The sequence below is a fragment of the Calidris pugnax genome, unplaced genomic scaffold (assembly GCF_001431845.1).
Source record: "Calidris pugnax isolate Ruff unplaced genomic scaffold, ASM143184v1 scaffold1, whole genome shotgun sequence".
In the NCBI taxonomy this organism is placed as follows: Eukaryota; Metazoa; Chordata; class Aves; order Charadriiformes; family Scolopacidae; genus Calidris; species Calidris pugnax.
The window spans coordinates 10274094-10418272 of NW_015090800.1; the positions used below are offsets into that span (position 1 = coordinate 10274094).

A 144179-nucleotide genomic window follows, 5' to 3' on the forward strand; every position below is an offset into this window, starting at 1 on the left:
ACAGTGCCCTTCACTCTCAAGAGATAAAGACCTAAATTGCAAAAATCTACATTTTCTCCCTCTGCCACTATGTGTGGTAAAGTCATGTCTTCTATCTGTAAATCTGCCAGATGCACGTTTTGGGGACAGCGTGAACTAACCACCACTCACGTTGCGCCAGCCCCAAAGCCCTCCATCTCTCTGCCTCTCCAGGGGTCCCCACCACAACCTGGTTTGCCACTGGAGGGAACCAGAAGAGCCTGCAGCAACTGATAACCTAATCTAGACAAAGATGCCACAGAGACTTTTCGCATGCTGTCGCAAGGGCAAGGCGGGATCAAAGCCCATCTAGTCCAGTTCTGTCTCCAGCAGCAAGGATTTGGGGAAGAAGACAAAAGCACGCTGCACACAGTGATGCCCCCTCCCCTGCCCAGCTCACAGCTGAAATGCAGCACCCTTCTGATACAGAACTGGGCTCTCCTGCAGTGTCTCTTTCCCCCAGCAGTTTGAAATTAATCCTTTAAGGACTGTAGTTTCATGCAATAATACCATTCTATTACTTTTTCAATTTTTCCCTTGTGATTACAATCACCCTGGTTTCCCCCCACCCTTCTCTCTCCCATTGATTTTTTTCCATAAACTTCACAAATTCACTGCTGAGTTTGTGCATACACAGCGTCACCCTTCAACTGTTTCGTATGAGTGGCTTTATTTTTTAAAACAAGCAAGTAGAAGACATTTCTCTAATTGCTGAGTTCTAGTTAAACTTTTTGCTGCCTCTGTGCTCTTTGGTGACCGTATCTTCTAAACTATTTATATATTTCAGCTTTACCTTTATTATTCACTATTTACTCAATACATGAGGTTTCTTCTCTTCATTCCATGCCCGCAGCTGTGCCCAATGTTGGTTGCAACAACCCAAAAGACCTGCCTTGTCTTTTCCTTCTCTTCCTTTTCTAGCAGGGAACTGGAAATCACATCATCCCCAACTCATGATATTTCTGTAAGGTCGGTCTCTTTTCTGATGACTTCTCTTCACTAACTTCTTTTTATTAATACCTTTTCTATCAGTGGCTTTTCCAATTTCTTTGATTTATCTTAAAGACAAAAGAAATGATATCAACATAGAGAGCTGCGGTTGGTGAGTCACTGGGAGAACCAGAGCCATAATTTCTAGCTTGTAGATTCCAGATCACACGATTAAACATGCAGCCAATTTAATTTTTCAGTGTGACATTCTGGAGCAAAAGTTACGGCACTTTTTCAGCTCTGCCTGCTTTGTCTCTGTTAGCCTGTTTCCCCTTTGTGGCATTTCAACATACCATATATTTAAAACACATCAGTCCAACAACATTCAATTCTAATGTGGCAACCTCCTGGGCTCAAATATATGAAGAAATCACCATTCTTTAACTCAGCCACACTGACATCTCGTACAGCCATTGTGTGATAATGTTAGTTAAGAGACTAACAACGTTAAATAAAGTTCATCCTTAAATAAAGAGGACTAAATAATGCTTACTGGCAGTAGTGTCGAGTGCTTTTTAAGTGCAAAGCACTTAAACAGTGCTCTTTGCTCCCAGGCAGAAGTGAAATTATTCTAAGCAATATTGCATCAGTGATGCTGTCTGCTGGAAGGGACAAACAGCTTCCCTTAACTTTTTTGCAGTTCTACTCTGCACAAGCAAGAGTGTGGTTTCCAGCGTCCTACCAACCTTTCTTTCACAAGGCAGTGAAGTACAGGAGGAGGCAATTGTAATGTAAAAGTGAGAATCCTCACCTTTAATCTTGATTTTTTGAAGTGTTCTTGCTTAAAGCCGCCCTCATTGAGCCCGTAGACAGAAACTATCATAAGGATCAAACTCATCCATGGAAACGCTAGACAGGAAGCATTCCATGGAAAATGCAAGGGGACTTACCTGAACCCATTTTATCCAGGATTGCAGGGACTAACAAATCTGGTAATCAGTTCATGAATTTGTGGATGCCCAGATCACCTGAATTGCATCCAATTTGAACAACTTCCTATTTAGCAATTATGCCGAGTACTACTGATAATGGCTAATCCACACTTCTTTCTCCTGTTTAAGTCCACGGATAAAAGCTTCCTGATTTTTCCTTACTGCAGTACTTTTAAAATTCCTATTTCTTCAGTCAAATTTCTTTCAGATCTGCATTCCAGGACCCAAACAGCGCAGTGCACTGCCAAATATAACACTGCATTAATTTTCCTTGAATGCAAAGAAGTTTTTCCTGAAATACAAACAATATCCAGCTACTGCTTTTAAATCATGCACAGCACTAAAACGTTCAAATAGCCTGGATGAGAAAACCAAGTTCTGAGAAGCCTTGGGAAGGAAATCTTAGAGAAGTTTTCATGGGAACATGACAGAGCTCTTAAGAAGTGTGTGCATTAGAATGTATTTGGAAATACAAACCAGTAATTTTCATCTTTCAGTCTCTTTTCTACTCTCTTAACTCTCATTTCACTCTGCCTGCTCCACACATGGCAGTAAGAGGATTACTGTAAGTGAACCTGAAAACCCACCATTTCAGGGATCCACAGAGGTTTAGCATCCATTTCAAAAACTCTTCAGAGCATTTGTTCAAATGTGCCAACATTTTATTCCGATTAAGGCAAGATGTAACAGCCTAAACATAAACTTCCACTTATGGAGTAAGAACTACTCAAAACTAAACAGGAGTGGCCATTACAAACGAAAGCACATACTTTAAATGTAAAGAGTAACAAGAAAAAGTAACACAAAATCAAGACAAAACATTCCAGCTCTACAAGCTATCAAGTGCAAAAAAACGTGTATTTTTCTAGTACTAATGTAACTTTTTTTCGTCTGTCAGTCTTCAGTGGGATTCACAGGACTGCAGCTCTGCTCTGGAAAAGTCTCTTTAAAAAGGCAGTGCAACTCCACAGGATTTTGGCTTCTCAAGTTTCTTACTCTTGGGGTGAGCAAACTCACCCTGGGACTTGTACATCGAAGCCAGACACATCCTGCCAAGTGCATCCCAAACTGTCCTAAGGAATTTGTAGAATAAATTCTCCTTCCAAAGCATCCAAAGCAAACCAAATGTTTTCAGTGGAAGTCATGCAGGTGCAACCAGGGATAACGCACAGACCAACATTTGGATCTGAACTCCCAATTCTACTGCTATAGGCTGTCACAAGCTGAGCTTGTTCTGCCCTCATTGAATTAGTGTCAGAGATGCAGAAGATAATTTTTACAGTCCTCCTTCTGACATAAGCTGCATTTCAAGGGACACTCAAGACAGTAAGTCTTAGTAAGACACTCAAGACACTGTAAGACAAAACACCAGAGTTTTCAAACAATCAGGTGTACTCACACCAAAATACTGCAAAACTTCCATAAACCTTCATCAGCATTGCCAAAAACTTCCGTTCTCAATTCCTGCTTCCTCAGTATTTAGGACCTAGAGATACTGGAATACATGAATGACAGCGGACTGGCAACAGTAGAATACATCCCCAGGGTTCCTCCGTATCTTTAAATAAAATATAACAGAAAGAGAGAAGAGATGCATGCCCCCCACAAAAGGAAACCAGATTTTTATTTCCACATTTAAGCACTTCAAAGCTGCTACTTTTCTCTGGGTACATCTAAACAGCCCTGGAGAAGCTCTACAGCCATGGTGAACTGCTTTTGGGAGTCTCAGTGAGGAGGGATGTTCCTCATACACACAGACTGGTTTTGCAGGTGGCAAGGGGCTGCACAGAAGTGGGGTTGTGTTGTGGAATCAGCTTGTGTGGAGAGAGAGGGAGTCTCCAAGATTTCACCTTTCTCTCTTTTCAGTGCCCTGTCACAGGTGGTCCTGGAGACCTGGTTGCTGTTCTTTGCCCTTCTGACAATCAGATGTCATCCTTTTTCTTTTAATCCTTTTTCAGCTTTATGTTTATATTCAGAAAACACCGAACAGGTGTTATTTAAAAAAAAAACAAAACAAAACATTTATTTCTTTGTGGCTGCAAAAATATGGCCCACGTGTTCCCACCTCAAAGTCACAAATGTTCTTCAACCTGCCACTTCAAAGCTCTTGGGCCAAGATATATATTTTTTCAAGGACTGGCACCTGTTAACAAATAACTGCTACGTAAGGCACGGAACAGTAAATACACATTTCTTCCTTTTGCTGAAAAATTGTTGAAGCTGCAAAAACAGAGAAGGTAGTGAGGGTAGGAGTTAAACAATGAGTTCAACTGCCTACTGCCATCCACATCATACAACTGGTGACTTCACTTGGGCTCAAATACATATTAACTTGTGTAATCCATCTACTGCGTTTTCAAAGCTGTGAATTAACACATAACAGTGTCAGCTGTTTTGGTTCTTGGGAAGTTATGATGCCTGTAAACAGCCTCCTTCTAAGATAACTCTGTAACCCTGTTTTCAGTGGTCTAATTTACAAGCACGGGCTTCAGCACTTGGTAGGAACATGCACTTTGGGCTAATCAATTTGTTTATGCATTTACGTGTGTGTATAAAGGTGCATGATATTGGGGTAGTCAACATCTTGCCCACCACTCCTTTGGGTGCAAAGGTGATATATATAGTTGTCGTCTGGTGCTCCTGCTCTCCAACCACTATATATGAAACCTGCAAGTAAAGTACAGTGCAAAAAGTCAGTGAAATTCCATGTACTGCTCCAAAGCACACGTATTTCACAGTATGAGTCCAGCACCTATGCAACTCACCCCTCCTAAAAGCAAGGTTTTCTTTCCCGAGTCCCATGCCCACAGTCACTGACAGCCAATGTGTTACATCCTGGTAGAGAATATTTTATTGTACTGAATTGTGCCCCACCTTTCAAATTAAGTGTATGAAATATAATTGCAAAATTTCACTTAGCTCCAAAGATAATCAAGAAGCAGGCTAGGGGTCAACATTTTGGCCATGGAAAGGAAAAGCAAATCAACTAAGCTAAATTACGAAGCTTTCATCTTGCCAAGTTCTTCCATATGCCAAACTAAACACAGACTAAACACAAATGTCAAGGAAAATTGTGAAGAAAGAGAAAAGCCTGAGGATTCCATGAACCAGATGGTTTAGTCATGGAAATCAATGTAACTGTTGGTAACAGCTTTCTGTGCCTGTACCAACTTCTCATCTGATCACTGTTTTCAGAAACTGGTAGATTTATTAACAGATACTTAAATTCAGTGTACTTTTAAGTTTCAAAAAAAAAAAAAAGTTTGGTATTTTTTACCCTCCTTTTAATATGGCAATAAAAAAAATTGGCAAGCAGAAACTTACAGATTCTTTTCCCTGAATTCCCAAGTGGAAACAGAGATTTTGGCACATGCATTCCACGAAGTCCTTCTGTAGCACATGAAAAACCCAGCTTTCCCTGTAGATGTAGAAACTGTCTCCCTTGTTAGGACCATCCTTAGAACTGGTGCCTTATGTGTTGTTTTCTTACTATATGAAGATACAGACTATGCCATACCATTTTTTGGTGAAGCGTGGGTCAGGTCTCCAGCCAGTTTGAGAATATAACTTCCAACAACAGCTTTCTGACTTCTTATATTTTACTCTCCTGTGAACTTGTAAGGTTTTAAAGAGGGATTTTTGCACCAGAAAGCTTCTTTTATTTACCATTACATATTTGTCCTGTACATGTTCTTCATAAGATTTGGGAATGAAAAGAAAAAGGATATTCTTCCAAACTTAAAAAGATGGAATATCATAATGGCATCATCATCAATAGCAAAACTGAGTTTCATATTCCTTCTTTAATAGCTGTAACAGGCAGCCAGACAATGAACTTACTTTCTAGAATCCCACCTTTTCTGAAGTCATAGTAACACGCTAACACTATGAGCACTGGCCTCTGATCTCACCTCCAGTGAGGTCAGAGGACAGTACTGGAGAAGGATGTGGGCTATAAAAGAGATGGATTTAACGGGAACACTTAGGAACAGTCAGTCTTCAGCACTGTCAAAAAGACCAAATAAACATTGCCCGACACTCTCTTCATTCTGCAAAACCTGACATTTTGCAGAGGTATTGGCAACATTCATGTTTACAAACTTCGTGTAAAAATGTTTTTTATTCTAGAAGTGATTATCACACAATAAGTTTAAAAAATTAAAAATATAATAACCTGTTGATACTGCTGTTGACAACCATGATGGTGTTCTGACTCCATTCAAACCTCAACCAGCTCCTGAGCTCTGAGGGCTTTAAGTACTGGCCAGGGAACTGGAAGTTAATTGAGACTGCTTCACTACAGTAAGTCCCTCAAAACAATTTCATGATGATCATGGGTAAACAGAAAAATAACTGATTTTCCTAATAAAGAGGGGAAAAGTACCACCTTTTTTTCCACATCAGTGAGCAGCCAGTTGCTTCCTAGTTTTGGCTTTGGCAATGAATATTATGTACTTATTTCACGAACAAGGTACACAGGGTTTTTCCATAGTGTCCTCCTACTTGTTTTCATTTCAGTCTGAGTTAGTCCCGTCACAGTTATTGACCTGTGCACTGGAACCAGGAACAGATCTGGTAGCCAAAGCCCACCATACCATGCCACACCAGTGTTACACACCTGTATTTCATCAATGCCATTTCTACCCCAGTGAGTGAGGCAAACCCTGATCAACTGCCCAAAGACCTCTTTGGCAGACTACTCTTCCTTAGACCTTTTATGATTTCGATCTGCTAGCATTTGAAATACCCTCATTGTACCACCAAAGAGTTGTGCTTTTCACTTTTCTTGGGCAAGGCTCCCAAGCCTCCTCACAAACACTGAGCTTACCCTGTACCCATGGGTACCTTACCTTACCCTGTACCCCTGTCTCTCAGCTTTAGTTCAGTTTGATCAGAAAATAAAAACACTCCAACAAATCATAACTTAAGTAAAATTTCCGCATGTATTATGTCAGTTACAGTTATGCAATGGCCAAATATTAGTAAATTCGTAGCTAATATTAAATTAAAACTCTGGAAAAAACAGCGACAAACAGTTCCATGGCACGTACCATTCTTACCATGGGGATAATGCTTACCCTTTGTCCAAAGGGACAGTGGAAACAAGTATAAATATAGAAACTGTCTCAAAACCGCAAATCTAAGCCTATGTTAATGCTCTAAACTGTCACTGACTTTCACTAAAATTATTCAGATCCAAACATAAGCAATGATTTAGGACATCAATTTATAACGTAATGCTGGTGACCCTGTACCAGTCAGGCTGGATTGGTTTCTGTCCACAAAGCAAACTACAGAGTGGCAATATTTTATCGCTGGTCTTGCAAGAGCATATAGTATGTAAATACATTTTTTTAAAGATATACATACACATTTCCCCAAATTCAACTGTGGCTGAGTATTCCTTTCCTAGTTTTCAATAATTTTTAAACAAAAATAAATACCAAGCCCTTTCTGTTTGGATGCTTTGCTTTGCTTTTCCAGCCTGAATGAGTCTACAGATAATTTCTTAGTTATACAAGGCCAATGTTTCACTTTGCAAACATTGAAGATGAAGGAACACTTGAAGCTTCAGCACCAGAAGGAAAACAAGGAAGAGTGCAGAGGGTAGCTCCATTCGGAAGCACAGAGCTATAACAATTATTGTTCCAGTTTGATACAAGTAGCTCACAAAGACTTTTATTCTAAGAAGTCCCATTGTTCCTGACAACCAAAGTGATTCTTATGTGGGATGACACCTTCAACACCCATGAGCTGATACAGTTTGTAATCTTGCAGAACAGCAACACAAATCAGTTCTCCATAAGCACTGGAGAGATCAGAATACTTGTAATCTCTTGCAAAACGTCATCTCAGTTTATTCAAACCTTCGTCTACGTCCTTAGAAAAAGGAGTCTATCATACTGGAGTTTGTTCCCGTGATTTTTTTGTTGTTGCTGGAGTGTTGACTTCTTGACCTATTTGTTAGGTTGAATGATGGTAGGGAGAGAAGAGGAGCACCGTAATATTAGCAGATTAATTAATATTACTTGTGATGACACTGATGATTTTCCCTGTTTGTCCCCCATCTCTCCTTACTATCCTCATTTTGCTGCCTTTTTCATTTTTTCCAGAGTGTTGTCAACAGAGCTGTCTGTGAAAGTTCATTCTTTTCAGAGAACAACATTGCTGATTTCCTTTAAGTCTTTGCTTCCATAGGAAGCAGATACCTGGCAGATTTGCAAAGGAATGCTAAATCAACTGTGGAAGTTCTGCACTGTTGCCTGTTTCTGAGAAAGTCGTAGAAGTTCTTCTCTAATTGCTTTGATAAGAGAGGCTGAAGAGTGACCTGGCTGGAGGTCCTCAGTGGAACTGGTGGTGTAGCAATGGCCCTGGCCCTGAAGGCTGTTGTGTGGAAGCTGAGCAGGGGGTGCCGAAGGCTGCCTGGCTGAAGTCCTCGGCATCTGGAATACTGGTGAGGAGGAATATTCTTGGTGTCCATGCATATGCGTCTGGAAAAAGGTAGAAAGCATTATTGTACTTTCTGAGCAAACATGATAATCCCAGAAAAGACAAGAAAGCAAAAAGGCAAAGAACAGAGGGAAAGCAGCATGGAGATGCTTCTATCTGCTGCCACTGTTCTTCTGTTGTATGAATGAATGATTCCTCTTATGGAGCACAACACAAGAAGTGTACACAAAATTGCTGGACTGCCTCAAAATATCAGGGATTTTCAAAATATCTTTGAGCATCCACTAAAAAGTCTGATCCCCTTTCTAATCCATGATATGGTTAGAAACTGAAATGGAAGGAGGTGGGAAGAAAAACCACAGAACTGGAAGTCAACAGAATTGGCTTCTCTGCCCTTGCCTTTCCATCAACTTCCTAAAAGACAACAGGCAAACCACTCTCTTCCCAGCTGTCATTTCTCCATACTATCTATAAATAAAGATACTGCTACTTTAACCTTCTCCTTTCTCTGCCTGGCTTTCCTGTTCAGACTGTACACTTTTGTGAGGACCCTGTGACTGACCAGTGCCCAGGAAAACACGGTCAACAGAAGAAGCAGCAGGAGTATATTATTTAAATTGGAAAGATTAGATATTTCTATACTCAACAGCTGTTTTACATATCTGAGAAACACCATCCCAGTTGATTGATTCAGGGTAGAAAGGGGTTAATTCCACATTTGTTCAGTAACATATCTTCTAACAAAACAAGAGAGAAACAAAACAGAAAGCTGAGTTTATGGGCTTGTCTATCTGGAAAAAAATCTGCTTACACCGAAACAATGCGTGAATTTACAGCACACTAGGCGACTGCACTGACTCCCAGTATGGACACAAACGAGGTACATTTTGAAGATTTACATTCCAGCTGACATCCCTAAAGCAAGCGTTTCCTCTCGGGTCGCATTGCTGCAGGCTGAGACCCAGCCAACAGAAAACACTGGACACAAAGGACTCGAACACGAGCTGTTGAAGGCACAACTGGGAGCAAAGCAGCATCATCCCCTTCCAAGGGGTCTGCACGGGGGACACGGAGCAGACCCCAGTTACCACCATTTAGTGAGCACCATCTTTCTCTGTGGATAAGCCTTAAGCAGTAGCAGAGAGAACAACCTGATGAGGGAGGAAAAGGACAGCAAGGTCAGCTCGAAGAGGATTTGGGGGCGAGGAGGAGGAGAATGAAGGGATTACGAAGGCAGGATATGGGAAGGATGCAGGGGACCTAGAGCGACTGTGGCAGCAGTGTGCGGGGAACACAAAAATGCACGAGAGCTCCTTAACATCTCTCATAATATAAATGAATAAGATCTAAGCTATTTTGTATAAAGTAGAACTAATCATAGATTCTGACTCTCTTGCACAGCTCATGTACAGCACTGATCATTTACACAGTTAATTTGGGAAGAGAGATTAAGAGGAAAAGAAGCTTTAAGAGAAGAATGATAGGTAAAGAAGGTTTTCCAAGTAACATCCTGTCTTACTTCTTATAATAGGGAGGCGATTTTAGTATCAGAAAGGAATGAATGGGTCTCTTGATTGTTCAGAATTATTCATTTGGCAGTGAAACCCGAAACTAATTCATACGTGCAGCCTAGAGTTGGCAAACCTGACAAGTACTCTGTGGGTTTATAGAAAAAGAAAAAGATATAAAAATATTAAAAGCAAACATTCCTTGACACATGAGTCTTAACAGCAACCTAAATTATGTTCAGGTTGCTTTCCCATTAAAATGCATTATGTGACTGCTCATACTGCACTGAATTAGCACCTTAAGAACGGTTTCTAAAGGGAGGTTAGGAAGAACATCTGATGACTGCAGTGGCTGTTTCTTAACATTAGGGCTATCAAAATTCCCTAAAGTATCTCAGAAAACAAGAAGTATGTATTTCTGTGAACTCATATACAACATCAGAATTAAACAGGTCTGGGAACTTTCAGAAGCACATTGGTTTAGAAACCCAACCTATACTAAACTACAACAGCCACAGAGAGTAAAAAGGTTGCAAGATTTTTTCTGTTTTCTTTTTTTTTTAACTTTTAAATGTCTTACTAGCAGAAATATACATTGATATATTATATAATGTTACATATGTAACAATACAGTTTTATATAGCATTTATAAATTATATATTTTGTACAGAAACTTCTGTACAATTAACAGTAGTAGAAAATAATTGACAAAAACACCTTTATAGAATCTTCCTTCTTGAGAAAGGAAGGTTCATGAGATCACATTGTTAATCTGTTGATCTCCATTTAATAACTGTTGAACTCTGTGACCAATTTTAACTGAATTAGATGTATAAATATAAACACACATGCATGTATATATGTATGAACAGATATATTTTATAAAACTAACAAAAAATAGGTAGCTAATTAGACATAACCAGATTTGTGCTATCATTGAATCTGCTTCTGAGTGGCAGAAAAGCCAGGTTAGGCTGCACTCAGCTGAACCTGTCAGCCAGCATGTATCTCACAGGGGACAGCTAGGGGACATGAGAGACAACTTCAAGTACAGCGAGATGGTTAAGAGACACTACTGAGGGCTGTCAGAGTATAAAAACAGAGTAAAAGGATAAGGGTGTCTTGGTGCAAACGTTGGAAACCTGGAGAAAACTTGGGAGAACAGTGGAGAACTACCAGGGATTGTAGATGGGTAGGAAGTAATGTCAGGTGGTGGTAGGGAGGTAGAGATACATAAGACAATACAGAGATCTGTAAGAAACCAGGCTTCATTTGTTCTGCTGCTCAAGTGATCACCTGCTTAGCATCATCTAAGGAAATGCTGTAATTATCCTGGTTGCCAAGGCGTTCTGGAAGGAGATTTAAGGTGAATTGATGGTAACCTGCACACTGGCTTTGGATCAGGAGAATCAAGTGAGAGGTCATATTTGAGCGGAATATCTGGTGTTGACCGCAGGAAAAATAGGTGAGGATACTGTGAGGAAAAGGGCCATTGTAGGAACAAAAATGCAGATCCCTCTCAAGTTGGCGAGTGAGAAGAACACTCTAGATCTAATCTTCCTAAACGCAGAGTTTAATTTTAGAAATTTGCTCAGAATGAGGGAACAGTAAGACTGTTTGCAAAGGATCAGTTGAATACTGCACCACAAGGAACACGAATGCCATTAGGCAAATCCTCCTTTCCAAAGAGAGGAAAGAAAAATTTAAAGCTCTGTCCTGGTGAAGGTAACTCTGAAGGTAATTACTTAACTACAGGAAACCACAAGACTAGGGCTCATCTAATAATGCTTTTTTTTTTTTTTTAATGGGGATAATCCTTTGCAAAAAAAGGAAGAATTCCTCATAGGAAAAGGAAAGCGCAGGCACTAGGTGAGCTCCTACAACTAAATGACACTATACTCCGACAGTTTTAGTCCATGATCTCCTCCTTTTGACTTTTTTTTTAAAAAAGCAAACTGAAAAAAAAAATAATCACACTGCAGTAACATATGAATGCAGCAACCAGTGAGCAAAAAGTTCCATCAAGATCAAGGAATGTTTTAACTCGTTAATTTAAAGAAAATCAACTTGGATTGAGGCGGCATGTACCCGTCTGAAATTGTAACTGAAAGTGCCATGAACTGTATCAGGCTGTGAATCTTTGAAAGCTGTGCAGGTAACTGATGACAAAACCAACTATTTGCACAGCACCTCAGATAAAGGGTCTGTAACTGACTTTTCAGTAGCACGTTAGCAATTCAAGTAGTAAAATATTAAGAAAGTAATGGCTGAACATCCACTTGGGAGGCAGAAGGGAAAGGCCCACAGATCTAGAAAAGTCATTTTCAGAAAAGACACACAAATGATGAGAAGAGGCAATGAATGGCAACCGAGATGCCTCTGAAAATGGAACAGGAGAGACACTAAAATCTCTCATGCAAGTGCTCTTCGAGATGTAAATTGAAACGATGATGTTCTTGCACTCAAATAACACAGTTCCAAGCACAGATTGCAAGTTAAATTAGGCAAATACATCTTTCAGCTTCAACAGTTAAAGTTTTTGAACAGTATCAGCAGTTTGTCTCCAGTGTGCCCAGTCCTCAAAAGCTTTACGCTGCTCAAGTTCATCTGGAGAGCTGGCAGTTTCACCAAAATCTAAAGATGAGGCCCATTCTGTTGCATTTCCTTTCTGCAAAGCCATTTCAAGATCATGCAATATTGCAAAGCAACTTCAAATAGTGTGAACACACATTGCCCTAAGTATGCAAAAGGAGGAGACCTTTCCTTCCTCACTCAAGGAAGAAACCAGAAAAATGATAGCTTACGCGAAGGAACAAAAGAAGGAGCATAAAGTTGTTGCTCTCAAGAGTACTACAATAAAGCTGTCACAGGTCAGTCTGCTTCAGGATGCAAGTACATCAAACGCAGACAGGTAGCAGGCAACTGGATCTTTCCTGGAAAGGCCATACACTATATTCAACCTCACACATCTGGTTGAATCAAAAATATCAACCTCTAGAAGCACCACTGCCAAGAACATGAAATAACGATGGCTGCCTAGGCAACACTGGTAAACAAATACATATTAATTTATCACATCCTGCTGAGTGAGACTAGGAAAATAACTGGTTTAGAAACACCCAAGTGCAAGTATGTACCTTATTCCGTTGCCCTGACTCCTGCTGTTGCGCACTGACACAGAAGACAAAAGAACTATACCAATACAAAGTAGGACGGTAGTCTGGGACAATTTAATTCAACGTTTTCTACTTACAATGATCTCAAAATACAGAGGCATATTTCAAAGAAGAAAATGGAAAGCAGTATCCACCTCTGCTGGAGCTCAGAAGCAGAACTGGGTGAACTGCAATTAATGGGTGAAGCCCTCAAGTGAGAAAAAAAAAAAAAGGTTAGGGTAAAGTGAGAGAAAGCAGTTAGAGAGAAGCAAAGATGAAAGAACAGCAAGCAAAAGTTAGAATAGCTAACGAGGGTTTGAAGAGCAAAGCAAAGAATGTCAGAGAAGCAACTGAAAGTATTCCAAGGAGGGGGGAAAAGTTCCAAACAGTAATGCAGGAAAAAAAATACCCGAACATATCACTACTTCGGAAACTATGCAAATGTGTAACACAGTACTCACTGCATCTCGCCTAGCATATTCATCCTCTCCACGGTACTGGGGCCACCCTGGCCCCCCCGGCTGGCCATGCCCTGCTCTGCCTGAGGGGATCTCCACTTGTTGACCTCCGATCCTGCTAGCAATTCCCACCTGAGTGAGGTGCTGTATCTGAGAACCTTAAAAGCAAATATTGTTTTTTCATCTTTATACACAGTCAAGTTTGTAGGGCAGACAAATGACAACATAAAACTTTGTTGGAAGCAGGAGACAAGAAGGAAGTGGAGCTCTGTTTCTGTGCAATTAATAAAAAAAAAAATCAGCAGAAAGAAGGCTGTCAGTGTAGAATAAAGAAGGAAAAGTTATGTGCATTTTGTGCAGTTCATTTGAGTGTGATGCTTTTCATTGCCACTGCACTAAAAGAAGAGGTTGAGATACATGCGTCTCAGACATGGACTACACTTCATTCCAAAAATATGCCAGCCCTTTCCAAACAGCATTTACTGAAAGCCCTGGCAATGCTTTCATGTAAATTACTTAGCAGCAAAGAGAAGACATTTACTCCTGTGGTACACCTTATTTGCATCACACTGGCAAGACCCTAACTCTCCAGACTGCTTTCTATTCCATCTCTCAGAAGAATAAAACGCTTGACTATATAAAAGTATGGTTCTTTCAGCTTTACTTTGCAGTTAAATATTAAACGATGCTGTCGTTGACTAACGAGAAGGTCAGAACACACTGTATCTCCTTTCAGCCTGAAAGCTAACCTCCTTTTCTTTCCCTTCCCTCCCCTCCCTCCCTCTGCTTTCAAACACATGCAAGGGTAACCACCGCCATTAATTGCAAGAGACATGTAACTACATGCCAGCTTTCCTTTTTCCTGAATTTCCTCCCACAGAGAAACAAAATTTATTTTATTATTATATTTTATTCTTCATTAGAAAGGAAACACATTTAATAAACCCACAAATACATAAGAGAAAACTGTGTCTCTGTGTATGTAACAAAACGGGAGGAAAAGACAAAAACAACAGTGTGATTTACATGACGGACAGTTAGGTCACTTTCATATTTTCCTCTCAAAAAACCCACAGCATTTGAGAAGTTTGATATTTGCATGTAATTATCCTGAAGGACAGGAACTAATCATCTGAATTGCCTCCAAACTTTAAAGCAGAGTATACACGAACATTTGGAAAATAGCATGAATCAGGCAATAAAATAATCATCATTCAACTGTAATGGTCACTACATCCCTGTCATTCTCATTCATTTAAAATTTACAGGGAGAGGATCGCAGCTATCAAAACTAGGACTCTGACATAAGTATGTGATAATATTTCCAGTCTTTTTCAACTCCCCAGGAAGAAAACACTTATCTGGGAGAAAATTAACTGTGGCATTTGCATAAGAATATTCTTAAAATCAGTGTTTGCTGCTTAATTGCCATGTGATGCTAGCACCTTATTCATGATAGCATTGATGAGTGCTATGGCAACTACCTCACAACCAAATCAGGGAAGATGATTTCATATGGGACAGCAGCAATAGATAGTATCATCAGAAGCTAAAAGACCCTGCTTTTATGCATACATTTCTAGGAAAAGAAAAAAGCAATACAGATGCAGAAAAGTATTAAAAAACCTGTTATTTAGGAGGCTGATCTGGGATGCATCAGTTAGCTCATTTAGCACAAAAGAAATAGTCGGCAGTGGAAAGTTAGCATACACTGTATGCCCTAAAACAATTAAGTGATTTTCCATTCTTAGAGAATGCTTTTTTTTGAAAATACATTGTGTGATAACCAATGCTTGTAAGATACTAAAAAGCTGGCAAAGCATTGCCTTTTTTCTGCAAGACCCTATGGAGGTAAAGTTAACCTCTCTTTGTGATCGCTTTTTTTTGGCAGTGAAGACAAGGACCACGTTTCATGTGTATTAGCTGAAGGAGAATGACCTCTTTACGGTGACCTCAGTATAAAAGTAGATACGGAAAAGGATCATTATTCAGTGCATATTCAACTTAAGTGAAGTGTACCTGCGGTGCTTCCAACTGGCCGTGGCCGTGCCACTGATGGCATTTCGTCTGAGTATATCCCTCTGGAGGAATACTGAACCTCAGGCGGCTGCTGGTCTGGGTGCATTAACTCTGCAGGTTGAAGAAAACCTGGCCCAAAGTTCTGCCTGTGGAAAAGTAAGGACTCGAGATTACAAGAAGTGACTTGCCTACTTGGAAACAGTAATGCAGGTGTACCTCATACAACTACTCTTTATGATGCCTTTTAATGTATATTTTAAGCTTAAATGTTAAAGAAAATAATAACATCTGAGGAATATATTCCTCCTTCATGACCTGCACTGCATAGGAATAGGAGTTAGAAACTCTAACAAAATTTCACACGAGTGTTTTTCACATGTTGCAGTCTCCTCAATGCAGAGGAAAAAGGCCACAGATCTCATTTTCCTCTGGGGAAAAAAGCATCTTCAATGGGAAAAAAATAGAAAAGTAATACTTCAGTAGTAATGTAGTTGCTTACCTTAGCACCAAACCTGACTCTTACTCAAGAGTTTCTGGGCATACAGTTTTGGTCTAAATCAAACCATACAAACTGCATTACATGTGTATTTCATGAACAATTATTATTTCATCAAGCATTCTTATAATTTTTCAGGAAATTTTCAACACTTCGCTCTTTAAGATTTTTCAAATTACTCAAAGCTGTCATTAGCACATATGAAGAGATACAATGTATACTAAAATTACTGTTTCCTATAATTCAGGTTAGTGCTGGTAGTCATTGATGTTATGTATGTACTGAAAAGAGCTAACAAGAGAAATTGTCACCAATCTAACTTCATTGAATGTGCCAAGGTAATGGGACTTGTAAAAGAAACCCTGTAACTCATTCACAGAACAGGAGTAGAGGAGGAGATGAAAAAGCTGCTTTTCCTATGCTTCCTATCAGCATATCTTAACCCTGGCGTGGAGAGGTTATATTCTAAAAGACTGATGGCAGCTGAGATTTCAAGGATTATTGATTCCTGTCAATATGGTGGAGGTGTGGATGCCCAAACTTCAGGTGCTTAGGTTACTAGACTAATCTCTCTTAGACTGCAGGTATGATCAATGAGAAGAATCACACTCCTCAAGGGGCATTCAAAGCAAAAGATTAGGTCCACTAAACCATCTTCTGCAGGAGCCTCCCACAGGTGAGCATAAGGGAAGCAAAGTGAGACAAACATCCTAAGTCAGGCACAGGCAATTACACGGTGAGGACTAGAGATGACTTTTGTGTGCCTTCTGCCACAATGGCATCTAAGCCCTTCTCAACTATGGACTGCAACCTATCCATTCCTCAACACCTAAGATTTACACTTTTTTGTTTCACAAGAAAATTCCATGACAGCATCTCACTCAAACTATTCTTCATTTGTGCTTTATCTGGAAAACTAGCCACCTTTGTATGACAGCCAAATAGCAAAGAAAGCTGATATCATAATAAATAGCCTAACAAAGCCAAATAAGAGTCTAATAAAGCACAAAAGAGTAATTGTAAATTAAAGCACTAGCTACTTGGCATACAGTACTAAATGTAGGAGGTATAAGGGGTTGAAGCTGCAACAATCCCATTGAAGACATGCCAGAATTTCCCCAGCTCCCTTGCATACAATCCCACCTGTCCACTCAGCAGATCCAGAGGAAACCATCTCCAATCAGACTTAACAGCTAACTAAATTAAATGCCTGAATGGGTAGGTAATGATTAACACTGTCACTTCTGTTATGTTATCACCGTAACCAGTAAAGGATGTGATCATCTGGCCCTTTATGCCTGCAATGCTGAGCTGAAATCTTGTTGCTGATAAATTACTGTAACTTTTTGATGTTGTCTAAAGAAAATATTTTCTCAACATTGCTGCAATTGTACTATTTTTGTGCCAATTTTTCAGAGGACAGGAAGTATATTCTTTATTGCTGATGGGTTTGTGCTTGAAAAGTGCACATTTAATAACCCATCACCCTCTGTTCTCAATCTTTTTTATAACAGGTAGACATAGCTACTCTTTTAAATCAGAGATCAATAGATGAGTATAAAAATGGGATACAGCTCTGAATCTACAACATACATGCTTTGTAGTGCTCCCTCCTATTTCCAGACTGAGACCCAGACTTCAATTTATCTTTCAACATTCAAAAAAATTATTAATCTTCAGTTATTTAATTAAGTGGAGAGATACCGCCCTAAAAATCAATTTTACACCACTAATCCACTATGGCTAAGTATCTCTATCTCTGTTACATGATGCAATATTAATTTCCTGGTAAAAGCTGTTCATTGTGCCTTTATGCTTGCCTTGCTGTTATGTGACCTAGGTCTTTTACATTTAATTTTTTTTTTTACCCAGGTTGGTTCCACCCCATTAAAGATGCTGACTGCACTTGTACTGAGAAAGGAACAGTACGGTCACCCAACAATTATTCCATGCATTGGATATTTAAGCCAATGGACTATAACATCAACACATGGCACCTAATCGTACTGACCTCAGGTTATTTTCCCTTCCTCTAATCTGTGCACTGTTTCTATCAATTTGTTTATCATTTTCTTCTGAATTTGAGCATAAGTCCCACTCCACAACCATGACGACTCTTTTCTTGTTTTCTATTGACCAAGCTTTAGGAAACCTTCTATTTTAATGAAAATTTAAAGGAATTTGTCCTGTTAAGGTCAATGACCTTGCAGATCATTAACTTCATCTGCTGGCACAGCCACAGCCAGCACTTGGAACTATTAATAATGACGCCATTAATTTGTAACTTAGAGAAATCCAGACTGCCTATGCCAAAGGTTGATAAACTTTTCTACAAAAAATATGTTGCAAAGATACTATCTTGCTCAGGTGTTATAACATGGGTTACAGCACCTTCATGATTAATTTATCACATTTTCCCTGAACGCGTACCAGGTCAACATAGAAAAAAATCCTCAATAACAAAACAATTGGTTATGCTTTGTGTTGGCAGTCTCAAAGTTCATAATCCTCAAGGTAACCTAAGCTACAAAAAATACACTGCATTGTCATACCATGTGCCATTTCATGTATACTCCAGGCACACTGAAATTGTCACCTTTAGTCAAGACCTAAGTAAGAAAACGTGCTTAGAGACTCCTCCTTTTACAGTTGTTTCTTTCAAAATTGGGTTGACTAATAATGATTAGAAGAAAGTTCTTCATATCCATTTTACCATCAAGTTTCCAAGGCAGTGAAGACTTGAACTGAAATGTAACGATTTCATCTTATATGGTGAGCTGTAAGAAGGTAATGACACAGCAGCTCAAGGCCACCGTTTTACCACTTTGGCTGCAGCAGCTTGGAGAAGGTGAAACAAGTCTGGCCACAGTGGGCACCACGACTTAAAAGTATAACTTCATGTGTTGAACAGAGACACCAAATGTGGAAATAACAGTCACCTGGGTAACTGTTTTCTTCTCTTTACATGATTCTCCCACAGCAAGGCCAGGAGAAGATGGAAAATTTGTTCTTCCCCCTTGATTTTACAATAATAGGCCTGAAAGGCAGGCCGTCTCTGTGAGGGTCACCATGCTCTGTAATTTGTTCTCAACTTGGGTAAAAATAGAACGAATCTGTTAGTTGTCTTTTGTGAGTGAGTGTTGCCCTGAGGCTACAGAACCAAGATGAGAGAGTACTGGGAGAATTACATGCATATGAGTAACTGTTTCAGACTCTCCATGGGAGATGGGAGAATTTCATGCATATGAGTAACTGTTTCAGACTCTCCAAAAGCTGAAATTCAGTGGTTTACACAATATTTGGAAGGATATCTCTACAGCCAAGGGGCTAGAAAGACATTTCTTTTAAATGGAGGACTGGATTCCATACAGCATGCATATGTCATTTAGGCTATATAAATAAATTAGACAGGCTGGATCTGGACTCCTGTTACTTCTCATTTATACAGTACTTTACATAATAATATAGCGGTGCCAGTCAGATCTCCGGAGGAATTGCAAGGAAAATAGTAAATAATAATTCTATCAGTGAAAAGCTACCTTGGTAGGAGACCTGATGCTGTTGGCGGAGTCATTCCAAATTCCACATATCTCTGTCAGAAGAAAAAAAAAAAAACAAATTAAAATTAAAAAGCATACCCTGGGAAGTCCACTGTCAGCCTTTTAAGCAATGAACAAAAAAACCAAATTAAAATCAAAAGGCATACCCTGTGAAGTCCACTGTCAGCCTTTTAAGCAATGAACCAAAAGCTGAAATTCAGTGGTTTACACAATATTTGGAAGGATATCTCTACAGCCAAGGGGCTAGAAAGACATTTCTTTTAAATGGAGGACTGGATTCCATACAGCATGCATATGTCATTTAGGCTATATAAATAAATTAGACAGGCTGGATCTGGACTCCTGTTACTTCTCATTTATACAGTACTTTACATAATAATATAGCGGTGCCAGTCAGATCTCCGGAGGAATTGCAAGGAAAATAGTAAATAATAATTCTATCAGTGAAAAGCTACCTTGGTAGGAGACCTGATGCTGTTGGCGGAGTCATTCCAAATTCCACATATCTCTGTCAGAAGAACAAAAAAACCAAATTAAAATCAAAAGGCATACCCTGTGAAGTCCACTGTCAGCCTTTTAAGCAATGAATGGCAGAGATCACTGGGCCCGTATGTGTGACGTGATTGCAGCCATAAGAGCTTTACAAACCCTATAAATAAATTAGACAGGCTGGATCTGGACTCCTGTTACTTACATAAATTAAGACAGGCTGGATCTGGACTCCTGTTACTTCTCATTTATACAGTACTTTACATAATAATATAGCGGTGCCAGTCAGATCTCCGGAGGAATTGCAAGGAAAATAGTAAATAATAATTCTATCAGTGAAAAGCTACCTTGGTAGGAGACCTGATGCTGTTGGCGGAGTCATTCCAAATTCCACATATCTCTGTCAGAAGAACAAAAAAACCAAATTAAAATCAAAAGGCATACCCTGTGAAGTCCACTGTCAGCCTTTTAAGCAATGAATGGCAGAGATCACTGGGCCCGTATGTGTGACGTGATTGCAGCCATAAGAGCTTTACAAACCCAGAAGCACAAGAAGATCTGGGAATCACTGCTACAGTGATCTTCTGCCTGATCATCTCATTTATACAGTACTTTACATAATAATATAGCGGTGCCAGTCAGATCTCCGGAGGAATTGCAAGGAAAATAGTAAATAATAATTCTATCAGTGAAAAGCTACCTTGGTAGGAGACCTGATGCTGTTGGCGGAGTCATTCCAAATTCCACATATCTCTGTCAGAAGAACAAAAAAACCAAATTAAAATCAAAAGGCATACCCTGTGAAGTCCACTGTCAGCCTTTTAAGCAATGAATGGCAGAGATCACTGGGCCCGTATGTGTGACGTGATTGCAGCCATAAGAGCTTTACAAACCCAGAAGCACAAGAAGATCTGGGAATCACTGCTACAGTGATCTTCTGCCTGATCAGAGTCTTGAAAACGAGAGTCTTAACTTGAAAACCTTTCAGAAATACTTTCTCTCATTTGCAGAACATCAAGGGCTGATCCAACATCTACTTAGCTTAAAACTTCCAGCAAATTAAGCTCTGTATGTGGAAATCTCCTTATACCTCAACCAGCATCAGACCGCAGCAGAAAGAACACAGGGCTTGGACTTAACAGTCCAGTGGTTTTATGAAACTTCTACTGAATAGTTGTGGAACTCAAGATGGCCTAAAAGATTACCCATGTGTCTCAGTGCTCCATAAAATGCAAAAAGTCATACACAGAAATACTGCTTCCCCATCCCTCACCTCCTGAAAGCATTTGGATACCGTGCTGAAAAATATGACCTAAGCCAAATAATTTTTTTTTTTCATTGACAAAATATGAACAAGCATTCAGATTTAAAAAAAAAAAAGTTTTACTCTTGGAGATAACAAGACTGATCTGTAAAAGATCATAACTGATAAGAACAGAAGAGTTATGCTAAAGGAGAAGAACCTTTTATTTCCTTTTGTGGTTGGGATGGGAAAAAGGAAAATAATCCAAATGGTTTAAAAAAGCAAGTTTACCATCTTGCGATGTTAATTTCTGAAGTTTCCTGGTTCTAGGAACTGTTCCATATTTATGATAAGTCCTGATAGCAAGGGCACAATAACAGTAACCGTGACTCAACTGGTGCTAACTACCTGCTCAGAAAAGCCTCTTAAATGGCATCACTCACATTAAATGGGTTGTTTACTGCCTGAGTTGGACCATAAGGTGATCCCCACTGGGTACATGTGGTTCCCCTCCCCGCTGGAGCAGGAGTGTTGTTTACCGGCTGTCCTGCGGAGACCCCAGGTGGTGTGATGGCTGTGGAATTGACTGCTTGGCTGCTGGGAGCCACCAGTGCAAAAGCATCATCCAGCAACGAGTGCATGGTTTGCCGAGCCTCTTCAATGGATGGCTGTGGTGGGACGTACTGGGACACTGGGTGGGAAGGCAAGCCGGGGAACTTCCCCACATCAGCTGAAGATGATGTCTGAGGTTCAGGAGGCAAGTCTGGATCGGACTGGAAGAAATGGAAAGAAGGTGAAGGGCAGCCAGAGAGATGATCTAACCAGACAGCTTCCAAGCCCCTGTGGGCCTTAAGTCCAAGCAAGATTTTCTTTGCCAGAACCACAAGTGCCAGTGCTGCACAAAACCTGCCCCTTGCTGTCCCCAATTCCACCTGCAAGTTCAAATCTCAACATGAGGAGGAACTTCTTTAGTTTTACAGTAACAGAGCACTGGAACAGGCTGCCCAGAGAGGTGGTGGAGTCTCTGTCTCTGGAGACATTCAAAACCCGCCTGGACCTTTTGCTGCGCAACCTGCTCTGGGTGGACCTGCTCTGGCAGGGGGTTGGACTAGATGATCTCCAGAGGTCCCTTCCAGCCCCTATCATTCTGTGATTCAGTGTAATCTGAAAGACTCTGATCTCGGGCAAGGCAGGAGAGCTTTGTGGAGGAGTTACTCAGCTGTAACAGAAATCTTGTGATTTACAAGCACATAATGAAGTCATGCAGAGTGTTTACTCCACCCAGAAAATTAACAATCAGCTCTGTCTACATCTTTGACTTCTCTGCAGATTTTGCAGTTCCAAGAAATTAATTCAGTCTTTAGCTTATCACTGACCACACCAGCAGTAATATTAAGCAATCATTACCTCTTCCAAAAACATATAAAGGGAGGTGTTAAGCAACTAAGTGGTTACCTGCACGGAACTTGAACTTGAATGAAACACCTGAATAGGATTCATGTAAGTGCTTCATAGCAGCGATACCCGGGACATGCATCAGAAGTACTACCTGCAATCTTACCACATGGGCTCATTGTTCATCAGCAACAGGAACTTAAGCTTTGCAGCAGCTGACTTATTATCAGAGCTCATTCTTACCACTGCACGCAGACTGCAAAACCAGTCGTTAAGATGCAAAAACCTCTACTTCATCAGGAACTTATCATTCTGAGTACTGTCTCGCTACAGATGCCAAAGGGGCTGAACTTGCTGTGTGACACATCTTAATTAAACAGCTTCAGATGATAATTCATTCTGCTGCAGCACGACATTAAAATCATCACACTCTTGTTTGAAAGCAGAGGGAAACCACAGAAATTGACATTGTAGTCACTTGACTGCATATGCAGCTCATGGTGAAATTCTTAAAAATTATTAAACCAAGGTGCTAACTGTCCAGGGGTTTCCAATAATAGCATTAGGCTTACTGAAGCCTGCTTAGAAAAGGTTAAAGATGCCTAAATACAGTTTGTGACATGGATACTCTTGAGCAGAAGCACTGTCCAGTGTCTTTGCCTTTTTTAGACAGGAAAAAAAATAAATTTTCAAAACACTGCACTACAATTGTTTCAAGTTACTGCAGTATACAAAGACATGTTTCTCTTTCATTAATAATTAATTCCCACATTTTAAAGATGAGAAAATTTCTCACGAAAGGCACTGAGTTTTCCACTCTGTGAGAGCAAAGGACGAAATTTTCTGAAATATATGAATATATAACATCCAGCAAACACAACTATGTGCAAGATACTGTAGAACACACCAAGCATGCTTTCACGTGCATAATACAGTGGCAATAATGAAAACAAGGTTTTGGTTCTTGGCCTCGGTAACATCAAGGAATACTTGGAACAGCTTTACTGCTTAATACTGACAGACTGCCAGCGAAATCCTTGTTTCACTTTAGTTTACATGCTAACTACATGTGACTGAAAAAAGCCATACAGACAGTAGTCAGAAGGCCAAAAACCTCCCCATGTCAAAACTGTCATTACAATTATCAGAACACTCCTGTCATTCAAGAGACATACATACAATATATGCAGAATTATTGACTCCTGGAGGCCTTTTGTATGTTCCATCACTGTCAGTTGTGATTAACCTGTCCTTTTCTGCATCAATCGGGCTACCATTTATCTGATGTCGTCGGCGCTGCTTGGGAGAACGTTTCGCACGAGAACTTAACAGGAAGAAAATAAAAAGCAGAGAGAGAGAAAAAAGAAACAAGAGAAAGGTAATCGCATTTCTTTTTGCAATTTTTCTTCTCACCCCACTTAAGCTTGAACTATGCCCATTCCCTCCAAATCAACCTTGCTCAGCCCTGTTTCTCTTCCTCTTCCCAATTTTTCAAGCCAGTCCCATTAGTTAGCCTTAAATATCTCTCCTCAAGTTTCTCCTAATAACGCTTTCACTGACAGTTCTCCAGACTGTCCCTTTCCTCCCTTAAGCTTTCTCCACTGTCACCTCCCTTCTGCATTCATCTTTCTAAGTTGTCTCTGCTCCAGACAGAACCCAGTGCCTCTCCAGACCTCCCAGACCAGTATCTGATGCATTTGCAGCAGCAGAACATAGCCCAGTGCCAACAAGCCTTTGTGCTTGGCACGTTGGGTTTAACCCTACCAAGCAATCCAGGGGAGGAACCCATGTAGCTGGGGAAAAGCTACTTTCAATCAGCATGGAACCAGTGCTCCAAGAACAAAGTACCAGTATTCATAAGCCCTAAACAGAGCCCAGGGAAGACCTTCTCTGAATATACAATGCCAAGAAGGCAGACCCATGAGGCTGACAAATGCGCCTCGCTACCCAGAGGGAATATATAAAAAAAAAAAAATTATCTCGTTGATTTGTGAATTTGCCTTTAAAATTCAGAATCTTCAGGATTTTTATGATGTTCAAGGTTTTCCTTATTTTGCACCTTTTCCCCCTTAATAAAAATATTATTTCTTGCAGTTTATATTTTCTGTGCATTTTTTTTAGTGCTTATATGGCAATTTTGATCCCTCTACGCCACACAAGAATAATTCAAACAAACAGCAGAGCAAATGCTAAATTGTTTTAAGACAGTTTTCATATATTTCAGTTTATTTATTGAGAATTCACCCCTGAGAACTTGTAAAAGAAAAATTTCAAAACAAAACACACTGGCATATACTGGAATAAATAAAAAATTTTAGAACAATCCAAACCTTTTCACACTCATAGGTCAAATTCAACTAGTCATCAAAATGATTTTAAGCTCCGGAAGTTCAGAAGTATGGGGTTGATGTACTTTGGACGCTGATTCTAAAGGAAAATTGTTCTTCCCATCTTTGAAATCCTTACCTCTTCCTGGGCTCTATGAAGACAGTAGGCACACTGCCTCCAGGATCCAAGATCTTGTCAATCTGCATCTGTGCCTTGCGATATATTCTGTGCTGTTCTTTGGAGTCAACCACCACCACATCATCCACCACAGGAAATTCATAGTGCCCTTTGCGCTTGGCGCGAAGACGAATCTTATTGCGGTGATGCTCAATCTCAGATTTATGCCTCAGGGCTGTTTGTATCTTAAAGAAGGAAGGGGAAAAAAAAAAATCATCTGCGTTTTTCATTTGTAGTTTTTGCAAATGGAACTTTTTGCTGCTCTTCTGTAAAACTCTCCTCCTCACCTCTCTGCTTGCCCCTTCCTCCCTCTTCCCCTCTCTCCCACGAATCTCTGAAGGATTAAAGTCATGCCACAAAATTTGTAAACACACTTTCTTTCTTGGATATTTTGCAGTATCACCATTGTCTCCCCCCAGGTAGATGTACTATTACACACGATATGATTGCCAGCACAGCAGGTGCAATTAGAGAGAGGTGGCAGTTTGTTAACAAAAGACAGAAGGAACACAAAAAAACTCCTGCTGTCTGCCAGAAGTGACACTGCTCCGAAAAATAAGACTAACCAGTACAGGCTATATCTACCTTTGCTTGCCAAACAGAGATACATTTGATCAATAGCACTGAAGTCTGTCACCCTTTCCCTTTAATGACCTTCATCATGTAAGAAGCAAGAGCTTCAAGAGCTAATTGAGGTCATAACTCAGTGCTTCTGCTGAGCATGAGAGGACACCACAAGCTATGCAGAAATGTAGCAGCAATACAAGGGCTCAGGTCCATAGATGAACATGGCACTACCAGCTGTACATCTTCTTGCAGGCTGAGATTTCATACCACTCTCCCTCCTTTTTTTCAAATTCCCTGGAGTGCACCTCATCATCTGGGGAAAGCTGTTGTAACACCACACTTAAGTCCTGGCCCAGGACTCACTGAAAACATTCTTATCAACGGAAAAGCCTTGGGCACCAGGAGCAGTTTGCAACAACTGCTCTGCCAGTGCTGAACTAGTTCTGGAATACATCTGCAGCAGAGAACTAAAAGCCAAAAAAAAATTTATTTTTGTGTATTCTATGATGAAAATCCCCAAAAAGCATAAAAGGGACACAATCCAGACTTACTCTTTATGTTTATAGTTAGAATTGTATGTCTTCTGCTTATGTGATGAAATTTCTGTTTTGCAGCCCCTCTTGCCTATGTTTGCTAGATATATCTATTTACCTCTCTTCCATAAGGTACCAAGAAACACAGTATCTTAACCCAGTGAAGTTAAAGGTTTCAGTAATCTTCCATTCTGAATGATGAGAAGAGGCCATCTCACACCCAGCCCAAAACTAGGATGCAGGTACATGTGGTTTTACAGTGCATTTACCTTCTCTCCTAACGCCCCAGGCATGCCCATATTCGGCTTACAGTAATGTGAGCCCCAGAGAAAGCAGGAAGCTTCTGTATGTTTACTGTCTGATAAACACAGCAATGAACGTGCTGCAAATTCACACCCTAGAATGTCTTGAGATAACCTGTTTGTATAACCCACACCCTGAGCTGCTGAAAAGTCAGATGAATGATGTAGAATGAAAACCAAGGTGGGGCAGACATTCCAATTCTCACATGTTAATTAACACAACTCTTATATGTCCTGTCCTAGAAAAAAGATGGTAACATGAGGTATTCCTGACCATCAAATTTGCTCCTCTCAGTGTTTTAAGTTTTAGTTTAGATACCTTTAAAACAGGTCAGATAATCCCTCTGGGTGGAAACAGGATTATCCCCGTAACTTATCAAAATTCAACGCCTCAGGAACCAACACACAACTCCTGATAATGAGAAACTGGATACTTTTCACTTCCCTCTTGGCTGGGCATACAGTCCTCCACAAGCACTCAAAGCACTTTAAAAATACCTCTTTATTAATTTTGTTGGTCTCTGCCACTCGATCAGAAAGCACTGAGTTCTGCACTGGAGGTGCTGCCATTGGTTGCATAGCAATCAGCTGGATCTTGCTTGGGACACGTCTGCTGGCATCTGAGGAACGTGACATCCTATCCACGTGTTCAAAGATAGAAGCCGAGGAGTGCTGCTCGTTTCCACTGCCGGTCTGAGGAGGTCCTAAATCAGCAGAACAAATACAGAGTAAAGTAGTGCTGCTAGCATTATGTCAGTCAAATATTAAGCTCTATGGATGCTATCCTACAAGACTATGTCATGTTTTCCATCTGTGGTTAATTTGCTCTGTAGGCCTTCCAGCTGATTCACATTTAGTGTACAACAAGTTTACCCAGTGGTTTGCAATTTATAAACATTTTTCCACTATATTTCCAGAAAGTGAGCTGTCATTCTTTATTTCTGTAAATCAAGCTCTTGGCTGTTCCAACCCCCCCAAAATCTCAATCTACTGTACTCCATAAAAAGCTGTTCAAATAAGTCCTGCTAATGGCTCCTCTTATCAGTACTTAAGGAAATGCAAATTCCTCAAATGGAGGTTCAAAGAGCAATAAAGGATGCCTCACTGCAAAGTGCAGTTCTTAAGTGATAGAAGGAGCGATATACGAACAAAAACCTCTTAGAAACACACACAAAATGCAAAGTGTTTTACAGACATTTTACTGATTAAAGCTTTTAAAGCACGTTTTTCTTCTATGTAACAGAATAAACAGTTCACACAGTAATAAGCAAGCTACGCAAATATTGCCATTTTGTAATTTGTTGAAGAGGTTGAATCAACTCAAATACGATCAGCAAAAGATGCTATGGAAACCAATACATGTGAAAGTTCTGGCCCTGGTTCTGCCAGTTAATCACTTCAACAGAAATGGGTCATCTCCCTCAAAAGACATGAAATCTGTAGGATCACCCCAGTGGTTTGCAGCTAAGCACATATTGAAGTATTTTTTTGCTGGAGCTAGGCATACAACAGGAACCGCTATGTGGCTTGCAAAAGCTATTCAAGACTTGCAAAATAATCTTTTGTCTTGTCCACATGGTAACACCACAAATTCTCAAACCACTTTTCACCATGAAATATAAGCTGGAAAGTAATCTGTCCGTAAGCTAAGCAAAACTCCTTATTTTTCATTTCTTATAGTCGATCAATGCATTGTCAAATCTATAAATTTATGAATGGTATGCATCACTTGTAAATGTGACTTTCCTATATAAAGTGTAATTAAAAAGGAGGTAAACAGTTCCACTGAAGATATCTGTGTCCCAAATGTTTTGCAAGAAAGAAAACCTATTTATCTCTTCTGTAACTATTTATATGAGCTCTACCATTCGTCATCTTCAGAGCTGCTTCGTGCATTTCTTAGAAACATGCAAACGCTGCCTCTCAGAGAGAGGCACAAGATACATCTAATTAGTTAGTATGAAACTCTCAGCGCGATCCTGTAGCACAATGGAAATCTGAACTTCTCCACTGATCTCTCCCATTCTCCCCATACCCCAGTCATTTTTTCCAGCCTTTCCAGTCTCACATAATTTCTCAAAGCTCACTGACCTCTAACATAAAATTTTAAGGTTTTTTTATGTTACTTGGTTAGCAATTACTTCAGAGCATTCACTCCTAACCTTTATAATTTCATCCATAACCTTTCCTTTTGTACCCATAAACAAGTGCTTGGCTGAGGCCTCTCGGCTGAAAAGGTTCTTAAAATCATTCTGTAAAACTGTCTGAAAGTTCCACTGTCAAATTTCGGTAAGGCTGTACATTAACATCATATGTTACTCTCTCTTGCAGAAAAGAGGCACACGTACAAAAAACCACCAACCCATAAGCTGCATCTTATCTTTAAATCCTCCCTGTGTGCATATACTGAATGTACCTGTGAATACAAACCCAGATGGAAGTATAGTAAAGAAGGTAAGAAAGCCAGGAACTGCACAGTGCTCAACACATATAGCAAAAGGAGAAACAATTTCTAACTCAACACATGAATCCGCTTCCTTAGAAGTTTTGACAGATTGAATAAGAATGGTTTATCATTTCAGAGTTCTTATATTACACTATTGTCCATGGCTGGAAAATCTGCCTTATAAAGCTATCAGATGGCACTATATGAATGAAATTTTGATCTCAGACTAGACAGCTGAGGCTGAAACATAATGGCAAGGAATTAATACCAAAATACTGGACAGAACACATTTAAATAACCAGTCCATATAGGTCACATCAGGATCTATGTTCATCACTGTCCCCTGGGTTGAAACTACTAATTGAACTGAAATGTCAGGAAAATTAATTGCTTAGCAGGAAGCTATGATTTAATATGAAAACCAATACAGTTGGAGACAGAGGAAGGCTATTGCTTCCCACACCCTCTTGAAAACAAGAGACACAGCAACCAATGTGCATGAAGCCTAATCCAAAATCACGTAAAGTCTTCCACTGACCCACTGGTATTTGAATCATTCCAGAGTATGCAGTTTCAGATAAATTTCACAGTGTCTTTGTATTCCAGCTGATTATGTCCCCAGGATGGAGCTGATGACTCTTGTTAGTTACTTGTACAAACACAACAACAGAAAGCATCACAGCCAGACTGATATTCATCCTTCTCCACTATTAGAAGATGGAAACTGCTATCAAAGGACACAGTCCTTGATTTATCACTACACATGGTATGCATCAAAGACAGCGTCAGCTTTCTCCTGTCCCATTTTTGCTATGTCTCAGTCCTGACCAGAAAACCACTAGTTCATGAGAAAATATTTGTGCTTCTTTGCAGGTAGCCTGCAAAGTCTCGGGCTTCCAGTAGAGACATTAACAATATCTGTAACTTCTTTAGACAAAGCTTGTTGTCCTTGTTTCAGGACCAACAGCTGCCTCAGTTTTGCTTCTTTCACAGTAATGTTTTCCTTAATAATTTGAAAAAAAATTGGGAGGAAATTAGAAAAATGTGTCTAAATTGGATGACTATAATTTGTGTTACTGAGAATTTTTTATACTTCAATAGCTCAAGAGCAATTTTGGTTTTTTAGACTCAGAAGACAAATCCTTCCATCCTTAAGATAATTTCAGCTGCCCCAGCATCTTTATTCATATTTGTACTCAACTACCAGCTCTGGTTACTTACCCACTCTGTTTGCTCCTGACAACATAAAGGAAAAAGAAGAGACAACACAGTAATTATTACAACTAATTCAGCTGGAATGGCAACTGGAAAAAACACAGCACTAAGATGATTGCATTTACTTTTGAATGAAATGCATGAACTTGGATCAAACTGCCAAGCCTCAGCTGCACAAAAAGGGAGCTGAATCTGCCATTTTAGACAGAGAGCTCTCTGCAGACAGCGCCTCCAATTCTGAATGCTAAAAATAGTCCCTATGATTACCAAACTGGAGGGCACCAAATGGGGAAAAAGTATATTTGACCAGTAAGAGCAAGATAGGTAAAAAGGACACATCTTACACTATATCCTTTGCTGCCTTTGCCAGATAATTCAGATGCAGCAATACCTAACACTTCTACACCAAAAGGGCATGTTAAACTTCACATAAAATGAAGACACAAAAATGGAGTTCCCAGGGAATAGGAAGTGGGATGGCAGTAAATCTGGGCGACAGAACTGAAGTCAGACAGGTTGGAGCAACTCATAAACCATCCTGAGACAAGCTCTCTCATTGCATAATTGCTTTCCTATACATGTACCTGGGCTTGAGTTTTGGTCCTTAGAACAAATCTAAGGAACTAAAACCATACATATATATATATATATACACACCATCAATACAGTATCTTCTTTTTGTAAATTGTGTAAAGTACATACAGCATACACTGCCTGCTGAATTATTACTTTATTATTAGTTATTATTATATATATCATACATATTTTATCTATATAACAATAACTAATAATAATGATGTATAATAATTTCTAGTGACATTAGCAGATCCTGTGCTTTCTTTTCTTACATGTTCGTTGGAGAGGAAAGCCTGCTCCATCACCCTTAGTCTTCCAGAAGTAGTCCACATGATGAAAGTTTAAGAATCATGCACTATTTTAACTTGCTATTTAGCCACCCAAGAGCTAGCAGTTTATGATAAACTATCTTACATACTCTTCAATCTTATTTCTTCAATATAAGCAAAATCTGAAGACTGTCTCCTCTAACCTGAATTTCACTGGCACTGCATTCCTCAGTAGTCATCTTCATCTCGGTTGGTATTTCATAGAGTACTTGGAAAAACATTCAATATACTGAAGAAACTGCTCATAATGTGGTCAATATTTTCTTCTTCTCAGTTTCTGCTGCCACCAAGGCCATGTGTATTAAGAACAGATGGGATACCACATGTTCCTTTACCACATATTCAGTATCGCATTTTCTCTAGGAAGACTATGGTGATTTAAAGTAAGGACCTGGTAACTAAAACCTCAAGCAAGGAGCAAGCCATCTAAACACAGAAGGCTCACAGAAAAAGCTCTTAGTGTTTGTGTAGTCACAGTTACCCACACGCTTTTAAACAAGAAAAGAATTTAAAAGAATGTTTTCTTTAAAAAATTTAAGTGGGCTTGCAGCACTTTATCAACTTTTCAATGAGGAAACAAATACATCTTAGGCTACCTCCAAGACAAATGATGGCACTTTAACTGGAAGATAGTTCTTTAAAAAAAAATAAATCACTGTTACTAACATTTTAGCACTGGATTTTCATCTTTCTAAAGCACAATCACGAAGGCTCTTTGGTCTCTTTTTCTTAATCTCACTTTTTTGAAGTTACAGTTAGAGACATACACCCATGCTGTATCCAGTCATGCTGTGACCTCTACTGCCCATGTAACTGTCTGCACGATTGCTACCACGAGAACCACAATTAGGCCTAAGTGGAAAGAGGTTTGCCAGGGGTGCGTGGGAGAGAAAAGAGAGGGCATTCATTCCTGCCAAGCCATTAGTTTCAAAAGCTTACTGGAATGAAAGGAATGTGTAGATCTAAGTTTTAACAGAAGAAACTAAACCCAAAAAAGAGAGAAAGAAAATTTTCTGTGACACAAACCAGAAAAATTAACAGCCAAAGATGACTTTAGGCAAGTTACAGGACTAGAGTGATTCTTCAACCTTAGCAAAGCACTGCCAGTGCACACAATAAAAGTAACAAACCCTTCTTCACTGATCTGCGTGGTTTGCCCTCGTTTGCAACAGTTGATGGTCTTGCAGTTTCTTCCCCCGTCTCCCTCCCGCTGGATTGTTCACTTGCTGTGGATTCAGCATCTGATGGTGAAACTCTGCCACAAACATTAAAAAACAAACAAACCAACATATAACGTAAGTTTGCAAAGGGGCATAGTTCTCACATGCAAAGAATCCCGTGCTAAAGTATCTTGTGAAGACTGCCAATATTTCCCTCTGTTTATACGTAAATTTATAATAAATTTTCATAGTTATATATTCATTGCCACGATGTTGTTGCGTGCGAAAACTGACTGCAACAGGATTCACATGTGACAAGATTATTAACTAATCTTTCCTTTAAAACACACTTCAAGAAAAAACTCTGCCTTCATAAGCAGCAGTTTACTCTTCAGACACAAAAGAATTATATTAGAAATGAGAAAGCGATACAGGTTATTAGTCTAATATTCAGACTTCAGAATTCAGAATATTCAACACTACAAGTCCACGTGAACATTTTCCTGACTAGTTAAAAGCAGGGCCATTCAGAAATGCTACTTTTATGTACTTATCCTATTCAGTCATGAGATTCTTAAAAACATTTGTTACCTAGAAATTACAATTTCAATGTTCATAATTTTAGCGGGGGATTACAGAAAAATATAAAGAAATACTATGGTTTTCCCCAACAGTAAAGTTAAAAAAATTAAATAATAACATATAAAATAAATATATATAAAAATATAAAACAAATGTAAAATTATTCCATAGTATAAAAATAGCAAAAATATAGGGCACACATTGCTGCCCAGGTGACACAAAAGCCTGTCTTTTCACATAGGATTAGCCTTTATGATAGTGTCTCTAGTGACCATTTTGTCTTGTGAACATTCATATCCTATTCCTGCAGGGAGTTAATCACTGAAAGAGTGCACTTGCCTGTGCATTAACCTTGTTAAGTGCAAGATTCGCTTGGGCTAGATGGATATCTCAACTAGTTACTGAGGCTCTTGGCTAAATATCAACCTGCCTAGAGCCCACAGACTAAGATAACTACACCCAGTTCATTGAAAGTTAAACCTACTCCTTGCGGCAGGCGATGCTCTGAATTCAACCCCCCTTTTTCTTCTCCCTGAACAATGCCTGATAATCACACTCTTTCATTCTTTCTGCAGGACTGTAATACTAATAAGTGATATCCCAATAATAGTAAAAAAAAAAAAAAGCAGGGAAAAAGAAGAAATGGTTCTCAGTGAGCTTACAGATCGGCACCATTGCATCTTTTCCTCTTTTCTAAGGTGGAGAGGGTGGGCAGACTCATCGTCTCTGTCACTTTTGTCTTGATTCATCAGAGTGTAAAGCTGACGTTCTATTTCCAGATCTATTACTGTCTTTCTGTTTCACTCCATTGTGCTTTGTTTTCCTTTATATTCTTTTCTCAGTCTATCTAAATTATCATTAAGTACATTAGAGGAACATAAATAGTGCCAAGTCAACATCAGTTGTTCTTTATAAGCACTGAGGAACATGCAGTTGTATCCTCTCAAGCCAAAATAAGAGGCCCAAGTCTCAGCTGGAGCCTAGAGACACTGTGCTGTCAGAACCTGGCTGGTTTTCTTGTTTGTTGTTTTTTTACAGGTACAGAACGTGTACCCACATCACCACTACATTTCCTGGCACACAACATACAGTCCTGAATCGCATTGTGATGATCAGAGTTCTGTATTTCCTCACAACACAGAAAACAGCTAAAACCAACATAACACACTATGCTATCATTGCACATTTCAACTTCTGCCTCAGGGAATAAATGTTTTAAATCTCAAGCTGACATGGGCATGTCAGCACGTAAGGGAGATGATGGTAATATCTCCATAGTTAAGCCTAAAGGGAGATTTGCTCTTAAGGGAGGATGAGAGAGAGGAGCGAAATTCTCTTTTGAAAACATTTTGAAGTGTTTGAATCTGGATGTTATTTTAAAAAAAGAAGTATCTTTGTTCCAAATTCGATCAATGATTCATCATTGTCTTCAGGGGAAGCATTAAAATGATGGCTTCGGAAAAATTTTCCTGCTTTATTTTCTGAATTATTCCAGATGAAATACAGGAACAGTCTCAATTTAAAATTTCTTTCTTATATATATGTGCATGTGAATATAGATGCCTTCCCCTAAGTACTATCTCTCTCTTAGGCCACTTTTGAACTTTGAACACTTGAAAGGAACACAGAAACACTTGTACTGATTTATATTAATTTGTTTTAATTTATTTAAGCTACATCAAAATCAGGTAGCTAATTTTTCTTCTTCTTTTTCTTCCGCTATTTTCCAATTTTGCCCACCTTCTACTGTACCACTAGTAGACTACTACTTACAAGGCCTGTAAGGGAGTTAGGAAGACAAGGTCACCATATGGGAAGGTGGAACCTGAGCTATACAAAGCCCACATGGGGAAGATGAAGCAAGGACCTTAGGACAACTGAGGCTTTAGAGGATGCACATAAAGTTGAGCAGAGCAGCACGCTATGTCACAGAGACCTGCAGCTCAGGAAGAACCACTGCTAGGTTCCTTAAAGCTCATTCAAACCTGCCATTAGCTGTTGGGTTTAACTCCCACCATGTAAAAGCACATGGGATGCAGAGATGTACACAAAGGAGTGCAAAAAATATGAGAGGGAGGGAGAGGAAGAAGAATTGCTGGCAAGTGGAGCACAGAGGAGCTCCGCAGTGAGAACCTGTTTGTGACTCATCATAGCACTCCTCTCCTCAGGGCTCCATTTTTATTCCCACCTATTACCTTCATACTTACCATACCCCCCTCACCTCCCCCTTTTTTTTTTTTTTTAAACACACAGATCCTTTTTTCCTGCATAGGTCTGTTACAGTGCCTATACTACAAATATAATACTTTCCAGCAAGAGGCATTCATATCATTTAATTATGGGAAAAGGTTAGGAAATTACTGCTGAAGGCTGGCACACACTTTTCCACTGGCACAGCTGGAAATTATCACCTCTTTTCCTGACCAAAGCTGGTTTGCTATGACAGCAAACAGATAACCACAAATAAAAACATGCATGCATCTTCACTGAATTTTGGATTTACTGCTTACTTCTCGAAATTCTAACTTACCATATATGCATTCATCACTATTAATATTATTGAAACACATTGCTATTGGTCAATGGTTTTCATTTGTTTTAACCGCCTGTTGCCTTAGAAGCTAGAGAGCACTATGAAGAGAACGCATCAGAAAACATACACTTGGTGTTTCCACTAAACATGCAATGACTTGACTCCAGGCACCCTAATAGTGTCTTAAATACCTCTCTTAACTGGGCACGTTGCCTTTAAGAGAAAAATGGACACTAAATTCTCACAATCTTGTAATAAGGAGTAGCAAGTTATAACTGATGGCCCACTAGGAAACCCAAGTCCCAGAAATCTGGAACAGTTCTTTCCACTGAAATTGCCCTAAAAATACAGTCATCAACAGCCATTAATTCACTATCATCTACTGCAATTTGTTTTTCCTCTGTGAACTGACCTCCCTCTGTGTCGAACAGTCTTTGAAGGCTTTGAGGAAATCTTGGATTTGGGGCTGGGCACATCTCCATTTTCAGATGGGGTAGTATCCTTAATGGGTCCTGGTAAAGGAGCTGGCTCATGGATAATGAGGACATCATCTTTATTGTGCTGGCCCAGATGCTGCTTAGCAAAATCAAAGCCTTTCACACTGGGGGCTTGTAGCTGTGAGAGAAGAACAAAGACAAAAAACAGGAACCATGAGTGACAATGCTTACAAAAGCTTTGGTTAAGATCTGCTAACAATGGTCACTAGAAGGATGGTCAGGATATGATAGTCTCAGGAATGAACAGGAGAGCTGCAGGGTGAAGAAAAATAAAACCCTCATGACTCTATCCTCTTAATTCAGTGTATGCTACACAGTTTAGAACTCCAAATCAGCAAATCCAGTTAAAAAAATAGCCTTCTGTTGCTGCTACATCTTTTTCCAGCTATTTCTTCACATTTAATCATTATGTGAGGAGCTTTTTGTTTACTTGTGGATGCAAGGCCACAGACACCTGTGTACTGACTGAAATGGCTACTGCTGCCAGGTCATCCTTCCATTTCTTCCAGTCAAAATGAGTGAAGAGAATTTAAATAATATAAATAATGTCACTGCTGATCTTCCTAATTTTGAGCTCCCCAAATCTGTAGGAGTCTGGGAGTGCTTGTACAAACATCTAGTTCATCTGATGAAAGATAAACATTCTGCAGATCTGAGTTACACGGCAGCCTGGCAATGACTTTTCAGCCAGCATGGACGCCTCCAGAAAAGAACTGAAAATCTAGCTTCTGTGGAATTCCATACTGAATAGACAGAAAAATGTATAAAAGACTTTGGAGTTTAGAGAAATTAGATGCCTATCCTAGAGATCTTATTAAGGGATTATGGATTCAATTGGCGTTTTGCTTGAGAATGAAACAGAACTGGGCCTTTCATTTTCATAACTCTATTTATTAAAAAAGCTAATCTCACCTTGTCAATTACTTGATTCAGACTTAATTTAATCAAGTCTCCAAGTTTCAAGCTCTCCTGCTGATTCTTGTGGGCTTTGGTGTAATTAGAAATTTTGAAGAACCACTTAAAGATTTTTTTTTTTTTCAAGTCTCGCTCAATTTTATGTAGTTTGGAAGTTGAAAGTAGAAAGAAATGTTGACAACTCCAGTTTTCAAAGCCCATGCGCACATACCCACTGCACAGCACACGTACAAAACCCTCTGTGTGTTCCTAGAGCTGATTTCCTGCAAAGTGAAGCATGTGTTGGAGTCCGTCTACGGGTGCGTCAGGTTCCAGATGTTTAAATGAACCCCCTTTCATAAAAGCTTGGCATGCCAGCATAGTTAACTACAAACAGACTCCTCTGATATCATGCCAAAGATAAGCTTGCCTAAGGAATATTCTGAAACAATCTCTTCAAAATATTTTCTCAGTAAGCAAACATTTTCCAAATGGTTGTTAGAAAGGACGTTTTAGCACAGCAAACTGCCCACATAGACCAGTAGATGGCAATAAAAGCTCTCCTGTAAAATTCAACGACTATCTGAACAGTTGAGGTTTTGGAGTTCATTTCTTACAAAATGAGTAAGCTTATTATTTGAACAGATCTGGATGTCTTCCACTATACCCCATTTTTCTTGGGCTTTACAACAGTCCCTTCAATTCAGCATTATGGGTGATTCATTTATTGGATTTCTGTAAATGACTGCAACCACCGATTCAAAAAGGCACTATTGAACTAGATCAGGTGAAGGTGTAACTGTTTCTCCGTTTCTTGAGTCAGAGCCACTTAGGGAACCCTTCCTGAAACTTCACCCTCTTTAGAATTGAAACATTGTCTTCAGAGTCTTGCTCACTTAAAAAAAACACCCCAAACCTCCTTTTCTTTTTTTTCTTTTTTCCAAAATACTTCTGAGGAGGAACTTTTCCCTTCCACTGACAGAATTCTCATGCCAGCTAGCAGCACTTTGATTTCTGAAAGTCCTCTTAATTACCCCACCTCCACCTCTATCTGACATTACGTCTATTCTCTTTGAAGATATTCCTGTATGTGACACTCTTCCTTTGAACCTCTTCAGTGGTTTCCCTTCTTCTAACCCTTTTCATACTCCACCCTCATGCCTATACAGCCCTGCTGCTGATCCCTTTCTTTTATTTCACTATATTCCCCTCCCTTGTCTCCAACCCCACTTTGCTACAAAGATGACAAGAGTCTTCACCATGTGCTGGATACAACTATTTAACAAAAAAATTTGGTGGTGCTCTACCTTTTCCTAAGCACCCTTGACTTGACCTGCAAAGTTACTACTCATTTTTGAATAGTATAACGGGTGGGGTGGACAAAGACAACTAGAAAGACAAAGATTCTAGTAATATTGGAATTACTACTGCGGTTTTATTAAGATTGCTGCATTTCAACATACCTTCGAGTTAATCCTCTGCGTAGTAAAGCAACATGCAAAAATACAATTTTTTATTTTTTTCACTTTGAATAATCTTATTCCTAGCTGCAGTCTAACATAACCTCTAGTCTAAGCACAGTTACGGAAACAGATATATTTCTGTGTACGTGTACATATACCACAGCATATGTATGCACAAATGTTTATCTACAGACAGATCACACAGAAGCTGAATGAAGAGACTGTCAGGATTGCAAAAGACAAGCACTCAGACTGTAAGAAATGGCACAGTTAAGATTGTCTGAACGACCACAACTGGATCCTCTCACGCACAGGTGTTGCAATAGAGTCTTGAGCTACAAAATCATTAATTCATTTCTTCCGTGAGAACCCTCTTGCTCTCTCCCACCCTGCTGGATCCTTGGCTGGGCATTCTGCTATTAGTCAAAGTTGGGCAGAACGTAAGAGTGTTATTTTATCCCATTTCATGCAGAAGTTGGCAAACACGTAGTAAAAGGAGGGGATTTAAGAAGAGAAAGGATGTATTCTTCTACACACATCTGCAGCTAGGGTGACTGAGATTTTGCCAATGTATTTCACGGATGCTTGCTGGCAACAGAGGACTGCCAAGTCTCAGGTATCACCATCCCAGGCCTCAAGAAGCGCTCACTCTGGGCACCACAGAACCTGTGCTCCCTTTTCCTAAAGCTGCAGCCAGGTAAATTCCTTATCTAGTCTTACTCTTTCTTGCCAGGCAGAACCAGTCCCCCCATCCCACCTTCTCACCCCTTTCTCCCTCTGCCAGCCAGCTACTAGTTCCAGTTTATACTATCCAAGAGCCTGAGGCTCACTGTTCCATATTCCTTTTAACTGGCCTCAAAACAACCTCCACATACAGAAACAGAGAAAAAAACCTCTCAACTTTTTAAGCTCTAGGGAGCTTATATGTGCTGAATAGGTGTAGTTCTATGAGAATGTAACTGGTAAACCTCTAACAAGTCTCTGACAATCACATGCAAACATTTTCCCAAATGGGGGAAATGGTTTGGTCAGAAATGGGCAATTCCCCACAAAATCAGCAAAAGCGTTTCCCTTGCACAAAACAACCTTCTGGTCCTGTTTCCTTTCCTTCCCTTCCCCACTCTGCACCCTCAAAGGCTGAGAATATGCACTAGAGCGTCTCTGAAAAAGATTTTTAAGATTTGGACAGAGCATTGTATTTCCTTTTAACCTTGCTCTTTGAAAGAGCAAGCTCTTCTCATCATCTTATCATCATATCACCATTCTTATCTTCAGGGGGGTGAAACCGTGGAACAGGTTGCCCAGAGAGGTGGTAGATGCCCCTACCGTTGAGTCACTGAGACTCAATGGAATGAACAAACTGCTTTGTACCAGATTGAAGAGATTCACCACATTTTCTTATAAATTTCTGCATGCCATATTCTTCCTTTTCTTTGCATCAAGTTATATAAAGTAACAGACTGGATGACCTCTGCTCACTTTAGGACAGGTAGTCAGAACGCCACGTGTGGATCAGTCACCTACTGCTCATAAATTAACCATCGCCAAGGAAAGAACACAATCTCTTTTTAAGTGCACTTTTGCACTGACACCACTCCCTGTTCAGGTGCTGAAACTGAGCCTCTCTTTATCAGCTTCAAACGGCTTTACCTAAGACTGCACAAACCTAGTATTAGCAAAGATTTCTTGTTTTAAATGCAAATTGTTAGAGGAGGTTTTAATTTGTTTTATATCTTTATATATTTGTGAAAGGTAAAAGGTAAACTACTGAAGCTTACCACCAAAATGAACGCATCTAAAGGAATGAATTCATAAGGCATTATAGTATTATACAAATGCAGAACCTGATGAAATTGAAGGGGAAAATGATTTCAAATTGGTGAGTCAAGACAGTGCCTTAATTCTTTTGTTACATACCGAATGAAAAACAAGTATTTGAAGCTCAATTCATAGAAAAATCAAATAATTTCTGCAGAAGCCTACAAAGTCTGTCCACCTCAGTCAAGACTTACTCCATGAAAGCAGATAATAGTTTCAATACTGTTCAAGTCACAGAAGCATAACATGGTTGCCAATATATTGTTTTGCTAGATGCAGAGACACACCAGGAATGTCAACAATCTGTCTTCTCGAGAAAGCAAATACTGCACACAGAGGTCAGTGAATAATTTCAGCAGAAAGCAGAAAAGAAGAAATATGCTTACTTAGTATTCTTCCTGTAGTTCCTACAAGCAGCATTTGAATTTGGACATAATATGAAGAATAATGCATTAAGGCAATTTTGTATTGATTTTATACCAGTCTTGCCTTGTTCTTTGCAGTGACAGAAGCACTGAACAGTGGCAGTTAAAACACATTTCTAAGGAAAAAAATAAGGAGCTAAGCATGTTTTCAAAAATAATACTTTAGAGCTGGTACATAATCTATGAATAGGACAGGATTCTCTGCAAAGAAGTCCTGCTGACTTATGACCTTACTAACATGCTAGCACATGGATGCTACAAAAATGTCAGGATAAAGAAACTTTACAGAAGGAAAACCCACAAATGTTCTCAAGTCTATTCGTTTAAATGCAGGAAGGCAACGAGAACCAGTGTTCTTAAAATTAACGCATGTTAAAGATGTAAGTCAGTCTGATTTAGGAAGGCTTAAAGCTATTAAACTTTGCAAACTGCCCTCCGCAATCTGAGAGTCACCCCCAACAAGTCCTTCTCTGTAGGGCACCATAAGGTAGTGTGAATTCACTGCATTACTCTCATGATGCACAAGTAAGGACAACTATTTGCAGCTGCTAAGGTGCTTGCTAGAGTCTTCTTAATTTTAACCAGGCTTAATTTTCACCAGGCTTCATCTTCCCACCAGGATTATTCATCCATGTTATTTGCAGTGAACCGTTCCATAAGATATTTAAAATACCTACCAATCACCAATCTACCAATAAATAAGAACTTAGAAGTACCGAAGCATGCTCACCTTTCTCAGTTTCATTTTACTATTCAGCTCATTCTCGTAATATCATTCCTACCCCTTACGCACATAAGTATACCCTCTGTACTGTATTTTGTTTACATCAGTCTCCTTCAACGTAACACCGTTTCGGATCATAGCCTGGGACTGGTTGGAAAGTATGCTTACAAATTATACAAGCGATTTAATAACAATTATTCATACCTGAGTTAAGACACAAGAAACCTTTGTTCATAAAACAAAACATGTTAGAAGATCATAGAAGCAGATAGAAGAGCATAGAAGGCCATAGAAGCAGAGTTCCACCTTCATAGCCTCCCTCAAAATACTGAAAAAAGACCCAGTTGTATTTCTGAAGGTCTTTTTGTGCCATTAACACCAGTTCCCTATGAAATGGGATATGATGCAATCAATTGTGCCATAAGCACAAACTCTTTCCTGGTCTACTTCAAAAACAATACTAAGCACCATTGAGAAATGGGCAGAGGGATCCTTCTCTGATGCTAATTTCGGAAACGTTTTTAAGTACCAAAACAAAAAAGCTCGCTAGTTTGATTTACACACCTTCACTTGATAACTATGTATTTATGTAAAAAGAAGTATGTGTGCAATGGCAGTTCACTATATTGCCCCTTAGGTGGAATGACAACTAAGCTGGGCTTAGGCGGCATCCCAATACAATGTATTACAGCCTATACCCTCTATGACCAGCGACATCTCTAAAAGAAGCAAGATTTTGAGATCTGAAGGCCAAAAAAGGGGTTAAATATACAAAATGCTGCCCATTTCCTCATCTCAGACCTAGTGCCTCTTCAAACAAATTATGTCTCACATTTGTCATCACAACAGCCCTTCTGTCAACTACCACTGTTACCGGGAATAGAAAAAATTTATTTTCCTTGTGGAAAAGAAACACACATATAGTTACACTGGTTTCTACCATCAAATCAGGGAAAAGTAGCACATGGTATAGCCAGTGCCAGCATGGCAGACCAGAACAAGCCAGTGTACAGCCTCTGGTTCTCCATCTCTCCTCTGAAAAGTCAAAACTGGTTTACTGCTTACCACCACACAAACGGAAAGTAAAGCAGGAGTCCCACAAAAAAATACCAGGTCAGGAATTTTGCTCCTGGAGCAGGATTAAAAACAAATAAAGAAACCCCCCAAACTTACAAAACTTTATGAAGCCTGAATTTCTCAAGACAGCTGTTCTGAAATATTTTCTTAAGACAGATTTTTCTCGCAGATTTTCATCATCCCTCTTCTCCTTTGTGCATTCCTTCCTGCCACACTAATATTTCCATGACAGCTCAGTAAATTTCACAAAATAGAAGAGGGATCATGTTGTTGAAAGCCCCTAACTCTGAGTACATCTATGCCCACAGGCTGCTGGGATAACTGCTCTAACAGGCAGAATTTTGTATCTGAATCACATAGAGTTTTAGCCTTCCTTCTCAGTATCCACCCTGCGGCATTTCTGTCTATCTTAATCACAGTTTGGTGAGGTTCCTTTGCACGCTGGTTGGAAGAAAGTGTGACTTAGAAAAAGACCACCAACTTTATAAGATAGACAGGTCACTGCTGTGTCTCAGTTCCACCAGTCTCTTGTCTGTAAGTTATGTCAAACAATTATTCCTCCAGGGCCATGTACACAACACCGACATCAACTGCAACCTCTATGAGAGGTAGCACAACACATCCAAAAAATTATAAATCAAGGAAACTGTTTTCTCAAGTTGTGAAACAAAAGATCACATTCATAACATGGCTCTCACTGTCTGGGCAGAGCACACGCACAATACAGTCCAGAAACACTTCTTCCCCTCAAATGATGAGAAAAGTGCCAACAGACTTTCATGGTAGAGCATAAATCAGCAATTTTCATTTATTTTTATCCTGGTATTTTGTTGCAGACAGTGACTCAAACACATTTATATATCTAAAAAGGGTTTAATGCACACAGAAAGAAAGTGCATTCTTATATACTGCAGAAATAATCTGCTTGCTGCAATGAAGCTACAAGGGAGTAGCAACATTAAAACCTTAGGCAACAATGATTTCATACTGGCCCATTTCCTTGTTCCCAAAACGGATAAATTCTACAGTAAACTCTTTATCACCTTTTGTTAGGAAAGGCAGAATTTATTTCCCCGGTATTAATCTAGTTTCAGTGGCCTATTATGTTTAGGATGATATAAAGTTTATCTGTATTTTGAAAATGGATTCTTTTTAACTCCTTTTCAAAAGTAGCCACTACATAAATGTCACTCTATAAATCCACAGGTCACCCACACTTTGAATAGCATAGTTCTAGTCTCCCCCTCTCAAAAAGGATGGAAAAGAATTGAAAAATGTTTTAGCCTTTTCAAAAGCTAGCAGTTGGTTCAAAAGCCAGTTCAGAAGAATGGATAAGAAAACTGGGATTTCTCTGTCTGAAAAAAGAGATGATGGAGATGGGAATGTGATAAGAGATCTGTAAAGTCAGGACTGACAAGGAGGATGTGCCTAGGAATCAGCTGTTCAATGTCCCCACCAATACAAGGCCTAGGGAGCACCACAGAAAGCAAGGAAATGGCAGGATAAAAGCAAGATGAAACAAGATTATGTGGTTATAACATATAACATTCTGTGGGAATCCCTGTCGGCAGCTCAGATGGGTTTAGGAGGTTTACAAGTTCATGGAAGAGAAACGTGTTGAGGGCTGCTAAATATCACCACTTCTAGAGAACGTCCTCAGCCACAAATAACTGGAGGCTGAAGAGTTAATAAAGGCAAAGCATCACTCCCCTTGTTCTCCCCTTCTATAGGCTTTTGCTTTTGGCACCTGGGCTAGCTGGCCTTTCGGTCCCACATTAAGACAGCTACTCAAATGTTTGTTAAAGAGCAGATGGAGACATTTTACTTTTTGTATCTATTGGTATAAGCAGTATATAAATGGGGTATTTTATTTCTACAATTTGTGAATAGTTAATCCTCTTTACAGAAGAAGAGTTCCCACAAAAGAGCTCTTGCAGAGGAACTGCCATCAGAGAAATGTACTGTTGAGAAGTAATTAGGATGTTGAATACCCTACTCCTTGTTAGAATCCAGCTATTGACTCTGAAGCAGCAGAACCTATATGCCAATTCCAAAAAGACAACATTTTGGATAGTTAGTTAAGGTTGCTATTAGAAATGAATGATATTTGTTATGCAAACAGTAGGCATAGACATGAATCTCTTGCAGAAACTCATGTCAGTTTTCAAGTAGTTTTTATAAGATTGGTGTCAGCTGCCTTTCTTAACATGAGTCTCTTTTGACTGGAATTATTCTGCAATGCAGAGCTGTTGCCTCGACATTATACAGATGAACAAAAGCATTACAGGATGTCAAAACATCACAAGAATTCTCTATATCAGGAGCAGAAGCCTAGTATTTAGCCTCCAGCAGGGCTGGCCTCTTTGATCCTGGAAACATCCAAGAGGTAGCCTACCGAATACACAATAATAAGCAAAACTCTCAATTCAGAGGTATAAAGTTACACCTGACACATGAGGTTCGGGTATCAGATGTCCCTGCTTGGGGGAAAAAAATAAAAATCCACACAAGGCCTTCTCAGACATCTTGCAGAGCGCGTGACTCGTTACCTGTACCCGTGATTGACACAGGGAGGGCTGGCTGGCTGTCAGAGGCAGCGCAGATTAGAGCAGCCACGCCAGGGCTGGTAGCGGTCCCCAGGTGATCACACACGAGCTGAGGTTTGTTGGCACAGGATGCACATTGGCAGCCCTCCAGCTCTGACACTCTCTGCGCTGCTGCTCGAGGAGAAGTTAGGCGACTGTATGCTTTGTCCTAGGCTTTGTGGGGACTGAGCCACCCCACCTCTCCCACACGTGGACACACAGCGAGGGGCACTGAGCTGGAGAGTTGTGTTCAGCCTTTAAGAACCACAGTGGCATGCACTGGGCCCCACAGAGAAGCCACTCCTGGCTGGAGAAGTACACTTCTTCCCCCTAGACTTTTAGGATATGGCCTTGGAAAAACTAGGAGCTGAGTAAGCAACTCAGTCCAAGTTCGTACTGCAAAGGTAATGATCTCAGCATGCCCAGCATTCACAAGAGATCATCCACGACCTAAATAAACCATCAATGGTTTTAACCATCTTTTCATTAAGGCAGGGAGCCTTCCCATGAATAACTACCTAGAGCTGAAGCAACCTCTGAAAAGCCCTAGCAAAGGATTTGACTTTTTTTCTCCAGATGCTTATACACAGCAAGGAAAGTGAAATCCCTGGTGAACTAGGTTCTATTCTAATTTTTGGATGTCCATAGGCAAAAAAAACAATATTGTCAACTCTGTTTGCATTAGATATAATATGTAGAATTTTTATTTCTTTTTTTTTTCTTTTCTCTGTGAAGAAGAGGAAAGAGGTTGACAGTGTTTCCACACAAAAACGTCAGTAGTCCAGTAGAGAGCAGAATGATGGTTTGGGCATTAAAGATATTTATCCTTTTTTTCCATGAAGAAGAAAAATAACCTATGGTAAAAATTCTATTGCCCCCAAGAGGGACAGCCTCTTTGCAAGAAAAAAACTCAAGTTGGGACAGCATTGTGGTGGGTATAGGCAATGGCATCCTGTAATTTAAAAATGCCACTTATGCATCTTTTTACTTCCAAAGGCAAAGACATCTTTATCCACCAGATCACTTCAAGCTGAATTTCCAGTAGGATGCTACGGCTTACAGAACAAGTCATGAATACTTGATGTGCCCTTTAAATATATTAGTTCCATCTCTTGAAAAGAATTATCCTTGCACAGACCAATGAATCTTACTTCGAAATGCACTGCTCTGACCTGCTTCCTTAGCTTCCAGTTTAAAAAGAGTCCAAATAACTTTGACCTAAGCATGCTTTCCCATCTAATTTCCAGCATGAAAAAGTTAACCTAATATTTTTCAGGTATTGCTAATCCTGCTATAAGGCAGAGGGATAGATTAGCTAATCAGAGTCTCTTCAATATCTCTTTTAATTTTTACTACTTCATCTTCAAACCTGGTTTTGCCAGTATCATTTGCCACAAAAGTTTTCTTCCCTATGTATTTAAGTTTATATTCAGTGGAGTAGTAGAGTTCTGAGACTATCCAGAAGTAAAACATCCATTAGTATTGATGCGTTCAGGCTCTCTATGCTTCCTTTTGCAGAAGGTAACATGAGCCTTTTTAAGACAGACCTTTATGCCATTCTGTCTGTAAGACACTCATCCCGTCATGAAACAAGAAGGCCAGATGGAGAGAACAGGAACTGGTAGAGGGACATGGTACACCCAATTTGTAGAACAGGCCTTTGCTGAATACAGTCTACCCTGCCCAGGTCATCACCTTAGAAGAAACATTAGCTTTGCTATTATCTATATTATCTTTGAGAGTGACCTGGCTTTGAGGGTGGGAACAAGCAGCAAATCTGGACTCAAGCCCAGCTTCAGCGCTGCTACGGCACATAAATGCAGAAGCAATCTTGGGTATTTCTGTGGGTTTGTCACTGCAGGATATGAATATTTTTCGACAGAGCCATGCCCAATGGAGTGGGAAATATGCTATTATTGACAGTCACAAATGAGGGACTGTGACCCAAAAATCCTAAAGGGATGTCCACAGAGCAGATAAGGGACCAAAGCAGGTTAGCTCTGCTGGCATGATACTCTGGCCACTATGACTGAATTGTGGTGTAACACAACTCCCTGGCAATCTTTACTGCAATCTTTACTTCACTGAGGTATACCTAGGCAGCCATACCCTTGAGGGCACATCCAAAAGGCACACAGGGTCTTATTCACAACAGGTAATAGTACTGGTTTGCTTCACCAGAACATAGACCGTGAGGGTACGCAGGTTATAACTTACTTTTAATGGTGGTCATAGGAACACAGAAATCATACCTACTCTGTAAAAGTAAACCTTTACATCTAGAAGATTAAAATTAAAAATCAAATAATTATATTGTCGGAGTACATATAAAAATATTTCAGGAAAAAGCACGAGTTTAAAACCAGAATTAAGTAGTTAAGTGAAAGGAAGAAACAAAAGATGGTACTAGAATGACACATCGGGCTATAGAATCCAGGAAAATTAGTAGTGTCTTTAAAGCATCTCTCTGAAGAGAAGTGCGCAGATTTGTAAAAACTACTCTAACTTGAGAATAAAAAGCTCCTGCAAAACTTATGTCTTACTTATGTAATCTGCATTACTGTACATTTACAGAAGTTCTCTCTCTTGATGCTTCAAGGAACCAGCCTCTTAATGGCAAAGTCTCTCCCAGCAGCATGAAACAAACAGGCTTTCCCTTCACCCCACTCCCAACCTCGTTCTGGGCTTTTAAGTCACAGGTGACATAATTTGCTATCAGCTGCTACTGTGAGTTCTAACAGATTATTATGCTGCCTACTGATCTGCTATGTTAAAGCGGTTAATTAAACACACTGAGAAAAAGACTACTGATACCTCTGGAGATCCACCAGTGCAGTATGATATCCTATTTCATCTCAACAAGGAAAGGGTGTCTCAGTTTCTTATCTTGCAACCAACACACATTTTTAAGCGCGAAACATATTGTAGACTTACTGCATGGTTGAAAAGAATTCTCTTCTATTTCCAGTATGGATACGCCATGCATGTGTTAATGAAATACTGTGACATTTATACAGTCCATTTCTATATTTACACTAAAAGGAACTTTTTTAAAGATTAATGGAAGCGTGAAGAGCTAGCACTACAAATGCATCTTTATGGTTTTTACCAATGAAATATTGATTTCAAGAGGAAAACCCCAGATCTTTAGTCTAAATATGATTCCATTTACAGATGCAGTGCAGGCCTTCGCTTCCCTTTGGTACCAATGACAAGTTCTGCAAAAAGGGAATGGAAATAATTGTGGGCGCGGTGTGGAAGGGGGAGTCAGAGTCCATTTTCAAATTGAATTTATTTACAGACCTAAATCCCTGACCACATGATTTCACTCTCTTGGCCATTTCTTTGCACTTACTGCAATAAAACATATAAAAAACCCAAACAATTTTAAAGGGCTGGACCAGAGCAGATGCCCCTATTAATTTGTATCCTCTTGTTACTGTCTGGGGGTCTTCAGCATTTGTTAAATATGCCCTATTCTGACCTGGCATTCCAACCCACTGTTTGAAGACAAAGAAATCCCAAAGACAGCCTGCTACTAAGGAAGCCAGAGTCCTACTTTTGTTCTGGGTCTTGGGCAAAGGAGCAAAATGGTTTTCAAAGTAGATCCTGCCAGATGTTTGATGTGGTAAGTGATAAAAATTTAAGACACTTTTTATTGCCTTACCTCATTCAGTATTAAAGTATGAGCCATCCACAGGCACAAGGATTGGACTAGATGTCCTTACTGGTTCTTTCTAGTTTGCTTATAGCGACTACCCTAAAGAAGGCAAAGTGACAGGCTCCCTAGGCGAACTAAAATGAGACTTGCATACAAACAAGTTCAAGGCTTCTGACTCATGAATGATTAAGATGAAGAATACTGTGGAAGCAGTGGAGAAAAACAACTGAGCCATTTTTTCAAAAGAAAGTAAAACTGTAAAAAGACGTTTCTGTCCTTACAGTCAACCCAACCCAACTGCTTTCTTACAAAAAGCTTGCAACAGCAGAGAGGTACCGAAAAAGTATGTGATGAAATAGCGTACCGAGGGTAATGATCCCCTCTCGCCTTTTTTGTATGACCCTTCTCAAATTAGCTGAAACTACCGTGGGGAACTTCTTCGATCAAAATCTGTGTTTCGTATTACCACAGCACAGGTGAAACAAGGTACCAGGGGGTGAAGTTCATCTGCTTGTTGCCGACCTTGACTCTGACACTCAATCTGCAGTGGCAAGACAAGTGGAAGTTACTATTGATTTGTTCTGACTGCTTTGGAAGTACAACTGCTTTCTGCTTCTCTCATCTTTCACATCATTAATTATCTTGAAAGAGAGCATGGTGTACAGACAAGACTTGTTACAGAGAAAACTGTATGACTGAACATGAGGTGACAGCACAAGAACATGACTACAGTACCACAGGATTAGCAGAGACAGATTATTTTGCCTTTAATAATGCCTCTGAAGGTATAGTCAGTAATAAGCATCTCTGACGCACAGACCGGTTCTCTTCAGTTGTAAAAAAGAACAGTAGGATTTGCAACCCTTTAGTCACTTTTCCACTCTTTTTACTGAATACATCCTTTGTGAAAATCCTGGATGACATATTTTTTAATTTATAGTCTTGGGCAGGAAAAAGACAAGGCTACTGGATTTCTCTCCATCCTAACCCAGCCCTCCAACACTCTGTCCAACACACTCACCCACGCAGTCTTACACAAATCCGCTAATTAGAGGTTCTAGTCCTGCAACAGGCTCTCACAACGGAGACACAAGAGCCATGGCAGAACATGGAGCAGCAAGGATAGGCTCTAGCAAATTCTAGTTTCACCACGAGGTATAACGGATAGTGCAGTTTAGCTGTCAAATTAGTTTAGCAGAAGCTCTCCCAAGAAAAATTCAGCTCTCCGCAGAAAACAAGGTCAGTGATTCAACACTCAGTACATTTCCTCTTATTCGGTCCTATCTGAAAGCCTTGAAATGAAGTGATAAAGAAAGGTTCCTTTCAGCCTCACTGCCCACATTTCAGAAGGATGTATCTATCTAATGCAGTATCGCATACCTAGGCGAACAAATAAAACACTACTGGGGATTTCTTGAGTTCAACTATCATTTGACTTTTTTTCTTTTTCTTTTTTAAACCGGAAGGCTCTGAAGCTGTGTTTCCACATGCTGTTTAAGGATTCGAGTTGTTCCCTAGACTCTCACATTTGTTTATGCTCAGAATAGTGAAGCTCCTCTCAGCCCAGCTTCCCCTTTTACCTTCTGTCGCTGCTGAATGTTGCTTATCGTGTCTGGCTGAAACTCCAGTTTATCTGTTCGACAAAGTTTCCAGTATAAAATAATAACGATCAGGAGCACCACAGCAACTGGGACAGCCACTCCAACAATAATCCATAGGTTGCTATTCTGTGACTCTGCAGTGGATTCCTTCAGCTTCTCCACAGCTGTGAAGTTAAAAGGAAGACAGCATTTTATGTGGTTATATATTTTTAAGTGAGGACAGTTCAAGGTTATGCATTTTTCTGTTCTTGTAAATGCTAGTTAAGGGATTTATCAGAAAGCAGACACACATCACAGGAAATGTCACACCACTTATACGTTAATGTATGTCATGATCAGGAAGCATGGGGAAGGTGATCGATTGTCCTGGCCTACCTTCTGAATACCTCTGCTTAAACAACTAATGAATACACACTTCTGCCACATCATTTTGTAGCCCAAAACTGAGCTGACATAGTGAAATAAGTCTAGAAAAATTATTTACCACTAACAGAGGTGAGAAGGACCTTCCAAGATTATTGCCTGTCTCCTGCTTTAAGCAGTATTATCAGCTGCCTCTTCTCTTTAGTTATACATCATGTATTTTGTTACCTCCTCCATTAATAATTACACTCTATTTGAAATCTGTAGGACTCTCCTCCCCAAGATGTACATTTCCATATTATTTATTATTTTTTTTCCTTTCTCTGTTTCATTGTCAGTGTGTGGGATCCTTTAGCCCCAAACAGCAGACAGAACTACTGGAAATTGCAATCAAACCAGTCATCCTTGTAAAAAGTGAACTGGGAGAATCAACAAAACTTTCATTTGCTCTATTCTGCATAGTGGTTTTATGTGGGACTGAAAACCACAGCAGCAATACATTTCTAGTTAAACTGATGCACTTTCTTAAAATTATATTTTCAAGTTAAAAAGAATATTTTTATGCAATCTTAGTTTTATGTATTATTTTATTAATGGACATTCTAATGATGAAGTTAAGAGATTAAAAGGAACATATAATAATTCTTGCATTTTATACATCTGACAGCTCATTTATGAAATGATATTTTCTGTTATAAAAATAATCTCTTTTAATCTATTTTATTCCAATAAGAAACATTTCAAAAATTTCTATGATTCTATGCCTCTTAAAAGAACTTTCTAATGACGTGCCAAAGATAAAAGGTTCAACATGCAGAATAAGCTATAAACATTTCATGAAGTTCCTTCAACACCTACCATCTTTGTAAAGGGAATTTATTCTTGCAACTTTTTGCATTTCTCCCTAACCAATATTAAAGTCCATTAACAGATATTAAGCAGATGTATATGAGCTACTGACCTATCTTTAAACCACTGTTCTAATGAGGGACAAAATTTAGAAACGCATCCAGATGGTCCAATTATTACTGTTTTCTTTCTTTTCTTTCTGCAGAGAATTTTAAAAATCAGACACATGCTTGTTCTGTTGGCAAAATACCCTGTGGTAAAATGTAACTCCTGCCTCCATATTGCACAGAGAAGAGAAAAAGTAATTAAGCATTCATATCAATGAGGTATTTTGTAGATCCTATACAGGTTCTGTTACTGTTTTAAAATACTTTGAAGTTTCTTTCCTGATCATAACATAGAATTTTGATTAGGTCTGCTGTCTCACTCCTTACTGCAAATTATTTATAACAAGCTTCCTGAATAGTTATATGACTTGTTATGACCTGTCATTTATTCTGATGTGTGTCTAGTAAAAGATCACATTACTTTTATATTATCTTTATTAAAATATCACATTACTTATATATTACCGATGGACAAACAAATAAAAATAGAGGCAATCATATTCAATGGAAGAAATAAACTTTCTTTTTGTTTATACCCTCCAAAACGCCCCAACTGGCATTAGCCTACATCTTTCACTCACAGAAACTGTAACTAGACATACAAAAATAGGGACTTATGTTAAAATTCACTGCTATTACTCAGTTAAATGAAACACCTATTTCACACTGACACCCTCCCGTCCCACAATCATGGGTTTTGTGCAAGCTCCCGGGAAAGATAAATTGTAAAGAATACTGAACCAGCAGAAAAAGATTCAAATGGCAAGAAGGTATCTAGTTAGTGGAGTCATTTTTCCAGCACAAGCACCAAAGCAAATGCAGCCAGGCTTGCATTTAAAGACTCTGTTGCAATTCCAAGCTCAGCAGAGCCTTCAAGAAGCAAAGCAACACCACGTAGCTCACTGCAAGACTGCTAGAATTTATTTCCTCAGGAGTGTCAAAACTGCAGCACCCCAAGAACAAAGCAGTGCTACAGTGGGCACTGTGCAGAGCCATGATCTCCAAAGCTAATGTCACCCTTCCTGTTTGTCTCTGCTGGCATCAGTGTGGTTTGGATAGGGCTTACGCTGTGCAACAGTGCCTTCAATGCGGTATCCAAGGATGATTGCAGCCCGCTGGATATCAACCCTGTTCATCAGGTCTGAGCACTTCAGGGCGCTGAGTCTCTCCCCGTCCTGGTCCTCCACAAAATAGATCAGCTCCACAGGGTTATCAACACCAACTAACCGTGACACGTTCACAATCTGAAAAGAAATTGGAAAGCTTTTACATTTTAAGTTGTATTTATTTGGGGCTCCCATATACTTAGTCTTTCAGCCCTTACCCTCTCTCCCCCTTCCCTTCACAGGGCTTGGACCTTAAGGACACTTATCTAAAAAGAAACATTCGGAACAGCTTTACAAAGATGGCAGCAGCACCTGATTTAATTGTCACTGTGTGCAATCCCTAGTGCATAAAAAAGATTCCACTTTGCATTTTGATGTAGAAATACAATTTCTCTTAAAGCAAATCCCTCTATCTGTGACACTAAGAAATGTGATATTATACTAACCATGTAACTGCTGTGAACTGGTAACGTTTGGCAATTGTCAATATCCAGAGAAGTCTGATGGGAAAACACGCCATGTGTAGTGCTCCAAAATACTGTATGCAGCAAAAGCAACACAGACGTAGGCTTGTTCTTTCATCTGGGAAGAGCTTAAGTCAACACTGGACAAGTGTAGATACACAGAGCTAATATTCAGTAATAGTAATTTGCTTCCAAACTAAAATTCAGGATATTTTCAGCTAATACTTATGTAAAAGATTCTGAGTGGAAGTCTTCCGGGGGACGACAACATTGCTGGAATAATATTGTCTAATGTCTTGTCTAACTACACAAGCACTTCTCAAATGTTCCAGGACCCTGGGAAATTTAGAAAGATCCATTTCATATCTGAAAGGAAAAATTCCAGGGAAGCTATACATTGTATTACACATTTTTATGGCAAACCTGAAGTGACCATTTCTTTTTTCCTATTTCTTTCATGACAACGTACAGATCCAGTATTGCACTCTAAAGATGCCAACACCATACACCCTGGAAGCCTCCATTGCCTTTAGCATTTGTCAGTTAGTAGGAGTTACTGAAGACATTATTGTGATTGCACTGTTCCTTCCCTAAACACCTACTTTGACTTTGCTTTGTTATGAGTAACACACACTTCTTTGTTCCAGTTTTTCCAAATGTCAAGCAGTTACACAGGCAAATATTCTGTTAGCTTCAAATAGAATTGTTTGCTCTTCCTCAGCAAAAGCACCTGCACAGTCACGTTCAACTTCCAAACAGCCTCCCCCCTGGCATCCACCTTTCTTCAAGATGGAATGTATTTGATGCTGTGGGAAGCAACTGTTCCTTCCTACTTCTAAAGACATTAATAATCAAAAGAATGCATGCTATGAGGAAGCCCTGTAGATACTCTCTAACCACCAAATATCTACATTGCATATGAGAATCACATAACAGTTCTGAATTCCTGTAAAATTAAGTCCTATAAGTAATAACCCTCCTCTGTTTAACCATTCATATGTAATGGTGACCTCAACCTAGAGTTAGGCCAAACAAATAGTAGGAGGTATTCTGTCATGAAAAACAGAGCTTGAAGAGCTCTGGAAGGAGTTGCCACAAATAGAGCAATATGTTTAGTTTACTTTGGAATTATCCTTTACTGAAGGAAGTACGTATTTAATAAATTAGAATCTCAAACACTGCCCATAGGCTAAAGTAAAGCAAACACACAAACCCTTGTATGTCTGAGGCTTACAAAAGAAAAGCTTTATATTTTTTTCTTTCCTAGCTTCCAACAAAGCAATCATGTTGAAGGTAAGCAGTGCAATGTTCTAGCTCAACAGGGATGATGTTCTGGTCTTTGGGGACATCAACTCAACATGTCCTAAAAAAGCATTTCCCAGGAGTGGTAGCAGTGAGGTATATAATAAAAAAAGAAAGGAGAAAAAAAAGAGGAATCACAATTGTCAAGAAAATCTTTGAGGCCAAATCAACTGAAAGCAGAGAATAATGTTCAGCCTCAGTCACATTTGATGTGAGAAACAAAAAACCTACAAATAGAGCAGAAAAAAGTGCATATTTCTGAAACACAGTACGACATGCTAACAGGACCCATTAACCAACACCACTTCTCATCCTGAATGCTATTCACTCTTCTACCAGCCAAGGGGCAACCAATCCCTGACTAAAGGTAACGTAAGAGTATCGATAAATAAGGTTTCAACACGCATCTTCATTCACCAGCAGTAAGGCTGAATTTGGTTTCACAGAACCCTGATGTATCATTAGTTAATAAATGTCCACAGCTTTGTATTTCTGCTTCAAGCTGGGTTGCCTTCACTACAGCCTGGTCTCAGCGCACACAGCAGAAAGGTGTATGGACTGGTATCTGCTTTCAGCATGGATGAACCCTTCTGAAGTAGCACTTACCTCACCTGGAGACCGAGGGAGTTGAAAGGCTACATGGGACTGGAAGTCAATGGGTTCTTCATTTAGTTTTATGCAACCTCTCTGTGTGTAGCAAAGCTACAGAATGAGAGAAATTTAGATGATTCTTAAATTGAATCTTCCTACATTTTATGGTGTCGTGGAGTATCCAAGAAGCATTGTAATTACATGTGTGTTATACACACAGGGTAGCAGTCAGAAGCTGGCTGAATGGGTTAAAACAGGAACTTCTCCACAGCTGCCTTTAGAAAGGGCAGAGGGAAAAGAGAACAGATTCCTGTGCAAGTTGACACAACTGCAACAATATAATTTTTAACACAGATTTAAAAACAACAGTATACGGCTTCCTATGCTGAGGAACAGGGATGGGTGAGAACAGTCAGAAGAGATAGAAAGAAGTAGCTGGAACTATTTCGGCACATTATAGAGAACATGGGAATGAGCATGAAGAAATTAAGCGGAAGGTGGAGGTGCAGGCTCGTGTTGGTGAACTAAGCTCACCATTTTAAGATATGTTTTATCTGAAACAATTAATTCTGAATCCAAAGTATTTTATGAGTGTTCACACCATACCAAGGGAAGCTGCAGACAAAATTTCAAATCCATGGGGCAATGGTTATGGATTTCTATTCTGGGAAAGCTGATGGCTGAGCATGGTATTCTTGAGGTGACTACGAGACAACTAGACTTGTACATAAACAGCAACTGTGACAATATCAGTACGTCAGTTTTCACCACTGTCACACTGATTCACTACAAAACTGTTTTTTTGGTTTTGTTTTTTTTTTAACTAACCTCCGAGTTTGCTGCAACACAGAAAATGGCACACTGGATCTGTTTATAAAATTGAGGTACGCAGCCACTGTGCCCATTTTTTTTTTTACACAGTTTTATGCCATTTTGTTCCAAATTACACTCTCCGTGCAGCTTCAGATTGTTTTTGTCTCAAATTGTACAGAGGTGTCTTTATCCTTGAGAGTGCTAAGAATGCAAGCAGAAATGGTATTTTCCAGGCATCTAGGAATATAGCCCATGTGTGAGAATGCATTTAAGCATTTTACATTTATACTCTGGCAGCAAGAGACGACACAGGGAGGGAGGAGATACAAGAATTTCAATACATGGGAGGCAGATAATGAAAAAAAAAAGAAGAAAAGACTAATTCAACTTCTGTGTACATTAATGATACCATCTTTGTTGATACCAGATGTGCATTTAACCTCCACGGAGTAAAGGCTTAACTGTATTCAGGTGTCAGTAAATTTAATTTAAAAAGTGTTTTCAGGAGAATACCATAGGTCAGTGAACAGAGTTGCCTTGGTAACCAAATCTAGTTCCTAATTTAAAGCGGGGAACTCTAGGCGGTGGGCAAGCTGGCAAGGCGTTTGCAGAGTGTCAGTCCTCCAGTGGGAGGTCCCAGCCAGCAGCCCCCAGTGAGGAATAAGGAACCCCTGGATGAACTGGTTCAGGGTTTTGAAGGCATGAGCGTTACTTAGAAACAAGCAAACACACACGCAATCTCCAAAATGCACGTACAAGGATTATTTTCCCTTTTCCACCACATTCACCTCCAAGGGAAAAAAAAAAAAAAAAAAAAAAAAAAAAAAAAAAAAAAATTATCAAAAAAAGGTTCTGCTTTCTGCCTTATTAAAAGTAGGATTTCAGTGTCCAGGCAATTAAATCAAGCCATGCTGTGGTCTGAATGGTTCTGCTGACAATGCAGTATAAAACATATGTGAAACAGGTACCACAGGTAACCTGCCCTGGCTCTGAGGGAACTCTCACAGGAAGGTGTCTGGATGGGAAATGGCAGTGCCACCGGCGGGCAGCCACCCTTCCCCTGAAGTGCTCCAGATGGGGCAGGACAGGGCAGCACCTACCCGCCTTGGTGGACCCTTCTCTCCCGCTGGGGAGACCAGTAAGGGAATGGAGAGGGCCAGGGCACCGAAGGCAACACTAAGGAAATGCCTTCTGGTGGCCTGCAGAGGGTTGACCAGCCAAGAAACTGGCTTGCCAAAACAGAGGCAGGAACAGGCTGTGGGCAACTTGAGGGAGGGTCTGGTCTCTGCCCAGGGCAGCGATTAGAGGGGCCTCCGAGGAAAATGTGAAGCAGCAGCAGGACTAAAAAACTCCCAGTGAGACCGGGCCTTTAGTCAGATTGACCACCCAGGAGAGACACATAAGCTGTCAGTAGAAAACTAAAAGAATAAACCTCTGCCTTAACGAGAAGCTCAATTTAGCTATTATGTCTTCTCATAGCTACTACGTCCTCACACACATTACAACTACACTGTTGCTTAACGTGCTCTTTAAATCAGAACATTGTTCTTGTTGTCACTTAGTAGGATCACCTTTTCCCTTTCTACTAGGTTCAAAAGACCAAGAACACTGAAAAGAAGGCAAATTAATCATTTTTACATTAGAATCATAGAATTGTTATGGTTGGAAGAGACCTTTAAGATCATCAAGTCCACCTGTCACCCTAGTACTGCCAAGTCCACCACTACACCATGTCCCTCAGCACCACATCTATATGTCTTTTAAATACCTCCAGGGATGGTGACTCAACCACTTCCCTGGGCAGCCTGTTCCAATGTTTGACAACCCTTTCAGTGAAGAAATTTTTCCTAATATCCAATCAAACCTGCCCTGGTGCAACTTAAGGCTATCTCCTCTTGTTCTATTGCCCGTTTCTTGGGAGAAGAGACTGACTCCAACGTCGCTACTGCCTCCTTTCAGGTAGTTGTAGAGAGCGATAAGGCCTCCTTATCACCTTACAGCCTCCTTTTCTCCAGGCTAAACAACTCCAGTTCCCTCGACCGCCCCTCATAACACTTGTTCTCTAGACCCCTCACCAGCTTTGTTGCCCTTCTCTGGACATGCTCCAGAATCTCAATGTCTTTCTTGTAGTGAGGAGCCCAAAACTGAACACAGCATTCAAGGTGCAGCCTCACCAGTGCCATTAGCTTCTGGTATATGTATAAACTAAAATTAAGCCACTTAATTCCTCAAAAAATGTAATGAGAATGAGTTTTATTATTATAAACTACTGACAAAATATAGCTCAGGGCCCAGCCTCTGCAGATGCAATGCAAACTGCATTAAACATGTGCCTTCAATTTGCAGCAACAGCAGATACATATTAAAAATATATGTCTTGCTCTGTGAAACATTAATATGAGCATTACACAAAAATGAATGGAACTATCTCATGTATAACAGTCAGGTGAGGGACTTCAGAGGGTTTTATATGTAATGACTATAGGCTTTTTTCTTTTTTTTATCATGGAGTACCACCTGTTAATAGTACAGATAGGCAAACGGGAGGGGAAAACATGTTACTTGGGCACCCTAGGTAGTTCAAAGCTCTTATTCAAAGTGTCTAGATTTAAATAGTAATTTTTAAAATTCTTAGATCCTAACACACACCTTCAGAAATGAAATCTAAACCTTACAAGGTATCACTTCTACTTTCTTAGTACGTGAAAGGAAACTAATATGCCTGCAGTAACATTCACAAATAATTGCTTCACCTTCTGACCACAGTCCTGATTTTCCACAGAGCTTAGAAATGTCACATTTCGATATACTATAAATTTCTTTCACCTTAGGAAAAACTCCAGTCTATAGGGGCTCAACACAAATCAAATGTGTGTCTAGTCTTTCGTGAATATATGCATGTCCTGCTAATAAAAGTATCCAACACTGGGGTTGCTGGCAGCTCCTGTTCTTATTTTCACTTCGTGTCCTAGTATCACAGCAGTCACTGGTTTGTGTGCAAGAAATGCATATGGGAAAATCTGAATATAAAGCACAAAGAACATTAATAGCTCTCCCATAAGGCACAAAAGATGTATATATACAACCCACTTCAAACACAGCTTATAAACATGGCTATAAGGAATAGAATTAGCAGCAGTAAAATGAAAAGGTTTGTTGCAAATGGCTATGGACCAGATCCTCAACTGATGGGGGAGCACGCTTGAAAGAAATTGTCCTCCACTCGGGAGCCCACTACCAGGCATCTCACTCCAGCTGCAGACAACAGGCTCTAAGGCTGTCCCACCTACTGCACCTGAACATCCTGCCAAGGCAAAGCCACCAGGCTGTTACAGTACCTGATGGCACCTACCCTTCTCCTGCAGGGAAGCTGGACACCTATCACCTTGCTGCTAGGTGTCTATCTCCTTCAGCCTTTCTCCTTCCACACCTCCTTTACTACAGGGCTAACCCTACATAATAGTGTGGGCTGTGAGCACCTGGAGAAGTCCTGGTTATGTGGGATGGTATGATATATTGACCATAACCAAGAGAATCCTCCACTGCCCAAAGACACCAGTTTGCAGACTCTTTGCACTAATTAGCTGGCATAAATGAACATAAACTGCAGACTCGACTTATGTCCCAATAAGTATTACAAAGTCACAAGAAAAACGCTGTATTTCCACTTTCTGAAAAGAAAGTGGAAAGACCTGTCTGTAATTTTGTGCATGCAAAAAAAAATTACCTGAGCTTTATTATGCAAAATAGTAAAACCGTAATCTACACGTACACATTTTATAGGCTGTGGTATCTTTGCTAGCAACATAAGGAATATTTATTTAATTTATATGCAAAGGGAGGACTGAGGCATAAAGAACAAAGTGCAATAATAAGTGTTGGGAATAGAAGATCTGAAGCATCCATCTATTTACAGCAATTCAAAGCCGCACAAAATAAAAATAAAATAAAATCTCTATTACTGGAACAGATGTTTCTGAGATAGGAAAATAAAAGTAAGAAAATCCCAACATCTGGAAACGTAAGTGGCAGCAAACACTGTAGGATGAAATTAAATAAAGATAATAGGTCTGAACTACTAGAAGGGCATCTGCGAAGTAAACCAACTGTTGATGAATTAGCTGGAAAAAGCAATTTTTAAGAAGATGAGCCATCAAAGCATATTTCGGCTTTCAGTTTGTTGTACTGACTAGAAAGAACACATGTGAGACTTTAAAAGTTAAGATTAAATATCCAAGTCTTCTTGGCCATTATGTGAACAATTCCACCTGTGACAAAACTGTAAATCAGTGCTGGAATCCAGACAACAGAAGCTGCCATGTGTGCAAGATTTGATATGATTAGTCATTGTTACTTGAAAGCCATTCCTGAGACCAGGAGTACTGTGACAAACAGGCAGCTACGGGGCAGAATATACTACTCTACTGCTGCATCAAGCTGCATGTGATTCTATTTCATATTTCTACAGCACCACCAAAACACCACAGAGAGCTGTGAAGTAGCTGCTCCAGCAAAACACATTTTTCCCTCAGATAAGCATCCTTTCTCCTTTTGCTAGGTACCTCATGTAAGTCAGACAAGATAGTAAGTTTTTAAAATAGAATGTTGGTAAAATATTTTTCAATATAGTTTTTAGAAGTCATCAAAATTTTCTAGTAGCCACTTAAAACACTCAATTGTTTCTGTTTGTTATTTTTAGCTTAAAAGACAACAAGGTATCCACAAGAACCATATTTTAGGTGCACAACACAAGCATCATCAACTAGCTAAACGTGATACATGCTTTTGGGTTCTCTTTCTCAGCTCAAAACCTAGACAATATTAACTTATTCAGTAATTTATTACCCTTTATTTCTTCCTCTGACTTTGAGCTCTTAATACCTGCACAACGTTGCTGCCTGCAAAACTGGCTCGTCTCCATATCCGCCCTCTGACCAACGCCTCGTTTAACAGGTGAGCCAGCTTCCGCTCCATCTCAGCCTGAAACACTTCCTCCTGGATTCGCTGGTCCACGACACCCAAGAGAACTACATTGGAGAGAAAGTAACCCAAGAACACAAATGAATCAGTAAAACTTTTCAGTCTCTTTTTTGCAACTTCAGTTCCAAGCTTCGAGTCACCCTGTGACACCTCACGGACAATTCAAGAGCAGCTGCGTTTGTATGGGAATACTGCCCAGTTCAGCTGGAGGTTACATGTTGGAAAGGAAGACATTGGGTAGGATAAAGTTAAAAGAAAGAAATTTAAAAAAATAAAAATAATTAGGGCTAAGGGCATTTTGAATCTCAAGAAGTCTAGACACACCCGGCATAATGAAGAAACAGTTTCAACTCTAAAAAAACATGTAAGTGTTCAATGAATTATTAAAAAAAAGAATATTCAGTCTAAATTGCCTGCTGCAACTACTTTCAGTCAAAGTGTTGTGATCAGAGGTCATACAGAGGTGGAGATGGGCAGGGCAAGGCTTCAGAATCAAGAAATAAAAACAGGTGACCAGCACATGAATTAAGCTATTACAAGTGCATCTTCCCTAGATAAGACAAAATTAACAACTATGGCAATCATAGCACAAAAGAAATGGCTAGTAGCCTTTCCCACTTCACTTCCCAACCCCAAGTACTTTGGGTCAATGGGGCAGCTAACAACTCATAGGAAACATGAAAAAATTGTGGACCTTTACTAACAAGATGGCATCCAGTAAAAGAAAAATGGAGTGAATAGAGCAATAGTCACTCAAATGACCTAATTAAACAATCCTAAAGGACAGCAAACTGACTCACCACTGTCTGCAGTAAAATGGTTCAGTTTTCATTCCTCCACTAAAATGCCTCATTTTTTTTGAAAGTCCCTTTTTCAGTATTTTCATGGGGTTTTTCTAAGTGTGGTGCTTAATAAAAAGCCATCCAATTAGATGAAATAAATTCAATATAATTTTAATTGTCTTAATTTTTAAAATAAAAATATTAAACCCACTTTTTCCATTTAAAAATTTTCCCTGCAGACATCAGAAAAAGGAAATATTTTCATGATTTCTCACAGAGATCAACAGCGTCTGCCTTCTAAATTCAATCACACACTCAGTACCTCAATTAAATAGCAAAATAAATAGACAGTGGCCTCAGGCTACTATATACAACAAGTAGAAGACAGTTCTTGCCTGTGTATTGAATTTCAGCATCAGTGAATTATGCTTAATAGCATGAACTGTATTCTACAACAGAGGGACAGCTACAGTTGCATATCCTAACTTTTATGACTGTTGTCATACATGCACATATATCTGTGTAATCCAATATTAAAAAACCTCATCTTTACGTGCATAAATTCTATCATGTTACTATGTCATGAGTCATTACCCTTACAATACAATACACAGACTGAAAGGACTGACTCAGCCAAAGTCTACTAGCTCTTCCCAGGCTGTCTGCAGGAACTGGGACTACAAAAAATTCCTCTACAGCAAAAAAGGTGCTGCAGTTGGCTTTCAAAATCTTACAGTCAGTAAGTTTAGAAAAACCCAAAGGTACAGGATTTCTGAGCTGGAGGAACCCTCTTCTTACTGCAGGATCGAAAGGAACTTCCAGCAACAATGGACAAAGCAAACTCAAGGCTTAGTAAGAGATGGTGGGGGTGTGACCAAAAAAAGCCAACTCGAATCTCTAAGGAAGGAGACTATGTGGAATACACACATGTAGCTTCTTTCACACTACTGAACATGATCTGAAATAATTTCTTCTTCTCTAAAACAAACCGCATGGGCTTCAGAAATTAAGTTGCAACTTGGTTTCCTGCTTAAAAAGTAAACTGGGTCACTGGTGAGATGAGAGAAGGATATCTGGAAAAAGAATAAGTCTGTATTACTGGTGAACCACAGGTGGAAAAGTTGTGGGACGACAGAATGCCCCAGTGGGGCATCTGCACCCTAACAGCAAGTTTGCTAGCCATAGCCTGGTCACCATAGACTTTCTGCTGTAAAGAAGCAGGTAAGACCTACAGCGCACAGGCAACCTCAACTGCCTTGAAGCATCTCAACGTGACAGCTCAACCGTATCTGTGTATTATAGAATGACACATCCAGAAGACTCGGGTGGGAGGGATCTGCTGTAAATGAATCAGAAGAGATCAATGAAATGTGATGAAACACTATCGTGTACTTATAATTTATCTATTTTCATTTTGTTTTATTCCTGGCATGTTTTGGTAGAAAGTGCCACCCACACACAAAAAATTAATTTTCACTTAAAAGAAAATAAAATCCTAAAAATCGTTGTGGTATATTGACAGCATGTAAAGTAGACACTTTATGCCTGACAGTCTAAGTTTTCTCACTAAGAATGAACCGTCTTATAGACAAAAACTACCTTGTGTGCCTTATCAAGGAATTGCAGTAGTTCATTCTAGACCCAGGAATCACATCTCCCAGATATTCCAGGTCACCAGGCCTTTGGTTATAAAATTTGTTCAGCTCAGGCACATTATTACCTCATAAAAATGCAGCACCCTTAAGCTATCAGTATTAATGTAGGCTAGTTATCCTGCTAACAAAAATAATTGCACTCTTACTTACAGAGACTGTACATACCTGTTCTCACCCAGGAAGATTTCATCAACTGAGACACATTAAGCTTAGGATAATGAAAGGCTGAGGGAAAAACAGAATGGAGGAAAAACATCCGTAAGAACAGGATTCTCAACAACATATACAAAAAAAGAAGGCACTTCATAATTTATACTGTCAGTTAGCATCTTATTTACACAGATGTATTACTACTCCTGAGGCTATGCAGACACAACGGTAAGGAAAGAACTCCGAACATACGCTCCCCAGTTCGTTTCTGAACAAAAAGCAGCAAAACTGAAGCAGTCAGATTTATTACCTGAAAGATTTCAAGCTGCTGTGCTGAGGTCATTGCTCCTAGAAACTCGAAAGTAAAAGCTCCCTGTCTGAACTGCGACTCTTACTGACCTAGCTGCAGGATTGTACTTGTGCTTAAAGGGCAATGAGGCAACTCATGAATGTCTCAGAATGAAAATAAGACCTTCTCTCAGGCAGAAACAACAAGAAAACACTAAATAAAAAGCACAAAACTAAATATATCCAATTTGTGTTCCAGACTTGTGCAGGGGGAAGCATTTAAAAAACACCACCTTGGTAATTTTTATTTTTTTTACAAAAATCACAAATAAATGCATGTGCAAGTATTGCTATGAACAAATCTTAAGGCTCTGTGTTAGGCTTGGCGGCTCCAAGCTTTCCTAATTTCTCAGATCTTCCAAAAAATCTCTGCTGCAGAGTGAAATCCTTGCCCCAGTGAAGTAAATAAAGTCTATTTCCACTGACTTCAATAGGGATAAGATTTTTCCCAAGTTTTCCACTGGAGAGCAGTAAAGACATGTTGGGAAAGAAGTTTAGATGGGGGCTGGGCCAACACTTTCCTCAAGGGTAGTCTTATGCTTCACTATGGCAAAAAGAAAAAGGAATGGTCTTAACTTTCTCAAAATACTTAATCCAGATGCAGTTTGCTAAGCATCACACAAGGGTTAATTTTTTAAACCATTTCATAAATAGAAAGAATGCAGCACATCACAATTTAATGACCTGGTCTATGCTAGTTGAATTTAGAGCAAAGATATTCTGTCTTCAGTTCTAGAACAGCTTGCCACTGTTCCATATTTCTGGGAAATAGAAAATTACCATTTTTCTAATTTAATTATGTAATAATTTATAGAGTAGCTGACCTCTGTCAGTGTACATAATAACTTATTCTTCTGCTCCTTAATATTTTTTTTCTTTAAGCAAGAGTAAAAGAATTACTAGTTACGTTGTACCTTTTATTTTCATAGATTTACAAATATTCCCAGGGAAAAAAAAAAAAAAGAAAATTTTGTTAATCCACCTTTATTTCAATAATAGCACTACTAGCTTCAAGACAATCACGTGGGAGGTCCTTTACTCTGAACAGGAGACATCAGTCCTCTATACACTGATCAGAATGCATCAAATTTCCAAAATTATCAAACATAGAAAAAGCACCTCACAGTCCATTTAAACAAACACATTTAATTTTGGCATCCTGCTACATGATTCTTCTGATCGTAGCTTTTAGACTGGAGTTCTATTTACTCTGGTCATGCAATTGTTTACTTCAAATTAGAAATACAACCTGAACAAAAAAGCATAAACGAAACTGCATCTGTTGTTTTTCCAAAGCATGGAAAGAGCAAGATAAGAAAATCAAAAACCTTCCAATGGCCATAAAACTTTGAACTGCTAGCAGTTCAGAGTTTTTTCTTCTTTTAAACCAAAATCATGTTTTGCCTCAATACTTAATGTGCTCTTCACACTTTTTCTAATTAGTGCTTGAAAATGATTTAATTCATGCAAATTGCTGGATGACTATTCACTTAAACTTTTCACGGAATTAATGAAATTTAAAAATAAAACAACTTGAGCAGAAAAATCTTGAAGTTGAAAAGGAAGATGTGCCGTGATCATTGGCAACTAAGGCTGGGTTCTAAAACCTGAGGAAGAATGCATGAAACGATGGACACTTCTGCAACTGAGACCATGCTCAGAAGTCAGAAAATCCAGGCTCCAACTCCTATTCCATAGGTCACCCAAGTGTCTCACCAACACACACATGGCCAGATCCTGAGCTCAGCTAGAGTGTCAGCCCTGCAGCAGGATCATATTTGCAAGATTCCTAATACATCCTGAGACTAACAATTAAAACCAGCACAGACTGATTGTTATTCTGAGGAGGAAGTGGATAGACAAAATGCAATTATTAGTTAGATTGAGGCTGGTCTGCTAATGACTATAGATGCATTAATGAAGTAGATGCTAGCATCATTAGAAGGTTCTAACACGCAGCCCTGAAGCACCATACAGCGTAAGAGCATTGATTTCATGCTGACTGCAAAGGCAAAGGGTCACCTAGTCACCCAGAAACCTCTTGACAGCAGTCTGAAGCACAACACTTGGGCAGCACGACCTTCACCAGGTGCTCCAACAAGGACCTCTTTGCCCCTCTTATACAGAGATGTATGGGACCATGCAGGACAGAACCAGTACCATATTGATTGTTCTTATTTGTGATAAATAGAGGAACAATAATAGAAAGCATGGAAAGAATGCATTATCTGGAATCAGAAGGCATCAATTGAAAAGTAAGATTCCACGTAAACAGTGGGCAGTAGTAACACACTGTAAAATCCACCCTGAAAAAAAAGCCAAATATTTCTGCAGTCTTTGAACCATATCATACAATTTTGTATTATCCTATTGGCCTTGCAACATCTGCAAGATATCTGAAATAAATGCCACCCATCAATGTGCTACTTATGGCGCTGCAAAAAACAGCAAGTCCCAAGGCAACACTCTCTATTTAAAGTCATAATAAAAACAAAGAGATTTATTCAAGGTAAGTTTCATGGAGGTCAATATTCCTCATTTAGTCCACAGCTAGCCTTTGCCTGTCCTCAGAGAAATCTTCCAGCCATAAAGAGATACCAAATATATTATTTCCTATTGTTTTTAATGAATTAGCACCCAAAATCCCTGACTAGACTTGGGTTTCTTTCAGCTGACATGTAGTTCATGACCATCTAACCAGTTTAAAACCTAAATTGTGAGATACAAGGTGGGCAACACAAAATAAGCATGCAGAAAGGTATACACTGAATGGTTGCATAGAAACATGTTGCTGAAGTCACCTAGAAGTCTGTGAGGGAAAGAAAAAAGTCTAGAAGTTTCCAGGCTTGGCCACTCCAACAGCCCTACACCTGCACAGAAGAGCCCATTCTGTCAAAATAACAGTTTTCACTACTGAGCCTGACTAAATGAGCGGAAAGAAGCTGACAAAAAAGTCCTGTTGTTAACGATGTACTGCACAGGCACAACCCACACAGTTAGAAGTATAAACAGTACATATTATTTATGTGAAAAAAACCCCAACAAACAGTGAAAGGACTGTGTGTGAAAGGCAATGTGAAGTGAAGAAGCATCAGGGAGCAAACACATTCCTTCAAACAAGCCTCAAATTTGGGATATCAAATACAAGGTATCACTTCACTTAACGATGTTGAGACACAGTGGTATTACACAAATAGCTTTTCCTTAGTATGAATCAACGTGTACCCACTGACCCTGACAGCTCAGATCATCTACAAATCAGTTCATTTTCTTGAGATGCAGACTATAAAACCTACAAAATATCATATACGGAGCCTTTGGGGTGGGGGGAGAAAAAAAAAGTCATCACCAAAGTATTAACTGTTACCATGTCTGATAACTAAGGTACAAATGGTGTAGAACACTATGTCAAGGAACATTTTGTATTTACCTATAAACAATATACATATAAACAATAATATTACTTACCTGTAAATATATAAATATTCAAAAATCCCCCCCCAAATTCACATTGACAAGCAGAGGATTGCCCATCAATTTGCACAGAGCAAAGCAACAACCATTCTAAGGAAGATCTTCACACCACCTTCATTGCTACAACTCCTCTAGACTGAGGGACAGCACGAAAGCAGAGAGTTTAGGGCCTAGAAAACAAAACCATTTAGGCATCTTTCTACCAAAGCAGCTTTGAGGATCTGGCTGTTGGTCATCCTCAACAGACTGCTGAATAAGATGTCTCAAGAAGGATCTGCCCAATGCTGCTTTGCCTTTGGACGTGATTTCTGGCTATGAATACTGGAGATCTAAAATCCTTTGGCCCAAAATACAGTCACAGCAACAGTGTAAAAAAACTGTAGAAACAGCTAAATATAACCGAGTGTGGTTGCCTTGCTTATAAAAGCGTATGAGCTACATTCATTATTGTGCTTGCTGAGAGACAGACCCATACCTCTAACAAGCTGAGAAACTCCTGTTCCCACTTTGCTGACTTGTCAAATCGCACCATGGCTGGTGTTCCAAAACAGCGACTACAAACACACCGATGCACTGCTGAGACCAGACTAGACAAGTTCAAATCAAAATGAGCTGTCCTGTAGTGGGCTCAATCTACAGTAAATATGAGGAAGTCAAATGCTGACAAGATGCTCCTTGATTTAGGGCTCCATACCAACCAAATCCTCATATATTCTACATTATGAACTCTGCAAAGATCTCATAGTTCCTAAAAATTCTGAATTACTAAATTGAAATTTAACATAATTTTAATTTGATTTAGTACATTTTAAAATTTATTTTAATACAACATTAAATGTTTTGAAACTTTTTTGAAAGTTTTGAATTTTTTTTTTTTTTAATACAACATTAAATGTTTTGAAACTTTGTCTAGACGAAACTGAAAGTCGTCTTCAACATTTCTCTATCAAACAAACTAAGAGATACCACCAACAACAAACACTGGCTAAGATCTCCCAGGCAAGTGCTATGCTCTGTTGGCAGCATTCATTCAACTAACTACGGCAGCAGTTACTTAGGTGGGGTCACTGAAGGCAAGGGTGTATACACAGCTTGTTCAGCTGTCACCATCCCCATTATGGGGGTGTGCATCAAAGAAACGGCATTTCTCAAGAGCTCCAAACAGGAGAATCTGAGAATAAAGTCTGTATCATGATGGACTTAGTCATCACCGATGAGCAACTCTGCCTTCCTACGCTAAGGGTCTGCTTGAGGATTTGAGGTTCGGTACCGTTTGGGAGATTTGGTGGATTTGAGGGGAGGAAGAATAATTTTGTGTTTAAAGAGTCTGTGGTGGAGTTTGCAGGAATGAAATTACCATACTCGTGGCATCTTTGTTTAAAATTGCCAGCCGGAATAAACAAACAATTCCTGAAGCTTCAGAAACAAAGTTATAGAAATAACTCGCCCACAGGCTTGGACATGCCACTGCACTAACAGAGGCCTGAGATTTGCCAGGCCACAACAGCCAACATCTACATTACTTCATTTCAAATCCTCAGAGTGGTCAGGAATGGAGGAGAAATACGAATGGGACCTCCTTCCAAAGGCACTGCCTGACCTCTTCACTCATTCTACTTTGCATAGCTTTCTCATTAGCATGTGAGCTACCCCAGAGCTCCACTGGCACTATAAGCATGCATATAACACAGGGAGAACTCCTGCTATGAGCACTAAAGAAATTACCTTTAAATTTCCTAACTACTGTCAGGAAGGAAAATAAGGAGAACAGAGTACATGCATGTTTAATAGGAATGTTTTTCCCCTATGACCAGCCTGTCTTTCAGGATACATCGGCCTTGGTAGAAATTCTGTTATCATTTAATTGCACTGTAGCTCCATTGGACAATCCCGAAGATGAATTCTCAGCAAGGGGCAACCTGCAAATTCACTAGAAATCTCATGCTAGAATATTTGGACAAAACTCAAAACTGCACGATCTAATGTGTGTACATCACAGGAAAAAAAAGCCCCATGACACTAAAAATAATACCCAAGAATTCAAAAGTAATAAACCCTAGGGCAAAGGTGCAAAAGAGACAATGCAGAGTAAAGAAAATTGTCTTTGAAGCAATCAAAATGAGCAACATTTGATTTGAATTCAGTGAGAAATAAAAACCACAGCCCACAATCTGAGAAATTCTGTGGCCTCATAAGGAACAAAAGAAATTACAGTCATCTATTGACAAGGATTCTCAAGGCTTTTGGTCCTGGCTGAATTAAATACAGCTACCACTGCACAGCTACAGTCTGTATGAGACCTACTGAGAGTAGAAATGTTTAAAGGAAATGAGACAACAACCTGCTACATTTTTTAATTGATTATGGGAGCAGAGGGTTCAAACTGCTTAAAAATGAAAACAAAAAATTTTCAAAAAAATTACTACTTTTATGCTTCTAATCAGTGGGAAAGTATCCTGTGGAGTCATCTTATATAGATTTAGAGGTGCTATAGAGAACAACTTCTTCTGTTGACAAACTCTCTCCTATAAAATCTTTGTTGACATACTACTGTACAGCTGCATAACAAAGAGCAGCTGCCTTTAACCCTGATTTTCCATTAGACATTTAACTGTATAGAGAGAATCATTATGTCAGGTGCCATGCACCTATATAGCTCACAAAAATAACTCTGACAATTAAAAAACTGCATGGGAAAGCACAGTGACATAGGAGTAACTGGGAATGAATGGACTGGGTTAACAGTAAGATGTGCCACCAGGAAAGGCAGGGACTGTTCTCTCATGATCTTGCTTACATTCATGAGACGTTTCTGTCATGAACAATCCATTCATGTACAAGGATAAGTGTTGAGTTTAGAAACTTGGCTTATTTATGAAACTGAGGTCATCTGAAAAATCAAACCAAACATAAGTTGTCAAGGCTGAGTGTAAGCAAACTCTGCTATGCAGGCAGATCCCATTAAGCCTACGTATAGGATGGCCATGATGTGGAAAAACTAACTTGCACTGCAAATTGTACACAAGAAGCATGAGATAACCTTAAAAGATAATAGACTACTCAAAAAAACCAACTGCTGCTAGCTAACGGCCCGGTCAGATTATATGGGCAAACATAAGCTTACGTTGCCAATGTCCCAGATGTTATAGAAGTCAGAGCCACAGCTAAGTGCAACACAAATCCCAAAGTTATAAATCCTGCTGAGAAGCAGCCAAGGCCCCTGTAGACATATCCACCACACCCTGGACCACACTTCACAGCAATACCGATAGAAGTGGCTTTTTTTTTTTAATCTGAACTAAGACCAATGGAGTAACGAAGCCAGATTAAGCACAACTGGCCCAGTGCAGAAGGATGATGACAGAAGCAACAAATTGCTGTAACACTGATACGCAGTACGTGGACAGAGAAGGACATGGATTTGTTCTGAAGAAATCGTGATACAAGTTAGGTACTTGAAGCTGCATTATCACTTATGTACAAAATCACTTTAAAATTGTACAGAGGAAAAAATACTTAAAAAAGTATTTTGCAGTCTCGGCAAACAGCAAGTACTCACGTTCAGCAATCTGCTGCACAGGAAAGCCCAGGTAGAAGCTGAATTCCACCACGGACAAGTTTCTTAGCTGCTCACTGACTTCGGACCCATTTAGAAAACCGTATCTACCTCGCACGGCAAAAACAATGCTCACGGGGCCTTGCCGAAACGCTCCCCCATGCCTACTCAGAGTTATATTCAGTATCTGAAAAGACAAGATTGAAGCACAGTCAGCAAAATCAAATCACTGGCATTTCCATTCCTTCCTTTTTTTCCCCACTAATATGAAGAGGGGGTAGGGCAGTTCACATCAATACAGAGGAATGCCTATTCCAGGTTGTTCCAGCCTGCTAAGTCTCAGAAGAGGCAAAGTTACATGTGAATTCCTCTTTTAAGAGTTATCCTTTAAGGTCAATCATAATCCACAATGACCTCAAAGCTACAGTCCAGAAACTGATGAAAAAACCTACCTGGAGAGATGGTCAGCAAAATAAATGTACCAATAAAGAAATTTTATAAGAATACCAAAGGCATGGAACAGACAGGAAGAGACCATGGCAAAGAAACATTTTGAAAACCTCCTGCACCATGCACACCCAGACCCTGCCACTGGTTAGAAGCCTTATTTTGGCACCAATAGACACAGTAACTGTGTTCATGTAGACACACGTTTTCCAGACAGTAGAGAAGTATTTAAAATACAAGTTTGCTAAGCTGATAGTCCAAGAAATTGCTTTGCTAGTTCTGTCTTCACTCTATCCAGTCACAGTGTCATGCAGTCGCACAGTTCTGAGCACTTTATTATACAGTACTTTAGGTACTAAAAAGTTGATGTCAGTTTTCCTGCTATGATTTTATTTTAGGGTATTTATGGTGCCAGTTAAATAATACAATAAAATTTTTACTAATTGGTATTACAACAAAGATAGATTAAATTTAAGAATTCAGACAGAAGAGGGAGTTAAGTCTCATTAAGTTGAATTACTGACTTTCCAGAGAGTTTTAAGCTCTGTTATGTGGCCCAGTACCCAGCACATAGGCAATACATTTAATATATGAAGTTCCAGTAGCAGCTGCCATGGACATCATACACTGCTGTATTTCTAGACCTCAGAAGCAACTAGTGTGTTTGTTCACATAATGGCAGAGTGCACAGAACTCCTATATGTTTTAAGAGGATACCCTGAGTGGCAGTGAGACCTGGAAGATATCTCCCAACTAAAACATTCTAACCACACCATACACTGTAATAGTAAAATCTGATGGGAATGACGTTGATAAGGCTTGGGGCAGCCTTTATATGAAAAACTATAAATAATGCTTTTGAATATAAATCATCATCTTGGATAATATTTTCAAAAAGCTTGAAACCAGAGGGATATACGGTGCCGTATTATTTTGTAGGGGAAAAAAAATCCTGTCTTCATTACAAAGCTTCATAGTTCTATATGATCTAGATGGCAAGTTGTAACCAGTGCACACCTAACTCATTTTACTGGCTGAATGAAACACAGGACAACCAAAGGTGAGGATAAAAAGGGACAGACACAAAATATGCTAATCTTCTTACCTGCACAGTGAAGTTGTAGAACTCCTGGTGTTTGCTCACCTCCATGAAAGCCATTGTCAGCCCTTTCTCAATGCGCCGGCTGAAGTTGCAGAATCCAACATCCACGTTACGAGGCACAAACTGAAGCACTGAAGGTAAAGGGTACATGTTATTCCTACAGACAAGTACTTCCACTAGAGAGAACAAAACGAGCAAGAGAACGCACAGGACTATCACTTCTTCATGGAATTCAGGACATATTCAGTGAAACAATGGGTAAAAATGCATTAGAAATACATTTAATGTTGGTGCAGTAAATTCTCTACTCATTAATATCTGTTGCAGCAGTAGTAATTAGATTACTGAAAGACTTTAGTGACAAAATACCCACTGTTTTCCCTATCATACTGAAAGACCTTCACTACATACATGTGGCTAATTTTACACGACTTGAACACTGAATCAACCACACTGAAATCCTTCATATTCAGCAGATCAATGAAAATCTTCAGGAAAAAAGCAACAAATCTCTTTTTCTTGTAGACTTAAATACAGTATTTAGCTTGTCTAAAAGACCACATATTGGGTCCATTAAATACATTAGTATTTAGTAGAAAGTCCAACACTTTCAAACACTTAATTAGCAAAAAATCTTTTTAATCGAGATACATACACCTTAAAGTCTTTCACAGGAGAGAAAGAGTGAGCACAGGACAGAAAGAGTGAGCATAGAGGAATCTGAGAAGGCACACACACATATTAACTACATGTGTATCTGTAGATTACCCGATACAGTCTTACCCAAAGAAATGCTATGATTAGGTTACAGACCCTAATAGCGATGTTATACAAGGTTCAAGAACAGAACATATGTCTACTGTCTACCTATATAACCATGTGGAAGGAGTTAAACAGTTAAAGAAGTGATGTCTTACCATGTAGTTGTTAACAGAGCAGAAACAGCATGTGAAACATACCTGAACAAAAGCACCATGTTTGACATTCATTAACTCTCTGCCTATATACTCAATCCCTGTCACTACCTCATTATGCAGTCAACCAAAAGGCAGGTGGCTTTGTTATGCAAATAGTGCCTGAAGAAGATTTTAAATGATACCACTGACTACTCTCAAAATCTATTATGCGGATAATATTTTGCTTTAGATTATTAGCAGTCTTGGACTTCACACAAGCTGCTGTCATACAGCAGTCATGGAAAACCGAATACTACATGAGCAATCCTCCTCACGTTATACATGAGCAATCAATCCTCCCGCTCACCAATTCTCCTACTGTAGAAGAATTCTAAGAAGTAGCATTTAAGGTATAAAAAAATATAAAAAACAATAATTAAGATTCACAGCAGTAGAATGCAGGGTTTTGACTTGACCTTGCATACTTAATCATAAGTGAAGAAGTATGAATCAATATGAAGCTACATCTCCTCCTCTTCATGTCAGGAAGAACTCACCTGTCAGTTTCACAGCAGTAGAATGCAGGGTTTTGACTTGACCTTGCATACTTAATCATAAGTGAAGAAGTATGAATCAATATGAAGCTACATCTCCTCCTCTTCATGTCAGGAAGAACTCACCTGTCTGAACTTGGAACCTGTTATCTGGTACAGTGAAGGAAGGATGCAGTGAGAGGATCATGGGGGCCTCGCCACGAAGAAGGCTGCTGTTCACAAGCACGTTTATGACAGCTACTGCCGTGTAAACAAAAGGACCCGATGTCACCAAGAAAGCAAATTTGGGGAAAATTTTATAAACCTACAAAAAAAGAAAAAGAATTAAAAAAAAAAATCTTCAAGGTGAAATTTGGCAACACTCTAGACTTACATAGCTTTATGCATTTCAAAGCCACATCATCAAGAGGTAGGAAAATATAATCTTTAATTTTCCAGGAAGGAGCAGCAGCACAGACACTCTGACAGTGGTGTGCCCTGCAGCCTCTGCTCCAGTGCATCAGAGAGGCAACTCCCCTGTGGTACAAGCACCTACTAGAATCTCTTCCATACAGCACACCAAGCTGAACACTACTTGATTTATCACATCCCAGCACAGCAGCACTCCCCCTTGCCTGCATTCCCTGGAGTACGTAAGAGTTCCCATACTAAATTGCTCTTTACTTACTGATCTGCTTGCACAACTTCTGTATTTCAGTCATACACTGCACAGCGAATACACTCTATACTACTCACATGTGATATGTAAGAATCAAAATATACATAATATGCTTTATGGATACAATTTTCACACTCAAGAACGCTTTCTTCCAGAGAATACTTCTATCTGCTTATTTCAGCAGTTGCCACAATTAGAATTTTGCTCCTCCAATTAATCTCCTGACTTTGAGTCTTCTTAAAAATCCTGAGGAACCTTAGTCAACATGTAAAAGAAATGATACTGTAAGTTAAATATAAACCAGGGTGAATGTTTCCATGCAGACACTCTTATCCACTATTGCTCCATCACACTGGAAGCTTTTCTTTACTTAAACATACTTCATAGTCTCCTCTCCTTCAAAGAAATTCTCAGTATCAAGGATACTGATATCTGCAGCCTTATTTTTTCCCTTGTTGGTTTACTCCCCCAGTTTGCTTTATTTGCCTAAGGTAGTCACACTAAAATGTTTTGAGTTGTCCAACATGATGGCCTCATAAATAAATAAATAATCTGAACTAGAGACACAAAGGTTATGATAAACGTGCACCTCTTTGATGAAGACATGCTGGCACCTTGCAGATTTTGTGCTGCTGAAGGGATATGTTAGATATCCTCAACATCCTTATAAAAAAGCACCGTGCTACTTTAATTGTGACCCACATGTATTTCTGCAACAGTGCAAAGTGATGGCAATTGCTGTTTAGATGAGACAGCAAGCAGCTCTTCCCTATCCTCTAAAAACTGTGCACTTCAAAGAGACCATCTTCACCAGAAGAAACTACCTCAGTAGCAGAAAGAAATTAAAAAAATAATCTGTGCTGCTCATTATTCCTCTCTTCCTCCTCAGTCCATAAATATATGCAGGATCTAGCTTTTATTTTAAATGGATTTAGACCCACAGAACTCAAATTTGTTTGATATGAATAATATGCACAGCTCTTTTCAGTTCCTCTTATCTGAAATTTTGTCCTTTTATCTCAGGATGAAATGATCTCTGCAGCTTCAGTTTGTCAAATGGAAACAGCAGTTAGAATGGGTAAGACATGCCAAAAGAAAGTTGCCCGTTACTTCCAAAGGAGACTACTTAAAAGGCAAGAAAAAGAGGAATTAGAATTACAAATCTCAGTGACAATTTGCTGGTGATTCTTAAAGTAATATATGCTCAGGAAGAGAGGCCCAGTGTACCCAGCATATACTTATGCACTAGAGGTAGGTATTTCAGACAAGAAAGCAAGTCTCTGATAACTAACTCAGCTGTCTCCATCTCTGAGCTGTTGCAGTGCAATGAAAGCAGCCTACCCTGAACACCTCCTGGAATTTCGCACCAACTTTTTCCTCTTAACAGCTAACATTGCTTCCCTTTTGTGCTTCACCGCAGCAGAAGAGTGATGGCAATTCCAGAAGAATGGAAATTAAAAAAAAAAACAACACACTTTTAAGTGTAATTTTGAGGTGGGTAGATTAGAACCACCCCAGGTCAAAACAATAGCTATTTCTGCTTGAGATATTGCAGGGGTGTCTATGGAGCTAGCTCTCTACAGCCTAATTCAGATGACAGGAATAATATAGCCATGCCAGCGTGTTGCTGTCTACAAGCTATTTCACATGGAATTTTGCGAAGTTGGCTAGGATAGATAACCACAGCTCATGACTCTTGGTTCATGAATGAGAATAGCTCCTCTTGGTACAGCTCTAATGGTTTACCATCCCAGCTGTCCATCCAAACCTCTACTGCCCGTAGAGGCCAGTTAGATGCTAACACATTAGCTAACTGAGCCACCACATTTTACGTTGCCACCTATTGAAGTAAACAAGATAAATTTCTTATATTAAAGAAGTACACAGTTCTCATCATAACACTTTGGCCATAAAGCTGGAGAAGCACACAAAGCTCTATGTGCACTTTGGAGCCATTCCCACAGCAAAAGCAGAAACCTCCAGTAGGAGCAGAAAACCCTTGCAGCACCTCAAGTTAAGCTACCCCTTCTCCAAAGTGCCAAGGCTAATCCAATTCTGCCGTTTACAGGACACAACCTGTCTCATTCAAAACTACCCTCACATGAGAGAGCCCTTGTGATACAAAAAGTTTTGAAGCCTCCATTTACCAGAGGCCAGAAGAGTATTTGGGGACAACATCGCTGCATGCTTACCCTGTCCCTTATGATGTTCTCTAAGCATTTGCTATTGATCATTTTCCGCTAAAATATTTGATTAGATCCACCTTTGCTACAATCTAATCCACGCCTACACTCCACAGTACTATGCTGCGTAAACATCTGGCAGAAAGCATAAACATCTGATTTCCTCCCCACCACCTTATTAAGCATCCTGTACAGAGCCTGCAGAGAGCGTTTTAAAGTCCTGAAGATGGGCTACAAAGGCCCTCGGGTCTTAAAAATGAAACAAAGCTTCTGCTTCTACGCACATTAGCATCCTAAGGCAACAATTCTCTCGCGGTTTTTACACACTTAAATGGTACCAGCCAGCATCTCAGCAGCAGTGAGTAGCCACGAAGCCAGCCCAAATCCACAAGGTGGCATCCTTGAAAGAAGTATTTAACTGACAGGGAACCGATCTGACTTTGAAGGCAGAGGTTTACTAATTTTGGATTACAGAAACCAATAGGCTACAGATAGGCCCTAAGGCCCACATGAAATACAGCAACAAAGTGGCTGAGGTATACATTTAACCACATGATAAAATTTCCAAGCACAAATGAGGCTGGCAAAAAGCTTTTTCCTGTTGGCATGAGCTTAACAGCACCAGGGGTCCTGGCGGCAAGTCACTGCCAACGCTATTTTATTTCACACCCCAGTGCAACAAAACCAAGTCAGGGAACATTGTATAACAGATCTTACCCAAGTGTCATAAGGTTTACATTAGAGAAAGCTGACAAAAATTGCTCTTATTCAAACAATGGGGCCTTATTCTTTTGCAGATGCAATACATTGGGACTGACTGGAAAGAACTTTAAAATTCAAGGTTATTCTCACTTTGCTGTATGGACTTGTGCTAGGAAAAAGCTGACAAAAGTTTTTTTCCTTAGGCAGGATTCAAGCCTGCCTCTTTTTTATTCCACTTGAACAACTCAATATTTGAAATAATAAAGAACCAGAGACCAAAGTTTTAACTGAAAAAGTTGGGAAAAAAAGAGTCTTAATTCTTCTTTCAGTGTTAAACTTGATTTGCACTTAAAGTGAGCAGCAGTTATATCCACTGTTGCCATGGATTTTATTTTTAAAGCACACATTACTACCAAGTTAAATTTAACAGGACTGTCTCCTGATTTACTGTGCATTACATCACAGCAAGTGAACAACATCTGTGAGCTGTAATAGGAGACACAGTAAAAAAGCAGCTTAGGGAAGTGCACTGCTTTACCATAAGTTGCAAATGTACACACTGTTCCTGGGTACTCTCGACTAACAAAAGTCAGTTCTGCTTTGTTAATTAAGGTTAGCAATGTAGATGAATTCTATTTAAAACTTTGCATTACATCACCATTAAACATGCTGATACTATAGACAGCTTTTTATTTAAAAGAACAATTCTGTTAGTTCTTCACTGCTAGAGGTGAAGACATTCGCTAGTGATTATATTTAGTGCAAAACCAATACCCAAGGCATCGCAAAGAGAACGCATATGCTAGCAGCATTCTAGCATAAAATAAGCATAACCGATTCCACAGAGATGTTTTCTCCTTTTGATAAAAAAGAATTTGCAAAGAATGAAGCTGGACTAACTACATTATTTATAAAGACAGTTGCTTCTGAGCAGCCTTAGGGCCAAAATATCCTATTGAGAGTTTTACAAGGCAAGAGTGGGCATGAAAGGAAGGAATTTAAAGGGCAAAAACATAAAGAAGCAAGATATCAAATGTTGGCTCCAATCAACCTTCAAATATTTAGAAATAGATTTTGTCTTACTGCTGTTACTATTAAGAGGATAAGCACTTCCATATTGTTGACGCGTATAAAGTCATTGAAAATTAATGTAGTTCTACCATCATGAACTTTTGACTTCTGCTTGACTATGCCAGTTTGCACAATCTGAAGATGTAATTCACAAACCAGAAGAAAAATATCTTCTTTACAAAATAACCCTGAAAAGCTTACTGGCAGATATTAGTAAAAGGACCTAAACTAAACATAACTTACAGTGGCAGCTCACTGTGGCTGGAATTTGACAGAAATTTCTAACACTCCTTTCTTAACTGAGTAGTAAAGAGGTATATTCTCAAACACCAGCCAGTTGTTTAATTACTGAGTGCAGTGATTACGGCAGGAGCTGTCAAAATGCTGTTTCCCCACATGGATCAGCAAGCAGAAATTAGAGGCACTAAGGGATCCTATGCATGGGGAAACTGAAGTTATGTTCAAAAGTCAAACTGCTACTTGAGTAAACATCATAATGAAAACGAGATCATAGGCTCAGAAAACTAAGATAATGTGGCGCTGGGCTATCACAACACCGACATGAAAAATTGCAAGTGCAGCTGAACCTGCACCTACACCAGTAATTCCACTAAAACATTTCACTTTGTCCCCTGTGTTGAAATATCTGATTGTATAACAAAGGTATCCCCAAATCACCTTTACAGTCTTTTCCTCTCAGACAGAGGGGGGCAACCAGAGCCTTTAAACCTCGTCTCAAGAAGACATTCACTTTGAGGTTCGGAAACTACACTGAAATGTTGTTCAAAGATGATTCCTTGATCATCAAAGCAGAGGAAGCTTTCACAAAAAAACCAAGAGCGCCGCAATTCCTAGCTCTGTGAGTTGGGGAAGAACAGGGGACACACCTATTTGAAGACTTAAAAATAACATCTTACCATTGCACACCTGATTTTTTTTTCCCCTGCCTTTTTTATCTACCAAGTCCTGCATTTGGGATTCCACCACTTACCTTGCAAGTGTTGATGGCCTCACTCACAATATTAAATAGCGCAAGGCTGTGCAGAAGGTTTTGTTTTGTTTAAGGTGCTAAGTATATAATCAGCTAGCAGAAGAAACAAAACTTTTAAACAGGTATTTCTAAGGGTAAAAGCTTTTCAGTTCAGTTTCACCAGTCAAAGGAGGTGAGCAGTAGAGGCTGAGCACTGCTTGCTCACCTCTGACCAAACCAAGAAAGGTCTGTCCTAGAAAATGATAACATTCTGTAAGTAAAAAAAAAAAGCTGGTTTCATATTCATTTCAAAAAAGCCCAACGACATGACTAACATTTAAGTTAGAATAAACCTCTCTCTGATATAGTACCAACATGCGTTGCTTTAAAATCACCTTTTTAGCCTGTGAATTAAACCCACTATTTTATTACACTGATCAAAGAGTACTTGTACACACTTCATACCACTTACCTCTAGCTCTACTGATCGTCTGAACTGAACTCTGAGCACTTCTCTGATGGATTCACTGACATTTTGTAGAACAGCTCTTCGGGCCAGCACTGGAAATTAATGTCAGTCATTAAACACATTTTAGCTTCATCTCCTGAGCTTTGGTTCAATGCTGCATTTTCAATTGTGCAATGCATGAAAAAGCAGGCAATGAAATCAACTGCATCAAATGCATAAGACAATAGACAAGGAAACAGGTAAAGGTGTGACTGTATCCTAAAAAGTGACTGTATATACAGTTTAAGGAACTCCAGGTTTACTTTCGCTCTCCTGTTCTGTTTTTCAATATCTAATGTCTTCAGCATTCTAGCAAAAGAACCTTCTAAAGAGCCACTGAGGCATTCAAATTGGATCTGAAAGTTGCAGCACATTCAGTCTGACCTGTGCACAATGAGCCTGCTGTCATACCGCAGTTAAAGTTTTGTAGGCAATGCATGGAATGCAGATGAGGTCAGAAAAAAGCCACAGAAAATATGCATCTACTTTCCTCTTAAATAAAATGTAAGCAAATGTGACTGATTACTGAAAGGGATATCCATCGAGTAAGAAACTGCTTAAAAAACACCACATCCCAATGGATATCATGTCTGTTATAGTCACGCTTCAGACTGTGACTATGGTCAAGGGAACAACTGAAAAGTGGTGCGTTGTCATCCTGCATTTACTTTCCACTTGCCTACAAAACTGCTCAAATTACAGGTTAAAAAAAAGAAATCAATCTTCCTTATCACCAGCATAGCCAGCTCACCTTCATATCTGGATGAGATTATGCTCATTTTGCTTTACATATGACAAGTAAATCTTAAGGGCAAAACGTGTTGCTTACCACAGAACATGCAGCACTTCTGCAGCTGCCTTGGATTAGGTGGCTGGTATTATTTTGTTAACAAGTTAAGAAGGGGTAGGAAAACACCAAAAAAAAGCAAACACAGATGCTGAGACAATTAATTTTGAAACACAGCAACATTACTTTTTCAGGCTACAAACACACCAAACCCAACTGAAGTAAGTATGGGAGGAGGGAAAATATAAACATAAGCTAGTATGGTGAAATTATAAAAATGGTAATGAAACCCAAACGTTTTTTAAAGCAACTGTCCTCTTTCACATTACAACATTACCTCACATGCAGGTTTTTTTACAAACAGCAGCAACAACTGAAAGGAGAAACTTACTCAGTCAGAACATTTATAGTTTGGCAGAACGGTACCATGACAGTAACATTCATTTACAGCCCATGAAATGATAAAGCAGCCTCCAATTCAGTACACTTGTATGTATGCATCAGCAAGTTTAGAAGACAATTTCATTCTCTATGTAGTGTAATGTGTACATAACTCACTATCACAATGATCTTTGTTCAAGTTAATTCTATTATTTTCAAGAGTAAATGATAAGTGAATGTTTTTAGAGCTGTTTGTCTAAATTTACATCACATTTTTTGGAAAGATTCACTTAGCTAGTTCAACACCTGCAATTAGCTAGGGGGTCACATTACAGTGGCTTCTGAAAAACACAATAAAAACGTTTGCAATAGCTTACCTGCGGTGACTAAGTAAGCATCGGGAACCGTGATGTCGCAGACGTAGGGTTGCCTAGTAGTGGTCACGGCAGAGGTAACGACCACGGGTTCAGATGGAGTAGTGGTGGCCAGAGGGGTGGAGGAGGTGGTCCCCAGGCTGCCTGCAGCAGTTGTGCTGCGGCTGCCCGTGGCACTGGTGGCAGTGGTTGTGGGGACAGTGGTGGGATCAGCCGTCGCATCAGTACCCGCAGTTATACTGCTTCCTGCTGGAACTTCATATCCAGTGGGAGGGCTGGAAGTCGAAGGAAAGTGAGTGGGAGCAAACAATGTGGTCACAGAGAGAGACGCTGTAGGAGGGGGCATCACGCTGCTGGTTTCGGCACGTGATGTCAGGTTGTCAAGGTCTAGGGGTGGAAGGGCTGTGTGGGCACTGCCCTCGCTGTGAGATGTTAGAAGCAGCGTGGGGCTAACTGTAGCACCAATATCCTCATCGGAAGCCAGAGCAGTTGATAGCAGAGACGAAGATATATTTAAGACAGGAGTTGCCGGAAAGGTAGTAAACAAAGAGATCAGATTTGTTTCATTGAGCAAGGCGCTGCTGGTAAGAGACTGGGTGTCAGAAGTGGGCAGCACCAGGGTAGGAACCACGGAGTGAGAGATGGAGAGTGACGGCTCCAACTGAGAGGTAGCTCCTGTAACAGCTGAGGTAAACACAACTTCAGAGCCCACTGGCAATACCGAGGGCGCTTCCCAAAACACAGATGACTCAGAGTGAAAATCTGATGACAGCGTTACTTCAGGAACATGTGCACCTGGAACAGAGAATGTATTTGAATAAGAGTATGATGGGTGGCTGAGAGGGAACTGAGAAACCTCGGCATCAGTGGCAGAGCTGACAGTGGGAGTTAACTCCCAGCTGGAAACATCCCCGGAAAGTTCTGATGTCCCAGTCAACAAGGTTGGAGGTAAGAGTGTTGATAAATCACTTTGCACGGCAGAGTAAGAATTTAGCATGGCCGATGAGAAAGACATGTAGCTAGGTTCAATAAGGAATGGCGTTGATAAAAGCCTGGATGGAAAATCTGAAATATTTAAAGACAATTCTTCCTTTGTAGATGTCTTGTCAAGCAAAATAACAGATTCTGATGGCATTAATTCTGGTGACCCCAGGAAAGTTGTACGACTAACTGCAAAAGATGGTATCGTCTCACTTGGGACAAAGGTAGAGTCAAATAGAATGGTGGTGGCATCAGGAAGTTCTACACGAGTGCTTGGAGTCAACAAAACTGTTTCCAGAACAGAGTGGGAAAACTGGGCAACAGAGATGTTTAGTAAGGTTCCTCCAGGAAGATGATGGTAAGAAGGAGAAATCGTTATAGGTGTTCTGTTGTTAAGAACAGTGTCCGTAGTGCTTAATAAAAACATGCTTGAATCGGGCATTTCTGTGAATCTTGAAGAAAATGAAACAACTGGTCTTGATGGAAAAGAAGTATCAAAAATCTCAGGTGTAGGCTCCTCTAACTCATACCCGTCAGTAATTATAGTTGTAAATGGAGTGATGCCTTGTACTTCAGAGGCTTTGATGGACAAAGTTTCAACGTAATCTCCTGAGCCCACATCATGTTCAGGGGAAAAGCCTGCCTCTGGCAGAAGTGAAACTGAGTCACAATACAGACAAGAACTGTACGATCTCGTGAAAGGCACTGGACTCATGAGCTCACTGACAAGCTCTGATTGACTTGATATTTCTGACCCGGCAGGCAAATTTGGTGGTGTACTGGAGAATTCACGTGTAAACAGGCTGGCATTAAGAACTGCGTTAGAGTCCATGGAAATGGCAGCTGAGTGAAGCGGAAAAGATGCAAGTGGAAGACTCCTGGGAAACGAAGCAGGCTCATCACCGGCTGCTGAGGTCGGTGTGGCCCAGGGAATGCTTGGAGTGGGGTAGGTCTGCAGACTGAGACTTTCTGCTGCCCTGCTACTCGCATAGGAGTAAACACCATCATCGGGGTCTGCACGCTGTGCTGTGGCACGCGGGGTCACACGGCTGTTTCTATCCAGCAGCTTGAGATGAAGAGGCAAGGCTTCTGAAGCAGCCCCAAAAGGCAGAGCTGTTAAACTTGCATTCACGTTTTCCCACACTGCAACTCCCGCCTCTGAAGGAATGGAAGTGAGATAAATAGCTGTATGTGGAGGGTGCAACGGCGAGTCTCTGCTCGCGGTTAGCATTTCACTAGCTGGTACAAAAGGCTTCAATTCTGTAGGAGGGTTACTGTGTTCAGGGACAGCACTCCACGGAGTCTTTTGCTGGGCTGTTTTTGAGATATCATACGGTGCAAAAAGGACAGATAACGAAGGTGTTAGCAACACAGTTTCTAACGTTTCTCTTGGTGGCTCTACTGTATTAACTGAGTGATGATCTGTTAAAACCGCAAAAGACTTCAGTGGAGGAGTCCACTGCGCCTTTGGAAACGAGCTAATAAATTCATCGTCACTTAAGAACGCCTCGTTGCTTGTTACAGAGACGTCTACCAACGGTGTACTTCTCACTGCTGAAATCCTGACCATTTCTTCTTGGTTAAATAAAGTCCCATCAAAGGGAGTAGTAACTGATGATACAACCGTTTGAAGAGAATTACCTTCTTGGGACTCCAAAGTACTTCTCGCTAAGGCCGTTTGTGTCCTGCTGCCTGATATGCTTTGGTGCATCTTTGAGTCCATTGAGAAAAAGGTAAAATTTTGCTGCTCCAAGGATCTCTCATCTAAATAAAGAGGCAGAGAGAAAAACAAAAACCAGAAGACACTAGATTAGCACAAGTAGTGAGACTGCAATGAGCAAACCTCACATACAGTATTTCTGGAGACAACCCCCAGAATTCAAGGGCTGAGACAAAACCTCTCACTATGTGAAAAATGAGCCTCCATGAACCAGTCAGAACAATTAGTAAGATTCCCTGTGAAACTCCATTCTCTGGAGATGAGCAGGACAACACGACCTTCTCTCACTCTGCACCTACTTGTCTCCCTACAGCAGCACTCCAATGAGCCCCACAAAGGAACAGAAAGTGGCTCCCTCTTACCTACGCGTGGCTACGGTGCATGGCAGCTAATAGTCTCACAAAGTAAACAAACCAAAAAGGGGAACAAGGACTAATGCAGGGGAAAATTTTGCATAACTTTAGGTCATCTGCTTTCCTTTAGTATCATTTCATTTCCTCCAGTTTTATTATTTCTCAATATTACGCTCACTAGTAGATCTGTCCAGTTTCAAGGACCAGATCCTCCCTCTCATATCAGAAATGAATGACCCTTCTGAGAGATGAGGGGTTCCCTTTACATAAAGCAAATGTGGACCTGATATGAGCTACAAGAATCTGCTAAGTAACATGCCCAGGAGTTACGCTTACATTGTCAGCCATCCATTAAACTTCTGGCCTTTTGGTAGTCAGTGACAAATTGTTTCATTACACAATTGCTGTCTTTATTCACAACCCACCACAGGAGCACTCTGAGTTTATGGGCCACCTGTAATAAAATTTTCACTGTTCCAGTTTGTAGAATTCAAGTAATAACAGTTGGGTTCAAACACAAAGGAGAAAAAGCTAAGAATTCACCACTTATTTTAACTAAATACTTGCAAAAATCATATATAAGCAGCATTTGCATAACTTGACTGTAATTCCTACTCTCTCAGAAAAGTGTTCTTGGGTTACAGATAAGATCTGTATATAAGCTTCTCCAACCATGGATGTGTTTTGCAGAGAAAAGCTTGATTACTGCTTGAGTACTTTTCTGAAATGTCAAGATTAGTAGCCTTCAGAGCTGAATATTAAAGGAAATCACAGAAAATTGCTGCAGGGCATTTTTCAAGGATACACACAAAAGTTTCAACCTTAATCTATCTATTCCACCTGATCATCCTGTTTTCATGTGGGAGCATCCACACAGTGCTGCCGGAACCTACTGACAACACACGTTAAAAAGGCTGGAGGGACAGGAATCCCATCCAGTTAAACCACCAGGGATCAGTTTAAGATAAAAACGAGCATACACACTGTAAAGTGCTGAACGGCGATACAGCACACTGCTCAACTCTGACCACGTTTGCAACCCTTCAGAGGATGCCTTGAACTCAGTAAGCCATGGCAGATCTTGCAGGAATAGCTCACGTATCTGTTACGCACTTTTATCAGCCTAAGAACACTTTCCAAAGGTGATAAACTGCCATAATCATCCCCTCCTCCCTGCTCTGTTTGCTAAATTCCTTTACACAACTTGATAACTTTTGAAGCTGCTGATCTGAAAAGCATAGTTGCAAGAATTAATGCACAGAGCTAATGCCAATGTACCACTAATCACACCTAATCAAACGTGAGTGCTCTGATTATATACTTTATTTTACAGATCCCTTGCACAACGTTTTGCAGCATAGCAGATACTGTTCTCTCAAGTAATCCAAATTAATTTTTTCCTCCTGAAACTCACTATAGGCATTGCCAGCTTTATGATGTTTAGCTGTGGTGTACACATGCGTGTACACATGCACAATTCCTTTTAACCAGCCCTGTAAAATTCTGTCCACCCTTGGTCACACTTCGGACACCTAACGCTTACTTGCAGTGAATTCCAAATTGCAGGCAAACATGTTAACAGGTAAAAGTTCTTCTTGTTTATCACAGCTTCATGTTGTAAATCCCTGCAGCAGTAATGCAAGACAGCTGTGTTGGTTTCAACACAGTAAGTGTGGTAAACTTGGAACTGCTACAAGTAACAGTTAATACGACCAGAAAAGGTGAATACCTACTAATTAGTAAATGTACTTTCAATCACATATCTCCGCAAATCTTTGACTCAAAGCTAGAGGTGATTCCACAAACAAAAGTTTCACTGTCTATATGTGCTATGCTGTGTATCATCTTCCTTCACCCTTGTTCAATTTGACTGGGGAGCTGTCACAGGCACGATACTGCTGGAAGTGACTACCTGTCACAGAAAGATGTTCTGAAGTTACTTGCACCACCATAAGCTGTGCAACATATATGCATAAGAGGCAAGGGGAACCTTGGATTTAAATTAATTCTGACCTCAGAATTAGTTTTTTCTTGTCAGTCTGCTAATATTTTTTCCTTAAAAGACATGAAGTAATAGCAAATAACAATTTTATCATACATCTGTGCCTTTCAATGTAAAGAACTGAACTGACACCAGGAAGGAAAGAACACAACTTCTGAAAAAGATGTTTCTTTTTTTTAAGGAAAACACACCATGTCTTGAAAAAGTTACAGGCCGCAAGACGAAGTAAGAGCATTGTTACTCGAGATGAGTGGAGCGGGAAAAATTCACTTGTGCATATAGGATTTTGAAACAACTCCTCACCAGCAAGTTTGCAAGCTGGCATTTCCATACTATTTTCTTTGCTTAGTCTTTTAGAAGTAGGAGGTATTAGTGACATGCCATTAATAATACAAATTGTTGTTTTCCATCGTCTCCAGAAGAAGAGTGTCCTACTTGAACACCGCGTGCCTCTCGGGGCGAGCAGATGGGACGGGTGGCAGATGTGCCCGGGAGCAGCCAGACAGCCCACAGAGAGGAAGGAAAAGCAAAGGAAAAAGGGAAAGAGGTGAAGGCACCACCATGGGATGACAATCACCCCCTCGTCGGCGCGGAGCAGCCGATCTGGCTGTGCCCTGGGACAAAGGAAGCAGACAGACCGCACATGTTCTGGTGTATCTCAATGCCACCACCGCACAAAGCGACTGATGAATATCAATGCCGACTTGTTTGTTTGCACAGCTGTTGGTGTTGGGTGACGGTTTCCCCGTCCAGCAGCCCTGCTGCCCTTGAGCTAAGCAACGGTGACAGGATGACAATCAGAGAAGCCAAACTCCCCCAAGCTGATAACGCTACAGAAAAGAATAGGTGGCTTAGGAAGCGAAGCCATGGTCCCAAGCCACAGCAGAGGGGAGGGAAGGAGAGCACTTGTGGAGGGGCTGCGGGGGGCACAGATGGCACCAGCACAATGCCCCGGCTCAGGGAGTGACAGCATAGGAAATGTGCTGATGGGCTTGGGGCGAGGAACTCTCCGCCGCTTCTGCTGCCCCCCAAAACTGGTAAAAGCTGGAATGAAATTCCTAAGTGGCCAAACAGGTCACTGGACCCTTCAACTGCCAGATCTTTATTTACAGAAGCACAGCCATGAGCTGTTAATGCTGGCACAGCCCTGTGTGAATCCAGCAAGGGCCGTAACACCAGCACAGCACTCTCCCACGACTACAGCAAAGGACTCCTGCAGCCTGTGGACTTCTTTGGCGACAAAAATACACTGTGTTGGCTTGCCAGAAAACTGTATGTTCATAAACCAGAAACTAGACTTATCACTTTTCCAGAAAGCAATTAAAGGGATGTAGTTTTCATCCTTCCTGTAGTTGCAGTGCTAGAAAGTAATGTCAGTTCTACACGCTACAATAATGTAAAAAAGGATGATTTTTCATATATGTATATGTATATATATGTAATACTATATGCATGTATTCACATGCTTCCATATTTTAATCTTTCATTTATTTACAATAAATATACCCTCACATATTTTTAAATGCAGGATCGAAGATGCAATCTCACCTCTGCCACTCATCTCTCACGTGACTTCAAAAAATTTGCATTGCTTTTCTGCCCTCTGCTATTAAAATGTGGCAATTGTACATGATCATAACTACCAACATCTACTAAAATGTAAGTGATTTCCTGTATTATAAAGATGTTATAGATGATAAAATTAAACCCTGAGGCCAGAAGTAGCAATTTTTGCTCTATTATTTTTGAGAAACTAAGTAATGGTTAATAAAGTTTGCAAACATGCGAAAGCGTCAGCAAGCCAGCTGAAAACATACATCACTTCAAAAAAAAAACCAAAAACAAACAACAACTTCTGTGTACCAACATAATGATCTACAACATTAAATTTTAGTACCTTCATTTTTTAGGCAAGGAGAAAAATTGTTCTTTTATTGCTGCTCATTGTTTCAAACAGAAGCATTTGAGGTGGAGAGGCAACATTCCAAGTATTATGGGAAAATTTATATTAACTAACTAGGATAATAGTAGGTTCCACGTTATTAAAATTAAAGCTATGAACTCACTAGGAATATTCACCACCTGAAATGGCTCCCTGACAATGGGGTTTGAGAAGCACAGCACATTTAAAGCAAGCTTTCAACAATATTTTTGCCATTCACCATAATGGAACTTTTTCTTTGAGAAACAGAAAGTAAGAAATTGAAATAACCAAACATTGTATCACACAAGACCACCCAAGGGTAGAGAGAATGATAGATAAAAATGCAGCTGAAAAAAATCATAGCTCTTCCTCATGCGGCTTAACAGTTAATAACTTTTTAACTTATTTAACAGCATTTAGTTCAGCTTCTGTCAAAAAGAGCTTGTATGCACTAGGTCACTGCAAGAAATTTACACAGTTGTCTGGTATAAGCCTCTAACTAAATTTCTTAGGTGTCTGGGTTGTAGGAAAATACCAGTCACAGAAGCATGTGGAGCTGAAAAGCTGTCTGCTTTCTTCTCTGGGAGGTATTAAGCATGGATTGAACAGTGACAGTAATCACCCCTGGCACACAAAAGCCAGGGAAAGGAGGGGATGGGAGGTTTGTACAATTCCTCCCTTCCCGAGCTGCAGTTCCCAGCTCCTTTTGGGGCTCAGCAGCTTTTGGAAGGTTCTGTTCCCCACAGCACATGCAGTGGGGCAGTGTACACTGAGGTTGTGCAAAGGGACACAAATCATCTGGATTCCTAACAGCTGTTTCTCAAAGAGGTTAGTTTCCTTATTGAAAAGATCAAGGATATCTCTCATCATTTACCACACACAATTACAAATTTTAACTAATTAAGCTGCTTGGACCACCTGAAAGGCTAAAAGACAAAGTAAAGAAATAAAGAAATTATGCTGTGTCTAGGCACTCTTTCACGCTGCAGTTGAAGATAAAATTTCATCGCAAATAGAGGAAATTGTACTAAGAGAAAAATAATACCATTAACAGGAAGCACGCAAAGTGAGTACCTATGTGCATGCACGCTCACTTTTGGAACATCTTGAACTCATTCTCCATCCACATGCAAACAGATGTGACTCAGCTGCTGCCCAGGTGCAAGTATTCAAAAAACTCCCCCTCCTGTACAGCAAATAAGCTCAAGCTCCCACCTCTGCACGAGGAGAAAAGATGCACCAAGGGAAGCACCAAGGGAAGGGGCAAAAATAAACCCTTGCTTGCCAGCAAAGCTGATTAAGACCTTGCAAAGAAAAAGGTTTAGTGGAAAGTAGTCTAATAGTATTTCATACTTGAATCAAGAAATGCATCATGACACTCCCCATCAAGTATTAACATTTGAAAACAAATACCAATGAACCTATAATACCAAGCACTAGCATTTGCATTTTCTTCCTCATCCAACATTAAAAGAACCACCCTCAAAACTTCCTTTAGGACACTTTGGCTGGTAACACCATGTTAAAGAGCTGTAAGCAGTCTGGGATACCAACTTCCACTGCACGGCCAATGGAACACCTCATCAGAAAACTTGCAATCTGATCCAGGAATCTTCCTAAGGTATCCACTGCAGTATCCCTGTCGTAATTCACAGTAAATGGGAGATTAAAAGAAAAAAGCCACAGCTGTTCTGTCGTTATCACTGTAATACATTCTGTTTTGCATGAAAGAGATGACAACCCTTGCAACTCAAGTGAAGCTTTTTGTAACACAAAAGATAACCGCACACCACTAGGCAGTAAGGGCAGGAGAGAGCAAACAACCCCACCACTCACTCCACAAACCCAAGCACACAGGGAGATCCACCTCCCAAACAGTAGTATTACCTCTGAAAAACTAAGGAGTGGGCTGGGAACAAAACTTTTGCACAGAACAGTTTGTCATGCTTATACAACACCTGCAAACCCAAACGATACAAAAATCCTCGCTGGTGGAGCTGCATAAAGGTCTCATAGCACCAAGGTGCCTGGAGCAGACAGTCCCTCTCTAGAACTTCTCTGAACAAAGACACCTGAATGCAGAGGTGAGAAAGTAAATTAGCCATAACAATTCACACCATTTCCAACATCTCAGGGGGAAGAAAGATAGATGTTTCTCATACATAAGCCTTCTATGGCCACTACATGCTCCTAAAGACCATCACCCACAGCTGAGGAGAGCAATGGCTTCAGGCAGAGCTCAGTGCTCTAACGTGACCGGCTGGCTGGCCATGCACGCACACACACACACAGAAAACTGCAAATCAAATCATAGTTCAAAGTGTAGCTTTTGCTGGGAGCATTTATGCTTTTTTGGCATTTACTTGTACATGACATCATCATGTGGGAAGCCATATGTTAGGGATAAAGTACACACAAACTTGATTTGGCTTTGCAAATGTTAATTCTAAGAAAAACCCTCATCACATTTGCTCATCATGATAAGCATGATACATACTTTATACTTTAAAAGAAAAGAAAGAAAAGGCCTTCTTTCCTCCGTGTCCTTTTTTTTTTTTTAATTGCTCTGCACAGCAACTTGATTTTTAGTCCCCAAAGAGCCAGTGTCAGTTTTCATGCAACCAAATGGCTACTGAGAAGCTTTTCTGGTTTTGCTCAACACTGCAGACTCCTCCAAAACGCAGATCCTGGAAGCTTTTGAAGAGACCAACTAAATTTATATTAGCCTCTTTTTTGTACAGATAACGTATCAGTGAGTAGTATTTTGCACTCAATGCATACAAGGAGTTTTAGCAAAAAATACACCCTTAAAACAAAATTTTTCTTTCTGAAATTGCCTTATCTGGATGAAATCTCTAGAAGCAATGAAATGACAGAGAGCCTGAAGTCAAGAGAAACTGCCTAATTAAAACAGAGCTTACGCCGTATCCTAGTAACCCAGTTATCCACAGGGATTCTCTTCATTGACACACATCCTGAAGTGTGCTGTGCTGACAAAGGGAAAATACCCTTGACTGAGCTCTGACTTGTTCAGGTCAGCACGCTCGTTGCTCCAAAATCGTATTACTTCAAGGAGTAAGTGGAAGCCTCAACCTGGAACACTTAAAAGTAGCTCCTTTGAGAAGTTAATTTACAAGACTTTTGTTACACAAAGCATGATGCAAAATCTGAAAAGGCGAGATTGTCAACCTGCATAATACCATCACTCTGTATTGGACTCATAAAACAACAACTTCATTGCTCCGAGGCCAGATCATAACAATATGCCTGCACATGCTTAATTTTTCAAACAGCTGTATATGAATAAGCAAATAATACTGAAAAGCTCTTGCACAGTCGGACAGGAAGGCATTTAGTGGTACTCACAGCATGTATCACTCGGCAAATCAAGTCACATGAGAAAGAATCTGTCAATGCATTTTCACAGAAAAAGGAGATTTCATAGAAAAGCTGGGGAAGAGAGCAGAACAGTCCCAGCTACCCCAGCCTTTGGGGCTGAAACTAAGCACTCACCAAGAGCCGAAAACAGGAAAAGAAAAGGAACGAACAAAGAGATGGAACAGAGGCTCAAGGAGTACATGCTCTAAGCAGAGGTTTGAAATAAGTTACCTAAGATTTTTCCTTACAATGTGCAAGTGTTATTGGCCTTGATCTCACTTGAAAAAAGAGAAATCTCTTACAAATCCCCCTGTAATAAATAGAAAAAGGTCACTGCATAGCAGCAAAGATCAAACTCCTTGCATAACTTATATCCACAGAACTTTCAGAAAACAGTCCGATAGCAAAACTGATAGGGAAGAAGAAAAAAGGCAACACAAGCACTACTTCAAATTAAAAAACAACCACCAAATAACCAAACCAAACTAAACAACCACAAAAAGCCACAAACACTTTTTTGCCCCCTCCCTCTAGGCTGTTAGGCTTAGGCATCCACTGTACAACATTTGAACATTCAATGTGAATATCCCTACTAGTGATTCTGTAACTGCACTAGTTTTGAGAATAATTATCATATCAAGTAGCGTGTACCTCAAGATTTAGCAATTAATTCTGGTCTTTTTGTCTTTTTCTCTTGAACAACATTGTCAAAACATGGCAAGTAAAGAAATCACAGTTGCTAGCATCTTAAGAGAAATGAAACTCGCCCAAAGCCTTTTCCTCTGTTCCCTTAATGCAATAGTACATGCCTGATCACCACTCTCAGAGCACTCCACTGGAAACAGGTTATCCTGAGCTACTGCCGTCTAAGCTTTCAGACCTGGGGCCAAGTTCATGACCAACACAAATGAGTTCAACTCTACCGGCTCCAGAAAGTTGCATCATCTTTTCCCAGCGCTGCAGTTCATGCTGTGAGACCACAAGTTATCGGCCATGGAATAACACTCAAGATATTAAGGTATGAGTATTCTATTTTTTTGGTACTTTTAGTTGCTCAAGACGTATGTGGCACTTCAAACTTAAGAGAAAAAAAGCTGTGGATATGGAAGTCCCCAAGATCTGGTAATATAACTATGTAGTTTCTGCATGGCTCTAGAAAATTTATAGCTTTAGTTAACAACAGAAACAAAAGAATGAGTAAAAAAAACGTTAACAAGAGCAGCAGAAGTAAATCAGAAAAGGATCCGCTGTAGGACACAATAAATATGTAGGCAACCCAGAAAAAGGATCTAAGGAGAGCATTCTTACTAGAAATACATATAGAACCAGACAGGTAACAAAACAACAGAGAAATATACAAGAGTGGAAGGTACTACATAGTCCTTCTTTATGTGGCAGCCAGGTCACAATATTTTTTACAGGAACACTATCTCTTGAGCAGCATCACAAAGTAAAACTTCCTAATTAACATATTGGGAAATACACAACAAATCCAACAATAAAAAGGAGAAGCAAGGAATATCCTCGTACCAAAACTTAACACATGCAGACAAATGAGAAACAGAAACAACTTGTTAGGAAACAGATCAGTTAACGCACCTTTCCCAAGCAAAACAACTTGCAGAGAGCAACTGAAACAGCCACACTAGCCTTGGAGAATGTGTTTTGGTTTTTTTATATAACTGACATTTATTATCGGCATGAAAGAAAATATATTTTCCTTAAAGCAACAAGGAGAAAAGGAAGTGGGCAAGTCTTCATGCGCATGAAGATAACAATAGCCAAACTCACCCACACTCAGTAATAATCATTGCACACTTGTCACCCTGGCTGCCATAAAGCATCTCATCACGTTTAGACTTTTCATGATCCTGTAGTACAGCACCATGTTAGCTTGGCTGCGAATTGTTGCTGAAGCAAATGATGACACTGAAGAGATGTCTTTCTAAGTCCTTACTAGGACCTTTCTTGGTCCTTAAGCTCCCTGGGTCATCCCTTTGCTACCCCATATGCTCTACCGTGTAAAGTTGCATGAGGTTCCAACCTGCCTCCAGTAATGTTCACTAAAGCTACAGACACAGGAGTCAGTGAGGGCTTGTAAAACACTGAACACACTGATTAACCACAGACCTATACGCACTGCTCCATCTATCAGACATGGCACTGTTAAAGGTACTCTCCACTGACAAAACCTGGGTCAGGATTAGAAGCTTCTCAGGAAAATCTCACATCTGGTTAAAACCATGCTGACACACACGCACCCTGGAGAAAGCACCTGGGAAACAGGGTTGAGATGCATTCTGGCTGTGTAGTCTCCAAGACAGACAGTAAAAAAAAAAAAAAAAAAATAATCCAAGAACAATAAACATTGGTCTCATGAGAATAATACAGACTTCTTTTGAATTCAGACCTTGGTATTTGTTTCGAGATGATCTGATCTGTTTTAGGACAATCTTGAAGTTTAAGTCAGTGAAGTGTTGATGAGTTCCTTATGTGGGACTCCTCAGGGACAGTACACAAGATTTTTGTAAGCTGAAACAGATACCCCTTAGATTCTGAATGAACTTAAAAGTGTGGCTTTTCATTTATGATGTTGTCAATACCTTCAAACTATCTGCTTAAAAAATATCATCACATTGAACCTGGTGAAGCACCAATTCCTTTCATACACATTACTCCTCAGGACAGCACACTATGTTTGGATGCTGAAACAGCTACCCATTGGATTCTTCACTGACTTGAAAGTTGGGGAGGTTGACATCATGAATAACTTGAACCTTCCTACTTGAAAAATATCACTGTATTGAAACTGGGCCTCTGCAGTGTGAATGGGGCTGCTGGTGTTCTCCACAAGGTACCATACATTTGAAGCATTTTTCTTCCCTTCCTGAAATGTTCCAAGAGGAAGAATGTGATTCAGTTAAATCTGTAATGAGGGAAAAGGCAGAACTATGGGTAAGCAAGAGTTCAGTTTTATCAAGAATCGTGAGTTCCAAGAATAAAAACATAAACTAGACGGAAGGCTGGTGCACATTTTGTATTTGCACATAAATGCAAGGACGTAGATATGATTTTCCAAAATAAAGAACAGATCCCTTTCTGATCAAACACAAACAACTATTCTCCTTTATTGCATGCTTGGTATAATTTAAAATAATTGTAGGCTTCTTCTGTTGATTTTTCAAAAAAATCATCTTATGCACATCAGTGTCTCCAAACAATAAAAATGAAATGAAAATGACTGCACATGTTAATAACTACTTTCACTTCTATTTCAGATAATGTTAAAATAAACAATATCACTGGATAAAGAAACAACACTGATATGATAATTTCCGCAACGTATCAGACTTTAGAAATCTACTGTTCGGAAGAATTCTATCTGTGGTGAAACAGGTTCAAAAGAAAGGGAAAAGAAATATACTAACCTTCTCTATTAAGCTATCAGTTACTCCAGATGGAGTATTTACAACGTACATCTACATTGTTTGATGATGAATGTTGGTCCTTACAGAGCTGAAAAATCCCCTCCTGCCTTAAAGGAAAGAGGTTGCTAGACATACTCCCAGGAGCCAACCTTAACCGCCTTAAAGGAAAGAGGTTGCTAGAGGTCAGCACATTAGGTATAGCTAGACATACTCCCAGGAGCCAACCTTAACTCCTGTATGTTAGGATTCTTCCACTTTCTTAGGTGGAAGCACTGAATTAAAGATCTTATATGACTGGTGATGCATTCTTCTTCTAATATCCTACTTCCAGGAAATAACGTTAGTCATAGTAACTGTATGCCCTCACCTTAGAAACCACAACAGAAGTACCAAGATGAGATACCCAAACCAAAAATTTTGTAAGCAACTACCTCAAGAACTGTTCAATAATAAAAAAAAATAAATTCTCTCAAGAGGAAATACCTTCCTATGGAAAAAGAACAGTCCCTAGTAAAAGAAGATAAAGTCTTCTATATCAACTTCCCTATGGAAAAAGAACAGTTGCTAGTAAAAGAAGATAAAGTCTTCTATATCAAGCCGATTTCAATTATTTAAGAGGCTGCATGGTGCATATGGCTGTTTTCTTCCCTTACAACAGCTTGGCCTTTCACAGGTCACACTGCTTAAATGCCCATGATCGAAAACAGCCCGTGTTTCTGGATCAGGTCACAACACCAATACTTTGTACTAATTTGCCACATAAAGCCAAACTACTGAGAATTTTTTACCTATGCTAGAGGAAAAGCAGGTCAGTCTTACACAAGCTAAGAGCTACAGTTCACTCTATTTCACTCCCTGTGGCTTCAAACCCGCCTCCAACAAACAATCTCTTGGGAATGGACTTCTAGCCTAATTATCTCTAACTGCAATATTCCTACTATCCTACTAATACTCTCTTGCTATAAACTGACCTAATGCGGAGATTGGCAGGAGTATAGTTACCATAAACCAAAGGCACCATTTCTCCACTTTCTGGATAAAAAAACAAACTTCAGGGAGGTTTTTTTTCCCCCTAGATAAGTACAAGAAATCTTTCTGGAAACACAGGGAAACTTACATTTTCTTTTAAAACGGACCAAATGGAGCTTAAAAAGGTCTAAGGAAGAGATGATTTTGGAGTACATGAGCTTGATTATTCTTTGCTTATAACCTTACATAGGTATTCACACATCTGTAAAGTGTTGTTATCCTAACCTGGGAAAGTTTGCACACAGGGCACAGAAAATAACTGCCTACGCAGATAATTCAGTCCATTAACTAATACTGGTCTCATCCACAAAAGAGCATGATACAGAGAGAACCTGTTAATTAAAAGGGAAAGAGAAAAGGCGCTGGGAGTATGATAGTATGAGCTTTGCTCTCAAATGCACTATATTTAAACACTCACATTTGCAAAGATCTGAGCCTTATCCAACCCTTGGAGTAAAACTTTTCTTTTCTGTGCAGACTTTTTACTGCAGGGTCAGTATTATATGGTACCCAGCACAGTGGTACAACTGAGCTTAGCTCCTGCAGTGCAGTCCTGTGCAAAGCACCTTGCGTGTTGCAGGAAACAAGAGTGCTGCTCACCCAGTTGAGTGCACAGGCTTCTGCAGGAAGGGCAATTAATACGTGTCAGTTGTTTCATGTTGTGATAATAAAAAAGGAAGTACAGGAGCTTTACATGTGACTTTGTACCTCCTTTTGGATGCTGTACTTAAAGAAAAATATGGTCTGATTATAAAGAATCCAAAGAAGAGCATCAGAATGGACAGAGGTTCTCTAATGAGGAAACAACTGAGAAAAAGTTGGGATTAATCATCCTAAAGGAAAAGTGATTACGGGGGAAGGGAAGGTATATAATAAAAAGTGTCAATTGCTTTTAAGCACATGTAAAGTTATAGCAAAGAGAAATAATCTCTTTTCCACATCTATACTAGACAGCTCAGCACTCCTGATAGCCATTAGGACGAGCTTTCCAAAGGTCAGTGTTGCTCTATATTGGAAAAGATTGCCTCCATCACTGGAGGTCTTTAGGAACAGTTTAAACAACCACATCAGGAATGAGAGAGCTGATTCTCTCTTCGAGGCTTTGAGACTTGTTTCAGACCTATTTCCTCTGATCCAGGCTGTTCAGACGCACTCTGGAGGGAAATCAATGTCACATGTACTTAAAAAAAAAAGTTGCAGGGCTAAACCTTCTGTGCAGAGTTTCTCATACACAGCAAAGCTGCTTTAAAGAAAATAAACCAGTAAGCTGTGTTTATGAATATCCAAACTTTCCTGCTACTTGAGAAAGGATCTGTTAAATTAAAAATGTTAGCTTATATATAGTGAACTGTCACCATAAACATTGCCAAGGCTTCCAAGGAATATGTCAGCTAACTACGGACAGTGGGACTGAGTGCACCCTCAGCAAGTTTGCTGATGGCATCAAGTTGTGTGGCACGGTTGACACACTGGAGGGAAGAGATGCCATCCAGAGGGACCTGGACAGGCTTGAGAGGTGGGCCTGTGCAAACATCATAAGTTCAACCAGGCCAAGTGCAAGGTCCTGCATCTGGGTCACAGCAATCCCAAACACAAATACAGGTTGGGCAGAGAATGGTTGAGAGCAGCCCTGAGGAGAAGGACTTGGGAGTGTTGGTGGATGAGCAGCTCAACATTAGCCAGCAACATGACCAGAAAGACAACTGCATTCTGGGCTGCATCAAAAGAAGCATGGCCAGCAGGGCAAGGGAGGTGATTCCACCGCTCTACTCTCCTTTCATGAGATCCCACTGTGTCCAGCTTTGGAGTCCTCAGCACAAAAAGGACATGGACCTGTTAGAATGGGTCCAGCGGAGGGCCACGAAGATGATCAGAGGGCTGGAGCACCCCTCCTATGAAGACAGGATGAGAAAGTTGGAGTTGTTCAGTTCAGAGAAGAGAAGGTTCTGGGGAGACCTTACAGCAGCCTTCTAGTACCTGAAGGGGGCCTACAGGAGAGACAGGGAGGGGCTCTGTGAAGGAGTGTAGCGATAGGAGGAGGGGTAATGGTTTCAAACGCAAAGAGTGGAAATTTAGATTAAATATTAGCAAGACATTCTTTACTGTGAGGGCGGTGAGGCACTGGAACAGGTTGCCCAGAGAAGCTGTGGATGCCCCATCCCTGGAGGTGTCCAAGGCCAGGCTGCATGGGGCTTTGAGCAACCTGGTCTGGTGGGAGGTGTCCCTGCCCAGGGCAGGGAGATTGGAACTCGATGATCTTTAAAGGTCCCTTCCAACCCAAAGTATTCTATGATTATACAGAATTCTTTAATCCTATCTAGTAATTAGTTGCCAATGGGTAGTATGCAAAGTGCATATTACTCTCTTTAAAAATAACAGAACAACATGTTCTGTATTAAAAGCATACACAAACAACTTCACACCACTGAGGACCTGGCACTAAAAGGGACCAGTGCGCGAAAGCAGTATGAGTATTACTTCGTCACAAGTTGTGCATCCTCTGCGGTGAATGTGTTATTTACAGTATCTCTAAACAACCACACACTCATTACAGAAACACAACTTGTTTAGCTATGCTGTCAAGGACTTTTTTGAAGTGAGCCAAGACTCCAAATTCTTTTCCCTTGCCTCCCAGCATTGCCTATTCCCTTTCAAAGGCCAGACTGCTCAGTCCTTGATTACAACTGGAGTACAAAGTCAGTCAAATGTTCTGAAAGCCTCAAATGAACCACATAGTATTTCCACCTGTAAGCAAAACACAGCCAACATTCAGCTGCCCAAAAAAAACTGTTTCCACATCTTCCTACTAGCATGAGAAGGGAGAAAGAAATTATATCCAGTTTCTTAGTTACAATGACATACATTTTTAAAGCACTGCAAGTACAAATGCCTGCACAATTGCACAGTCAAGAAGTCAGCCCCATCACAGACACATACCAGTTTTTACCTCATGAGGCTATTTCACCCATTCTTTCCCTACCCTGCTGCTTCCCATAATACTTACATCAAGGATAAAACCAAAGTAATGAAAAATGTATTCTGAGCTGCTTCGGACTCTGACAGCTAGCAAAGAAGTTTCTTCAGCAACCTAGGCTGTGGTTATCCTCAGCTGCACTTCAAGACCTACTTGGGCTTCCAAAACTACACACATTTTGATCAACTGGTGCTGCCCTGCTAACTGAGATTAAGAGCAAAGTAGGACAATTCCTGCTGCTGTGGAATGTTTTAAATTCCTACCACTGCTGACAACAATTGCGTGAGAGAAAGCTGTGACCTGCACTGAAAAATTTTTCCCCAAACTTACACTATATGACGCTTCCACCTGAAGAAGCTCCACTGAGAAATGGGTACGGACAGTTACGCTTTTGTGCTGTTGGGTCAAGGCTCTGTTGCCTGCAGCAGCACTGGAAATTTCAGCTCCAGTTAGGAAGGCAAGAGAGAGACTGTTCTTTATATGGAACTAAAAGAAAATCTACATGTGACTTGCTGTTAGAGATAGAACTGCTCTATCTATTGCCATCCTAGGATCACAGAAGTGTGGTTTGCCTCCTCAAGTATACAGTGCCACCTGACAGGCAGAATAGTTAAAATGGGAACTCTTGGTGATGCTTCTAGTTATAGTAGGTGAAAGATATTTTGCTGTTACTTGCTGTTTTATGGCATCATGTACGAGGCCCTAGCAGGGATTCAGACTCCAGGCCTTGGCAACACCTGCTCCATGACATCCTGCTTCATAAAAATTACAGCAAGTGCTGGTAGGAGTTTTGCCTCAGTCATAAGTTTCTAAATTAAATTTAAATTACTGAAGCTAGGCCCAAAAGATTTCATTCTCTAGGTTCTTATTCTCCTTCCCTGCAAAGTTAACTACCAGACACCACTTGAGGCGATCTTAGACTTCATTCACTCACATACATACACACATTGATTCTTTATTAATTAGTGCCCTGATTTGGGGTGGAGCAGAGCCAACTTTCTGTCCAGTGAGAGGGGCTCTTGCTTATCCTTGTTGCTGTGGCAACCAGGCTCAGCTGACTTGGGTTTTTATCCCATGGAGGGGTCATATCTGTGGGGAGGAGTGGACAGGACAGGAGACCCAAACTGACCAACAGGGTATTCCATCCCATCTGCCATGCTCAGTATGAAAGCTGAGGGATCAGTGGAGTCAGGCTGGCTCCTCTTTAAGGGCTCTCTATCTTTGATACTGATGCCTGAGGACGACCCTGTCAGTTTGTTTGCCTTCAATCCTGATCAGAGTGTTCTGCAATCCAGTTCCCATTCATTACTGAGACTAGTCTGGAAATTTCCCAGTTCCTACCAGTGACATCTCCCTGGGAGCTTGATACAGTTTTGTATATATTTATATATACTGTATCTGTTTCATTCTTTCCTTTTTATTTTATTACTAGTATTTCATTAATGTAGTTTAGTTTTTTTCCTACCTCTCTTTATCTCTCTTCTTCCTCTCCTTGGAGTGAGAGGTGGGGGAGAGTATCTGTCATCTTGTCATTGGCCAACCCGGCCCAAACCACAACAATTAGGATTTGGAAAAAGCTAAAAGCATATGGCCACATAAGCTTCCTACAGATTCGAGAATAACACTGAGATGATTTCCAGTAGCATTTTCCATCTTGGCCTATCGGATCACTCGCAAGTGATTTAACTTGCATGTGGTTTTGCTTATTATCTCTCCAAATGAATGCCATAAAAAAAGACCAAAACACTCAGTACCAAACTTAGCTAAGAGATGCAAGCACTAGTGCTCCTATCCAAGAAAACTTCATTTTAAAACACACAGCCAGGTCTAATATGCATTTCAGTCAAACTACAACCTGCTCAATAAAGAAACAAAAACCATACCAAAAAAAGAGATATTCACAAAGGCAGAGTACAGTCATCTTCACAGGTGGCTAAGTCACCAAAGCACCTACTATAAAGCTTCCTTGAGACCCTAAAGGTCCAGGCACCCCTGTAATTACCCCTGGAAGTTTTTTATGTGCTCTAAAGGCTCTGCTAACACTAGTCATCAAAAAAAAAAAAAATAATTCACTTTCATCTATCTTGCAGCAGTAACTCTCAAACCAATAACTACACTTTGTGGTAAAGGACCAGTTACCTTTTAAGGGATAGCATAGAAGTACTAAGATCCAACACACTACCTGCAGTTGGCAGTTCTACTTTTAGCAGCCTCCATGCCCAGAGACATGGGATACGCCTTCATGTTTGCCAGGTCTCTGAAATGTTACATTATTGTACCATTTCAAGTGAAAGTGAATGGAAGGTGGTGTCTCATGCCATCGAAATATAAACAGTCAAAGGTCTGAAAAACGCAGGTGAAGACAGCATTAAACATACATATACACATGTTTATATGTATATATTAGATCTAATACAAACATATACATAGCACATAATACATCAACATGTGTATGTTCTAGGTTAGTTCTGAGACTCCTCCTTCCCAAACAGCTAAGCTTAAAGCTGTGGTATTTTCCCTATTTCACAGCCTGAGACTCAGTTTTTATTTCAGCACAATATTCTTCAGACTGTCTTCACATAGCAGATCAAAATACAGAGAATCACATAGTGCTTATAGCCAAACTCTGCTGTGATTTCATGGAGACTAAAATCCTCACCTCCATCTCTACTTCCCCAAGTCTTGGTCAGCAACTTCAGTCAGGATGAAGATCTCCATGTCTCTGTGAAGTTCTGCACAGACTGTAACCTAAAAATCACTATCCCAAGCCTGATTTCCTAAGTGAGTATTATGTTATTCTATGTTCTGTCCTCTCCAGTAACTCCTAAATCCAGCAGCCAATTAAAAAAACCACTCAATAGAAGTTTAGAAACTCAGAAATTAGTTTCACTCATATTTCATGATCATAAGCATCTGAAATGAGGAAAGAAGTATAAATTAGTCATTCATCTGCCCTTCTCTCCACTGAGTGAGGCTCATGCAGAGCTCAGCTTTTAACATGCCACTTGGGAGCAGCTGGCTAATAAACTTGCATCCACAGCTCCAGACATAGCACCACACATACCGCTTCTTGTCCAGTACAAATATCTTTTTGACATTGATCTCCTGCTACTGCTCTGGTTGGGTGGAGATGGCGGGAGGAGAGGGAAACAGGACACTACTCTCTAGGCAGTGCGATTTATGAATTCTGCCCATCGTGAATCAAATTTGTTTTAGACTGAGTTGCCCTTCCGTCCACCCACCTACTTCTGTTCCCAAAATCTGCAGAAATGCAGTAATGCAGAAATCCCAATATCTACCCAGTCACGACAGCACTTTTCAAACGGCTGCACGAAACGCTGAGCCTAATCACTTTAGAAAATGGATCTTTCAAGTTATTGCCGCACACGGATCAAGCAGCGAAATACTTTCAGATGCAAAGCTCAACCTGGCAAAGAATCTAAATGGCCAACACAAACAGCAGACAGTTTTTCCCCCCTAGTGACAAAAGAGGCGATCATGTTTCCCTCAAATGATTATTCACTTGTTAGGTTAGTAAAAAGATTAAAACAATTGCTTGAGAACAATGATGATAACACTATGAAACTGCTACATTATTCCAATGCTAACTTCTGCTCCCATTTCGGAAAGACTCCACATGCAATGATGATTCCACATTTGCCATAACAAAAATTTTCATCCTAAAATGATCTTCTTTGACAGTCCCCCTCTTCCACTAAAACTAATTCCTATACTTCAGTGAATTCTGCCCTCTTCTAAATCCCGTTCCCAGCTCTAAATACTGCAAAAACTTCTTGACAGTAAGCATGGTTTCCCTCTGGCTTTAAAAATGGATTAGAAATGTGCAACTACAGCACTGCCTACACTCAGTCTGCAGCTTGAAGTTCCTGTGAGGATTGATTTCCCCTTTCACTCTTATTGAACATTTTGTTCAGTTCATAAAAATTAAATAATTTGACTGATACAACATGTAAAGTGAACATCTTATCTGACATGGTATAAAAGAGAATCAATGGGAGGGAATCAGAGTTTATGCTTATGTTTTATCATACAAGGTTATAAACTAAAGAGGTAAAGCAGACTGAACTACAATTATCACTTGGACAGCAGACTGGAGTTACTCAGCACAAGGTACACCTTATTCTCAGTTCTCTGCAGGTCTCCTACAGATACCATGAGTCAGATTTAAGGAACAGCTGGGAACAGAATGCATCACTATGCAATAGTTGGAGAAACAACTCAGGATAAGAGAAAAGGATCAGGATATGAATCTTCATTATTCTCCCAATTCTTCTGACCCCTCTACCTACTTTATCTGCACAATTAAATTAGGCGTATATTCATACATTTACAATATTTAATGATTTGACTTAGAAAACCTCTAACTAGGCTTAGCAGTCTTCATCAAAGTGTTGTCATTTCTGCATACTTAAAGCAGCACTGTATTATTTCACATTTGGAAGTTAGTCCTCTTAGCCTCTAAGGATCAGAAATTTTACTTGTATTTTAAAGCCGTAAGCTAAAATTCTGCACAATCTGTCATGGGATCTAGATAAATACATCAAGCAGGCCAGATCCGGCCTAAAGGCAGAGCGTTCAGCTTTCCTGTGTGTGATACATTCTGGCTTGATGACTTCAACTCCAATATGCACAGGTTAGACTACGGAACTGATAGAGATGGTTTTACTGAGCAGAAGTCTAAAATCTATGTGTTATTTTCCCAAATCAAATCACTGTACATGCAAAAGATTTAGTCAGGAGCTATATAAGAACATAATAACCACATCATTTTATCCATGTTATGTTAGAAGCCAGGCTGTCAACACACTAAGCAGCAAAACTAAAGTAACTCTTGAATAAAATGTGCTAAGACAGGGGAAAAAGCAACACATCAAATACCTGTTTAAGCACCTGCAGAAAAAAATAATAATCAATGTTTTAATATAAAACAAGGTCCTATCAGGAAAGGTTATACAAAACAGCCTTAACCAGTCTGTTATACTATTTAATTACTCAGAAAACTATGCTGATGCAGTGCTATGACTAAGCAAGGTAATGATCTTTCCTCTCTCAAAAAAAAAAAGAAAAAAAAAAGAAAAAAAAGTAGAACTTGGCAGTCACCAGTTGCATGCCAACTTTAAGTGAACTTTGATTAGCACTGCATCCAAGAATCCCACTGTGGTGAAGCTCCCATTCCCTTCATCCCCCCAGTAATTTAATTCCCATAAGGAATTAGAAAGGCTAATGAACTAAACAGCTGCATGGAGTTTATTTCAACATTCTCAATGTATGCATGTTTCTTGTATTTCTTCCTATCTATGTAAGAACATTTATGTTGGAGGAAGAGGAGGAGGAGGAAGAGGCTAAAAAAAAGGAAAAGTCAGTCTGTTGCACCTCGTTGTAACAATAAATGGAACTATGTTGAACACTATAGCAACAAGAAGGAGATCAAAAAAAGATTCTACAACCTCTAACTTTCTACTGTTTGAACTTTTGAATTAAAACCAAAATATTTTGCACTAGTATCCCTTTAGGACTTAATTACTTTTTTCTTTTTAACACATGAAGGAAGCATCCACTCGTAATTTAAGTAGTGATAGAAACTACCGTAAAGCAGGTTATTATCTTCAATTAATACTAGCACTACACTTGTATTTAAAAGAAGACAGAAAAAAAAATGCCGAAAACACACTACACTTCTCACCTGCTTAAAATCACATGTGGCCACAGATGAAGCCACTAATTCTTTCCCAAGAGACAGCAAGGAGTGAAGAGAGGAGTGAGACCCAAAGTACAAAGGAAAAAGATGCCACTTTTGCAATGTAATGGAGCAGCAAGTTAAGATGAAATCCCAGGAGAGAACAAGACTGAAGAGATGCTATACTGCCATTTAATTTTGTGGTGGATTAGCTAAACAGAAGTATAATTTCTGGCTTGATATCTGTTCAATAACCCACAACAGCAAGCAAAGACAAATCAGATGTAACCTCTCGCTTATTTCTTTACACAAAGAGGAGCCTAAAAGACATGCAAGATGAGATGGAGAGGAAATGTCACAAAATATTTATTGAGGTGCCAAGAAGGGAAGTACTGGAGCACTACAAATACAATAAATGTAAAGTTTGAAACTGCACAGCATTCCAGATGACAGTAGCCAGGAGGACACCAGGCTCAGTCTAGCTAAGCTCAGTTATGAATGTGAAACAAGCACAAGCGATGCTCTACTGATTAAAGGCATCTCCATCTCAACAAATTGGATTCTTTTGCTTTTGATTTCAGAAACTGAGAAAAGAGATAATGTGGGTCTTTGATCTATTTGAGGATACATTTAGCTGTTGATTCCTGATCTACAGCTCTTTTCCATTTTCTGGTGCTTCGTTTTTTAAAACTTAAAAACGGTGCACTGATTAGTACAATTCAACAGCAAGTTCTACTTGTGCCATGTGATCTGCAGTACCCCTCCAAGTCAGTTTAACTACTGCAAACTTTCAAACTCTGCAAAATAGACTTTAATGCCTCGTCTTCAAGAGTAGCTATGACATGCAGGAAAAATAGGATGCAATTATTTCGGCATAACTGTTTAAAAGGTAGGAAGCATGCCCAAGAACAGAGCTTGGCTATAAAGGTGAGTAGCCTATAAACAGCATAGAATTGGTAAAAGCAGAATGCTTTCCCTGGATTAGTGGAACGTATTGGCTCAGTGAAGGGTCTGAAGTGCACAAGAATGACTGAAAAAGAAGAGCTGGGCAACAGTCAAAGAACTGGAAGGAGAAAGGCAAGTGAGATGTCCCCGTTCAGCAGCAGCAAACAGTTCAATCAGCTCACCATCCTAAGTGACAACAGAATGCTAACGCTAAAACAAAACACACACACCAAGCCCCTTAAAAAGCATAAATTAAATGAGGCTATGTAGTTAAACAAATAAAATCTGTCTAGCTTATACTATCTATCCAGCTTATGCTCTACCTCTAGAGAAATGTAAATATGAATATCTGATCTTAACGGTACAGAGATGGTGGTGCTGAATGCTTTAAAAGTAAATTAAGTATTAAATTTGTTCTGGCTTTTCCTTTCTTCCATATGCCAACAACATAAACATCCTAGTCACTGGGTGTGGTTTATTTTAGAGGAGAGTTTGTTTAAAAACAAATCACTGACATCAGCCTGACATTTAGTAGGACCACTGCCACAATACAACATTATCCGGCCTCCAGAATGAGGAAAACCACTAGGGAAATTGAGTTAGCCTCAAAACACTAGAACTTGAGTTTGCGCAGCAGAATGTGTAGTTTTGTTTTTTTAATATGGGTGGGTCCACTTTGATGATAGCTTATTTTTCTAGAAGGTACTTTTGATTCATTGTGCAGTCTTTTGATTTTGCTTTTTCCTCCTGTTAAGGTCTACGCTTGACATACTTTACCTGTACCGTAACTAAACTCTGGCGATCGATACAACCTGAAAGCACTACACGCTTCAGTACTGACCTGGTTACCAACACAGCTATACCACAGTATCTTCCTGCAGCTCTCACGCGTCAGGCATGAAGACTCCACATCATTTACAATTTGCTAGTTTCTAAGCAAAGATTTGACCCACAGCCATCAGGAAATTACTCTTGACTAATTCAGCAAGTCCAACTGAGAACGCAGCAAGCATGAGTCTGATTTCAGGAACATAGGTTTGAAGTTCATTGGAGTAACTCAAATCACTTAAAACCAGTAGATTTATGAGCACCTCAGAATCAAAGGTTCCCCAAACTCCACACCTCTAGCAGCACCAAGAAACCTCCCCCTTTCCACCCCTACACTTTCTCCCCTTTCTCTGTACCTCCATCCTAGTTTGGGTGATGCCAGATCATTAAAGCTTCTCTCCACAGTTGGTGACCTAGCAAGCGCTATTTTACCTTCTCTAAAGCAAAGCTCCCACAAATACTCATCTCTGCCATCATTTCCTTTTCTAGCCCTGCTAGAGTCTCCTTTAATACAACTACGTGGCACTGTATCATGAAAATGAGAGCTATATAATAAAAAAATAACATGGATTTTTTTTGTCCAATTTGTTGCAAGCATTCCAGAAGGGCTGAGAAATCTTTCTCAAGCTAGAAGTGCCATACAGGCTGCTGTAACTCCTGATTAACTTCAGAACATTCTACATTTAATGCTCTGTAAATCGTGAATGTTTTATTCCAGGTCCTCACATTCCCCTAACTCATTAAAACCATAAAGTAAATATTAAACAGCTATTCTTTTTAATTTTTAAAAGCTATAATGCATGTTAGAACAGTATGTTAAACCCTTGGGAGCTTAAAGGATCACTTCATCTAATTCTTTTTTCCTCCTTCTGTAAAATGTAATCATGACATAGTATTGCAATGTAACAGCTGTGTTGGTGATACATTAAGATGTAATCCCTAAGAATGCTCAAAAACTACCATATATTTTTGCTTTATGGACTCCAACCTCACTATAATTCAAACAAAAAAGGGGAGACAGAAAAGACACTTCCTGAAGTCTTAAATCTTGAGATCCCCCTGCCATTCCCCTTCTTTTTCTCTTTACTCTTCCACATGGGCAAGCATACATCGTTTTAAGTCCAACCTAGTCACTTAGATGTAACACTCAAAATACTCACCTGTATTCATCTAAATATCCAATGATGCAGCACTTCATCATTTGCAACAGCTTGTTAGCTTTACAACACAAGCGGGTTTGATTTTTATCTATTCTTTTTATCTTTTATGAGGACTTCTATTATGTTACCCTTAAGCTGATAAAGAGCTTCCAAAAGAGTCTTGCAACAGAACAAAATAAAAAAAAACAACACTCTTACTTACCATGGAAAATAATATTCTGAGTATTAAAAAATATCAAAATTTATATACTTTTAATGAATATATTAAATGCAGCTTTCACTTAAGTAAGAGGTAACCTGTTTCAAATTAAAGGTTCCTAATAGTCACGCAGTTGGAGAGACAGAGACATCTGAACATAACTTACACACTGCCTGTTACCACTTTCTGAAATCTGCAATAACTTTTACTCAGAAAGATCAAATTATTACTGGTTTTGAGATGGAGCAAGGGCCACTGTGCTTCCATAAGATGTACTAATCACTGCCTAGAGCGCAAATGTGTTTCCCTAGGAGCTAGTCAAGGTGAAACCTGACTGCTTTTCTCTATCTACACGATTATTTCACGATTCCACAATAATACTTTGATATTCATATAGTCCAAAGGGCTTTGCTTTCCACTGATAGGTTTAATTTACAGTTCCCAGCATCACATGTTTAGAGGCTCACCAGCCTGGTATTTTCCAAGCCCTTTCTACTCTCTGGAAGAACTGAAGTCTTAAAAGTGGATGAGGAGATGACAAGCATTCTGTTTCTTGATTTTTAGGCAGTCGTGCAGGTTGAAGAAAGAATGAAACATTAAGAGAACTATCCAATAAGAAGCACATGTTATTTCATAAAATGTTTTAAATTAGAAAAAAAAATGAAGGAAAACTCATGCTACACTTGAACTCTGCATGCAAGGTTTTTAAGGCAGCAGTTTTAGTACATTAAATTTACTTCCATCCCTTCCCCTCCATCAACAAGGGCTTGCATAACCAGATGTTATACACTGCAGTTTACAGCTGCCCCATATGGAACCGCAACAATAAATATACGTAACTATGGAAATGAAAGCAAAAGTCAGAAAAAAGTCAGTAGTTTAGTAACCTGACACCACAGTTTTTAAAGTTACTGAACCTAGATCTTTCCTAAATGGACCTGATTACAAAATGTCAAACATATTTTGCATCCAAATGCTGCTTCTATATTCTTAAAACCTAAAGTATTCTTACTTTTTACTTTTAGAAAATTAATTTGGGTTAAGATTGAGCTTCTTCCTACAAGCTCCCAAGTGCTTTCTGTCAGAAACAAAATACATTAAATACTGAATTCAATAGGTTATCAGTGATAGATCTAAAAATCTAGATCTCTGAGATTATTCTCAGATCTTACTGAGCTACATTCTTCTTTAAATAATCCCATTTTTATGTTGTCCATAGAGTGAAGACTACAGTGAATAAACATCACATGCTTTTTCAAACCATCTCTCTCCTTTGGTTATGGAACAAAAAGTGGATACTAGGACTAACTAGTAACACTACAAACATAAGCTCTCTTACCTTGAAAGTTACAAGGAATATTAAATAGAATACTTGCCCATGTCACTATGTAATCTTTTAGTGAGGAACAAAAGTGAAACATACCTGTAAAAGCGTGTTCAGCTAGTTGGTTGATTTATAAAGCCCATCAAACCTGCCATTTATCCTAAATAAACAAATGATCTAATTTGTGCTCCCAAAAGCACATACAAACTCTCTTGTTACTGGCAGAAGATTAAATCAAGAGAAATTATTAGGACAAAAAATATTTTGCTGTTATCCATTCTTCCTTCAATGAGTATGAAAGGAAATTTAAATCCCTTCTCCCTTCTATCCCTAAATACAGTATTCTCTCCTCCAGAATAAAGCCTTTCATACTCAGTTGCAGGTAAGTACTCTAGCAGGGATGTCTCACCATTTCAAAAGTAGGAATGTCAAATACTGTACAGCTGAAATTGTGAAGGTTTATTTAGTTTTAGCAAAACTGTGGTTAACTTGGCTCTGGTGCACGTTACAAAATGAGCAAATAGCTAATACAGTAAGGCTTTTAATTCAGAAACCTATTAAGGCGATTAACCTATAAGGCAATTAACATAGAAATCGAGCATTTTCTGAGAGGTCCCACCCAATACGAATGACAAACTTTAAACACTGGAGTTCTTCTTACAACAATAAGGTTGGGGCACAATGGAGAAGTTTAAATATTTAATTTAGACTGTGCTGTAAGTCATTAATGTTTTATTGATGCAAATCTGCAATTCAGCTAAAGCTAGACAGTGATGCAACCCATTCTGGCTGAAAGCAGGGTGAATTTCTCCAACAGAGAATGGAATATAACCCCACTCCTCCCAACAACATCGCCTGCTTTTACACGGAGATCTCAGGCCATGACAGAGTCAGAACTGCATCTGGGGATGTACGGAGGTGCATCCTCTGCTCATCATTTCGCTCACTATTCCAAAAAATGCAGCTTGATCACATATACAATTTACAGCATCAATTTACACAAAACTATTCGAAAGAACACGCTGTGTTTTGAGAATGCCATAGTCAGTCAGAAGCTACTTTGCATTTAGTCCTTGCTGATGGTGACAGAGTATCACTCGTCCAAAGCCAACACACTGAGGAAGCAGAGATATTAATATTGAAAAGAGAAACACATCTGCATTTCTATACGCAGAGCAAGACACAGATTTCAACTGCTAGCTCATGTAAAGCTGTAAGTAGCCTACCCAAAGCACGTAAGGTTTGTTAATCCAACAAACGTGCCAAAAAGGGAAAATTCTAACCTCTTCCAAATCCAGCCAATATTAAAGGCAAATTACTCTTCTTTTCATCTTTAATGATTCTTAAATATTCTGCTGAAAGTATATATTTAAAATTTAAGCCAGCCTTGCTGCAAAGTACCAGCAAGTCTTGACATTATACGTGCTTTGTAAAATTTTCTTTTCCAGGAAGCAAGAAGACACCTGATATGTGCTCAAAGTTTTTCAAAACAAGCCTTGTTCCAACTTCAAAATCTCAATACTTTGTCAAGTTCAAGTTCTCAAGATTTCAGTCCAGCTAGTAGTGAAAAACCTGAACTGATGACACATGGTGTGCTGTTGTGGTCCTTAAGATTACATATAAGCAAAATAAAACATATTGTGACCTCATTTTTCTGTCACACAGATGTGCATAGCCTGTTTTACAAGGAAGCCTGTTTATGTGCTATTTCCAGCAAAACCCAGAAGTGACAGGTGTCCAAGAAACATCAAAATGGAAATGTTTCAACTACACCAGAAGAATGTATTCCCATAACACCACTCAAAGAAGCAGCAGCTCTCACAGGACATGCTTCAGCTCTGCTCCTCTAAGTGTTCTCTGGACAAGCTTCCTCCTTCCAGCATCGTGGATGCATAGGTTGTCCTGGGCCAGGAGTAGGAACTGTTGGGCGGAGGATGGATGGAGATTAAGAAACAGGGGAAAGGAATTAAGAAAAGGGAAAAGGAACAGTGAGGACCACTGCAAGCATTACTGAAAGAGTGAGGGGAAGTCCTGCAGCCCAGGAGACTCAATATATGCTTCCCTCTAACACAGGAGCAGTGATGGAAGAATGGAAAACACCTCCTGAATCCCTGTTGACGGAGTTGAGGTCTGCAGACTTGGGAACAAGCAGCAGGACCATCCAACAGGCACACAGGACACCGGAGATCGTACAGCAAGGGCTCAATGAGGTGGCCTGGTTGTTGTGGAGCACCTGTGTGCTGAGGAGCCTCCAGGGCCTGGTAAAAGTCTAGAGATATCAAGAAAGATCTCATGTCAACTGGAAAGAGCTACATGTTGCATTAGAGCCAGAGAAAAAGGGCACACACAGTGCATACTCCATACAGACTACCTGAAAAATGGACAAGTTTGGCAGGCCTGGAGGTGGGCAGAGCTGATCTGGCAGTGATGCTGATGAAGTAGGACCTCCCTCCTTCTTCAATGGAAGCTTAAAGCTTTTTTTTTTTTTTTCTCCTCTCTTTAATGACCACTCTTCCTACTAGTCCTTCCCTTAGAGACACGCTGATATTCCTCTCCATCCATCCTAAGACTCTCCCTTAGTGAGAAAAAGATAAAAGAGAAGGGAAACAAAATGGACACAAATGAAAAAGGTCAAGGACAGTGATGGGCAACACAAAGAAAAGGAATTTTAAGGAGAATCAAGCAGAGCAGTCCCAATGGCATCCACCATGTCTGAAAGGAGACTGAGTACAGTACTTGAGGGATTTCTGAGTAATTTCTGATCTAACCCAGCAAGGCCATGCTTAAATTGCTGAACAAGAGACAGGAATATATAAATCAGATAATTCAAGTCCCTGGCACATAGCTGTCTGAATGGGAATCAGCTTTAGAAAGTACTTAATAAAAGAGATTGCACCTCTGTTGATTATTAAAATAAAAATGGTACACATCCTGCTGGCTACTTATTGCAGACTCCAGAAGACAGAGCTTAAACATCTGCAAAGCAGCACAGAAAGGTATTGAAAAACAGATTATGCCACATCATTAACTACAAGCAAACTAATGATTGGTTAGACCAGGTTTCCATAACATTTGTCTTCATCAAGATTTTTCAGCAAAGGCAAAAACCTCTGCCAAAATAATAGCTTACAGAAACATTAATCACACTGAAAAATAACATTAAACACATAATTTCATTAAGCAGTCTTGGTTAGATGTTTAGCTACCCCATTACTTACCAGATCCATTTCATATTCCAATCATTAGCTTTCAACAGAAAGTAGAGAGAGAAATCCACGCTGACATGCAAGTGATTCAAATCAAATTTAGTGAAGCTGATTTCAAAGCATTTTCTGAGGAATGAAGTTAATAAAATGGAAGCACAGCTTCTAACTTCTGGGGGGGAGGGTTGCACTTGGGGGACAGAAGATGGGAATGGATCACGCTGCAAAGGTGCTAAATCACTCGTTTCCAGTCTTACTCGATTGCTAACAGATATGCTGAGAAAAGTTCCAGTAAACTTACAGTTTAAGAATGCATTCTTTTCTGCAGATTTAAAAATACATTTCATAGTCTTAAGTCTGAAATACAGAAAGCTATTGTGAGATTGCAACGGTGTAGGTAAGAGTATCAGGGGAGGAGAAGGAACAGCAAAAGCAGCTCTGGGTAGTGAATTTAACTGAACAGAGCGGAAAAAGTAAAACTAAAAAAGCAGGGTGCCTGTGATAACTTCTAGAACCTCATCTTTTAAAATTTTAAGGTTACTTTTTACACTGTCAAGGTAAATAAAAGTTTTAAAGGCAGGAAGTTCTCAAGTAGATAATAAATTAATGTTTAAATTCATAAAAAATTACTATACACATACACTTATTAAATATGTATTTAGGCATCTGTATACATACATAGAGAGATAAACGTCTGGACATATAAAAATTTAGCCATCTGTATAGATAAAACTTTTAAACAGAATTTTCTTCCTCCTTGATAATGAAGGCTTGAATAACTTTTTAAATAAGAATGACCTTTATACTTTGGGGATCCCGTTTTACAAATGTCTTGATTGGGGGCAAAGCCATTAGATACTTGGTAATAGTATTTCAGTTTTATTTACAAACTAGGAACTACAAGAGGACATGTGAAGCATGCTGCTGAGATATAGGTGACCTGATTTATCTTCTACTGTATATGGGCCTGCCACCCACTGAAAACAGAAAAAGTAGGACAGCTTTTTAAAGTTCAACTGGACAAGACTGGACCTTCTGCCTTGAAATTAGAACTCTGAAAGCTAGAATTATTTTGTTCATAAAAGTGTTGGGTTTTTAACTCTTTACATCAGCGTTTAAAAACCAGGGTGTGTCACAAGTGAGAAGTGCTTTTAATCACTTACTGTAACTTCAAAAATTTTAATCGCTGAAGGGTAGCAAGATTTCCCTAGTTAGTCATAAACACCAGTTTCAAATAATTTAAAGTTCAATAATGCTAAAAATCATATGATGTTAGCCATGCCCATCACAACAATCAATAAAAGATGATGTAGCAATATTCTCCCTAACGTACTAGCCACTTTGACACTGAAGTTAGAGACTCTCATCATTTCTGAGGTGTGATTTGTTGGAAAAGACAAAAATCCTGACTATTTCCCACTAGCAGAAGCTTTGGAAAGGGGAAGATGAGCCTTTTCTTTTCAGTCCAGTAACATGCCTTTCGTTTGCAGTGGGGAATGCCTCATTCTTCATTTTGTGTCTCTATTTCAAAACACAGGCACTGCTGACTTCAAGTGCCTCAAGACCTCCCAGTTTTCTGAATGATCACCCACTACTTCTTCTTAAACTGCTCATTATAGAATAAAACCAGATTTGAGCATTTGGCATGGTTAAAAATAATGATAAAAAAATAGGTCACAAGCATTGAGAAACTCTCTATGAGGTAATCCTCTTTTTCTCCAAGACTTTTAAGATTGCTATTTTACATTTAGGTTTTTTGCTGAGTATGTAAAGCATACTTCCAAACATTTATCTCCCAATGCAAATGAACTGACAAAGACAGCCAGAATACTGCTTCAGTTGCTACAAAAGCCATCCTGCCTCCTGCAGCCCCAGCTCTCACCACAGACATGTCAAACAACTTCTATGAATTGAGTGCTTATTTTATCTCTTCCTTCCTCACCACTACGATGGCTTGAATTTTAAAGCATAGTTGAAACAATACTTGATCGAATCACCTCTTAACTGAAACCATAACAAGATTAGAGAATGAATCAAACAATAATGAAGAGGGGTCCAATTCACCTCTGGCCTTGTAAAGTTATTGTTCTTTGTATTTGTGCTTATAAAAAAAATACCATATTAAAAATACCAATATAAAAATACCTTTAGGAATCAATACACTCTCTTAATGATAAATAATATGGCAGACAGATTGCATCTCTTGTCAATAAATGAATGTTTTTCTGTCAGGAGGCCAACTCTTCTTCATCCACAGACAGAATACCTAAGCTGCTGTGGCAGGAGAATGAGTTAGGAGGAAAGAGGGAAAACCCAGCCTGCATGAACCCCTTTCTGGGTACCCCAGGCACTACCAGGACACATGAGCTCAACAGCAGGGCTATAAAACAGAACTGCTGGGTTTGGGACCTGCAGTATAGCAGCGTTTGCATGAGCTAGCAAACCCTTCAACATCCAAGCCTGCTTTGCACAGAGCCATCTTGGACATAACCAAAATCTCAAACAATTTTTAAGCATGGTTATATTGTTGAATTCCTCTCACGGAAGGGAAAAAATAAAGGTAAATAGCCATAATAAGAAGGGAGTAGTCAAAGCAACCAGCAAGAAATGGTCTCTTTCTCCAGGTTTTGCATACTTTGGTATCCATCAGGATTAGACAGGAGAGACAGCCCATACTATTTTCTTTGGCATGCTTCTTTGTCACCTGATTTCCTACCAAAACGTCAATCTTGAAAAAAGTGAATCTTCCGAAGGAACTCAAAGTCGCCTGTGGATGAGCTCTAAAAAAATTCTCCTTAAATGGAGGAAGCATGCAGCCAGCTCCGTGAAGAGCTCAATAATTAATACCTGCAGCTGGAAAGTAGGAAATTATAGGGAACAAGAAATTAAATGAGATCTTGCAGTTCTAATTCAAAGCTCTAGAAAGTCTTTGTAAGATAATTAATACAACAGGCCTCACCCTGCAGTGAGAGGTAAATAATGGAGAGGTTCTCTCCACTGCATTTAAAAACTGAGAAAACACTATGTAAATCACTCTGAGCTGAAATTGTTTGTACACAAAAAAACAAGTATTAAAATCCGCATTCTCTTCCTTCTTTGCAAACTCAAGAGATCTTCTCTCAATCGAATTACTAATGGAATAACAATCACAGTAATAAAAAGCCTTTTTGAATAACCAATCTACAAAATCCATTTTCTGCCTTATTAAAAGGGTAAAATGTTTGTGGGGGCAGTTTTTCTTCCCTTGCTAGTACACCAAGCGTCCTCTTTCAATACCATTATTATTTATTCAATACTTTCAGCTAAGTAGATACCTTGGGAAGATCTGACTATTGATTAAAGCAATAGATGTAAATCAGGGGTACATGGAGAGGTCTGTAAAAGGTATCTCTATAGAGCCACCTTCAGGAATCAAAGGCCTGGCAAGGCGTATTAACTGAGACGCACTGCTATGAGAACTTAAATACAATTTCTTCTCCCTATTTTCTTATTTGCATCTCCCATAGGCCCATGTTTCCCCAGATGCAAAACAAGCCAACAGATACTAAGGTGACGAGTACTTTTTGAGGAGCACTGAATGTTTCCCTCACCTAAGCCAGGATGCTCATGAGTGTCAAGTGTTACACAAAGGCCTCAGTCCTACATCCCTGGGAACACACTGATTTAACCCATATTTAGAGTCAGCAACATCAGATCCACTTTACATACCCTATTCCTGCAAAAGAAAAGTGCTATCGGTCTACATCAATTCTCATTCACTCTCAAGTCTTCCAGATTTTCTCTGTTGGCCAGCTAAGGCTCAAAATTATTGCTGACATCTCTAGAACATTCCACTGCCCAAAAGAATGTGCAAACAGGGCAAATCAGTCACACCAAGTGAAGTTAACTTGCTATTTAGAACAGCTCTGCCCCAACAGCAAAGACAGATGGACTCATGCAGCCTTCACTGCAAGAAATCCAAAATATTAAAATAAGCTTTATGGTGCAAAGGAACAGCTTTTACTCCGATGCTGAATCTCTCATGGGATTCATAGCTTAAGTCAAGAATATTTAACTACGTTAAACTGTGGAACAGGCCATCTCCAGCAATTTGAAAGAAGGTAGAAAGAAGTGCCTGAAAAACCTAAAAGTCCTAGCACCAATGTCTTCCAGACACTATAAACAGCTAACAAAGGTTAGTGGTGCAAAGATGTCTAAGCCCTCAGCATCAATGACAACATCTCACCGTTTCCCATTTACCATTATGCGAGGGCATTGCGGAGCTACAAGCAAACAGACTTTTCAAAAGATAACGTTTTGGTGGAAAACTTCCCATTTTATAAAACATCATTTTCATAAAATTATGAATTTAGTACCTGAAAGTCCATTTTCGCCACGAGCTCCATTACCAACACGAAACGAGCCAGCATTGTTGAGAACACAATAAGCTGATGTAAAAGGGAGCTGAACCAACCCCACCCTCCCCTCCAGATTCCCCCGAGATATGGTTGTGCCAAAATCCTATCAGATGTACTTTGATCCTTCTTAATTCTTCAGCGTTTCAGACAGTATGAACCGGGGCACATCTGCATTTCTTTATTGTCAGAATAATGACAGGATAATGGTGCTGGCACGAGGCCAGCTGTTTTTTTGAGACATTGCTGGCACGGACCATATTTGCAGTATTGTGAGTAAATGGTCTTGCCTGACAGTTATGGAACAAGTCAAGGAAATATGGTAAAAAAAAAAAAAAAGTTATCCCTAAGTTTCCCGCATTTGTAAATAACTCCTTAGTAGTTAAAATCTTTGTTATAGACTAGCCCACATAACTGCTTTGAGGCTTTTCTGAAAAGTGACATGTTGTGTATACAGAGCTAAAGGTGCTGCGAAAATATAGAATGTGCCCCAACTTCCAACACTCATAAAACCAACGCTGCACCTGCAGAAACACTTGAACAAACTCCCTAAGCAGTTAAGAACTGACTTTAAACCAATGTATTTTTGAATTGTGGGACAAGAAAGCTGAAAAAATTTACATCACATATAGAGTATGCCATTGTGATGCACTGACAGCTCATAAATACATTAAATTAACTATGAAACAAGTTATTCTCTCTCCTCCCTCACCATTTCAAGGAAGAGCTTGTGCACTTTAGGTTTTCTTACTGTGTTCTCAGAAATAAGTGAAATACTTTCAGAAATACTGAAAGAGGAGATGGCAAAGCTATAAGTTCAAATCAATACTTAAGTAAAAGGCCAGAGGACTCTTAAATAAGGCAAGTGACTGGGCCAAGGCTATTTGTGAAATTAAGGAAGTGACAGCCAGGCAAAGCAGATGCTTTTAGCACCACACAGCCTTTAGACTTCTCACATATGAAAGTATTTCTTATTTATATAAAGGCTTTTAGCAAGTTATGGAGATACACAACCTAAATAAGCTTTTGAGAGATTCACCTCTGGGAGCTCATATCTGTAACAGGTTTCTGTTACATCTAATACTCTTGTGCTCAAATAAAGCTGTCATGGAAAAGTCTGCAAGTCTTACCTCATCGCTGTTCAGTGAAAACATACAAACAGACAGCAACTGGGTTTGTTTTTTTTAAACTGAGATAAATATTTTAGCATCTTGTGTTTTTATATAACATCAGAAATATTACTATGTTTAAGATACAAAGTTAAGACATCTGATCTAACACAAATGTAATTAAAGAAAGGGTATTTACTTGGCTTATGTTTACCTATACAGTCATACCCAAACTACCTATGTTTGTTACAAATTACCATAATACACTCCACCTGAGGTAGTTTCAGAAGCCACATGAGCTCCCTCCAGCTCTTGAAATAAACAAGGCTAAAGATTTTCTGCAACAAATAGGCTTACCCAGTTGTAACAAAAATCCCCCAGGAACTCTCTACAGCCACCATGCTGAGAGCTGTAGAAAGAAGAATTAGCTGGATTAAGAAAAGGATTCATGGAGAGAACTGAAAAAAAAACCCACCAGCAAACAACAAGAGTTAGCATGGAAGATCAGGTCCTATTTGGGACTCACATCAGAAGTACCAATACTATTGAACATCCTTCTGCCGGTGTGCATCCATCTGGGAAGGAGCAAAAAGCTCCTTCTTTTCTGGAAGTTTCTTTAGTTTAGGCAGCACAGAGGAAGCATTTAGGGAACTACTGAAACAAATCCACTCACTATTCCCTATCTAGCTAGTATGAACCAAGTGAGAAAAAAAAAAAAACTGAGCCAAATTTCATCAACACGTCATCAACCATACGAAAGTTTAAGATTAAGGAAATTTCTAGTCTCAGAATAAATAATCAGCCCTTAAAATAAAGGGCATAGGGCTGGACTACACCAAATTCTCCAACAGAGCAATCACAACTAGTATTTTTTAACTATCCTTGAGCCTGGAATCTGCAGGTGGCCTGGTTCTGCCAAAACACTTCTCAAGGATCCCGCACAAGCACTTCTGTGGGGAAAAAAAAGCAACAGGCGCCTGACACAGGCGGCTGGTCCGCCTGGAAGCACTGCAGTCACACTCAGAGAAACAAAACAGGTTTTTTTTCAAGACTGGATAAAGGCTTTCCTCGGTCTTGACCCTCTGCCTGATAATAAACCACTTATGTGCTGCACGGTTAGTAGTTCAGGCACTAAGTTCTTCTAAACTAAAGCTTAGGAACTTGATTTGAGTAAAAAAAAAAAAAAAATCAGACAAAGGATGCAGGAGAGATGCGTGGATGAGCAAGGAGCTTCTAGAAAAAACTCAAATGGAAGGAAGAAGTTTACACAGTGTAGAAAAAGGGACTGGCTGCTTGGAAGGAATATAGGAGCATTGTCAAAATATGCAAGGATGCAACGAGGAAGGCTAAGGCCCACTTAGAATTACATCTGGCACGGGATTTTGAGGACAAGAAGAAGACCTTCTTCAAGTACATCAGTAGAAAAAGGAAGACCAGGGGAAACGTGGGACCGCTGCTGAATGAGGTGGGTGCCTTGGTGACGGACCATTCTCCCCATTCTGGAGAATGCAGAGTTACTGAATGCCTTCTCCACTTCAGTCTTTACTGCTAAGGCCGGCCCTCAGGAACCCCAAACACTGGGGTAAGAGAGAAAGTCTGGAGAAAGGAAGACTTTCCGTTGGTCGAGGACAATGTCGTTAGAGTCCATTTGGGCAAACTCAACACCCAGAAATCCATGGGCCGTGATGGGATGCCAACGTCACTTCAGTTTTCAAAAAGAGCAAGGAGAACGACCCAGAAAAAATATAGACGAGTCAGCCTTGCCTCTGTCCCCAGAAAACTTGTAGAGAGCTGTTAATATATCTTCCTACTCAAAGAAGTGCTTGAGAGTGGGACTCTCTTAGAATGAAGAGGGGAGACAGCATACTTGCCTTTCTGGTTCAAGGTGTTTATTCATATTACTGTGTTAAACATTAACTCATCATTGAAAAAGTGATGCTGAATTTTTCTGAAGTACAGAAAACTACAGGTCTTCAATCCTTCAAGACCTGTCTAATCAATACCTGTATATTTACAGGAGAACTGTATGCTCAATAGATTACAGGCAAAGCCATGGTACATCTAGGATACAGACATTTGAAGGAGACCTCTGAAGAAGAAAGTAGATGTTCCTGAAGTTATACAGCTAAGTGTGCATAAAAAATCTGAACAGTAAGAATGCCTTCAATTATAAAAGCCATGATAGGTGCTTGAAATTAATTTCAATAAATTCATTATTGTAGATTCTTTTTGGAGAAGGCAGAATTTTTATTTTTAAAGGGGAGGAAGCCAGCTGAAAAAGATCAAGTTTATGAACATCTTTAAAACAATCTTGAAGCATTTACAAAATTAACAGCTGGGCGCTATGCATCATTCAGGCCTTAGTCATGCAACAGTAGTGTTCTTCCTCCTCACCATTTGACTTACCATAAATCATTAATATGTGATAAAATTATGAAAAAGAAAATGCCTCAAGTATTATTTTTTTTAATTGAAAGATTTTAGTGTTAAAAAAACTAATTTACAGAAGCAATAGTATAGTTAATATAAACACGTATGTCAAAAGAAACAAAACTGTGATTTTTGTTAAGTTGAAGTCTCTGGCAGAGTTTGAGCTGACAAATTTAGATAGCCACAAGAATGTAAAAGGCACTACTGGGAATTGTAGCTCAATAGAGAGCACTAAGAATCCCCTGCCTACCTCTGAAATATTTATGTTATATTAAGCAATATCTCAATTAACCTCTCAAGCAATAGTCAGACCAGCAGCAATTTACCATTTCACAGTACTGGCTGCTATATAAAGCCAAAAGAAAATTTGCCTTATCTTTCCCTACATGTTAGGATAACTGCATTAGTCTTCCTGCAACCATAATATAGTAACAGTAGAATCATATTTTCTCTGTTTCATAAGGCTTTATACATATTTTGGCCCATTTTAATAGTCACCATTTACAGAATGGATCCTCAGTCCCAAAGTTGTTTTCTACAGTTTTTACCAGGGTTTGGGTTTGTGACCATTTTGTTTTTCCCATGTTGTTAATAAGAAAATGTTTTAGTAATTACCTTTTAGATGCAGGTGACACCCCGACACAGAACAGATATTCAGTGAGTATATTCATAGAGCCGAAGTTGTTCCAAACTCTCACCAGGAACGATGAAATACATTGCTTCAGGCATGGAAGCATGACCTACTAGTGATCTTAAGAAGTCCTTCCCATAGCATGCTGTTCACTGTGCTCTAGTAATGCTAAATATAGTTTGCATTTATTCAGACTACACATAGTAAATAACTAGAACTTGCTGTAGCTCAGGTTTCAAAATATTTCTAGACTGCCAGAGAAATGTATTAAGTGGAAAAGCAGGCAAAGAAGACGTCTGGGGGGGATGCGGGGAGTGGAACACGACACGACAGACAGACACAGACACGGGACACAGACACACAGATGACAAAAAACTTTTATGCACTAAATCATGTCAAAAATCTCTTTAGTCCTTTTTGCTTTCTTGAACTTCCATGTCACAGCAAAGGAAGAAAAAAACCCACCAGCGTGACAATTCTTTTTTCTTCATATAGTCATAAAACCAAGCAAATAATAGTGCAGACAGTTCACTTATTATTTTCCAGAGAGTTGAGGTCAAACTAATGCTGATCAGACTGAAAAACAAGAACTCATATGCTCCCCTTCCCCAGTTTTAACCAAAGCAGCAGCTTTATCTTATAATGCACATCTCACAGGAAAAACAGGACACACACACAAAAAATAATCAAGGAGTGCCATACATCTCAACATTTCAGGAAGTTTTTAACTAAAATGCTCCTTTGCCTTCTAAAATAACTCCCTGCAGGAGTGTCAGTACAACCACCCCTGGCCCCTCACTGCTCTAAAGGAACAGGGCAGATCACACACATTGTAGATTACATTCTCTAATCTCCCACTCTTGGCTTTATTTCATCTGCTTTGGTACTCTCAGATTAAGAGCTGGGAATCTTTTCCATACTGGAACCACATCCTCCGAGCTTGCATTTGCTTTGTGGCAAACACGAAAGGGATGACAAATCTCTCCTCCTTTAGTGGTTCAATTAAAATGACAGGAAAACACACTCCTGTAATCATATAATGGTTCAGATTGGAAGGGACCTCTGGAGTCCTCCTGTCCAACCCCCCTGCTCAAGCATGTTGCCTAGGACCATGTCCAAAGAGTTTTTGAGTATGTCCAAGGATGGAAACTCTACAATTTCCCTAGTCAACCTGTGCCAGCACTCAATCACCCTTACAGTAAAAAGGTGTTTCCTGATGTTCAGAGGGGACCTCCTGTATTTCAGTTTGTGCCCATTGCCTCTAGTCCTGTCACTGGGCACCATGGAAAAAAGGTTGGTTCCATCTTCTTTGCACCCTCACCTCAAGTGTGTATCTACATTGATGAGATCCCCTAGACCTTCTCTTCTCCAGGCTGAACAGTCCCCAACATGCTCAGACTGGAGAGATGCTCCAGTCCCTTCAGGATCTTAGCAGCCCTTTGCTGGAATCTCCCCAGTATGTTCATATCTGCCTTGTACTGGGAAGCCCAGAAAGACTCAGTATTCCAGGTGTGTGCTCATGAGTGCTGAGTAGAAGGGAAGGACCACCTCTCTTGACATGCTTGCAACACTCCTTAACACTGCCTGGGAGACTCATAGCCTTCTTTGCCTTTGATCTCAAAGGGCTAGCACCATCCCCTGTTTTGTGTTTGCATACTTAAAAAATACAGTGATAGAAAAATAGTCCATAGCGAACAAAATCTGTGTTTTTAATTTAAATACTAGGTTTCCTTGAAAAGAGGAAAGCTGCACAAGGACAATGCTACAGCATGCATCTTTCACGCACCTATGCTAAATACAATGCTGGTAGCTCAAAGTTGCACAAAAGGAAGGGGAAGATGAAGCTAGTCACTTTTTCAGTTAAATAAATTCATGCCATACACAGTGAAGTAATTCTCAAACAAAAATGATTTACAACAGGTGAATGCAAAATTACCTCTGAGCAGTCACACTGCAGTGAAAAAACAGGAATAAATAGCACAGTGTTTACCCCTGAAGTAATCTTTCCTATAAAAAAAAAAGAAAAAAAAACACCTTTTGACAAATTCTCTCTCAAACTCAAGTTTTCCATTCACTTCAGAAAGTTAACATTTAGCAAATCTTGGACACGCAAGAACAAATGAGAGCTTTAATTTTCTAGCTTAGATTTACACAAACAGAAGTGGCAAAAGATGTCTCATATCCTGTGTGTTCCACCAGTACACGTACTCTGTTTCACTGGAGGTTACTGTGATGCTTTTATCCCCACACCATCTTTTTACTTCTTGTTTGTTCATTCTGATTTTATAAATGGACTGTTGTGCTGCAAATAACTGCCTTAAGGCCAGCCACAAGCTAAGGACACTTTCCCTCTTCCACCCCATCTTTCTATTTCAATAGACTAGTAGTACCTGAAGGAAACCCTCCACAGCTTTGGTGTTTAAAACTTGTCAATTTCTCCAAATGACTAGCTGCTGTTTAGCCAAGCCATACACATGGCGTTTAGTCATTTTATTTAAAAACCAAATCCCCAAAATTACCGCACTGGAATTAAGTTAATGCAACGCCCTTTCACAGAAGGAGTAAAAAAAATAACAAAAGCCTAGTTCAAAAGCAACCTATTGCTGTCACAGCTGAAGCTGTAAACAGGGCTGCCATTAAAAGGGACTGTTACTGCCGCCAAGTCATGAAGAATGGAGATAGAGATATTAAAGTACCACCTAAAGGATGCATTTTTTATCACAGCGCCTTGCTTCCCCATTCCCATCAGAAGGGGAAATTGGACAGGAACAGGACAATGCAGTGTCAAGAGTCTTGTCTGATATGCCTGATCATCAACTGTGTAAAAGAGGCACAAGAAAACTGCTTTTGTGTTTATAATTTGCCCAAAACTGACATATTTAATACCCGACAGAATTACCTGTTATGTAACATGTCACTCAGTCAAATCTTCCAAAGCAACATAATGTCTTGTTCCAAACTACTAAATAATTTGCTTTTTGCGTACATCTCCTGTCACATTCAGTAAATCTACTTAAGGTTTCTCTCCGTGCAACAGGAAATTGCCTTAACTGACGCATTCCATTAAAGCAGACAGGCAGTGCTCAGCTTTGAATTGCTCCTTTGTAAAAAGTCTATGAAACGCTAAGACGAAAACTCTACTGTATCAACATGCACTCTACAGACTAAAATAAGTCAGGTTTACTCAGATGACTCATGTTAAAGTGACATAATACCAGCTCTGCTTTGTAAAGAAAAATGCAGTTTGAAGACTGCTATGAGCAATTTTAATATAGGTATAAAAAAGGGCAGGTGTCGAAACCTTTAGGATTCTTTACAATAGTCCTATTATGCCACATCCGTTATTGCTTATTTTTACTGCTCAGGAATCTTGAGGATCCCATGAAGCCATTTTCAAATAGTATATAAAGCAAAACTTCAAAAGGCTTCCCCTGTACACAAACATGATTGTTTATGTACTATATATATTTTTGCATTTAATCTAACAATACCTCAATTTTGCACTGTGATGTTAAAAACCTATTCTCTTCCTAGACCGCAAGCAAGATAATTTGGTGGTTTATATTGCCCTACTATAGCCCAATTGCCTATTGTATCTCTTAAAGTCCTTAGCCTGGATAGGAAGAGGAAACACCTTTTAATAACTCTGATTTTAGCTTTTTACACATTTAAAGAGTTCTGCATTTTCTGTCCTAACTTTTACATCATATTTATACCTATTTTACAAAATACTAATAGAAGGGTTTATTACTTTCTCTGTTTCATGCTGGTACCATTTCCTGTTCAATCCGATTTTAAATTGTTGCCTTTCTGGCACATCATTTCAGCATATTATGCAAACCAGTTTTTGCTTACAGCACAGCTTGTATAGTATTTATGACATTAGATATCCAAAATAACACCACTGGTGAAGACCTGTGCAGGTCTGTGAGCAGTACACCCAGTACTTCACACAATCTGCTAGCCCTGCAGCAGACAGACGTGTCCCTTTTGATGTTTCCCTAACAGTAGCATCATGTGTTGAACAAAGCCTGTGAGAAGTCTGTGAAAAGTTAGGAAATCTTAAATATAGTGACTAATTGAGAGATTTGTGAGACCTGAGGGACCACATGTGATGAGGAAGCCAACAGGAGTTCTTAGATTCCAGCTTAAATGCAATGAGAATTCTGAACATTGGACTAAATGACATGGCTCACTAAGTAATTTACAAGTAAATGTCATTAAAAAGAGAGAATTTTATGAATCTTATACTTCATATAAGCTTATACTTGAAAACAAAACAACTCCATTCCCCCCTTTACATACACCAGTTGTCATTTCATGTTGCTTTTAGCCAGACACAATGCCCTTCCTCCTCCTCTCCAAGTGCTGGAAAGTACATTTCTAGAGGGTACAGTATTTCACAGAAGTGATGCCTTGAAATCGCTCATGCTATCTCATCATTCAGACACACCAATTTATACCAGAAATCAGAGCCAGTGCCTTATGTTCTTTCAAATACACTTGTATTAACATAAAAATATTTTGATTGAAACATAAACTGTTTTTTTTCATGACTCAAGGTCTTACTAAGTATCCGCTGATTTGCGTAACGGTGTGCAGACAGTTCACACCAACTATATAGTATACAATTTAGTCTGCACGTAAGAAGGACTAAGTCAAAGTCAAGTCAACTTAGTCTGCGCTTGCCAGCACATGTGGTTCAGGTCCATCGACACAGGATAACTCATGAAGCCACAAGACTTGGAAACGTTCAGTACTGAAGACACATGCTCAGTATGTTGACTCCAAGCTACATTAGAAGACAGTTGCATTATAAAAGAGTATAATCTGACCAACAACACTTTACGTGGTAAGTACAGACTGTCATAGCTGCAGTTTTGATACCGGCAAGGTAGCTGTCAGGAACACCATCAGGCAACAGTTTGCAGTCCCTGCATCAGCTCCAGCCTCAGTGTTTGCTAAGCAAAATACAGGACGTTTCAGAATTCACAGATTACATATCCGTGACACGCTTAGTCTATTTGCTCTACCAATCAGCCACTGAACTCGCAGCGTGGCTTTTTCCAATTAGTATCTTCTTTATTCAACTTTCTAGGGGATGCAGAAACTGGTGCTCTCCATTGCAAAAGACACAACACAGCACGCTTTGAAGGCTCTAACAGCAGCCACCACCAGATGCTTTGCCAAAAGATACACGAAATTCCGCATGCAGTAACCAACAGTTGGGTGACCAGCCCACCGGACAGATTTTTAAGCCTTCGCTAATTCAGAGACAGCCTTACATCAGGACAACTAAATTCTTCTAAAAACTTGCTGGTTTGTAATCCAAGCCCACTCTGGAAGGAGCAGCTTTGCCTAGCTGCTTGGCCTTCGCAGCTACAAACCATGTAGCTGTGCTCCCTATGAGACAAGAGAGAGCACAAGGAGGCACCTCGTGTCTGGGACCTTGGAGAAGACTGGGCAACTGCTACTCATGGACAAAAGAAAAAGACTATTTAGAAAGCCAAGCATACACAAAGAAGCACAAATGCTTAAATCCTTTGCAAGGACCAGCTACTGTAGCTCTGTGTGTCCTCAGCATCGCTATAATGCTTGTACAAGTGCTTTACTCATGGCCTTTTGGAGTCATCACTGCTGAATCCTGTTCTGGATTTTTTACATATAGGTATTAGGTAGACACCAGAGAACACAAGCAACAGACTTTCACAGCATACTTCATCCTATCTTCCCCAAGGAGACTACAACATCCACGTTAATTAGATATCTAGATACAATGACTGTTTCCAAGAGTAGGCAGTGAGTAAAGTGTAGCATCAGACTGGTAGTACAATAAAGTTTTCAGAGAACTTACAACGGACTGCAATACAGCTGGATAACCTGGAATGCATGGGGATTTCTTCAATTACATTCCATAAACTAGCAAGCACTCTAATTGAACAGATTTCCATCAACACTTAACTATTTTTGACCCCAATTCTGCAGTCATTATTTATGCAAATAATTCTATCAGCTCTAACAGAAGTTATTTGCTATGAGAGAGAAACAAGCATTATGCTACTTAAATACAGTTCTCAGTTACGTATCTCACATATTAAGGATACACACCAATATAGGTGTGGAACTTGTATTACTAAATACAGCTGGGAAATCTTTCCTTTCTATTTGCTCAGGGGTTACAAAAGAACAACAAGACATCATAATTATTGTACAGTATTTATTATGTATTACATGGCCAAAATAAGAACCAAATCCTCTTCCCATGAACTTTCTCCTTAGTGCCATTTTGTTTGTTTTTCCCCCCCCCTAATAAAATAGCAGTCATTTTCCTACAAGTGCTGAGGCTTTCTAGAGAAATTTAACTGTAGTTTTAATACTTAAGAAACAAAACTCAGGGATTTTTTTAGGACAGCAAAGCCTGTCACAACCTCAGGAAGTCCTACTGAAGAGTTCAAATGAAGATACACTGAAGCATCCAGAGACCTGGACAGCAAGTCCAGAGGCCACTCACAACACAGCTTTTAGGCAAAGATTTTACCAGCAGGTTAATCCTTCTCACCAAGGTCACTGTCATCAACAGTGTAATTTGGAAAGCAAGTGGAATGATACCTTTGCAGAAGCTCAGTGGAAAAAGCTACTCTAAGTCCATGCTTTAGGTAACACTGAAGTTATATTTTGCTGCCCAAGAAAACAGCAATAATCATAGCCTTTGTAAGTCTCTCAATACTTATACAGAACCAGTGAACTCATTCACAGCTGAAATGACAAAAAAGTTCATCAACATCAATGGAAATTAACCTTAGTATTTTAATGCTACCGTAGTAGGATTTATTATGCATCCAGGGATACTCAAAGAGAACCCAGCATGATACCTTTCCACTAGTAAGTATTTTCATCATGAAACACAGGATCATTTCCATGGTTCAAGACACCCTCCTTGGCTGTTATCTCGCCAAAAGTCATCCCACCTGAATGAGATTTCTCAGTATCCTAGATATAAATAGACAGTTAAAAATATTACTTAAAAAAAGGTCTTTCCAACAGGATGGACGTATTTGACAAGTTTAGTCTTTATAAATCTAATATAATACTTCCACAGTAAGATCAGAGGCGGTGGGGGGATGGCAGGAAGAGACAGAAGAAGGGGCAAGGAACATTAGTTTCTTAAGACTTTTTTTAAAAAAATAGGGAAGTAAACGCAGCTAACAAGTATACAGACATGTTATAGTTTCTGATGGGTGATGTACATGCAAGTACATCCTTGACAACCACAGGATTTAGTTTACACCTCAAGAGGGTCAATAGTCATGTTATTTCCAAAAAAATATACCTAACACTTTCAGAAATAAATCCCATTCAGAGCAGTTGTTCTACTGGACACTCTGTATGTTGAACTTCACCACTGACAGTGAATGCACCCATGAACTACAGTGTTGGCCAGCACTGCACCAATTCTATTTTTATTTCTGAAAGTGACACACTGCAAGAGTGGAAAACGGGTACACTATTCTTCCATATTGACTGCTCCCACAAACCACCCATGGAATCCTCCATTCCATTAAAGATACCATTGGACAATTTAAAATTTCAGATACATGGTTTAAACAGAACATCCCTCTTACTTCGGGCAGCCAGAACACACATGAAAAATATCTTCAGGCACCCATTTCTCACACCAGAATTTGAAGGTTGCTATGTGGAAACCAGAAACAAAACAATGACAAAGTGTACTATTCAATTAATCTTTCTTCTCATAAACGGATTATACTCTTTGACACAGTTCATAACTCTGTATGAGCAAGGTCTTGAAGACAGAACAACAGAGTATCTCTGATAGTTTGAGGACATTTTGTCTGGATCATTCTACTTTCTCTTGTGTATTATGTAAGTTGCCAGAAACTAAAACTTGAGTTTTATACAGACAGGTCAACTGAAAAACTGTACATGAATGCTGAGATACTGAAAAACATCCAAATTTGCAATGAAAATCATGTTAAATATGCAAATCATTTTCAGAAAACAATTGTCAGTGTATTGCAAGTCAAGATTTGTAATGAACTGTATCAAGTGTTTTCCACTCCAGATCTTCTCCATTACCCAAGCATGAGTTGCAATAGGAAAAACCTTTGACAGTACCGTATATTTTCATGCACATTGTATCCCTACATAGAAATCAGTTTTGAGCACAAAGCTTTGAATGAATTGTTGAAAAGGTCATCTCCTCACTGTTAAAGGACTGAAGGTTTTGAAATCAAATTGTCATTTTTCAGAAGCTTAAGTACCTTTTTTATTGTATTTCTAAGCTGTCAATCTTTAGTCAGGAGCCTCAGAGATGAACTGCAGCACTCTGAAAATATACACTATCTCCTTTACTGATACCATTAAGCACCAGAACTGCATAGATGCTGACAATATACAAATATTCAGCTGTTCCTGTATGAGATAACACTTAACTGCCAGCTGTAAGAGAAACAATAGTGAACAACATGATGCAAGATTTTTTACACATTTTAACAGGGAAATTTAATTTAAGAGACACACTAGACGCACAAACCAAGTCATTACTTAAGTTCCTTTTGGTCACACAGATATAAGCAAGCCACAATGACTTCTCTTCAGTCCAGACAGGTACTTGCAGTCCTGAATTTGGAAGTATGAACCTGACTTGTACCTTAAACAACCACTTTTTAATGATACAAATAAGCCAACAAGAAGTGAAAAGACCTCATGGAAAAAGCCATTGTCTGGCATCTCAAAAAACCCCAATCTTCTCAATTAGCAAACGTGGCAAGAAAACCAGAAATCTCGAGAGTTTTGTATTTCATCAAGTCCTCCCAAGGAAAACAGCAAACTCCCAATGTTAGCTCACCATACAGTATCAAAACTATATGGTCAGATCTAATTTTAAAGCCCTAAGTGAAATAAAAGCCTTCCTTAGCCAGCTGCATGGCTTATCAGCCTGCTGTCATCTGCAAGTATTGTAAACATCAGTTGGGATGTTATGTATGGTTTGTAAGGAAGTTACAAGCCCCTGAACATAACCTCCCTTCTGTGGATTTTAAAAGAAGAGATGGCTGCCATTTGTATTGCTGTTCCATCTTTATGTTAATAAGCAAGAACAGATGAAGGGGACAACTAAGTTTATTATACACAACCTTGTTAATAAGTGGTCTTGACAATGAATCTATTCAGTCTTCTCAGCAACCCTTCTGGTCCCTTCACAATTAAGATGCTTATAATGACTTCCACAGTTTAAGAAATAGTTTACATACTGTCTTCATCTCTGGCACATCTCTAGCTTCTTGGACATGATATCTCATACCTACTTGCCTTCCCTCCTGCACCTAGCCTTCTCAGATATCACAATTTTGTTTGCTAACTTCTCCTGTATATAAATAAGCAAGCCCTCCCTAGCATGGGAAAACCACATATAGCCAAAGATAATGTATATAATACTGATGCAAAAAAGTTGTGCATGTCATTCTGGAACAGACAATAAATCATGGAATCACTCCTTCCAGATACCTCCCCCTAAACATTCCTCCACAGCATCACTTGACAGTATTTGCATGTTATGTACGCACATATGCTGCATATCTGAGATAAACTGGTTTCCTAGATCAACAGAACATTCAAAAGTCGCAGAAAATTGCAAAAAACATTAAGAGAATGATCTCACAAACAAATATCCACAAACCACATCAAGTAAGCAGCTCAAGGATGGAGTGGAAAACTGTTTAAAAGTTATGCATTGTTTGATTTTAAGCTGTAATTTCATAGAATCATTGAATCATTTAGGTCCCACAATTTGTTGAAGATATATAGGTTTTGTGTAGACACAGCTTCTTTTTTTGTGGGATCTTAAATTCATGACTACTAAAATAGTTTTCTAACTGTGAAATTTCTTACTTTCCAGGTTTTTACTGCTGCACATCACGCAGTAATACTGCCAAAATACATGCATAAATATATTTATATGCATCATGTATGTATACGTAAATATCATACACATACTGTATGTGTATATAAATCTGTATATGTACACAAATATATATGGGTTAAGATCAACTTAAGAAATGTTACATACTGCCATATAGTTCTTAAGTTCTATGATAAACATTTATATTAGAGAAATATGAGAAAACCAACTATATGCTGTGCTCAGATATACACAGTATGCTGAGACACAACTATTCACTTTTAATTAATTTCAGCTAGACACCACTCAGCCTCCTGAGAGCTGGTACAGTAAGCATAATGCTTCTTCACTACTTCTGTTTCACGGATGTACCTGCACATGCATGGACAAAGAGAAACTAAAACATTTTCATTCACATAGATCTTTTCCAGTGGTACAAGTAAATCCAGATTGTTTACAAACTGAATGGAAATAAGTATAGCATAAAACAAGAAATAACGTATTTGTAAATGGTTGCTAAACCCCAAGAAAGCCAAAATAGCACGTAAGACTCTACTCTTCTCTCCACTGATAGCAGCCAAGAGCTTTAAAGGTAAATCTCGAGATGCAGTGGTTTTACACTCACTCTCCCTGAAGTGCCAGTGCTAGGTATGTAACAACAGTAACATATATCCTCTTCTTGGAGTTTGGTTTTACTGGTGGCAGAGAAAAGCATAAGCCTTCTTCCCAAGGTTATCCTGAAAGTACCTCCAAAAGACCTACTTTGAAAACAAAGCTTCCACCACTTTAAGACTACTCTCGTTCAGGTTGCTTATAGTTTCAAGAGCATAAATCTACCTTTCCAAAACACTGAGCTTCCTGTAATCCATCAGCATTTCTACCTTAGACCTGCTACCTAATTGCCTTGCACAGATAGACTAAGCACAATGACCTGTGAAAGAGTCAATGGTTACCATCTCAGAGGTTACCAAATAATTGTTGTAGAAGTAAATCATATCTCACGTCAGTGACAGTTCTATGAACAACAGCGTGTACACACATGTTAATCCACCCAAAAAAAAATTAACTAGATTTTCAAAGCCTTTAATAAGGTTCCTAATCAAAAATCTTCAGTTTAACTACTATGGACTAAGCACAAGATGTCAGCAGGAATCAATTAAAAGCTTCAAAATGCAAAAAGATTTCCAGCAGCGGTGCAGCTACAATGGCTAATATCCTCAAAACATGGTCAGGAACAGAGAGGTGAATAAATTGGTGACATTTGCCAACAGCATTTCAGAAAAGTCCCAACTGAAAACTGACACTGAAAAGCAGTGGAAAGTTCTTCTGACACTATGGGCTTCCACTATGTTAGGGAAAACTCAAGATTGATGAATGTGAAGTACAGAAAGGAGGAAAAAAAACCCTACCTACAGAAACAAGAATAAGCTCTAAATGGGCTACTATGACCTCAGGAAAAAAGATTGGAAAATACCATCCACCGTGATTTCAAAATATAAGCTCAGTTATCAGGAGAAATCAAAGACACAAACCAGATTACTAAAGACCACTAGGAAAGGAATAGAGAACAAAAACCAAAACATGTTATTATGCCATACTATATGCAAACATGGTGATCTCATCTGAAGTGCTGCACGATTATAATTATCCTTAATCTTCTCTGTGACACCTCAAGTTCTGTGTTCTTTTTTGGGAGTGATAAAAGTGTAGGTACAGACTGGCTCCATTATAAGATTCTTCAGATCGGTGGAGAGATAACAGAAGCGAGACTATGAGAAGTTTCTAGAGTCATGAGCAGGAGTGATGTAATGAATTGAAAAACAATTGACATTTCAGAATAAATGTTTTTTTAAAAAAGTATCAGTAAAGGTATCAGCTGGCATAAGCTGAAAAGCAACAAAACATAAGTATTTGCCCCCCAAACATAACCAAATTGTGGACCTCACTGCAACAGGATGTTAACAGTCCAAAGAGCATAAACAGACCAAAAAAAAACCTAGACAAACACCTGAAAAAATACTGTATTGTATGCATTCCATTGCAGAAAAACAGAAGAAATCATCAGAGAAATGAATACTACAAGTTTGTTCCATTTCCTTAGCTCTGAGTAACTACAGAGTTAATTTGACCTTTGCTGTAAAACAGGAGAGACAGAGGAGTAAAGCAAAAACAAATTTCAGTATCTGCAACATGGACAAAGCACAGCAGACACAGCCCCAGACATGAAAATTGCTAGGTATGTTATCAAAACAGGTAACGTTTTTTAAACTGTCCATTAAAACAACATCCTTTAATTCCCAAATGCTTTGGGAATTAAAGTTTTGCTGGCAGAATGTTACCTCCTCCGAGACCCACTTGCTGAAATTAATTTGAACCTTTACAGTAATAGAAATATAAACCCCAGAACAAATTGAAATCACTACCCTCCTTTAAGAAGTTTGCAGTTGATTGATGGAAGTTACCATTCTCCTCATGTGACCATGCAAGGTTTTAAAACCCTTGCTCAAGTGTTTTTCCTAAACACTTGCTTGAAAACTTGTCCCACAACTTCCATGGCAGTGCCATCAGTTATTTCTGTACTGTGAATCTTGATGTTGTCTGATATATATTCCATGAATTTGTGTTTCTTCAGAATATGCCGTTTTGTATGCAACATATTGCAACAAGAGTTAGAACCCTCACTTTAAAAAAAATCCAAAAGTTTCACTAAGTCATAAACACATCACATACCTTTAAAGGCCCATCATCAGTTTTTACCTGACAATTAAGTTATTCGTCATTTCAAGAGAAACATAAGGGACCCAGACTTGTCTTGGTTTCTTCCACACTGGCAGTTTTTCACATCAAAAACTTTTCTAAATGGTTATCTTTGTGTCAGTCAACTCTTGCACATTAATATATTTGGGTGGTGGGAATGCAGCTCTTTAATAATTTTACTGAAATGCATCACTACCTACAGAATTGGAGACTTTTGTTTACTTCAGTTTCAAAGGAGGATAACTTCCTTGATGTGCTGGTTTTGAAGAGCATATTTTTATTCTCTGTTCTGTCTTTTATGGTGCTTTTTTGTTCTAGTTGCACCTTTATTTGCCATGCCCTTTTCAAGTCCATCCTTCACTGCTCTGACCTCTCAGAACAGAACCGTGTTCAATGACACCATCAGACAGCTTTCCCCTCCTATTTCTCAGATTCTTGCACAGTTTTCACATCTTTTATCAACTGCGAGTAAAATAAAGGGCACCATCAATAAAAAGCACATTCGTTTCTTAAGGAAAAGCTATTAAATAGTTGCCTCATTCCATTCAGTTGGTCTTTTCCCCACCCATTGCTTTTCTCAGTCAAACATTGCACTAAGCCTGAAACCTGGTGGAAATCTGGATTCAGGAACCCTCAAGCGTCATTACAGCAAGATTTTTCAACCTTTACTTACCAGTTTTCTGGTAAGTAAATATCCACAAAAGGAAACTCAGAAGGGACAAACCTATCACCATCAAGTTTTACTAGCTACTAGGTGTCTACAAGTTAAAAAAGAGTAATAGCTCTACTGCATTACAGCTTATAGAGCAAGAAATTCAAGAAGGATTTCGAAACATTGTAGTAATTCAACAGCAAACAACTGAACAATCACAAACTAGCTCAGCTAGCAAACAGTAAATGATTTAGCCCAAAGGGTCCAGTTCAAATGACACCATCTTGACCAGGGCAAGTACAAGATCAACAGGATCCCTCTTCAGAACGACACAGACAAAACTTACACCAGTGTTTTACTCAGCAGAGGCCTTGAAGGTTACAACTGAAAATCACACAAAACTACTGAGATATTGCTGTCCCCCTTTCCCATCACAGTTTAAAATAGCAGATACTCCAGGTAAATGGCTAACATAGCAAGGAAGTCAGACAGAACCATTAAAATGATTGATATTGTCCACCACAGATATCAGCTTCTATAGTACTCCATTGAATTATTTATTAAAAAGTTTCCATTGCTACAGAGTGTCAGTTTAACTCACTCCAGCTTCTTCACTCTGCGCACACTAACAGTTCCCAGTGTGCAAAATATACTTGAGGGGAGCCCTACTACAAGTAATACCAGCCAGTACCATTTGAACCTTGGCACGACACCCACACCAAAAAAGGAATTTTTTTTAAAATACTAGCCAGTATTCCAAGCAAATTAAACCTTTGGTGTAACAGAATGAAAAGGGAAGGGAAGAGATTGCCTACAACCTACAAAAAGAGTTGCCTACAATTTGTTCTCTGGTCTTCTGGTTTTATTTCTAGAGCTGCCTCCTACTTGTGGTGGCACACATCTCTGGAGAACTTCCTGTTTGGTGGAAAAGTTGACTCTGAGACTTCTTTCCCCTCCTTTCTTTCTTCCTGCCTCTCCATAGGAATTCAGAATATTACCCAAACACAACCATCTGCTTCTACACCCACAGAACCCTTCCTGATACGGGTGCTCAAGAGGCTCTGCAATACCTATAATCCACTCTAGCACTGGCTGAAAAAAAGGGAGGCACAGTCGCCCTGGGAGGTGGTGACTGAGCTCTCCCCACTGCAGAGACTGCCATAACACCACCAGCATCCCACCACCCTGTCACCCTCCAGAACATCGTGTGTTACACGTGAATTACACTGCAAAACTGATACATCAGCCAAAGTTTTATTTATCAGATTGCATGCTATGCTTTCAGCATCACATTCTGTTAGTTTCCTGCAATTCATTCCCATTTTTAAATTTTAACATTTTTTGGTACAGAAGTGATTGTTTTTAAGCCACTAAAACTTTCTATCAGTCTCCCTTGAGTCCCAGCCAGTGGAGGCAAGCATAAGCAGTATCATACCGACTTCATGAGAGGAGGTTTTGTCATTTACTCCAACAGAAGGTGACTGGAGCAAAAAGAATTATTATACTCCATAATGTCATTCTTTTACAGCACATAGCCAGAAGTTTATAAGAACAGTAAGTAACAGAGGGATCTTCCAGCCCCATCTCTGGCCTAACACAGTTCAAAAATCTTGCCTAAATTAACCCATGCTTTTTAAAGTTTCTAACACAGTAATTTGCTCTATGGTTAATTAATCCTCATTGTCACAAACCTTATATGTAACTCCTAATCTAATCTTTTTAAGCTTCACTTTCCCCTTACTGAAAAATCTTTCCTATTGGGTCCTTCCACTACAGATTTCATATTTTCCACAACACAGAAATCAAGTCACATCTCCACTGTTTCTCAAACATGTTAACTAGGCTGCTTTTTTGATATTTTCACCTGGAAAAATCCTTGCTAAAGCCTCAGGAGGATATTCTCTGAACCACCCTCAATTAGCCAATATCCTTCTGAATGGTTGACATTAGTAGCTACCTCTCAATTAGCCACATACATAGGTAAGAAAACTTCCCAGCTTCCATTCATACATGTAAAGATCATTCTCAACCACACCACTGCTCAATGAGCTCCTCTTCAACAGCCCACCAAACTCCTCCTCCTCCCGATACATTCTCCTCCAGCCCCAAGTCATTGTTTTTCAGAAGCTTTTGCCATGGTATCGATACGGCCTTCAATGTTTGTCTCTAGACAAATTAGCTTAGCCTTTATATGCTATTTGTACAAAAACCAAAATGAAGCTTACTACAAAAATTTTATTCAATGTATTAGTGAACAAAGCCCTGTACACTATGCTAGTGTCTGTTCTATGGCATCTTTAAACAAATGGCTTTAATTAGCTTTTTAATCTAAAGCTAATACCCAATCACAACAGATACCTTTGTGGAGTACACTTTTAAGGACTCAGCTCCCACAGGGCTCATTACTCCCAATTCCCAGCAGCATCCCTGCAATCCATAAAGCCATTTCATGTCTCTTTCCATTGCCAGACAAAGCAACATTTAATGCACCCCAAACCAGCAACATCCCTCTCGTGTTTGCCAAGTAGTATCCCACATTTATCATGTGTTAGTTTGGTATATTGTGGGATAATTTATAATAGTTCGTGACAGAACTGCAATAATGCTGTTTAAATGACAAATGACTGCACAGAACACTGCCCATAAGATGCTATCCAAGGATTAATATAGAAGAAAAATACACATGTAGTATCTGGTGGAGCTGTAATAGTAGGTCTTTCCATAGTCATAAAACAAGAGGTTATACTCTGAATATTAAATAGATGGTTCATAAAGCTAGCTTAGAAGTTATAATAATCTAAAAACTGTTGGTTTAAAGTTGTTATAATCTAAAAGTTGTTATAATCTAAAAACTGAATGTTCCTTTAAGTACTCAGGAATGTTTTTCACTACCAAAATCCAGTTTTAGTAAATTTAAAGTGTTTGTGGTACTTTTCATTAAGCGCATTAAGACTTGTTCCTTTTGGCAAATATGCAGCTGGATAATGCCCACATCCCAACAGAGACCTGCACAGGATTCCTTCCCTCCCCACCATTTTGTTCTACCAGTTTTTGTTACTGGGGAACAAAATCACTTAAATAAGGATTTAAAGGGAAAAAGCACCCTCCTTCCTCTGTTATTAGGGACCTAAAATACCCCAAACCATGACTAAATATGCTTACCATTTTTTATACTATCACAATGCAAAGATTCAAGCACGGTCAACTTAATAGAAAGTAAGTTAAGCCAATCAACAAAAAGTCTTATTTTCTCCATCCTCTTTCCTCTCTTATCCAGTTCAGTTCCAGGTTTGTGAAACCATCACATTTCAGCCACATTCCCCTCCCTCCCATCATCAAGAAGCATTTCATTTCTAAGAAACAACAGAATCAACATTAAGTTCACTGGAAGACACTAGTCCTTTGCATGGAAACCAGTTTCCAAAGGCTTTAAAATGGCTAAAAGAGTAACAATTATTTCATTTTAGGCATTTCTGAGGTAAATTACATGGCTTGGAGATTTAATCTCACCATAAACTGCAGTATACCTAAGGTGAAATAAACCAAGTTTTGCATTTAACCAAGTAAAAATTAAGCCCTCATGACATTAAGCCTCTAAAAAGTAGTCAGTGGTTATCAAATGCCATTAATAAGCCAACATCTGGTCTTGCAGATGCCATAAAGTGATGCTGTTGACATAAGAATGATGTTTCTCTACCTGAAAGATCAGCACCTGTGTATTTGACTCAAGTTTGGCCTAGGAAAAAGAAAAACCTATATATTAAAGAACATGCTGTTGATACCATTTTTGTATATATTGTATCTATTTAATTATTTTATTGTCAATATTTCATTAAAGTAGTTTAGTTTTTCCTAAACTCATAAATCTCTTTATCTCTCTTCTTCCTCTTCTTGGAGCAAGAGGTGGGGAAGAGCATCTGTTGTCTTGTTATTGGCCAACCTGGTCCAAACCATGACAGATTTATTGGTGTCCAACACGGGGCACAAAGATGTATGGTGCTCTTGAGCCTCCTGTTTGTTTGGAGTTTTTCCTTCTTTCTCTACAAGGGATTAGGAAACTGAGAACTTGTCAATTCCCAAACTCATTTACATAAATCAGTCCTAATAAGAGCCTAAGTCTGTTACAATCAGCATAATGAGAAATCTTCACATTTCTCAGAGTATCTCAAAGACCGCTATACCGCTAGACAGGATAGATAGAAAAATCCACCTAGTATAGATCTTTAAATAATTACAGAACAGAACCCATGAAAATTATCAGTGTGAATGAAGTGAAACATGACTTGTAACATGACTACATATTGTAATACACACTTCTGGAAAATCTTCCTGCATTAGTTCTTAGAGGCAGTGCAAAATTTTATCACTGAAGCTAACTGCAGACCAGCAAAATGTCTAAAGCTTTTACATCATTATGTAGGGACATACCAGGAAGTTTCTTTTTCAATGAAAGCCTATTCTGGTAAAAAAAAAGTCATCCTCTACTTTAAGTACCACTGAGAACTGCAACGCTGATTTTTTTAATTCACTCTCAGAGATGCTTTAGAATTTTTAATGCTTCACATCCATCTGATACTTAAATCATAATTAAAGAAACCACAAGGGTGACACTCCCAGCTCCATACAAGATTGGAAAAACACAGCCTCTCTATAATGACCTACAATATGCACAGCCTCAAATGACTCACTTTTATTAGTTTCTCCCTGACGAGGGTTCCTCTCCCCAAGACACTGTTCCATCATTAAGCCAAAGAAAAAAAAAAAACCACACCACAAATAAGTTCAGTATCATCTGGCTTTAAAAAGACCAAGACAAAAAATAAAAATGTACCCATTTACTCCATAATAAGAAGCATGTAGGATTATATTTTTTTTCAAAATATTTCAGTATTCTTTTCTGCTCCTGACCATCCACAATATCACAACGTTTGGGAAGACTCCTGTATTTTCTGCTGTTAAAACACATTAGTTTGCCTCTGCCCAGCTTTGCTCAGAAGGGGCTGAGAACTGCCATGTCCCCACGCTGCTTGGCAATGTCCCTGTGCCCCTCCTGCTCTGGAAAGCAACACAACAAGCCCCACACCATTAATTTAACTCTTCTGCTCAAAGGAAAGCTGCCCTCAGCAGCAGCCAACAGCAAGTTCATGCTCGTAAGACTTTGCAAAAGTCTGCTGGAATTGGTGAGTGTGCTTGCTACAAAATATTTTGTCTCCAGAGCCGACAAAGAGTGTTTTCAAATCCTGTCTCTCACAGGGTAATGTTGAATCAGGCAAGAAAACAAACATTTCCACTACCCACCTAATGAAGCCCGTTGACTCGAATCTTGCTCTCTCTTGGATGATGCAGAGAACATTTAGAGCAGCAACTCTTCAGTGGGCAGACAGCATGATATATTATAGACACTTTATAACCTAATTTCAGTCAAGTGCTAGACATTTACCATTTCATACTGGGCCACCCAAATTGTAACTCCCAAAATTTTCTTCTGAGTTCTGGATCCTGGAAAGCCTAGCTTGGTAAGGCAAGACCTCTAAGACCTCTAAACATGTATTTGTGCATTCACCTCAGAACACCCAGGGATGCATTTGCTGCCCTACAGACAAGCGCGTCTTGTTAGACTGGAACGAATTTATATGAAGGGCCTGATTTGCACACGGAGTAATACAGGTGTAGCTACACGGTGGTTTTCTATTTGATATAGTGTAGAGAAACAGAAGAGAGCCAAAAATGCAACAGCAACACCGGTTTAGCCAGTAACCCAACTTGCCCTGCGGCACCGCAAAGCAGGAGCAGGGAAGCCAGCAGATGCTCAAACAGTGTGAAGAAAGGAACAGGAGTACCCACGTGGGGACTGAACAGTAAATAACTTTGATACTAGGGCAAGTGTTGAAGCCAATTCTAAAACAGAAGGCACCAACTATAAAGGAGGATGTAGGGTTCTACTAAAATGCATTAGCAAGAACACTAGCTCTCTAAACCTGTCAGTTATAAAAGTGAAAATTCTTTATCTAGACAAATCATGGAGCTTAAATTTTCTACACAAAATACATGACGGAGGACCAAAAAGACACTTTAATTCAATCATTCATACGAATATTTCCTTAAAGAAAAAGATTTTACTATGTACTCTCAGAGTTGGACTACTTAAAAATACAAAGATCCACTTTCCCTTTCAGAAGTTAAAAATTTCAGAAAGAGGAATGGTCATATAAAAATTACTAGTAAGAAATCAAGTTCAAACGAGAAAGGAGTTGCTGATAAAATGAAGACTTTTAAATAATACAGGCTATTTAAGACCAAGGCAGTTCTAATCCTGTTGCTCCTTAACAAATTAATTTCAGAGTAAAATAAAGCTGTGGTGCCATTCTGCCCATGGCAGCTGTGTTTTGAAAGGTTCTTGCCACTCCCTTACATCCCCAGACACTAATTTCTGTGTTCCAGAGGTGCCAATTCAATTGTTTGTATGGCTGTGCTCCAAGTTCGGGTTTCAAGAACTATCCCACTTAAAGGGGAAAACACAAAACAAAACCAAAACAGGAAAGATATCCCAATAAAGTATTTTAAAAATACAGCCTATACAGCAAGCATCCAAAAAAGCTGAAGCAACAAGGTAAGAGAGAGATGTAACAGAAACATCTTAAATTGGTTTTTCCCCTGTGTGGAATAACACAGAACCACAGCTTAGTAAGCGGGGAAAATCATTCACGTCTGGCAAGAGACTTGACTCCTGCTTTCTTCCTCCTCCCCTTTTTCCAAGTCTTCCTTTCCCCAACAAGGAAAAAAGCCCCACCCATGCCTAACAAGTTCTACTCCTCCTTAAGAGCTTGGAAGAAGTATACAGAACACAAAGCCAAAAAAAGCTGGAATCACTTTTTTTTTTTTCTGGTTTGCAGTAGGAGGTAAGATGGAACTCCCTGCGACTTTCACTCCAAGACAGAGAATTAGCAAAAAGGACAGAATATATGAGGAAAAATAAGAGGGGGCATTAAGGAAAGCACAGAAGGGGATGTTGATACATTTGTTAAAAAAAAAATAATAAATCCCATAAAAGGATTTTCTTCCAAGAGGGAAAAAAAAAAAAAGGAAGAAAGGGACTTGAAGTTTACTACATTGGATAAAAGAAACTATGTTACCATAGTTGTGAACTGTAATCTCTTGGTCTTGTGCCTCTATTTGAGTAGGTATTACAACACGGCAATACAACAGTCCAGATAAAAAACATAAACATTGATAGGAAACAAGGCTGAGCTCAAAAGACTAGCTTTCACTCTATTATTGTTGTGTCTTCTGATCCAATATATGTAACACCTGCTGTTATGTGGAAAAACAGAGGAAAATCTAGTGGGTTTACTTGTTTAAAATAGAAATTGATTGCTTCATGAACAGCCCACTTAACAAAGCATGATTTTTATTTAGAAACATGTCATTTTCCATAAACACCAACAGAGAATGCTATGAGGAGGTCTGCAAGATTTTTTGGATGCAAAACAGGCTATTGATATGACTGTCAGAGACTACATCATCACAAGTCATGCTACTCTAACTCAATTACACAGCCACTGAACAATTTCTGCATGAACTCAAGTGTTTAATAATAAAAAAAATAAAATCTTATACTTACCGTGTTCTTTTCAACTTCTCAAATAAAAAAAAAAATCCTGCACATTGAGAAAAAACAAACCTGTTCCCCCAAAAGACTATGAACAGTTTAATTATAAGACATACAAGACATTTATTGTTAATAACATCTCACCAGCTTTGATTTACTTGTCTTGATTTACTTTGCTTTCATGAAAGCAAATCAGAAAAAACCCCAAGCATACTTTTTAAATACGTAGTTTTCAAACATAATTCCTATTTCAATACTTTTCCACCTAGCTTGAGATAGAGCTGAAATTTAGAAGCTCTAAATTCTTTAAGCCTGCAGACACAGGATGAAATTTTTTGCCTCGACTTAACAGTTTTAGCTTCAACATATTTGAAGCAGCAAGGAATCCAGCCCCAGAGGTTAGAAAGGATGCAGTAATACTACTTCTCTTACACTACAGCAACAATTCAGGAAGCATCAACAAGCTTATGACCTTACAACGTTTCCAGGCAAGATCAACTGTAGGAAAGCTAGTACAATAAAAAAACCTGTAGGTCATAAAGATTTCTTGTCTAATGGCAGCTTTTATCATTTGAGTTCTCCATCTTGTAAACTTCCCATAGCTCCCTATTGTACTTCTTTCCTGCTGACAGACGATGTTCATGCTCCTTTACGTTAAAAGAAACACTTAACGAAGGCATTGTAGAATTACCAGAGTAAACTGGTATCAGATTACTCTGATATGTATACACATTACTCTGAATGATGTCGCTCCTAAGGTGAGCACAAGAGAAACAGAACTCGAGGCAGAGGTCCCAATTAAACTGGGCGAGTTTATGCAGCCAAGCCTGCAGAGCCTTCAACCTTCTACACATTCTTCAATCGTGAAAATAAACAAGTCTCATTTAAAACTTTATCTCATCTCCCAAGGGGAGGAAAAAAAGAAAAAAAAAAAACCAAGACCCCCAAACATACACATATTAACACATTATAAGCAGAAACCAGTGGTACATGCCTAAACTTATATGCATGCTCAAACACCTGCTGTTTTGGGTGGTTGCTTTGACTGCCTATATGACAAACTATATTTAACATGCACCTGTGCTTTTCACCTGTCCTCCTCCACATAATTCAATCCACAAGGATTGATCTTAAACACGCAGAAAAATTCCAATAGCTGTCATTTTAATTAATTCATTACTTTAACTCTACTAGTAAAATTCTTAGGTTTCTTTCCAACTTTCTCAAAGTCAACAAATCTCAAAATACATCTTCATAAAACCCAAGTCCACTAACTCATTAGAAATGTAACTTTTGATGTACAAAAAATGGAAATAGGAGCTTTAAGTATTCACTCAAATCAAAATACTTGTATTCATAAAACATATTAACTCTTGCACCTGCAATTGGAAGATGTAAAATGTATAAATTTTTCTTCTAAAAATATCTAGAAAGCTATTTAACATCGTATTTATGGAGAACAAGTTTTAGATGTGACCTCCAAAGTTGATAATATTTAGGAATGAGAGAAAGTACTGCAGAATATTTCTGATCTTACCTAAATGACACAGTGTTTATACTGAATACACAATACAACATAAGGTTACATTCTGTTCTTCACGAGTGTATTTTATTTCCAAATATAAAATAATACAACCATTCTAAACTGTCAGTGCACCCTCACACATCAGTGGCATGTTTTAATGATGGTTTTGGCTCATTCAAAAAAATACATAACAAAACAATTAATTTGAGTGTTATTTTAGTAAATCTGACAAAACCTCTTTAAGATTTCTAGAATTATCCTCACCTCAGTGCTTAACAAACTTCACACACAGTAAACAGCAACATTAAATATTAAAGAATCAGAAGAACTAATACTCCAGTACAGAAACTATGTTCGGTTTTGTTTCTAAGTAAGTTTCTAATGCTCCCAGGATTTTAAGAAGATTATACTTTCAAGTGACACTGTCTACTTGGAATCCAGTCAATTTAAAAAGAAGCAAAATGGATTTACATTCATTTCACATTCCTCAGCTATCCTAATCCTTCTGACAATTTTCACAGTTTTAAGAACCTGACTGTGGTAGAAGCAGCAAAGTGACTACTCACAGAAACAAACAAAATAAACAGACTAACACAATCTACTTCCTTGAAATTACCTTGCTTATACT

General features: G+C 39.4%; 1 protein-coding gene across 2 annotated transcripts; it reads right to left on the bottom strand.

Annotated features, from left to right (window-relative positions):
- Positions 1-6045: 6045 nt before the first annotated feature.
- Positions 6046-116910, bottom strand: KIAA1549 (KIAA1549 ortholog). Of its 2 annotated transcripts, XM_014937410.1 has the most exons (20): positions 116881-116910; positions 81383-84124; positions 79802-79890; positions 73872-74049; positions 72299-72426; positions 70750-70933; positions 63384-63443; positions 60683-60828; positions 52592-52769; positions 50186-50370; positions 35874-36076; positions 32317-32441; positions 27119-27324; positions 25180-25403; positions 23893-24037; positions 21858-22091; positions 20776-20828; positions 15531-15676; positions 13515-13669; positions 6046-8431 (listed from the first exon to the last, which is right to left on the bottom strand). In XM_014937410.1, exons 2-20 carry the CDS (start codon positions 84081-84083, stop codon positions 8177-8179), a joined length of 5595 nt encoding a protein of 1864 aa, XP_014792896.1. In that variant the 5' UTR covers positions 84084-84124; positions 116881-116910; the 3' UTR covers positions 6046-8176. The 2 variants fall into 2 exon arrangements, with proteins under 2 accessions (XP_014792896.1, XP_014792897.1); XM_014937411.1 differs by lacking the exon at positions 13515-13669.
- Positions 116911-144179: the final 27269 nt, after the last annotated feature.

Excerpts from the sequence above, each read along its gene's own strand:
- KIAA1549 (XM_014937410.1), bottom strand. The coding sequence starts at position 84,083 with ATGGACTCAAAGATGCACCAAAGCATATCAGGCAGCAGGACACAAACG. Across the intron at positions 25,404-27,118 it reads CCAACAAAATTAATAAAGAG|ATACAAACAGCCCTGAGGCA; the intron begins GTATTTTTAAAG and ends TCCTTCTTTAAG. Across the intron at positions 22,092-23,892 it reads TCAATAATTCTGCATATATT|TCCGATCCAGACTTGCCTCC; the intron begins GTATGTATGTCT and ends CATTTCTTCCAG.